The sequence below is a fragment of the Vombatus ursinus genome, unplaced genomic scaffold, assembly GCF_900497805.2.
Source record: "Vombatus ursinus unplaced genomic scaffold, bare-nosed wombat genome assembly UNPS02014826.1, whole genome shotgun sequence".
Lineage (NCBI taxonomy): Eukaryota > Metazoa > Chordata > Mammalia > Diprotodontia > Vombatidae > Vombatus > Vombatus ursinus.
In genome coordinates, this window is record NW_020954604.1 from 2,578,531 (window position 1) to 2,722,709 (window position 144,179).

The 144,179-nt window shown below is 36.4% G+C and overlaps 1 protein-coding gene across 1 annotated transcript; it reads left to right on the forward strand.

Annotated features, from left to right (window-relative positions):
* The first annotated feature begins 44,171 nt into the window (after window positions 1-44,171).
* Window positions 44,172-107,011, forward strand: LOC114025080 (cysteine-rich secretory protein 2-like). The gene is made up of 8 exons (XM_027838426.1): window positions 44,172-44,304; window positions 76,427-76,494; window positions 79,106-79,222; window positions 81,377-81,464; window positions 87,866-88,008; window positions 94,924-95,018; window positions 105,822-105,910; window positions 106,623-107,011. Exons 2-8 carry the CDS (start codon window positions 76,429-76,431, stop codon window positions 106,748-106,750), a joined length of 726 nt encoding a protein of 241 aa, XP_027694227.1. The 5' UTR covers window positions 44,172-44,304; window positions 76,427-76,428; the 3' UTR covers window positions 106,751-107,011.
* The last annotated feature ends 37,168 nt before the right edge of the window (window positions 107,012-144,179 follow it).

Below are 144,179 nucleotides of genomic sequence, written 5' to 3' on the forward strand. Positions count from 1 at the left end.
TGGCAACATAGTATTAATCAAGTACAAAATAATTTTCCCAGGGTGAATTGATAATAGAAAAACCATGCAATAAAACTTCCTGTGTAAAGCTCTCTGACACTTGCAAAGCCTCCTACACCCCACAAAGATGCCTAAGAGCCACAAAAGGAAGGAAGCTATAATTCTTTTCTTACTTTTGCAACTGCCACTATAGAATCACTTGTCATTTTAATACCCAGTTGTATAGACAAGTTAACATATATATCCTTGTATCATTAAATGATTAAGTTGCTTTAAAGGGAGCAGTGTAGTAAGACATACATGTAGGAGGTAAGCAATATGGTGTCATGGAAAGAATATTAAACCTGAAGTCAGGGGAGTTGTGTTTGTGTTATGGCTGTGATCCTAACTATATCACCATGGTTAGTTCCTTTATCTTCTTACAGTCTTTTATTTCCTGAAAATGGAAATAATATTTCCACTATATTTCTGGGTCATTATGAAGAAAGTGTCTTGCAAACTTAAAAAGTTATGAATATAGCAATTTTTCTCCCTTTTGAATTTCTTAATGTTTTATGTCTCTAGTGTTCTGTGGGATTGTTGTGATTGTTAGAATGGTTTTTACAATAATAAAGTAGTCATGTTGAAGTTCTTCATCTCCTGCCTTTTACTGCTATTCAACATAGGAAGCAAAGAGGTCAAATTTTCCTATGGATTTGCATTAGATAAGTAATTTGGTCAATGATAACTTATGGGCACAAGCAGTATTCGAGGAAGGTTGAGAGGTATAGTGAAACTAGAATTGGATTTAGAATGAGATGCCCTGTATCTGGAAGATAGCTTCACTAACTGTTGACCTGGGGCAAGTCACTCAATCTCTCAGCCTCATTTAACTTCATCTGTAAAATGAGGGGGTTGAATTAGATAGTTTCTGAGTCCTCTTCCTATTTGAAATCTGTGATTCAATGAACCTGATGAGACATGCCAGGGCAATAATGATAGACATACATGTCCCCACTGGAAGCAGAAATACTTCATAACCCATAATCTCCATATATGTATGTTCAATTCAACTCTACAAATATTTACATTCAAGGCACAGAACATGCTAGGAATGGAGAATACCATTTAAAAAAATGAAATATTCCCTTCTCTCAAGGAGTTTATGTTTTCCCAAAAATAGGATATGTGAGAGAGAGAGAGAGAGAGAGAGAGAGAGAGAGAGAGAGAGAAGCAAATACAAGATAATTTGAAGAGGAAAAAAAGGCATTAACAATCCATGGGAACAGGGAAAGCTTCACAACATAAGTGATATCAAGATAATGTCTAGAAGGAAGATAAGGATTCTGAGAAGAGGGAAAAAGAGAATATATTTTCCAGGCATAGGCAAAAGGTAAAACATCTTGTCCTGAGAACCACTAGTAAGCCATTTTGACCAAAATGTAGGCTACATCAAAGAAAATAATTTGAAATAAATCTTAGCAGGTAAATTCAAGCCAGGTTACAAAGGATCTTAAATGACAGACTGAGGTATTTGCATTTTATCCTAGACAAAATGGGTATTTATTGCAGGATTTTGACCAGTGGAGTAATATGTACAAACCTGTGGCTTTGGAAAACTGTGTTGGTAGCTATATGAATAATAGACTAGCAAAGAAAGAGACTGTAGACAAGGGAATATTTCTGAGGATACTAGAGCAGGCTAAGTGAGAAGGAAAAAAAAAGTCTGAAATTAGGGTGGTAACCTTGTAACTGAAGAGGAGACCAATGAAAAATTAACAAGCATTTATTAAACATTTATATGAGACCAGCACTGTGGTTAGAAAAACAAAAATGAAACTGTCCATGCTCTCATATAAAAAGATCATACAAGAAGAGGGAAAAAGGAATGAGCATAAGGCTGGGCCATGGTAAGGATGGTAATGACTTTCATAAAAATAAGGACAATTGGAAGAGAGGCAGGTTTAGGGGAAGATGTTAAAGAGAACAGAAAGGCAAGAGAAAAATCAGAATATTATGATTCAGGAAACAAAGGTGAAGAGAATATCTAGTAAGAATGGAATAGTCTAGAAAAGAAATAGCAAACCATTCCAGTATCTTTGCCATGGAAACCCCAAATGGGATCATGAAGAGTTGGACACAACTAAACAACAACAGGAAAATAAAGACTGAGAAAAGGACATTGGGCTTTACAGTCAAGAGGACATTGTTAATCTTGGAATCTTGGAGAGATTGGTTTCAATCAGATGGAAGAGTTGGTAGCCTAATTATGAGGAGTTGAGAAGTGAGTGTGGGTAACAAGGAAGTGAAGGCAATAAGAATTGAACACTTTTTTCTTCCTGGAAATTGTCAGAGGAAGAGAAGACTCTGTGTGTTCATTTATTTTTTTAAGGATAGGATAGACCTGAGAATATTTATAGGCAATAAGGAAAGAAGTAACAAAAAGGAAAAGATTGAGAATGAGAATGGTGGCCAGAATGATACAGGGCAAGCCACTGGATGAGATGGGAGGGCATGGGATCAGGGGCCCACACAGAGAAGTTGGTGTTGACAAGAGGGCTAATCTTGTTTACCTGCCTAAACACCATGATCTAAAACAGAGAGACATAATCTTGTTGCTCTCACCACAAACCTGTAATTATAATTCATTCTGTTCTTGAGATTGGAAGCTCAAGTTATAAAGGCAATGGATAATTTTGTGCAACTTGGAAAAGATTGTAAAAAAAAATCTGGGTTTCTGTAATTATATTATCTGGAGGAGAATGGCTTGTCATTTCTATAGAATTGAATGTTCTGGAAAGTCTAATAAGAAATCCAAGATATGAAATTATGAAAGCCCAGCCTAAACTATCACATATCACTCCTACTTAATGCATGGAAAGATCCAATTGGCTTCAAAGTTCATAATGCGTGAGTCCTGGTCACAGCAACTGATGATCTTTAAATTCTAGTGAGATTTTCAAGCAAACTAAAAAGATTATACACCACAGGGGCAGTGCCAGCAGAAGCAAAATCCTAGATGATTATAATAGGACTTAAACTTGGAGAGCAGACTACATTTGGGGTTAATATTTGGCAAAGAGCCATAGAAGAGAACTAAGAAGTTACTTATTGCCCTTTGAGGGAAGAACAAGATGAATAGGTCACAAACTAAGTGACAAGGAGTTAGTGTCCGTAGGAACAAAATGACAGATGATTCCAACTGGGCTTCTTTAACCTGGAATGCTTATTGTACTTGAGATTAACATCTGGCAAAGGGCCATAGAACTGACCTAGATGTTGCCCTTTGAAGGGAATACAAGATGAACTAGTAGGAGACACACAGGTACACACATTAGGGTATGATTAATAAGGATTTCCATCTTTCTGGGACACTTACAATGACTTTGTGTAAAGTTAGAATAGAAGACAGAGAACATTGGAATAATTCCAATATTGGCAGAACAATCTCTGAATTGTAAGTCCAAGCATAAAGTGAGGGGAGGAATTAATCAATCAACAAGCCTTCATTAAATAGCTACTAGCTCTGAGCATGTTGTTTGTCCTTTGTTCTTGAAGAGGACCATGACATCAGGGAGATGATGCCATGACATGCAAGCGAATTGGATTTAAGTGAGGGAGGGATGTGCAAAGTCACCAGCTTCCCTTTCTCCTCCAGAGCCATCTGGGTCCAGGGACCAGGTATACATCAGGATGACTGGAAATGGCCCCAGATGCAGTGGAAAACCTTTGGCATTTTAAAGCTAAGGTCTTTAGCAGGTCTTAGTTTGACTGAGGCAATGCCCATTCAGTGATTTAGACAAGGTAAAAAAAAAAAAATGAGGCAAAGAATGGCCTCTTTAACCTAGTCCAAAAAAAAAAAATCTAACTGGGAGGGGAAGATTCTCAGGGTTTCTGGCCAAAACATAAATAATTCCTATTTACATTCACTCTGAGTCAATCAGGGCCTACTTAATCTAAAACAAATGTGTACAACTTGGCAGCAGGCTGGGGCCAAAACTAAAATAGGCCAAACTTCTTCAGTCCTCAGATAGTTTGTCAGTGGCTCACTTTCCAAGTGAAAGTATAATTAATGATTAAACTATTTTGCAAATAAACTATATTTTAAAAAAGGGAAATTTCAATTAATGTCAATTAATTACACTTACTACTTAAGATTTTTATTTATTATGAAATGACATTAATGTTAAACAATTACTTTGCTTAGCCGTGTGAGTTTTAATACATTTTTCAGATTTCCTTACAGTTTACATTTAGTTAATGGGACGTATTACACTTCTGTCAGCAATCAGCTTATCCTTAGTTACTCTTCGCTGCACAGTAGTCACTGCACAGTCGTGTGGGACAAATTTACATTCTCAAAAACACTTTTTTTTATTGGGACATAAGTCACCTTCAGTAAAAGAATTTCCAGTAGCAGCAATTTCTTTAGAAATCTTGAAAACTAACCTTAATAGCTATCTGATTTTCTGAACTTCCTTTCTTGAAAAACTGTTGTTCCTCACTGAGATTTTTCAGTAATTTGGATGCTTTAATTTGCTTTTCATTGGTGTCCAATTTGCTTAAGTCAGGATGTTTTGATTCGAAATGGTAACAAAGATTATATTCCTTTGGAATGGCTATTATTTCTCAGCAAACAAGGTACACTATTTTGTCTCTCATGTAAGTAAACAAGTACCTATTTGTCCACTTCAGATTAAACATTCTATGTTCTGATTCGATCTTCCATTTTCTTTTTATCACCCATTTCAGAAGGTTACCCCTAAAACTTTAATGTTAGAATCAAAAAATCTCCACAGCAACTGCTCACATACCAAACTGAGTGTCTGACCTTGGAAAGTGTGCCAGACACTCATGTAACTTGGAGGGTGGCCACTCAACGAGTAGGAGAAGAAGCCTTCAAGTTGTTGCCACTTATCACATAGTGGGTGTCAGCTGTTTTGGCACGTGGCTGCATTCACTTTGTCCCTGTTCAATGCCAGTAACAACTGAAAACACAGGGAAAAGATAAGACTCTCACATTTCTCAGACTAGAGACAGAGTGATGATGGTTGGTTGCAATGGGGTCACATGACGTGCGCAATGGCAACCTACCTGCCAAGTTACACATTGGGCACAATAGTAACTAGTGGGAGAAGGGTTAAGCAGGGCACAGACAAAGCACTCATTACATTTTTACTTTCTTTCCATCCTCTACATTTTTTGTGGGCCACCCAAAATCCTTTGGCGGGCCACAAGCAACCCATGGGCTGTATATGGTACAGGCCTGATCTAAAACTGGTGCTTTGGTGGAAGCCTGAAGGATTCCTTGAGGCAGAAGTGAGGAAGGGATGCTTTCAAGATGCACTGAAATGAACAATGCAAACACAGAGACAGGAGAGCCATGTGTGGGCAACACAGTGAAAGCTAGTTTGGTGGCTGTACAGAGCGCAAGAAAAGGAGTAATAAGTATGAAGCTAGAAAGATGGATTGAGAGCAAATTGTGAAGAACTTTCAAAGTCAAACAAGGCTTTATATGTTTATCTTTAAAGCTCTAGGGAGTCACTGGAGTTTATTGAGTAGGGGAATAACATGGTCAGATTTGTGCTTAAAGAAAGTCATTTTAGCATCTATATGAAAGAGGGATTAGAGTAAAGAAAGATTTGAGGGAAGGAGACAAATTAGGAGTTTATTGTAATAGTCTAGTTGAGAGATAAGGACCTAAACTAGAGTTGGGAAGTGAGTGGAAAGGGGACATATTAGAGAATGAAAAGTAGAATTGACAAGTCTGAAACTAATTAGATATATAGGGTATGGGAGAGAGAGAGAGAGAGGAGAAATACCAAAATTTCAAACCTGGAAGGATGGGAAAAAATGATAGTGCCTTCAACAGAAAAAGGGAAGTTTGGAAAACAGGAAGACATCAAGAGGGAAGTCAGTGAAGACAGTTTTGAACATATTGAGTTTAAAATATCTCTCAAACATCAGGTTTGAAATGTCTAATAGACCATTGATGGTGGGGGACTGGAGTTCAAGAGAGGCATGGGGCAGAATATATAGATCTGTGAATCAGGTGCATGTGATAATTAAATCCATAGAAGCAGATTATTTCACCAAAAGAAAGCATAGAGAAGAAAGTCCAGGACAAAGCCTCTTGAGTACACCTACAGTTAGTAGGCATGACATAGATGATGAATAAATAAAGAACTGAGGACAAATACAGGAGAAAGACCAGGAGAGATAGTGTAATGAAAACCCAGAGAGGAAAAGTATCCAAGAAGTCAACAGTGTTAAATACAACGGTGTGGTTAAGGAAGCTGACAACTGAAAAAAAGATCCTCAGCTTTCACAATTAAAACATAATTTGTAACTATAGAGAGTGTTGTTCCAGTAGAATGATGAGGTCAGGATCTAGATTGCAGAAGGTTAAGTAGAAAGAGGAGAGGAATTAGAAGCTTCAAGAGTTGATAATTATTTCAATGTTCAGAGTTGCCCTTCCTCGTGGATTATACAGAGCATGAACAAATAAACCTTATCTGGTTCCAATCTGATGAGATGAATGAAAAGCATGAGAGATGGAGTTTCTGGGTAATGATTTAACAATTTATTAGGCTTCCTGACAATCAAAAAATTGATGGTCAGTGTTCTCTCTTGGTAACCAAAGACAAAACCATGGAGATCTCTGAATGCTTAAATACATTTGGAAAAGAAGGCACCCCAACAGATGAAAATCAACCCTGATTGGTGAGCAATTAATAAGGGTGTGGGCTAAAAGTCTTCAGCTCCTCTTGCTGAGAATATGACTTGATCATGAGACTCAGCTACCTCCAGCAATCTGGACAAAGGAATCCATCTCTACCCAGGCTACTCTGGTTGATTTTCTCCTTCATGGGCTGAGTTACCCTAAACTCTAATGGAAGGCTACAATGACATGGGATTTTTCCTGAGGGCAAGAATTCACCTAGATTAAATTCTATAAATCACTCTAAACAGAAGTAAGGTCTTCCAGTTCAGTGGGGTCCTGCCCAAGGTCAGAATCAGATTCCTGGAGGATTTAGGCAAACTTATCTATCAACAATGTGTCTGTCAGAAAATGGAAACTCTGGTTTTGTGTGTATTTTGTTAACTTATTGTTTATTAAGACTTCTGATAAATAAGTATTCTGATATGGGAGTACCCTAGTGACTGAGGTCCTTTCAGATACACAACTGATAACCACAAGTAGTAGCAGAGTCCACCAGAAGTGATAATGACAGCAACAGGAATGGAGATGAGATCTAGCTGCAACCTGAAGATAGATATGCCCAGGCAGATATACCCTTGTGGTCATTGCAAGGTCTAGAGAGGTTGCAGGTTGGCAACTGAGAAGGTTAAACCATCACAAACCAAGCCTTACAAGTCATCAACACAGCAGCTAGGTGACAGCTGGTATGTTCTTCTTCTCTGGCACCCCCAACATTTCAAGATAGAATATCAGCAGAAGAAGAGCAGTTTGACTCATTGGAGAGAAGTACTGTTCTAGCATCTTCAAAGTGGCTTGGCCCAACAGTGGATGGATGACTTGCTCAGAAGAGCAAAACTAAAAAAGGTATTTCATGATTACTTTACAAAGCGATTAAAGATTGACATGGCATGTTGAGAGGTACCTTTTTGTTATGTGTTCTATTTAGGTGAGCTTCACTACCATTGTATTTTTAAGTTTGATCCCACTCTCCTCAGGTAACTTGTGTATGTCCAGATGATGAGGAGATATTTTGTACTAACTGTACTTGGTGTACCTTCTGAGTAAATTCCTTTCTTAAATCTAATGGAGTACAATTGGTTGAGTGACAGTGGGGAGCCCATCAATGGAAGCTTGTGAGTGACAGTACTAGAAACTATAATGTTACAGGATTACTCTGAGAATCCTAAGGGCAGCAGGTATCATCTACACTATCCACTGACCCCAAACCATGAGTTAGAGTCCTTGTTTAGGCCCCAGATGTGGAGATCATATGCTATGTAGGATGATAGCTTAATGAGATAGTATTATCTAGTAAATTATTTCCTTCCCCCACACACACACAGCCATGCCCATTAGGATGGGGAAGATGGTGATATCTGCAGGCAAGAGATAAGGGACCAATAGATAAGGAGGTTGAAGATTAGAAAATTCAATCTTCTAGAAAAGACTATAGGGGACAGAATAGAGGGAATAGAAATGTTGGCTTTGACAAGAAGAAGGACCTACTATGTGCTCATTACCAGAGACTAGGGTAAAGGAGGAGAATGGGGGAGAGATAATATCAAAAAGTTTTGAGGAGAAAAAAAAGGGAGAACAGAAGAATCACAATGAATGGTTTCAATTTTCTCAAATGAAGCCCAGGAAAGTGATTGGAATGAAAATCATCAGTCTGTTTTAGAATACTAATTAACTCACAGTCCCACTAGTCTGCTTCTCCAACTTTACTTCTTGTTACTCCCTCAGTTCCACTATTCTAAATCACATCTTCACATTCCCCATGTACAACTTGTTCATTTCTCTGTATCTCTAGAGGCAGCATTGCATAATTGATGGAGTGCTAGGTTTGGTGTCAGTAAGACGTGTGCTCAAATTCTGTCTCTAATACTTACCAACTGTATGTTCCTTTGCAAATCACTGCAGTTACAATGTGCCTAGGTGGAAGAAGTCCTCAATCTAATGAAATAAGAGATCCTTCAAGCATCTTCATTTTATCTATTAAACTATTTGTTCCCCTGGAAATGCCATTTCCCATCACCTACTCACTCTCTTATTTTTTGCTGGTTGGTTATATTTGATTCAATTAATTCCAAAAGTATTTTAAGCACCTTCTTTGTTCTAGGTACTGTGTAAAGTGTTAGAGAATTAAAATCACACAAGAATCAGTCCCTGCCCTTAAGGAGTTAATATTCTATCAAAGTAAAATAACATACATACAGAGAAGTATATAGCATCCTATATAGCATATGACCTCCACACTTGGGGCCTAAAGGAGCACTCAAACTCAGTGGATAGTACAGATGAACCTGCTGCCCTCAGGATTCTCAGAGTAATCCTGTAGCATTGGAGTTTCTAGTACTTTCACCTACAAGCTTCCATTGAAGTGATTCCCATTACCACTCAACCAATTGTAATTCATTTGATTTAAGCTTTCAACACACAGTGAGTGCTTAGTAAGTGTTCATTGATTGACTGAAAGAAATGCAAAGTATTGCCAGGGGAGAGACAACTAGGGGAAACAGGAAGGACAACTTAAATAAGATAAGATTTGAGTTGAGTGTTGAGAGGACTAGAAATTATACTAAGCAGATATAAGAAGGGAAGGCATCATACACACGGGGAAACAACCTGTGGAATGATAGCAGATAATATGTAGTTGTGAGGAACCCAGTGCTTAGCATGGGGCCTGGCACATAGTATGTGTTAACTAAGTGTTTATTGATTGATATTGATTGATTGAAAATCAAATATGTCAGCTTGGTCGAAAAAATACAGTGCATGAAGAAGAATCTGGAAAGAATGGCTGGAACCAGATTAAGATGCCAATAAAGAGGAGATTCTATTTTATTCTGAAAGCAACAGGGAGTCAATGGAGTTTTTTGAGTAAGGGAACGACATGATCAAAAGTAAGCTTTAGGAATATTAATTTGGCATCTGTGTGGAAGGTGGACTGAAAAGGAGAAATGATAAGAAGCTGGGAGATTGGTACTTTATGTTGTGAATGTTTTCTCCATTCTTCCATGCTTATATATAGGCATATGTATGTTTTGCCTCTCCAAGTTGATTTTGAGTTCTTTGAGAAGTCTTTGAGAAGTTGCACAGAGCTTCTTGTATTCTTCCATAGTTGTACTTGCAGAGTTCTGCACACAGCAGATGCTCAATAAATGCTTATTTTATCATAAATGTCTATTTTTTATGGATAGGCTAATCCATATTGGGGGAAAGTCCCCTGATCTGACCAACTATAAACTTAAAGTACATTGATTGACTGGAAAGACAGACTTGAGTTTAATTCTTCTTGATCTTTTATGTCGCAGAATAGAATCAGATAAGAAGCAGAGTAGTCAATGGAGAGAATCAGAAGGGAAATGGAATTGTAATGGGGGTAACAGAGTAGGAAGAGAAACCCCTTCTCTGAGATCTAGCTCTTCTACTTACTATCTATGTTACTATCAGGGGCCCTCAGTTATTTTACTGTCAGAATTTCAAGCTTTTATATAGGCACAACAGAGAACAAAAGCTCAAAAGCAGCTGTCATCAGGGATACAATGGCAGTGACCTTATACCATTGCCCCTCCCTTTGATCGTCTCTCTGTATGAGACCACGTGCATTTTATAGCACAACTCAGTGTATAAGGCTTTGTCTATCAATACTCAGAACACAGGGGTACTAAAACATAGAAAAATATGGAAAACTACCTAGGAGCACTAAGAGCTATATTTCTCTGTCATGAAGTGATTCCATTTGGGTCTCTTGCTATTTGTTTGCAGTATATAAAGGATTGTGCACCAGGTATAGATATCATTGAAGCCAAAATATCCTACCATATGCAGTTCACTGTGTTGGATCTTACAGAAATGTTGCTTGCAAATTTAACTACAGGACAATTATTCCTATCCTATTTGACTATGTCTCTCTCATCCCTCCAGTAGGTTCTAATCAGTTTAAGATTATATTCTGTGTCCTATGAGTGTCCTATGTCACTGTATCATAGATTAGATGATGTCAAGAATGACCTATTCCAACCCTCTCAATTCCAAAATACAATTTAACATTTATTAAGAAACTTCTATGGTCATGTTCAAAGTATTGAATGTAACTATCAGAGGGGCTACCTGACCCTGACCCCATGGTTGGAGCAGTGGAGCAGTTTTGAACAAGTTGGAGTTGATCTTGCGGTCTTTCTGGCCTTCTCCTTTCCTGTTGTTGCACCTGGAGCCTGCTGTTCTGACCAGGTGTTATCACTCCCTGAATCTCCACAGCCTTCTCCATGGACTTCTAGCTATTCTGCAAAATGACTTATGTAAAGGCCATTCAAGGCTGGGCCTTTCATGAGACTTTTTCCCTGTTTAAGTATATTTAAATCCTTCTGTCCCTCCCAGGCACTCTAGTACTCTGGTGCTGGGTGGTGTCCCAAATTGCAATTCCTTTGCCTCAGTTAAAGACCCTTGTTACTGCAGCCATTGTGGTCTTTTATTTTGGGTTGGCAAAGGCACTGGGGACACAATTATAAAAATCCAACAGCCCCTGACCTCAAGTAATTGAATTCTACTGGAGAGATACAATGTGTACACAGGTAAAGAAATATAAAATACATTAAAAAGTCCTCTCAAGAGGAGAGAACATTCACTTCTCAAAGGATAAGGAAATGCCTTTTATAAAAATTGACACATAAATTATATCTGAATCAGACAGAGCAAAAGGGCATATTTAAACCCAGGCTTCTGACTCCAAGTCCAACACTCTTTCTAATATAACCAGTCTTAAGTCAATTTTACAGGATAATATCATTCTCTTTTACTTTACTACTGGAAAGGGCACTGAAGACAATCTGATAACAGAATTCAAGTTGAGTGGGATCTCTGAGGCAAAGTCTCCCTACTGTAGAAACATGACTGGAACACCATTTATCCCATTCCTCTTATTTTAGAGATGAGGCAATTGAGGTCCAACAAAAGGTAAAGTGAACTCACCCAAAGTCACGTGGCTAATAGTGTGAACAGCCAAGATATAAAATGAGATTATCTGACTTGAAATCTAGAACTCTTTCCTCTTCAGAATTTAAATAATTCATAGTAAAATCCCCACAATCAAAAATGGAAGATCACAGTAGCTCCTATGTGACCCATTGTTTCCATTATCGAGTAAGTCATATTTAGAGCCTAAAGGTTCGTATGTATACCCAGACACACACATAGACTCTCACGTAGGCACATGTGCATGCAAAGGGAAACTGCACAGGCCCAGACAATCACACACAAGAAGAAGAATTCATCTTGAAGGTCCTTTCAAATTCTATAATTCTATCACTGCTTCATGATTCAATGGTTATTAATTATAATTTACATTTCTTTTTTCAGGAATATAAAGGGAATAGTAGTAAAGTCTGCAATCATGAATTAGCTTTTTTATGAATGTTTTTTTTTAAGGAGTTAGTCTTTTTGAGGCAATTAGGTGGTGCCATTGAGTCTAAAATCAAGAAGATGAGTTCAAATTAAGGCTTAGATATTTGCTTATTTTCTGACTGTCTCAGATTGTTCATCTATAAAATAGAGATAATAATAGCATTTTTCTACCAGGATTATTATGAGAATAAAAAGAAATATTTATGAACTGTTTTGGAAAACCTAAAGTGCTAAATTAATTCTATTACTCTTATTATTATTATTATTATGAGGACACAATATCCAGAACTAGAGAGGTAACAGTCCCACTATAGTCTCTTTCCTAATCTAATCATATCTGGTATACTGTGACCAATTTTGAGATTCATATTTTATGAAAGACCTAGAGAATATTAATAACAAAATAAAAATTATCTTAACCTTGTAAAAAAAAAAGACCTAGAGAAACAAGTGCATATCTAGAAGAGATGGTAAAGGAACTGGTATAATATCATTTGAAGAAGAGACTTATGAAAGACCTGAGAGGTATCTTAAAGCTTTTGGAAGACTAACTTATAGAAAAGGGTTGCAATTGTTTCCTGGACCAGAATTGTGAGCAATAGGTGAAAGTCACAGAGAGGTAAATTTCTGCTTGATATAGGGAAAAAAAAAAACACTTGAATAAGTAAAGCTACCCTAAAAGAAAAACGGGCTTCTTCAGGCTGTAATGAGTTTCCTATTATTGGAGGTTCTGAATTTGAGGTCAAATCACTTTTTCATGGATTTAATAGAAGAGATTCTTGCTCAGTTATAAATTGGAAATAATGATCTCTCAAGTTTTGCCCAACTCTATTTCTCTGTGAAAATGGCCCATAAAATAGGAGCTAAGTTTATGATCGCTCATTATCACAAGATAAAATAAGTCCCATCTACGGAGTAGGAGATAGAAGAGAGAGAGAATATAACTGTAACTAGCATGTGGTAAACAGAGATTTGCCAGAGAGGACAAAGCGATCTTTCCTCCCTTTCCTTCCATAATCAGTAAGTCTTGTCTCACAGTCTGCAGTTGCACTCCTTACCCCCAGGGCCCATCACTGTGATACTTATCTCCCTCAAACCACACTTCTCTTCAACTTTATTTGAGAAAGGTGAGAAAGTTTCTATCTTCTGTTTTGAGTGAGCCTTCTTTATATGAAAAGCAAAAATGTCAATCAATGTTGTAACATAAATGCAAATCCAGGAGCTGCATTATCCATCTTTTTTATTCTCTTTGACAATGTATCCAAATAGCTCCCCTATGGGAAACAAGTGTTGCTAGATTATCATCTTTATAGGGCCTCCACTGTTCTCTGGAACTATTTTGTAAACTGAAGATTAAGCAATCTTTTTATCAAGTAGCTTTTCACCAACTGGTGTTTTTCCCGGACACCAAGTATGTCTAACTCATGGCATGAGTTTATGATGGAAAACTTGGGCTGTTTGTGCAATTCTCTGTACTCTTCTGAGCTGAGGACAACCTACGTGGTGGGTTCCCTCCAGCTGAACTTTCAGCTAAGCAATTCTAAGCCTCCATATATTTACCATATTGTAAGATTCCAAAACATATATCAATAAGTATATGTAGTTCTCATCCAAATATGAGAAAGTATGAAATAGAGCCTGTTGTGTTGGTCCTTCCTGCACAGAAATATACTGACACAAACTTTCTGCTCTAGCCTCAGGTGCTCCACTATGTTCATCACAGGGATAAGGCTAAGTACTGGACCTGGTATTTCATTGGGATAGAGGACTTTTAGCAAAGAAATTCCCTCTACTAATACAGTCAACAGCTTCTTTGGAAATTATAGTCAGAAAAAGTGGCCTAAAGCATTCAAAGGTTACCAGATTTATGCAGGGTAACACAACCAGCATATGTGAGAGGAAGGGTTGAACCTAGGTCCTATAGGCTTTAAAGAGAACTCTCTATACATTAAGCCTTGCTGCACCTTATGTTCAGTCATATGCAATTAAAACAATTTGGCTTTGGGTCTCCTTGAGGATAATACAATATTGGCTCTTTGATTTCTATATAGTCAAGTACATCCTTAAATAACCTGTTCTAAAAAATCTTTGCCTTGACTGGAACAGATCATGGAAGGGATGCCATAAAATGATAAAATATATCTTACCTAGCACCTTGTCTATTGTAAAAGCCAAAGTGTTCTTTTGGTAGGATTGTCTATCCTAGGTGAAATGGTTTGTTACAAGTTCTATTGTCTGTTGCTTATGTTCTACCTATCCACTCTCAGAAGCAAGAAATCCATGTATACCAGTCACAGTTTAAGCTTTCCAGGTAAGCTATACTAAACATAATTTCTTTTGTATCTGATCTAGGGTTTTTTTTTCCCTGCCCCATATGACAGAAGTCATCATGGAGGATTTTCATAGTTAAATATCAATTAATCTTGGGTTATTTCTAACTTCTTCACATATAATGTATAGTACTGAATTTAATTCACTACAATACTCCATTGTGAATTGACCTTCCCTCTTGATAATGCTTGCTAAGTGAGTAGCTGGCCAGCATAGTTACTCACCTCTATCAAATAGAATCAATTCTAGAAACTGTCAAAATATTTCAGCAGATTAGTGTTTGTCCATACCTGAAATCAAAGGGGCTTGAAATCAGAAAAAACTTAACATCAAAACCTTCAGATATGAACTGACTGTGTGACCACCATAGTGACTTATGTAACTTTTTTAAGCCTCAATTTCCTCATCTCTAAAATAGAAGCCAAAATATCGCCTACTTTATATAGTTGTTCTAAAGATCTATCAATTCATATAAACAGATATGACTATACATAAAAGACAATATGTTAAAAAGATAAAAATTAATATTGCCTTGTTTTTATCTTTATTGATTTCTGCTGTATTGATTCTGCAATGTAACTGATTTTATACTGTATTGATTTTATAACTGAGTCTGTATCTTCCTAAAGCCACATCACCATATCCTTGAATTAAGCTCAGGAATTTAGCTTTCCCTTTGATTTAGTTTAAAGATATAATTAAAAGAAAAGTTATTTTCTCTTATACCAGTAGCCCCTGGGATACTTCCAGGTAATTGGTTTGTTACTGTTAACTCCACAAGTTACCACCCGCCAAAAGATGTGTAATCTTTCTTGGCCAGTCCCTGTGAAATTAGGGGAGTTGTTATATCTTTCAAGGACATGCAAATCTGGTAGTTTTGATCCCCTAGCAAAAATTACAAGACGCAGATGGGTCCCATAAAATAATTAACATCCTTAATTATCAGAGAGGAGTATGATTATATTCACCTGAATTCCAGCTCACCTTTCTTAGTATAGTCAATTGTAAAGTTTATGACCACCAAGACCTCCTCTTTCTTATGTGTCAATAAAGAAGGGCCCCCTCTTCTCACTGGGGTTTCTGGCTTTACTAAGGTGGTCAGTCTGACCCATTTTGCTAAAACTTATACTCATATACTATTTTTGCTTGGAGTATGTACCTCATTTTACCCTTATTATATTTACTCAAGACTCTATATATAGAGACTCTAGACTCTCTATATATGTGTATATATACTCAAGACTCTCTCTATATATAATATACATATATATGTGTGTGTATGTATATATGTGTATGTATATATATACACACATGTATACATACACACACATATATATTTATGTGTGTATACTATATATACATACATATATATATATGTATATATATATAAAAGATAGTGTTTTGCAAACCTTAAAGCACCATATAAATATTAGGCATTTTTAACATGTGTACTTAGTCTCCTAATTTATGGGTGATAAACTCACAAAGTCCAATTTGTGGAGAGTAGGACATCTCATTATGAGTAAGGCCTCTACTGGCAATTGCACCAGACTTCTGATTATACTTACTTTCCCAGTAAAAAGATTTTTCCCAAGATCTCTAGGAAGGTATGAATGTGTAACACAAAGAATTTTTTTTGGACTTTGAAAAAGTCAACAATGGTACATGTGTGAGGCATCTAACCAAGATGTTAAAGATTTTCTTCTTGTCTCCAAACCATTTCTCTGAATAGCTTCAAGATACACCATCTCTAAGGTTGTTATTTGCTTCTCAGTTTCATGTGATAATGAACTCTGACAAAGACTTCTATTTTTTAGACAGAAAAAAAATCCTTCCCCCCCAATCCCATTATTTTACCAAAAGGAAGGAAGAGATCATGGCCCTCTCCAGATGTTAGAGTGAAAATGCCACCATTGCCTCTGCAATGAATCTCTCTGGCAAATGATATGGGAAAGGTAGCTAAGCACAATCCAATTCTGTCCTCCAAGAAGTTATTGGTGACATTGATAAAAACACAGGACCAAGAACAAATCCCAGGGTTTTACTTATGCTAAACCTAGTACTCTGCATTACTGTTTATTTTTCACATCTCTTCATCTCATCCTCAAGAGTTGTAGGAGATACTTTGTCAAACTCTTCCTTGAAATCTAGGTAAATGGTAAGTATAAAATCTCCTTGATTTGCAAGTCTAATGATCCTATTGAAAAATAAAAAGACATGAAATTAGCCTAGCATGACCTGTTCTTGGGAAGCTAGGTTCTTTGTGATCATTTCCTTATCTAAATATATTCAGTAACCAAACTCTAAATTATACATCACATAACTTTCCCAGGAATTGATGTCATGGTCACTGGTCTGTCATGTACAGACTTTTCTCCTTCAGAAAAAAATGATAAAAAAGACAGAATTTGCCCTTCTTCCCTCCAATGTCATTTCTTTATCATTTTTCAAATATCACTAACAACGGCTTAGGAATCATGATTACCAGGAACTTCTTTATCCTGGGGTGATGTTTGTCTATACATATTGACTCAAAATGATTATCAACTGGTTATACTGTGAGGGACTGTCTGATGCTGGCAGCTACCAGGTTGGGTGCTGTGGCAAGAGTAGGGTAAGATCTGGGTATTTTGGAAGTCGAGGCAGGGGCTGTGGTAGGCAGAGTCGTGGTGAACTGGGATGGGCTGGGTACGGAGAAGCCCTGAGGCAGTGGGCAGTGCTATGTGAGATAAGCTGGGTACAAGGAAGTAGCGGAGCTTGTGCTCCTGAGGCAAGGGGCGGTGCCACGTGGGAGTGGGATGGCAGATGACTGAGTTCCCTTTGCTTAGTCCCCTCCCTATATGCAACGTCAACCCCAGATGCCTCCTGTGACCTTCCTGACTTCCTGGGTCCCTTTGTGCAGCACTGACCCCAGACCCCTCCTCCCAGTGTCTGAGTCTGACTTCCTAGGTCACGTACTCTGTCTATGCGCTAATCCCAGATGCCTCCTCCCTGTATCCGGTCCTAGCCTCCTACGTCACTCCCTCCCCCTTGGTGTGCTAAACTCAGACAGCCCCTTCCGGTATCTGACCCTACAATCATTGGCTAGTAAGCGGGCTGGGGAGGAGGGGCTAGGTAGGTATTTAGGAATGAGCGTGGTCAGATCACACGCGCTCTCTCCTGGCTCCTGTTCTGTTGCTCTGGCCTTGCTGCTTGGGCTTGCTGTGATGGCCTCTGAATAAAGCTCTGGTGTTGGCGCCTCCTGATGGCTTGTCTCTGTGTGTTTATCCGGCTGAGGACCGAAGACTCAGAGGAGGCATCTGGGATTAGCGCATAGACAGAGTACGTGACCTAGGAAGTCAGACTCAGACACTGGGAGGAGGGGTCTGGGGTCAGTGCTACGCAAACGGACCCAGGAAGTCAGGAAGGTCACAGGAGGCATCTGGGGTTGACGTTGCATATAGGGAGGGGACTAAGCAAAGGGAACTCAGTCATCTGCCATCCCACTCCCACGTGGCACCGCCCCTTGCCTCAGGAGCACAAGCTCCGCTACTTCCTTGTACCCAGCTTATCTCACATAGCACTGCCCACTGCCTCAGGGCTTCTCTGTACTCAGCCCATCCCAGTTCACCACGACTCTGCCTACCACAGCCCCTGCCTCGACTTCCAAAATACCCAGATCTTACCCTACTCTTGCCGCAGCACCCAACCTGGTAGCTGCCAACATCAGACAGTCCCTCACATTATACCATTTAACTAATGTTTTTATCTCCAAATTAATGATTTCTAATTGGTCCTTTATAATTCAAAGATCATCCCCTTTGGCACAGAAAACAAGCAAAAGCAGAGTTAAATTGTTCTGCTTGTTTTCTGTTATAGTTGTTCCATTGACTCATCAATTATAGCTTTTTTTTTTGCCCCAAAGTGGCTTTTAAAAAAAGTTATCCTTAGTTTTCCTTGCCAGCCTCAGGTCATTCTAATGTTTACTGCCCCTGACATTCTTCTTCTAGGACTATTCTATACTTTTGTCCATTAATGCCCTTTATTTTTGTAGTAACTACTTTGGACTCACTGTCCCAGAATGAGGCCAGCTACATATAATCCTTAGACTTCTAAGGTACCTTTGAAGGATGGGAGTATTTCTTCTCTAAGGTTCAGGGCCACATTCCAGTGCATCCCTCTCCCCCACTGTTAGCCAACAATATCCAACATTTATCCAACAATATAAATTAGTGTTCAAAAGATACAGCAAAAATCAAAGATATAGCAAGAATATAAGGTCCAAACAATTCTCACTACATTTTTATAAGCATTCACTACTATACCACCATGGTCCAGATGAAGAGTGGATTCAAACTTCACATGGTTTCTAGATGACATTCACCCATTAGGTTTATTTTCAACAGCAACATAGCTCTGTATGACTTATTGTCTCAAGTACTGCCAGGATGAGTTCTTCAGGTTATTTTAAAAGGCATAAATACTGGGATGGGTCTAATAGGTCATTCTTTAGGACTTTGATGTTGGGTTGTCTGGTAATGAAAATTAGCATTGACTGTAATTCCCAGACCTCTATTGGCTGACCAGTTTTACATTTCCAAGCTCACAAAATCATAGATGTCTTCAACATGCCTTTAGCTAAAACAGAAAAAGGCAAATACAAAATGATTGTTGTTGTTTGGTCATTTTCAACTCTTTGTGACCACATTTGGTGTATTCTTGGTAAATATACTAGAATGGTTTGCCATTTCCTTCTCCAGCTCATTTCATAGATGAGGAAACTGATGCAAGCAGGGTTAAGTGACTTGCCCAGGGTCACACAGCTAGTAAGTGTCTGAGACCAGATTTGAACTCAGATCTTCCCAATTCCAGGACAGTGCTCAATCCACTGCAATCTAGCTGCCCCTTCCCCCCCCCCAAAAAAAAAGAGATGGAGGTTACTTCTAGGCCATATATCAACTTGAGATGGAGATGCCCTAAGACCCTTCGACTTAATAGTATTTTCTCTCTCATTAGAAGAGAGCCATGCAGTGAAGTATCAAACCAAAAGCAAGGTCATACCTTTTGTGGTTAATGCATTTGAATGCACCACAGTTCTGTCTATGTAGCCAATCAACAGTACAACTTGTCTTCAACTGCTTAGCAGATTTGAATGAGTTCTAGAATGTTTATAAGTGTTCCAAATCAGGAAGCAGGGCAATTCCATTGCAAATGATCATGTCTTTCCAGAAGCAGGCTCCCCAAACCCTTCCACATACACAATTACATCAGAAAAGCATGTTCTTTTTTATACTTTCATATACACATCTTTTTAAAATACAACTTTTAAAAATTATATATAATTATTTTATTATTTTATTATATTGTATATTGTTCAATATATTATATATAATATATGAGGCGTATGAGTCAGAAATTATTGTATAATTATTTTTATGTATTTTATATATATATATATAAATAAAACCCACTTAATTCCCTCTACAGACACATTAGACTCATGATTCTCCCTTTGCCTTTTCATTAGAATTATTTTTCATTGTGTCTTTAGAATTAATTGCTTAAGAACTTTTCATTTTCCTGGGTTGCCTTCCTATTGGGAATTTTATTCAGTGACCTACCTACATTTTCTCAACCCTATGAAATATTGTTGAGTTGAATTACATTGTTCTCCAAAAATCTCAGGTTCATATTTAATTATTTCTGAGTTTTCAGTCCTCCTAAGACTTTCTCTCAAATTCTATGTTTGGGTAATCATTTGCCCAAAAGGTTCCCATAATTTCTAGTTCAGTAGTCCCTCCTAGTTGGTCTATTTCAGATATAGGATAATAGTTACTTTTTTTCCTCTTCTGAAGGAGTTATAATCATTAAGGCAAGCTACGAAAACATTAACTCTGCTTTTGGCAAGGAAAGCTAAAAAAAGATGTGGGGATAAATGAGGTCTCCAATCAGTATTATATAATCCCTGCATTAAAACTGCCATTTGTTTCCTGAACTACTCAACAATTTCCTCCTTCTGTCTAGGTAGTCTATAGTATACTCTGATGGAAAATTATATTTCTCTTACTGCCTTCATTGGTCTTTACTAAAATGGTCTTTACTATGTTTCCTTCCAAAAGTTCTCCAATTTATTGACATGAATATACCTTATTATATAATGTTATTCTGGCTATCCCATCTTTTTTTAACCTATAATATTCTTGGAATTAATACATAATCTTCTGGCAATTGATATCCACTAAGACTCAATGATACCTATGAGGTCAAATTTGTCTCCCTATGCTAGGATTACTAGTTTTCCTTTTTTTCTTATGCAGACTTTGTGCTTGTTTTAATAGACAAAGTAAGCCATGGGTTTTATTTCAGGCTCCTTTCTTAGATTTTGTCTTTCATAAATTTCCTAATAAATCCAATGTAATTTTTCTTCCTATATTTTAGCTACTCTGTATGGCATGTAGTTTACACATATTAAATGGTCAATATTCTCTCATATCCCACCTAAAATCTAGGCAGTGAGTTAGCAACCAATTCTACTTGCTTCTTTTTTTAAAATATCTTTTTATTTTATTTTTAATTCATGGAATAAAACAAGCATTTCCATAACATAGTATAATAAAAAGACTGCAAATGAAACTGCAAATCTTTTTCATTATAAAGTAATATTTAGAAATTTAGTAATAAAGTTATCATGTAAATTTCTATTTTCTCTCCCATTCCCCCAGAGACAGTTACCATTACACACAAATGTACGTGTGTAAATACAAATATATATGTAAATATATACATACCATTCTATACATCTATTTATCAGTTCTTTCTCTGTATGCAGATTGTGTCTTCCTTCATACATCCTTTGTAGTTAATTTGGGTATTTATAACAGTCAAAACAACTTAGTCACTCAAAACTTCTTAAAACAATATTGTTGTTACTTTATACAACATTCTCTTGGTTCTGCTCATTTCACTCTTTATGTCACACAAGTCCATCCATGTTTTTCTAAGATCATCAAATTCATTGTTTTTTATAGCGCAGTAGTATTCCATCACAATCATATACCACACCTTGTTCATCCATTCCCTAATTAATGGATATGCCCACAATTTTCAGTTCTTTGCCAACACAAAGAAAGCCTTGCCTCTTCATCTTCTGACCCTTACTGCATGTTGTTTCATCTAAATGTTTATTTGGAACTACATCCCTATACCTTGGAAGATAAACATATGAACTTTCTTTTTCAGGAAAAGCATCATGTTTGTTTCTCAGCTATGAATATTCGATGCTACTTATATTTGCCCTTTTTTTCTTTTATATCATCTTCTACCACCCTCCAACCCCCTAGCACAGATTATGATTCTCTTCTGACTCACCAGGTTATCTTTCTACTTTTTTTTTCTAATAAAAGTCTTTTTTTTGTAAAAGAACACTTAATTCTGCCAGGTAATCAAAAGTGAAGAAACATTCTTCATGCTCCCTTATATTTGCCCCTACTAGGGAAGCTAATTTACAATTTTCAGCATAGATGATAATTATTTGTCTATTATATAAAGACAAAAATTCACATACTCCTCTGTGGTCACTACAAAATTCTTCGACCTCTTTAGAATTTATGGAAGCGCACCTGCCCTGAAGTCAGGAGGACCTGAGTTCAAATCCGGCCTCAGACCAAACACTTGACACTTACTAATTGTGTGACCCTGGGCAAGTCACTTAACCCCAATTGTCTAAAAAGGAAAAAAAAAGAATATTAGAATTTATGGTAGCAAGCTTCTCTGTCCTTTGTCTAACTGGTTAGTGTATCTCACAAACAATTTTCTTGGAAAAATTATGTGGGGGCCATTCTCCTACTCTTTTTAGCACTCTTGAACTTCAGTGTCTCCTTACTAGCCATAGCCATGTTCCTTCACCTCATTCCCCTTTATCCCAAGGGCTTTCTTCCTCTTTCAGTTTAAGTTTTCTCCTGCAGTTCAAGTCTTTTTTGTTCCCGTTAAGGTCTTCATTTGAATTTCTCTCTTTCTTCTCCTTTTTTTCCTTTTTCTCTCCTCCTTCTCCTCCCCATTCTCCTCTTTTCCTAACTCCTTCTCCTGCTTTTTCTCCTCCTCCTTTTCCTCCTCCTCCTTTTGCTTTTCTTTTTTCCTCCTCCCTTCCTTTTCCTTTGACTTTTCTTTGTCCTTCTCAAGTCCTTTTCCTTATATCTTTATTCTCATTCCTCTCATCTTCCTCCATATTTCCCCTCTCAACATTTTAATCACTGGCCTTTAATTTCAAAGCCCTACAATCCTATAAAGAACAAAACAAAACAAAACCTTTGTTGTTATTTAGTTCAGCAAACCTCTACCCAACCTTCTCCTAACAAACCTGGAAGTGGAATGAATCCATTCAATCTTTCTATACAGTCCTCCTCCTGCTGCTCAATTAGTCTTCTTTTATGTATAAATCTGGGTGTGTGACAATTCTGCTCAAAATCTATATAGATTCTATGTTGCATACAGAGTACTAATAAAATTCCTAAGTCTGGCATTCAATGCATTCCATAACTCAATACCACCCTACCTTATAAATTTTCAACATATTTTATATTATGTTCTGTATACTCTATCCAGTCCATCTTTGCTTAAGCTGTTCTCAATGCCTAAAACGTCTTCCCTCCACTATCTTACCTGCTGAATTGTCCTGATGCTCCAAACATATATTATGTGTAACATAAACATTCCCATATCCTGACCATTGGTCATATTATTGTTATTAATTATTATTATCATTAATAACACCAATACTCATGATAATATTTCATCTTTATATAATAATTTAAGGTTTTAAAAGTGTTTCTGTGTTAGTAGTACTATAAGATAGGTAATGTCAGTTTTATTATCACTATTTTTCAACTGAAAAAATGGAAGGTTCAGACAGTGAAGTGCATTAATTACAGTCAGACAGCTAATGACAAAGTATGTTGTTCTGTACTTCTCTAGAGTATTTTTCAGGTAATGAGGCACATTCTAGTTATCTCCAGATAGAACTTATTTTCCCCACTAACACTAAATACCATAAAGGCAGAAACCTAAAAGCAATTACCAGAGTTCCCTGCAGTGGTACATAATAAATATTTCCTGGATTAAATAAATTTGGTTCTAGAACACAAAGGAAAGATTTTGGCCCACCCTACTTTTTTTTATATGAAATGCTACTTGTTGGCTCTTCTCAGTACCATACCTTGAGAATAATTAAAAACTTTTTAAAAATTAGCTTCAGCTTCTCTCACAATTGAGGAAAAAGAGATAGATAAAGATAAGGTCAAATAAGTTATGGAAAATTATCATAGAGTAGTAGGAAAGAATGTGGTGAGCCAAAGCAGACAGAAAAACTGGAAGCTTTGCTGAAACTTAGCCTTTCCTCATATAAGAAAGCAATTTGGCCTTTCACAATTGTCTTAAACAGGGAAATCAACCATATCAGCTTATGTCATCTAAGTTGAAGCTCTAAAATCAATACAGTGCACCTATTCATATCCCACCACACCCCAGTACTAAAAGTTTTGTCATACAATCAGGTAAGCTTGGTAGTTGCTGTAGTTTAGAAATAATTCAGCCCAGAAAAGGCTCTAATAAAAATCTGATCTCTTTCTCTCAGATATTTCAAAAGACTATAAAGTTATTCATAATTAAGACTAGCAGGGTGCTTTGCACACAGGTTACTGATTTTTTTTTTAGAATAATCACAAACCCAAACTTCTAACCCAACCCAAACCAGGATGCATAATTCACAAATAAGTTCAGGACCTAGAGCTGAGGAGAAGAGGTAAAGCCATACACATGACACCTTCTGCTTTCTCCTAATGTGCTGAAAGCATTATTCACCTGCTAATAAACCTAGGCCTTAGTTTTGATTTATTCCCAGTTACAAATGAAAAAGAATATTATTTGTAATAATATACACTTCATAATAGAACATCACCTTAACAATCCAGTTTGGATATCTCCAAGGTTATATTATTCTCAGGAATTTATCTGTAAACATATCTGTAATTGGCTTCTTCACCAAGGCCATAAGAAATAATGCCTCAGACAACTTAGGCAAGAAATCTGACCTGCTGGCCAAACGGTTTATCCAGAATTCTCTAAGTTTGTTTGTTTGTTTGTTTTGGATGAAAGGAAGCTTGTGGAAAGAAAAAGATTCCAGGTAAACTTTAAGGGCAAGCTGAATACATCCAGGTGCTGTTTAAGGTGAGGCTACCAGAGTTCACATGGTTCACTGAGATGTGGATCAGATTAATGACCAGACATGAAACAAGAGGATAATCCAAAAATATGCATCTAGGTGCAGTAAGGAATCTCAGACAAACTAAATATGCCTTCTTGTTTCTTTTCTATGCATTCAGGTAGAAGCATAGTCTTCCCTTGTCCGTAAAGTGCCCTTTAATTTCCTGTTTTATGTCTTGCCCTCTTTGAAGGTTAGGTAAGCTATTCAAGTTATTGAAAAGGGGTTTCCATTTCTTTAATTATTTTACTTTCTACTTAATCCTAATTGGTTGATTGCTGAATGTAAAAAGAGAAAAAAAAAGTACTATTCCTTTTCAAGAGTGGGAGATATGTTCATGCTCAACCAAGCTCAGTTAGGGCCTAAAGTCACAGGATTAAAGAAAGGGCTAGTGTTCTTATTCTCCCAAATCATTGCAAAAGTATACAGACCAAATAAAGAAAGATATTCCTAGACCTAATGTCTTTAAAAATAAAACAAAAAAATAAGGAAAGGAAGGAGGGAAAGAGGGAATAAGGAAAGAAGTAAAGGAGAGAGGAAGGGAGGGAGGATGGAAGGAAGGAAGGAAGAAAAGAGAGAAGAGAGAGGAAAGAAAGAGAAAACAGGAGAAAAGAGAGGAGAAAAATGTGAGATGGGGGATGGGGGAAATACAGTGATACAGAAATCAATATTCTGTGAGGAAAATTCAGTCTGAGCGATTTTGAATGACAGGCTTTGCCACGCACATTTCACAAAATTAGCCACTGAAGAAAGAAGACATGGTCTAGCAAGAACCTCTTGTCTCTGCAGTAGCCTTGCAGGAATGTTTGTACTGTATATATGCAGTGACCATTGGGATTCAGCAAATGCCTGAACTCAACCACAAACTCTCCCTTGTAGTTAGATTCATTCACTCAATCTTATCACCAAAATATCTCTCAATTCTTTACTCTTCTCTCTCTGCCTGCAAACCTTCCACTCTCAGGCTTCCATTACCTCTTTCTTAGACTACAGAATTATAATAGTCACACAATAGCTATTTTAACTTCCCCTCTTTATCCTTTCCAATTTGTAGTACACCTAGCTATGAAATTAGCATTCTTAAACACAAATCTGACCATGTTACCATTTTATCCCAAAATGTTCACTGGTAGTTACATGATAGCAAAGATTATGGTATAATAATTTTTATATTACTTTACCACTTTACAAACTATAAAGAAGGAAAATTATATCAATTTTGCACTAATTAAAACTGAATACACATAATAAGGCAGAAACATCATGCAAATTAAAAGACTTACAGAATAATATTGATGAATTAAACATTATAGCCACTATTTACCCTTCACAACTCTAGCTCACCCTATAAGTCAGGAATAGCCATTATAACTGAAGTCCCAGGCTTAGTGATTCAGAATTCAGAATATAGCTGTGTCACTGTGTGGTTCACCAAAGGCACTGACTCTGACAACCACCATAAGGGTATAGTGTAATACCCTTATGCAAGGATATAGTGTAATACCTTATTATGTAGTAACACTACATAAGAGATGGAAAATGTTGATTCTGCCAATCTATACAAAGAAAAGGAATTGCAACTGTTAGGAAATCAGGGGCAGAAAATATTACAGTGTAGAAAAAAAAACTAGAGATTAATAGTGTTCTATAGCCATGGAAGGGGCACTAAAAATCAATCCTCTTCTGAGAAAGATTCCTCTGAATAGGCAACCAGTCAGTGTCATTCCACACCACAACTGCAACACATACAATTTTAGGAGGCTAAGGACACCTAATCTGAGAGTTTTGTGCAAAATAAAAGGTACTCAGCACTTCAACAGAAGGTAGAGGAATCAGAGATATGAATGAAAGAAATTAGAGAAAAGCAACTAGAAAGGCAAAAAATCTAGAATAGTCTGATAATAATGCTAGCTCCCAAGCAATTAAACAGTGATCCTCATAAAGACATATGGATTTTAAAATTAAGGCCTTAAGATATTTAAAAAGTATTACACTGTGATTGTCAATGAATTGAAAAACTACAATAAAAAAAGGAATTCATTAGATATTCCAGTGATTGTAGAATAAGAGCAAAAATCTCCAGGATTTTGAAAAGAAAGCTGTTGAAAAGTGGTATCAAGAAGAAAGATTGACCAGAAATCAAATGTTTCTGAGTAAAACTAATTAAAACAAACATTAAACTAGACAAATTAGAACCTTATGGATAATCCCTCAGAATAGTAGAATTGAGGAGAGAGAGAAAGAAAGAGAAAGAGAGAAAGAGAATGACAGATCTCAAAAATATAGAGGTGGAAGAAAATTTGACAGGAGAAACAAAAGACAACCTCAAAATTTCTACACAAGTCAAAGCAACTAACCTGTAAGAAAGGATATATAATAGATATAACTTGATAATGATAGACACTGAGGCACGACCTGGAGGGAGCGGATCAGACCCTAGCCGAGGCTGGACAAGGGAAGGGCCTCCTGGGGGCCTCTAGGTGCCCAGGTCTCCCTCCCCATCCTCCCAAAGGGGCCCGATGCTGAGCACGGGGATCCAAGCGCACTCGAACACATGGGGGAAGTTTCGCTGAGAAGGCCTCAAGGAAGGGGCGTTTCCTCATTGGAGGAGAAGAGGCAGAGTCCAGGAGCTGGAGTCCTAGGTCCGGGCCGCCGGGGAGACACGCGGGGTTCCGTTAACGTGCTCCAGAAGAGAGAGACGCGGCTGTTGGGAAAAGTCACTTTGAAGGAGGCTCCGAACCCAAGCCCGGAGCAGTGGAGGGGCGCCCCTATTCAATGAAAAAATATGGATCTTTAACAACAAAACATATGAAGCATTCATGCCAAACAAAAGAAAGCTAAACAAGTCATTCAACTTGCAAAAATTCCAAGCAAGAAAAACACAAGAAAGTTAAATAAGAACAATTATCAAGGACAGACTAAACAATGACAAAAATTATCTTTTGTTTCTAGAGTTCCATTGTTACAATAATAAATTTCATTGAAATGAAAGATCATCAAGGGACAAACAGAACATAAGAATCATACTTCGCTAAAACTGAATCAATATACTTTAGAATAGGAATAACACAACAAAGTCATGTAAAGTGGTTAAAAAGCCAGAAGAGATCTGAAACAATATCCTATCCAGCCTGCAGGTAAGTAGAGAAGGAGAAGTAATGTCATTTGCTTCTCAAAAAGTTTTGGGTACCATAAGCAATTAAAATAAGAGAAATGGAAAAATGGGGGGGGAAGATGGTAAGGAATTAAAGGTGGAGCTCATTCTAAAAGGGAAAAGGAAAATGACCTGTTAAAGAATGTTTACATTGGGATGGAAGGAAGAAATTCATATATTCAATAACTGACAGGTGCCTTACTATTCACTTTCACTTGGTGGAAATGGGCACAACAATTTGGTACAGGTCAAGAAATAGGGAGATTGATTAATAATAATAATAGATGGTAGGTATTACTATTGCAAAGTGACTTAAAAAGTCACACAGCTAGTAATTTTGGGGGATTGATTTGAACTCAAGTCTTTCTGGCTCCAAGTCTAGTGCTGCAACATAGCTACCTCAGTGTAAAAAAGGAGGCACACAATTTACAGAATCAATCAAGTAGTCTAGTGTTTTTATAAACCCAAAGGTCCTAGCTACTGAGGTAAAAATTCATTATTAGACAAAAATTCTTGGAAACACTGAAAACAGTCTGGAAGAAAAAAGATATAGAATAACATTTCATAACACATACCGAGATAAGTTCCATATAGCAAACATAAAGAGTGACATCAAAAACAAATGACAGCAGCAAACATGCAAATACCTGTTAAATCAATGGTTAGGGCAAGAGTTCATGAACAAACAAAAAATGTAAATGACTAGAAAGATAAAAGGAAAATTTGTTTACGTGAAATTTCAAAGTCTTTAAAACCAATGTAGCTAAAATTAGGAGAGAAATTAACTGTATATATGTTTATATTCACTATGACCAAGTTGGATTTATACCAGAGATGAAAAGGTGGATTGATATGGAAAAATAAAGCAATAAAAATTAAAAAAATACCATAAATCAAATTATTATAACAACAGTTTAGTAATAGGGACTACTATATCAATAGGCAGGGCAGGGGGGGAAAGGGGGAAAGCCTTTGACAAACAGTAGTGATAATTCTAAACACTAAAACATATGAAGAGAAGGTTCACTTAAAGGATATATCAAGGAAAGAAAGAAGGAGAGAGAGAGAGGAAAGGAAGGAAGGAAGGAAGGAAGGAAGGAAGGAAGGAAGGAAGGAAGGAAGGATGGACGGAAGACAAATGGAAAGGGAGAGGAGAGAGAGAAAGAACAAGAGAACAAATATGTTTATTCAAGCAAAATATATTCCTGCATTGGCCATATTCAAAGTATATATTTCTCATTCTCCCTGAATTCAACTCACTGTCAGGAGGTCAGTAACCTGCTTCACTCAGTTCTCAGAAATCATTGTTAATTAATTAATACATTGTTTGGAGTTCTCAGGTTTTTCAAAATTGTTTTGACTTTATAGTATTGTTGATATTTAAATTGTTTTCTTGCCACCACTCACTTCTTTCTGCAAGTTACTTTAAATTTCTTTCTTTTATCAATTTTTTGGCAATATAATACTATTCTATTGCATTCATTTGTTCATTCTGGAATAAATGGACATGCCTTAGTTTCCAGTTCTTTTATACCACAAAAAAGTGTTGTTGTTGTTGTTGTTGTTGTTGCTGTTGTTTTGGTACAAATAATACCATTTCCTTTCTTTGATATCTTAGGGTATAGACCTACTAATGTTAATCATACGTCAAATATGTACAGGTTAGTAACTTTTATGCTAATATTTGTGATTGTTGTTGCTGTCCAGTCAATTTCAGTCATGTCTGACTCTTTGTGATCCCATTTGGAATTTTCTTGGCAAAGATACTGGAGTGGTTTGCCATGTCCTTCTCCAACTCATTTTACAGATGAGGAAACTGAGGCTAACAGAATTTAATGACTTGTCCAGGATCACACAGCTAGTAAGTATCTGAGACCAGATTTGAACTCAGGAAAATTTCTTTCTGATCCAAGGCCTTGCACTCTATCCATTGTGCCACCTAGCTGCCTCTTATACTAATATTGCACAATATTGTGCTGTGAGATGACAAAATAAATACTCGTAAGGGAAACTGGGAATATCTCTAGGAACTGATACTGAATGAAGTGAGCTAAAATAGAGGAATAATTTATACAGTGACAACATTATAAAAGAAAATAACTGAATGACTTTAAACCTCTAATCAATACAGCAATAAACCACAAATCCAGAAGACTAAATAAAAATAAAATGTAACAGTGGCTACTCTACTACTTGGAGGCTAGGTATGTTATATTTTACCCTTGCCCCAAGATTCTCCTGAACTCTTAAGGGGATATAGACTTTTTAGGCTCTCCATAAATAGCTCCAGCCCCAATTGATACTGTTCCCTTCATCGTGGAGGGACAATTAACACTCAGATTAGTTTTTACAAAGGAATATTTACTTCAAATTATGTTCACAAACATACCAACTCCCCCAACATGTGGGGCTAAATCCTGCCCCCCCAAATAGCCTCCTTAGAGAGAGAATCAACCAATTAACAATATTAAGGACTTAGTATATCCCAGGTTTTATTCAGGTCACTGGCTTTAAAAGAGAAAAGAGTTGAAGACCTCAAAGAATTTACATTCAAATGAGGTAATCAACCTGTAAGAAAGCTAGGTGACTCAGAGGTAGAGTGCTTGGTCTGGCCTCAGGAAGACCTGAATTCAAATTCAACCTCACACACTTACTAGCTGTGTGACCCTGATGGAGTCACTTAACCTCTGTTTGCCTTAATCCACTACAATAGGAAATAGCATGTCACTTCAGTATCTTTGCAAAGAAAACCCCATGCACAGTATTGGTGTGCTATGTTTCATAATGTCGAATAGAGTCAGACAGGATTGAAGAACAGCAATGAACCTATAGACTTAGAGATTTTACCTTGAGCAAGGGTGGGGATCTACTCTTCAAGAAAAGTGGACTCCACAGAGCTAAGAACTGTTTTTTTTTCCTTACATATTTAAATGGTTAAACACACACACACACACACAGAAGAAGAATATTTTGAGATATGTGAAAATTATATGAAATTCAAATTTCAGTGTCCATAAATAAAGTTTATTTGGAATACTGTCATGCTCATTCTTTTACACATTGTCTATTATTGCTTTCATGCTACAAAAGCAGAATGAAGTAGCTGCAACAGAGACCACATGTGGTACTCTCATCATTTCATACTGCTGCTCAGCAAACTACAAATCACTATGATGAGGTTTTTAACTCAGCAGCATTTCAAGTGCATGCATACTAACTTATTGAGACATTTTCTTTCATTTATTTATTTTTATTACTAGTGCATACCATGTCAAAACATGAAAAAAAGAGGAAAAAATTTCTAATGTAATTTTTTGAGCTACAGGCTGAGATTGAAGTTTTCTCAATGAAATCCACCTTCAGCCAAAATTATGGAACATTGAGTAGCTTATGCTGTAAACTTGGCAATGTTTCTTAAAGAATTAAAACTAAAATTACAAGTCAAAACAGTTCTTAAATGCAAAACTAATATTACAGTAAAATCAATTCCATGTCGACTAACATTGTTTGAATCACAAGGAAGTCATACACTTCCTGTGATGTCAATGTTAAAATGAACAAAAGCAAGATTTCCATTCCTCCACAAATTTGCAATGAATAAATTTTCAGAGCTCAAACTACAGTTACAGAAGCTTTTTTCAGACCTTGACCCAAATGCAAAAGAAATTTCCATATTTGAGAATCCATTTAACAGTGTAATCAAGGAATTCCCATATAAACTTCAATTGAAAATGATTCATCTTCGATTAAATAACATATAAAAAGCCAAATAAGTAGAGAATCAAATTCTATAGATGCCTTTCAAATAACGCATATACTAAATTAATATCATCAGCTCATAGATTGACACTACTATTTGGCAGTATCTGTGTGAAAAGATTTTCAAAGATGAAACACATAAATTTTCATTACAGATCAGTATTGTTGTAATTTAATTGTTTTTCAGTGGTGTTAGACTCTTCATGAGCCCATTTGGAGTTTTCTTAGCAGAGATACTAGATGGTTTGCATTTCCCTCTCCAGTTCATTTTACAGATTGGGAAATTGAGGCAAGCAGGGTTAAGTGACTTGCCCAATCTAGTAAGTGCCTGAGTTCAAATTTGAAGTCAAGGAGATGAGTCTTCCTTACTCCAAGCTGTGCACTCTATCCACTATACCACCTAGCTGTCCTAGCATTAACAGATGAACATTTGCAATTAATTTTGATGATAGACAGGACAAACTTTGAATCCCAACTAATTAAAATTTTAGTTCACAAAAAATATTAGACTTTCATTAGTAGATTATATTACAAAAATATTCTACATTATTATTATTATTATTATTATTATTATTATTATTATTATTATTATTATTATTATATCCTGAATTTCACCATTAAAATTTTGTGGAAATTTATTTTCTCTTTTATTTTATATTTATATATATGTAATATTCTTGATTTTGCCTCTTAGCTTATATATCCCATATATTTATTATCTGTCCATTTACAGAAAAATAGTTTGTTCTTCCCTGGCCTATAGTACTGAGATGGTAAGTGACTTGATCACCATAGACAAAATGTTTCAGAAGTGGGACTTGAAAGTAGGTCTTCTGAGATCCTAGGTCAGCTTTCTATCTACCTCACTCCTGTTGCCTGTCATAAGTACAAAATATACACACAAAAAAAATATTAAATGTGGGGGCAGTAAAGTGGCATGATTGATAGAGTACTGGGCCTGGAGTCAGGACAACACTTCCCTGAGCTCAAATCTGGCCTCACTTACTAGCTACGTGATTCCCAAGAAGTCACTTCACCCTATTTACCACAGTTCCTCATTTGTAAAATAAACTGGAGAAGGGAATGGCAAACCAGTTCAGTATTTTTACCAAGAAAACCCCAAATGAGGTCACAAAGAGTTGGATATGACTGAAATGACTGAACCATGATAACAATATGAACAATTGCAGCAGAAAGACCAGGAAAGGCCTCTTATCTGTAGATGATATATAGTAAGTCAATTGAATCATAAAAAAAAAAAAATCATAGACTGAGAACCAGAAGGGGTCATAGAGGTCATCTTATTGAGCCTCCCTTCAATTTGGGAGCTAAAGTAGAATTTTGAACTAAAACTGACAAAGCTTTCAATCTAGAAAAAAAAAATCAAGTTAATATAGAGAAATTCTGTTCAACAGTATACTCATCCTTTCCTCTAATAACAGAAAACAGAAAGGACATATATTTTACTCAACTTGTGACTTTAGTATGAAAGAAAAGCATGACTCAAGAGCAGACATACTGAGATATAGAGCACTTTTTCCCAAAACCCAAATGCAGTTTGATCTGAATTATTTTTGTTATGCATAATTCTTTTTGTCTCCCTGTCTCTGTCTCTGTCTCTGTCTCTCTCTACACAACTCCTCCCCCTCCTTTTTTTTTTCTACTCCCTATCAGATTTCCTGATTCTGTGGTACTTGTCAGTAACAGAAGCAAAGAGACCAGGAGTGCATTCCCATAAATTATTCAAACCAGACTGAATAAGGAAGTTTGTTCTCCCAGGGATCTCAATCTAGTTTTAAAACCAGTTCAATTTGTATTATGCCCTATAAGCTTTCAACAAACATCCAAACTTTTTAGATGGTACTTACCATCTACTTTTCTGCCAAGTTTCATGACTTGTGACTAGCCCCAAGAGGGCTAGATAACAAAATCTTTGTTCTGGGGTGACCACTTGCTTACTACCCACAGAACATTGTCTGACTTGAAGCCAGGTTGGGGACCATTGCAGTACTGGTGGGAAAAAAAAAATATGAACAAGAAACAGAAAGCCATTCCTCTCTATATTGTATTACTCCATACTCTCACAACTCAAATCACTAAGCTCTTGTCAAATCACTAAGTATAAATTTAGACATGATTTTTTTTCTCACATTTTGATAGGCTTTTATATTTTTAAAAAATTTAGGGGCAGCTAGGTAGCACAGCGGCTGGAGCACCAGGGCTGGAGTCAAGAAGATTCAACTTCATGAGTTCAAATACAGCCTCAGAAACTTACTAGCTATGTTACCCTGGGTAAGTTACTTAATCCTGTTTACCTCAGTTTCCTTAATTGTAAAATGAGCTGGAGAAGAAAATGACAAACCTCCCCAGAATCTTTGCCCAGCATTGGAAATCACTGAACAACAACAATTTTTAAATTTAATTTATTAAGTTTCAGGCAGCTGGTGGTGCAGCAGAGTTCCAGGCCTGGAGTCAGAAAGGACTGAATATACAAATTTATATTGTTAAGCACAATTAGAGGGGCAATGTGGGGTATTATATAATGAGTTGTCGAAGAGTCGGGACGACATGGATTCAAGTCCTGCCTCTTAACTATACCATGTGATCCTGGAAAAATCACTTAATTTTTGAAGGCCATAATCAGTGCTTTAAAACTGTAAATTGCAGGACAGTTGACAATCTGAATTAATAAAGGAGCATCCTACCCAAGAAATTCAGTAAATCAATAAAATTACTGGTTGAAGACTGTTTAAGAGGTAATACAAATCAACATGTTTGCCGTGTCTGACAACATCTGCCTATTTATGAACTGATAGTTTACTACCTCTCTCTCTCCGCTAAGATGGAGATGTATTTCACTCTCAATCCTCTGTAGCTACCATTCTAAAAATTGTTCCCCTTCTAATGCTTGATGCGAGAACTTTCTACCAGTGTAGCAGCTACCAGATTGATAACTTAGTAGGTAAATCCTAGGAAAAGAGAGGCTAGGTGGCTTACCCAAGATTACATAACTTATAAGGTCAGGAATGGTATTTGGACCCCAATTATCCTGGGTCAAAAGCCATCACAGTATCATGGCCCTTCTTGATAAAAACCCCCTCCTACAAAATGCCACAAGCTATTGGAAAAGAGCAACCACCCAGTATATCAATAAGCATTTATTAAAGATGTACTCATAACATTAGAGGCACTGTGCTCACGGATGGCCTTAACCTAATACAGAAATGAATATCAAGTATTTGTTTAATTTGGTAGAGAGAGGAGCAGCTAGGAGGTGCAGTGAATAGAGCACCAGAACTGGCCCTCGAGTCGGGATGACCTGAGTCAAATCAGGTCTCAGATACTTACTAGCTGTGTGACCCTGGGCAAGTCACTTAACTTCAATTGCCTCCAAAAAAAGAAAACATAGTATTGGTAAAAAGGGAAGGAAAGATCCACATAGGGCAGTCTTGGTTATATTGTTATATTGTGGGGTTCTGAGTAAAATGAGTAATGATATTCCTTTTAAATATATAATAAAGTTATCACGTAAATTAAAAAAAATTATTCCCATTCTTCTGATTCCTTCCCTCTCTATCAGTTCATACAAATCTCTCTAAGCTTCTCTGAATTCTTCATAGTCATCACTTCTTCCAATATTCATATATCACAATGTATTCAGCCATTCCCAGTTTTATTTCTACAAAAAGTATCACTGTTTAATTTTTAAGTGTTTCCCAGTCTGTTTGCTGTGTTATTTAATGTGTTAATAGATATAAGAAGAAATGAGGAATTATTGCTTTCAGTGAGGAGATACATCTATCTCAGAAAGATTGGCCTTGAAATAAAGAGAAACAGCAACATAGAGAGAAGGAGAGAGAGGACTGGTGTTGTATTCCATAATTCTTACTGAAGTAACAGAAATTAATAAAAAAGGCATACCTCGACAAATCATGACATCAGAAAAACATGTGCTATGAGTAAAATCCACTACCCCTGGGTAAAGGGAGGTAGGTGGTGCAAGGCACAGGGCACTAGGCCTGGTTTCAGTAAGGCATGAGTTCAAAACTCACCTCGGACACTCACAATGCGTAAGACCTTGAGCTTATCACCTAATCTGTGTCTGCCTCAATTTCCTCCACCTTGAAAGGCAGATAATAATAGTATTTACCTGCATGGTTTCTGTGAAGGTCAAATAAGTTAACATTTGTAAAGTGCTTAGTCCTGTGCCACACACAGACAGGCCACACCATGATAAAAATGTCTCAGCAGATGGATTAAATCAAATCTAGGATAACCAACAGATTTCAAACCCATTGGTAAGTTAGGGCAATGTCTACCCCAAGAATGTGAAGACTTCCACCAGCAGAATGGATAGATCTAAATGATATGCTCCAATTGTCATGAAGACAGCTGAAATAAGTGCTTCAGATATTGAAGACACAAAGGACATCCACTGCTCAGCATCCCATGTCATTGCCAGTTGTGCTGACTTTAGTCTAGCCCCTGGACTTAGATGACTCTGGAAGAGACAGTGAGGCTAACAACTTTGTGTGACTCTACCTCACTTAAATCCAATTTATGCACAAGTCAAGACTTCACCCCTTATGGCATTGGTTCTCTTCAAAAGTGAACAATCAACAAAGTACACTCTAAGCAATTAATATATATGTGCTTGATTTTTTCTTCTTCTCTTCCTCCTTTTCTTTCTTCTTCCTCCTTCCTTCCCCTTCCTCTACCCCTTGTTCCCTCTCTTTTTTTCCTTCCTTCTTTCCTTCCTTCCCTCCTTCTTGCCTGCCTCTTAAGTCTGTGAAGTTTGGGAAGCAAGATTCCCACGCACACTCCAAAGCATAGCCCCAGAAGGGAGGAGGAGAAGAACATGCATGTCTATTCAACTACAGCAACGCTAGCAAAGAAACGGAAAATATTGCTATCAATACTCCAAACATCACTCATGAGCTCCCCTTGGTGGTTAAACTAGTCATAAATTTTTGTGTGATGTTAGGAAACTACACTCATAATTTTATTGCATATTTTATAATTGCCTTTAATTTCTGGAATGGTGAGGTTTGGGCTTTTAAAAAATGTCCCTTGATGCCAGTAATACATTGAAAAAAAAGAAAAGAAAACATATAACTTTCACTTTTAAATGATAAAAAAATATTAACTAGAACAAGACAAAGTTGGAGTACAGTAGTCCTCCACAGAAGAGGATGACATCTGTACTCTTTAGATATGGTTCACCACCTGTGAAGGAAGCTAAATGTGCTATGCTTCAGAGTTCTCCATTGACAGTTTTCATAGTCCTAGTCCCAATAAGGATAAGTCCATAAGTTTTTACTAATGAGACTTGGAGTCAATAAGTTTAACTTTGCCATTTAGCAACTATTCAACCTTTCTCTCTCTCTGGGCTTGTCCTAAATGATGCCTGAAGTTCCTTTCAGCTTTACCATTTTATCATTCCAACCCCACAAACAAGCCAGATCATTCTTAAACAGGTAAAAAGACTGCTTCCCAGTACAGTAAAACAGCAGTATTAGAGGTAAGAAGAGGAGAATCAAGGGACAAATCCACAAAATGGTCTAGATTGAATAGAGTTGACGTGCTTGTGCCAAAAGTTGCTTGATAGACCTTTATTCTCCCATCTGCTTGCCTGATTATATAGGAGATTAAGCTTTCAAAGTTTATGAGCACACACAATACTTCATTCCATCTCATTCTATTCTAGCAAAGGTTAAAATTAATTAGAATTAAAATTCCAGCAGAGATAAAGAGGCTTCCTAGCCTTATAGAGTCTACAATGTGGTGGTTTGGGTGGGGGTTGAGCATATTTGAGAGATGTTACAAAGCTAAAATCATCAGGCCTTGGCAACAGATTGAATATGGGGGGTGAGAGATAGTGAGGAATCCAGGGTGACTCCGAGGTTGTGAGCCTGAGGATGGTATTGCCCTCTACAGTAATAAGGAGGGTAGGTAGGTAGGACAAGGAACAGGTAAGAGAGAAAGATAATGAATTCCATTTTGGGCATAAAATGTCAACTGAATATCCAGTATGAGAGGTCTGAAAGACAATTGAAGAGGCAAGATTGGAGGTCAGCAAGAGATTGAGGCAGGAAAGGTAGATTTAAGCATCATTAACCTAGAAATGGTCATGGTCATATCTCTGTGATTAGATAAATAAATGCATAGTTCATCTTGTTTTATCCTTGAGATTTCAGCAGTATATAGAGTTTCATGTGAGGAAACTCCCTCTCCCAAGGTAGAATCAGGGCTGTTCTGTACCTGAGGATCTTGGAAAGATGCTAAGGGCACTGGAAGATATGAGTAGGGTTGAGCAAGTTGACCAAAATCATACAGACAGTGTCAGAGGGAGGACTTAAACCCAAGTAGCCTGGACCCCAGGGCCAGCTCTCCATTAACTCAACCAAACAGACACTTGTTTTAGTTTTAAAATACCTATAAATCTTAGATTGTCTTTTGTAAGATATTTTCCTTGCATCATCTGGAATTATATTCAGAGGAGTGCTCAGATTTGAACTTTATAAATTTATGGGGATGGAGCACATAAAAGTGCAAGATCCAACAAACTAATAATTAATAATATTTGACACAATATAGTACAAAGAATACCAAACAATGAGTCTATAAACATGGGCTCTAGCATTGCTAATTGCATGACCTGGGTCATAGGATCATGGATTTAGGACCTGTAGATGATTTGAAAGCTATCTAATCCAGTTCTCTCATTTGACAGACAAGTTAATCAAAGTGCAGGAAGACCGTCTTTCTCTCTTCCCTGTCTTCCACCCTTATGAAAGTGAACTTTAACACACATTTGATGATCCCTTAAATACCTTAACTTCTCAGTTCCTCAGTCTAATCAATTTCCATGACATATTCCTCCATTCCACCTGAACTACACACAAAAAAGGTCGTAACTTGGCTTTTCCACCACTCCAAGGTTTTCCACTTCCTTAATCACAATCACAAAATTCCTTTATTTTTTTACAATCTTTTGTCATTCTCTTTCCCTTTGTCTTATGAACCTTAACCCTGTTTGTCCACCTCATAGTGACCTCTATTCCCTCTACCCCTAAGTTCTTTTCCAGGCCATCATATCTGCATTGGCTATACTCTTCCGTATGTCAGATATTTGGTGAATCAACATTATTTTCTGCTCTAGAATTCCTTGTCCTTTGTCTTACTGCTGATTGTTCCCAATCCCAACCCTGGATTATTCCCATCATCTACCAACTTTGCCCTTCTTCAAATGCTGTTAAAGAGAGCTGGAAGAAATCAGGAAACCAATAATTACTGTATTGTTGTTGTTGTTGTTCAGTTGTTTTCAATCATGTCCAACTCTTTGTGATTCCTTTGGAGTTTTCTTGCCAAAGATACTGTAGTGGTTTGCCACTTCTTACTTCCGTATATTTTACAATATACTGAAGCAAACAGAGTTAAATGACCTACCCAGGGTCACACAGCTAGTAAGTGTCTGAGGCTGGATTTGAACTCATGATAAGTCTTCCTGATTCCAAGCCCAGTGCTCTATCCACTGTGATATTCACTGCAAAGCTACATTAACTCTCTCTTTCACTAACCAGGGATTTTCTTGAGGTTCTATCCTGGGGCTTTTCCTTCTTTTGGCCTATATCACAGGATCTTAAGCTTATATTTTTATTTTTTTTTCACATCATAGACCCGTTTGGTATTCTTGTGAAGCACATAGGAACCTTCTCAGAATAATGTTTTAAAATGTATAAAGTAAAGTACATAGGACTACAGAGGAAACTGATTGTATTGACATTATCAATTTATTTTTGTAGTCCTCAACTTAAGCATTCCTGTTCTATATCATCTTAATAGGTTATCTAATCAGTTCCCATGGGTTCAGTGATCATCCCTATGCAGGTGATTCCCAAAGTCTATATATCTAGCCCTATCCTCTCTTTTGAGCTCTAATATTACATCACTGACTACATTTTGGATTTCTCTAACTGATTGATTCTGTGGTCATCTCAAACATATGATATCCAAAGTAGAATTTAGCATCATTTCCCAATTTCCTTCCCAGTGACACAGGCTCACAATCTTGGTGTCATCCTTAGGTCCTCACTTGTCCTTACCCCACACATCAAATTGGTAAATGAAGTGTGCCCTCTTCACCTTCACAGAATCTCTTCTATATTTCCCTTTCTCGTGATTCATGTATCCACAACCCAAGTGCAGACTGTCATCACTTCTTTTCTGAATTGCTGTAATAGCATTCCAATTGATCTTCCTGCCTCAAGATGCTCCCCACTCAAATTTGTCCTCTATTCAGCTGCCACCAAAATCTTCCTGAAATACAAATCTAGTTGCATGCCCCACCCCCAACTCAATAAACTACAATGGACTTCTATTACTTCACAATCAAATATCAAGTCATCTCTGTATTTGACATTGAAAACTCCTTATAATCTGGTTCCTTCCTAATTTTCTAGTCTTCTTACACATTATGATCCGCCAACATTGGACAAATTGCATTTCCTTGAGCTTGATTTCATGATGCCCTTATGTTCCTTCATTTTCAAAGAATTTCTTCACAATTTAGAAACATTGATTGTCATAGAAGCTTCATCAGATCATAGGATCATGGGTTCTAGAGTCAGTAGACATCTTAGAGATAATTGAGTTAAAACACCATATTTTACAGACAAGGCAACTGAGATATCAGAGAGGGGACTCACTAAATATCTGAAATCAAATATTTCTCACCTCCATGCTTTTCAACTGATTGGCTTATATGCCTGGCTTGCTTTTTCATACTTCTGCCTCTTAATTTCCTGGTTTTTTTTCAAAACTTAGCAAAAACCCCATGTTCTAAAGGAGGCCTTTCTGGGTCCCCCAGCTTCTAGTGCCATACATCCTAAAATCACCTACCATCTACTCTGTATATAACTCATATGTACCTAGTTGTTTCTACATTGTCTCCCTTATTAGAGTGTAAACACCACGAGATCAGAGACTATTTTTCAGCATTCTTTGCATCCACAACATTTAGCATAAAGTATGACACATAGTAAATGCTTAATGACTGACAAAACAGTTAAACAAATATCCCAAGGTCACAAAGACAGTAAATAAGAGATGCAGAACTAAAAGGGACCTTAGAAGAAATCTATTCTAACATCTTCATTTGGAAAATGAAAACAACAATAACAACAAACAACAGCTAGAGGGGATTGGCCCAGTGATAGAGGTTAAGTAGCAGAGCTAGTATTCAAACACAATTTCTCTGACTCCAAAACCAATCTTCTCATATACTGACTCTGGCAAGTGATTTCCTCTCTCTGGACCTCCATTACTACTTCTTACAAACAAAGGGTATTGGTCTAGAGAATTCCTAACTTTCCTCTATACTTAAAAATTTGTTGATTGCATGATAAGTCAATATTTGAAATAAGTTGTGCTTCTTTCTCGCTTTTATTAACTCGTGTCGTGTGTGTTCAGTTGTGTCCAGCTCTTCACGGCCCCATTTTGGGGTTTTCTTGGCAAAGATACTGGAGTGGTTTGCCATTTCCTTCTCCAGCTTATTCTACAGATGAGGAAATGAGGCAAACTGAGTTAAGTAACTTGTCCAGGGTCACACAGTTAATAAATGTCTGAGGCCAGATTTGAACTTATAAAGATGAGTATTCCTGATTCCAAGCCCAGTGTTCTATTCACTGCCCCATCTAACTGTCCCTTGTTAATTCTTTGTGTTTTATTTTATTGTGTTGATTTGTTTGTTTTTCAGTGAAAGACCACAGCCCAAACTGGGAATCTAAAAACAGGCCGAAATGCACGATCAGTTAAAACAATTATTAAATGCCTGATTTCCTGTATGATGATGTGGTGCTAATCACTGTACAAAGAGGAAGACATAATTATTGCCATTGCTCTATGAATTTGTTATCTAAATCAAGAAATAGATACAATATCTGTCCTGTTAATGTTGACACACTTTCTGAAATCTAGCTACAGACTACTTAGAATTGTTGTAGCCATAGATTCCTAAGATATCTGTGGACCCCAGGTTAAGACCCCCTGATCTAATCTCATCCTAATTCTAGTTCTCCACCTCACTTTCTGGATGTCTCCACACATTCTGTCTTCAATTTCTCCCCCACTCCCTCTTGTTTTAGTTCCCCTTTATATACTGTCTTCCCAAATTAGAATGTAGGCTCCTTAAAGTCAGGGACTGATGCTGTATTTTTGTGGAGCTTCAAGCATGAATGAGGAAGAAAAACAACAAAATAATCAATGCTGAATGTTGTGGCATAATAATGACAGGATTTGGCTCTAAAGAAGAAATATGTTAATCTACTTCCCTCTTTTCTTTGAAAAGATAAGGATCTGGGGGTGGGGAACACTACATAAAACATGGGATTCAGTTGATAAGTTGGTTGGATTTACGGAAGTATAGTTTTAGAGCTGAAAAGGACCATTGAATTCAACCCTCTCATATTACAGATGAGGAAACTGAGGCACAGAGAGTTGAATTGACTGGCCAAGGTTAACACAGCCAGAATGTGTCAGAGCCAAGACTTGAATCCTGTTCTTCTTGTCCTCAAGGCCAGCCCTCTATTGACTACACTGTGTTGCCTCTTTAGCCTACATTATATTTCATCAGCAACATTATATAGAAAATAGACTTATGTAGGATATTTTGGATACCCAAGGATCATTCATAATATTTCTATGGAAAAGTGTGGTATGGGAAAATGAGTTTCACAAAAACTGACTTAAAGTGAACTTTTAAACAAAATCTATTATTAAATTTATATGATCAAAATTAGAAGACTTCTCTTCATGTGCACATATATGCATGGGTATAATTAAAGCCTTTATGCCTAAGTGTTCAGGATTTGTTCTAGTGGATAGATTGCTGGATTTGAAGTTGGAAAGACATGATTTTTAGTTCTTCCTCTGCCTCAACATTTACTAGCTGTATCAATCTATCCAAGTCACCTTGCCATTCTGAGCCTCTGTTTTCACATCTGTAAAATTAAGGTGTTGAACTCAGAGACCTCTAAGTTCCCTTCAAACTCTAAATTTATAATTGTTGATTTTTATCATGTCTATTGTCAGAACTATATACTTCCAACAATTTGTTATGACTTACCATATGTAGAAAGATGATAGTGAATATGAAAAGGAGTCAAAGTAGCTTATTGGTCCCTAGAGCATTATACACAATTCAGATGTGATTATAACTATCTAGAGATTTATTGTTAATGAGATAATCTGCTGTGATTACTATGATGCCCTCACATTCCTTCATTTTTAAGGTATTTCTTCAAAATTTAGATTTATTGATTATCATTGAAGCTAAATCAGTTCATAAGATTATGGGTTCCAGAGCTTGTAGAGAGACCTCAAAGATAATCTAATTAAGACACTTAATTTACAAACAAGGCAATTGAGGTATCAGAGAGGGCACTCACTAAAGAAATCAAATGATCATTTAATTAAACTAAATCAATTCCATTTATTCAATCCAAATCTTACATATGTAATATAAATATATTATATATTCATATGTTATATAGAAATGTGATATATATGGGTATATATGTATGTATGTATGTATGTATATTACTAGTACTTTCAACAGTCCCTGGCAAATAGTAAGTGCTTAAATGCTTGTTGACTGACTAGTTTTATAGTACCTACATGATATAATACTTAGCATCAGCAAAATATCAGATATAATGTTGTATGGAAGAGAACCAGACTTGTAATCAGCAAAACCTGAATTTGATTACCACCTCAGACAAATACCAGCAGCATAACCCTGGGAAATTGCTTGAGTACTCTGTGACTCAGTTTCCTCTTCTGTAAAATGAAATTGTTGGACTAAATGGTCCCTTCTAGCTTTGAATGGATGGGACTATGAGTAATTTGGCTAAGCAAATTTAGTCATGTCTGTGTGAATTATATACACAAATGATAAAGCTAATTTGATATTCTCAACAAAGGGATATTGGAATATTTCCCACAAAACTAGAAAGTATAGTTAATTCTTTTTCAAATAATTTACTATTTCTACATAGGGGATAGTGTGGTTTGATTGCTAGAGTGCCAGGCTTAGAATCAAAGTCATGGGTTCAAATCCTGTCTCTAATACCAATTGGCTGGATAACCTTAGATAAGTCACTTAACCACTATCTACCCACAAATAACTCCTAAAGATTTAGATATTAAATGATCTATATTGATAGAGGGAGTTGCTCAGAGTTCTTTATGCTGATGAAATCATAGATCTTTTTCATATGTAAAAAAATCTTGGTTTTGAAACACTGGAAAAATCATATATTTCGTTTTACAACTGTAGAAATGGTCTTACAAATCCTGTTCTGATGCAATGGTGGAAAAAAAAAAACAGAAGAGTTGAGACTGATCTATGACAAAAATTAATTTGTCCCAAATATAAAATAGGTACAATGTACAATCTGAAGCATTCAAACAATGGTTGGAACCTTGTCAGACAACTTACACTGTAATTTGATACAGTTTCCAGAAATGGCATGACAAATTCTGTTTTAAGGCCATGTTGACTTAAAATTAATTACACAACCTTGTATAACCAGAATATGCCACAACAGGAAAAGGTGTGCTTTACACATATGTGTGTGTGTGTGTGTGTATATATATTGTTCCATTCAGATCCTTAAATATACAGACCTTAGATCTTCCTAACGATAGAACAGGTGCTTCATCTTGCTCTAAAAATCACTGGTAAGTGACAACCTTTTTATTTCTGTTTAAAAACTCTACTTTCACATTTTTTTATTGTAGAAGCTAGTAAACTGACAGACGTAATAAATTGTCATGACCATCAGTGAAGGGACATACCATTGCTAATTCATATTAAACAGAAGGATTCAATTTCTTCCTTTGAAGATAAGGATAGAAGATGTAACCTTTTCATTTCCAATGTAATTTTAGCCCAATGGAAATACTGGTGATAAGTTAAGTTTTACTGGGAAGACCAATGTGATTAGATTCTCTATTTGTAGTACATAAGAATAAATTTTCTTTTTCTATATATGATAGAAAATTCAAAGGTAGCTATTGGGTATGTAATTTAAAAAGGAATTTGATTGAGTATATGTGTATATGAGTATATGAGTATACTTTCTGTTCATTATTTTCTTTTATTGTAATTTCATTACTCTGTATCGATCATTTTCAAAATGAGAAGTTGCTTATCAACTTTTGTTTTTAGGTTAAAATTTACCAATCCTAAATGATAGCATTGAACTTGATATTTAAAGTTTAAGTTCACTTTTTCTACAAATAATAAAAATGCCCAGAATTGTTGTACATAAAATGTCTGCATTAAACTTGAAGAAAGTTAAAATGAGCTGCATTGTATTCTTGAACATCTGACATTTGTAGATGCTTGGAAGCTTTACAAGGGATTCTATCCAAAAGCTGATTCTGTTCAAGTTGAGACAGAGACAGAGACAGAGAGACAGAAACAGAAAGAGAGAGAGAGACAGAGAGAGAGAGACAGAGAGAGAAACATGGGGGAAGGAGAGGGCAAGGAGGAAAGAAGAGGGAAGGAGGAGGGGGAGAGGGAAAAAACAAAAGGTATTTATTGTGTATACCCATTGGAAGGAGGTAATGTCTCTACATTAAGAACATATTAAGCATATTAAGTGTTTTTAGGAAACCAAATATTATGTTTCTCTCTCAGGGATGTATTTTACTTCCACAGTTTCAACTAATTCATCTTGCATCACTGTAGTACTCTCCATACTTGTGGTTTACCCTGTCCCAAAGAAAAGAGGACCTAGCCCCAGGGTGGTTACTAAGAGTCAGACCTAGAAAATGTGGTTGTAGAATGGAATCCCTGAAAGATAACCAGAAAATAATAAAAGTGTAGTCATATTTCCAGACTATTCAAACCTCCTCCAATGAAGTTATCATGAGAGAAATAGAAGCGTAAGAGAAACAGAGGCCAGTTTCTGAAGGTTGAGACTAAGCTAGAAGCAAACAGAAGCAGTAAAAATGAAAAGGTAGAAGAATTTTTTTTAAGCAGGGTTTTTGATTTTGTAGTTTAATTTTTAAATTTCAATTAGATAGTTGGAGGCATCCTACTTAAACTTTTAAGTTTAAACTAGTTTAATGTAGTTTAAACTAGATTGCTCCATCCTCACCCTATCAGATAAAAAAAATAAGTTCTTCAAAAATAAAAATAAAAACATACAAGCAATGAACTTTGGCAAATAATTTTGCTGATATGCTCTATAAGGCTTGTAAAGCAATTCAAGTAAATTCACCCAACACTTATTAAGCACCTGCAAGGTGATAGGCCAATATTTTGTCTCAGTGGGCTGTCCCCTACAGCCTACACCTTCTAAATTTGATTCTGATGCATATATACATGAGACTGAAACTTCAAAGTCGCATTAAGATAGATGATTGTGGGCTAGGAAGTTGTCATTTTTGTTGTTACTATTTCTTTACTTACCATTTATATCATATGGGTAAAATGTTTGCCCCTTAATACTGAGATAGCTGGGGCAGCTAGGTGGCGCAGTGGATAGAGCACCGGCCCTGAAGTCAGGAGGACTTGAGTTCAAATCTGACCTCAGACCAAACACTTGACACTTACTAGCTGTGTGACCCTGGGCAAGTCACTTAACCCCAATTGCCTAAGGAAAAAAAAATACTGAGATAGCTAAATCAAAGAGCCTGAACATCATACTCAGTAGCACATCACACTCCGAGGGAATGCAGAATCGGAAGACTTGGGCTCTAGTCCTACCCTTAACTGTGTCACTGGGATGATCTTGTCACCTCCCTGCTCTGGGACTCATTTCTTCATTTGTAAAATGAAGAGGTTGGACCAAATAATCCTTAATATCCATAGTAATTCTGAAGTGTAATTCTGTGTAATGTCTTAGGTATGATTCTCAATCAGGTGAAACAACCACACATAGACAAAAAAAAAAAAAGTCACCAGGGACATCATATACTGTTACTGTTGAGTCATTTCAGTTGTGTCCAACTCTTCACATCCCCATTTGGGGTTTTCTTGGCAAAGATACTGGAGTGGTTTGCAGTTTCCTTCTTCAGCTCATTTTTACAGAAGAGGAAACTGAGGCACACAGGGTTAGGTGACTTGCCTGGGGTTACATAGCTAATAAGTGTCCTGATTTCAATTCATGTCTTCCTGACTCCAGGCCTAGCACTCTATCTACTGCACCACCTAGCTGCCTTAACATCATATACACCAGAGAGATAACTAGTGTGGAAAAATCAGGGCTTCATTTTAGGGAGCCAAATTTAGAGGATGCTAACAACATTTGCATTTCTTCAGCACCTAGGGGGAAAAAGAATTTAGAATCTTCATAGCAAGAATAATTAGTTAAAATAGGAAACTACCAAATGTCATTTAGATTGACTTCCTCCTCCATAGCTTGCCCATCCCTTTCCTCTTCAGCCTTATGTCAGTAACCCAGCACCATTGTATACCCCTTACTTTGCTCCAGCACCCTTAACTCTGCACACTTTTTGTACACTTGCTTCATAAAAATTCCTGATTGCTGCTTTGTTATGCACTCCCATATATGTGAGGAAGAAGCTCACCTTTGTGAAAAAATGCTGCACAGAGAATTCCCAAGATAAAGTTAATCATTTAGGCCATCTTGGAAAGTTGCTCTAGATTGAAGCACTACGAAATCATTTGGTAAAAGGTATCACTTTTACAAATTTATTTGTAAATTATTATTATTATTTTACAAATAGTCATGATGTTATCTGTCTTCTGTCAATCTCAGACAATTTGTGAGATGGTAGGACAGGGTTAGGAACTAGGTCTGTGATCCCACTGGTATCAGGAACTCTCAAGTGAAGAAACTCCCTCTATCAATCTAGCTTGGCAGCATTTCTGCAACTTACACTGTTAGGGTTGTTGAGAGCATTGAAAAATTAAGGGACTTGCCTCTAGATCACATAGCCATTGTATGTCAATGGACCAGGTCCTCCTGATTTTGGAGCATAATCACTGCCTCTTGAAAAATAATACCATTTTGGGCAGCTAGGGGGCGCAGTGGATAGAGCACCAGCCCTGAAGTCAGGAGGACCTGGGTTCAAATGGGGCCTTACACCAAACACTTGACACTTACTAGCTGTGTGACCCTGGGCAAGTCATTTAACCCCAATTGCCTAAAAAAAATCAATCAATTATTTAATCACACATAAATAAATAAATAAATAATACCATTCATTTATAAATTGTTTAAAAGTTTATCAAGCACTTGATATTGTCAACCTTTAAAAAGAGTTTTTTTTAGGAAGGACAAAAAAATTAGGCTGCATGTGCATGTTTATTTATCTCCAAGCTGGTGGATCATGCATGTAGAGATATGCATGGGAGTTTATTGTAAAAATGAGCCCACTTTGGGGTCTGGCCACACTGATTATATATCAATAGAGCAAGAAAGCGTTTCCTTTTCCCTCCCCCTGACTCAGGATGCCTGTGTCAGTCAAAATTATAGTCTCTATATGTGTTAACCATACAATGAGAAAGGAATTTTCTTAATAGGTTAAATTGTAAATACAATAAGTGACATAATACGACATGACATGACATGACATGACATGTGTCCATAAAACACCAAGATAAGAAAAGTCCCATGACTCAAGATAGTGTCCAGTTCAAGGCACTTTGTCCTTGGCAGTCATAAGCAGAAGAATGTTCCTTGTCAGCTTCATCTGGCCTTGCTGCTGCTGACACAGGAAGTGGCATTTTGGGTTCACTCAGAGAGCAGAGCAAAGCATATCTGTTATGCCAGAGCACACGAAGCATTATGGTAGGTTAAGCTCTGAGTGGGCCAAAAATATCTTTCTCCTGAGCGGCCAATCCAGGTGTTAGGCCTTTCTCAGGTGAGAGTGTTCCAACTGGTTTGGGGAGACCCCTGGTTGGTTCACAATATCAATCTGGGAAGATAGATAGTAATAGTATTAATGTACTCAATTTAATGATGAGGAAACTGAGGCTCAGCAAGACAGAGTCACTTCCTCAGAATCCCATGATTTGACCTTGGGAGTAGAGCTCAAACCTATGTGTTTTGATTTGAAGTCTAGGGATCTTTACACCAAACTACATTGCCCGTCTAAATTGTATAGAGACTTTTAACAATTTGAGGCAAAGATGTTGTATTGTTTAAAATTTTATCTTAAAACTGTAATTTTATTATTGCTCATCTAAAATTCAGGAGTTTATTGTATCTTTTAAAATTATTTGAAATATTAGCAATATTGTGAGAAGCAAATGGTGGATACAGTGTAAAAACCCTAGAGTCAGGAAGACCTGAGTTTTAAATCCCACCTCTGAAACATACAGGGTAAGTGACCCTGAACATGTCAAGGAACCTCTCAATGCCACAGATAACTTTCTAAGTAGAGAAGAGATGCTGACCTGTGTTAGGAGGTAGAATTTCTGCATTATAGAATTCCAAGTGTCAATGGAATCATAGGTCCAATATCTCACTATACCACTGAGTAATATCACATAGTCCAAATTTCTCATTTTATGGGTAAGAAAACTGATGCTTAAAATGTCAACTGATTAACCAAAGTTCACCAGAACCTGAAATTAGTTTTTTCTGATTGCAGGATTCATGCTCTCTCCACTATAACACATGCCATCACTATTCCTATTTTTAAAATTTAGGAAACTGAGGTAGAATGAAATGGAATGACTTGGCTAAGGTCATACCTTATATAATGATTATTGTTCAAAGTAATGGCATGTGTCATTTTGGAGATATGCATTTTTTTTAAAGAAGAAATTATTTTAATTGTTTATACTGTGAATCTTATTCTGAATCTCAAAATGCAATTCATGTGTGATAGATAGTATGGAGAAAAGGTGCTGGGTTTGTTATTATAGGTCCTAGATTCAAATCCTACCACAACCATTTCCTACTTGGGCAAATTATGTAACCTTTTTTTGGTTTTCAGCTTCTTCATCTGTAAAATGAAGGGGAGAGGAGAATATTGAACTAGATGTTATGTAAGGTCCCTTGAAGCATTAAGTCTATCATCCTGTGACTCAAATCTCAACATTAGTTCACTAACTTCTCATTCTTGGGTAGTAGAATTGAGCTTGAAAGGAAGAAAAGCAATACGTAAAGGGGAGAAAGGAGGTCAAACCAGGCGGAAATGGTGTATAACTCACAAGAATGTAAAAATTCTTGTCAAGGGAGTTGAAGTCATAGGTTGTGAGGCAGCTAGGTGGCATAGTGAATAGAGTGCCAGCCCTGGAGTCAGGAGGAAATGAGTTCAAATCTGACCTCAGACACTTCCTAGCTATGTGGCTCTGGGCAAGTCACTTAAACCTGTTTGCCTCAGTTTCCTCATCTATGAAATGAGCTGGAGAAGGAAATGACAAACCACTCCAGTGTCTTTGTCTAGAAAACTGTAGATGGAGTTGGACAAAACTGAAAAACTACTGGACAAAAGTCACAGGTTCAAGTATAAAGGTTGTGATGTTTGCTCTACAACAGGGATTCAGTGGTTCTTAAACTCTGTGTGTGTGTGTGTGTGTGTGTGTGTGTGTGTGTGTGTGTATGTGCATGTGTGCTTTAAGCTCCTTTGGCAATGTGGTGAAGCCTCTGGACCCCTTCAAAAATACACAGAATTACAAAGAAAATAAATTATATCTATATGTTTTTTTTTAATTACAGTGAAGATAAATTACTTGTCCAAGATCATAAATTAAGTTTCTTAGGCAGAACTTAAATCCAGGTCCTCTTAATTCTATCTTCTTTTGCAAATAGTAGGTATTTTTGTTCATTTCATCCATTCAGTGCCTGAGAGTAGGAAAGTCAATTTTTTTTAACCTTCCTACTAATGTGGCTCTCATTCTTTGTTCTCACCATCCAGCCCAGAATGACCAAATGTCAGAAGGACTAGCAAACTAAATGTTGAGTCAGCGGAATCAAACAGTGAGTGAGGGTAGGAGAAACTCTTTTTTTTTTTTAATTTTTTATATTTTTATATTTTTTAAATTTTTTATATTTTTTAAATTAATGAGGTTCTTCCAGGAGCAGTGAGAGTTCCTGAGATTCCATATTGTGGGATTCCACATTGTCTAATAAAAATCATCAGGGCTCCTATTCCAGAGGATGTTCCTTTCTTTCTCATTGTTCAGTCTTTTTTCAGTCATGTCTGACTCTTCGTGATCCCATTAGCAGTTTTCTTGGCAAAGATACTGGAACAGTTTGCTATTCCCTTCTCCTGATCATTTTACCAAACAGGGTTAAGTGACTTGTCCCGAGTCACACAGCTAGTTAAGTGTCTGAGGCCAAATTTGAATTCAGGAAGATAAGACTGATGAGGTCTAGAGGTTTAGGGGTGCTGGGACCCTAAGATCACAACACACGGAGCCTGCCCAAAAGAATTCAATCCAAACCTTCTTTCAGCCAAAGACAAGGTTTATTAAAGCTCCACCATATTAGCCAGACTCTTAAGGAATCTGAGAGTCTGTGAGGTATTGGCTAGATTGTAAGAATTTGAGCATTGACTAGATTTTAAGAACCTGAGCACCTTAATGGAGACAAGATGGACCTTATATACAGAAAGACTGCGAGAGGTATCTAGGAGTGGCCCAGTAATTTGGGGTGACTGGAGAAGGAATCTAAGGAAGATCTGGATGGGAGTGTCCAGTAAACTGGAGTGAACAGAACTCCTGGGATATGAACCTTGTGGCCAAAGGAGAATGGAGTTTAGTTAGGAATAAGGGTGGGAAATGGCCAGGGGCATAGGGAGGTAAGACAATGGAGGACATAGACACTATGAAAGGCCAGTTGAAGGGATTATAGCCTCAGGCAAATGCCAGAGTTTTGGCCATGAGAGAAAGTTCAGGGTTTTTCCTTTTTGGGATTTAGATGCCGTCCTCATCAAGACTTCTTGACTTCAGGCCTGGCACTCTATCCACTGTACCTAACTGCCCTTCTTTCTCATTGCCTCTGAATAAATATAGCAAATTGCTCCTTGGTGGGTTCTAGTTAGGAGAAGAATACATTAATTCCATTCAATTCAATTGACTGTTTACTTTATATCTACAATGTGTAAGAAATAAAGCTAAGAATTAAAGAAGATACAAAATAAATATGAAAAGGTCACATTTTTCAGGATTTCATACTGGGGAGGAGAGGTATACTTTTGAAAAAACCTGAAAGTTTCTTAACAGTAGAAAGAAGTGTGTCACTATGCTCTCTGGGGGTTGACAATGTAGTCCTAGAGATAAAAGTCACTTACAAATAACAATTATCAGATAGGTTATGTAAAGTATAAACCAAGTACTATGAAGAGCCAAAATATGCAACACCTATTATAAATATTTGAATACTTCCTGGAGAAGGTTCAACTAAAGATAAGCCTTGAAGGATGATTAGATAAACAGAGAGGAGGGTGAGGAGGGCATTTCAGGGGAAGGCACTGCATGATGAAATTGTGATGAGAGAATGTCTGGATCAACATTTTTTGCCACCATTTTCTTAAGATGAACAGGTCATATAACTAGCTTGAGACTGAAAAATTAAGCTGAGACATCAACTACAACATTTCTGTTAACTGGTTAGTGTTTGGCTCTGTCTTTTTGCAAATTCTAGTTTGATATTATCAGCTCTAGCTTCAGGGTTTAATGACATTTACCCGATATAGATCTTCACCTCTTATCATCTATTCTTCTTTTCTAAAAGAACATCCTTTTATAAAAGAATAAATGATAGAAGGTGTAAAAATCATCATTCTCCTTTATTGTTTAAAAGTCCATTGTACCCATCCTGCTTATATACTAAAACATAAAATTGTGAAAACTGCTGCTAAGGGCTCACTGATTTTTGTGTACAGTGATGCTTGTGCCGTGAGCATAATAGACTTTTTTTTTTCATATCTCTGTATCATTGATTGTTAGGATTGGCAGCAGCATTTTTCAATAGATTTCTGATAATATTTATCACAGTTATTGGTGACCATATATTAAATGGGGCAGCTAGGTGGTACAGTGGGTAAAGTGCTAGTCCTGAAGTAGGAAGACTCATCTTCCTGAGTTCAAATCTGGCCTCAAACACTTATTAGCTATGTGACCCTGAGTAAGTCATTTAACCCTGTTTGCCTCGGTTCTTCATCTTTAAAATGAGCTGAAGAAGGAATTGGAAATCACTCCCGTATCTGCCAAAAATAACCCAAAGAGAATCATGAAGAGTTAGATCCAACTGAAATGACTGAACAACAACAAACCTATTAAAAGAAATCTTGGTTCAGGACTCACCCAGGTCAATGAGGCAATCAGGAAAAGAAAGGTAAAGGTATTTTATTATCACACCAAAGGCAAGAAGCAATTGGAGTGAGGCTAGGAGTAAACAACTTAAATACAAGGATAAAAGAAATGCTGATTGGTACCAGTATTATGAGGAAATGGATTTACACCACCTTAGATTTTTCCCCTTGTCTAACTACTGGGACATTTTTGAATGTCATTTCCAGAATGTCATTTCCTGCAGGCTGATTGTGCAATTACCCAAAGGTCAAGCAAGATTTAAGCATGGGGCACCTTGTACTAACTTTGCATACACAGAAAGGATAGATTAGGTTAGATCAAGATCAAGTTGTCTTGGCCAGAAGCCCTCCAGCCTACACAATGAGAAAATTTACCTAGAGATACTTAAAAAAAAAAATTAAAAATTAAAAAGTTCACTAACTGCAATTTAGAAAACTGCAGAAATAGGTTAATGTTCTATATTGTCAATGTTGTCTGTCTACCTCTTGGACCCGAATAATCTATTAGATATTAATGATTGGACTTTGGAGGGATCAGTCTGATAGATGTCCTGATTTTTCTAATCAACATGGTACTGAGATTCAGGAGCTGAAAGCAAGAGAAATTTTGCAAAAGCAAAGCTGAACAACTTTATTGTCTTAATTGGAAGGCCTCCTTACACTTCAGTCTGGGTGAATACCCAGGCTAGGACTAGGATTTGTCCAAACCCTGTGCCTTTTGACCTTATTTTCTGCAGGCAAATAAAAAAGAAATTTGTCTGTCAGATTGTCATTTTGTAATTACTATACTGACTTGGCTACCCTCTTTGTCTAAAATCTTGGGTAGTCTCAGTCTGGTCTAGTCTGATGTAAATCTAGAGTAAATAGAAAAGAATCCCTACTACAAATATAAGTCTGAAATGAATCTCAATTCCTCCTGTGGCAGTCATTGATCATTATGAGATCTCTTAGAATCTGGTAATTCTAGTCTGCTTCTGGTAATTCTGGTTTGTGACAAATTCAGAAGCTAAATTATTCCTGGTCAAATCTACTCCCATCCTACTGCCAACTTGGCAGTAGGTAGGGGCCAAAATTAAAACAGGCTAAACTTCTTAGGGCCACAGATAGGTTTTAGTGGCTCACTTTCCAAGTAAAGGTATAATTAAAGATTAAACTATTTTGTAAATAAACCATATTTTAAAAAATTTCAATTAATATCAATTAATTATCCATGTTACTTAAGATTTTTATTTATCATGAAATCACATTAATGTTAAAAATTGCTTTGCTAAGCAGTACAGTTTTAATACATTTTTCAAGTTTTTCTTACTGTTTACAGTTAGCTAATGGGACATATTACACTTCTTGCCAGCAGTTTATCATACTCTGGAATCATGTTTGAAATGAAAACTAACAGTTGCTGCCTCATTTTCTGAGTTTACTTTCTTGGAAAACCATTGTTCCCCACTGAGATTTTTCAACAATTTGGATGCTTTAATTTGTTTTTCATTGGTGTCCAATTTGCTCAAGTTAGGATGTTTTGATTCAACATGGCAATGAAGATTGTAATTACTTCTCAGCAAACAAGGCATAATATTTTGTCTTTCATACAAGTAAACAAGTATCTTTGTCCAATCCATATTAAACACTTTATATTCTGATTCGATCTTCTGTTTATTTTTATCACCCATTTTACAAGATCATCCCAAAATCTTTATTGTTAGAACCAAAGACTCCACAACAACTGCTCACATACAGAGACATACTGAACTGAGTGTCTGACCTTGGAGAAAGCACCAGACACTCATGTAACTTGGAGGGTGGCCACTCAGCGAGGGAGAGAAAGAAGCCCTCATGTTGTTGCCACTCATCACATGGTGGGCATCAACTGCATTGGTGCATGGCTACAATCACTTTGTCCCTGTTCAATTCCTGTAATGACTGCACACGGCTGATTCTTGCACCTCTCAGACTAGAGACAGACTGACAGTGGTTGGTTGCCATGGGTCACATGACAAACAGAAGAGAGTGTGTAGTGGCAACTCACCTACCAAGTTACATGATGGGCACAATAGTGATTAGTGGAAGGAAGGTTAAGTGTGGCACAGACAAAGCTCTCATTACATCTTTACTTTCTTTTCTAGCCTCTACATTTTTTTTGCAGGCCATCTGAAATCCTTTGGTGGGTAAAAAGCAGCCCATGGGCCAAACATTGTGCAGGCCTGCTATAGACATACTTTTGGATTGTTTCCTGGATAATTAGAAGAAAATTTCATTGAAAAGAACATAGTCTGTATAACATATGGTTTTGAAATGTCTGGGTGTAGTTGTCTTCTGAAACTAGACATCTTTTTTTTTTTTCTTTTGCAATTGGATTTAAGTGACTTGCCCAGGATCTCACAGCTAGTAAGTATCAAGTGTATGATCTGAGGCTGGATTTGAACTCGGGTCCTCCTGACTTCAAGGCCAGTACTCTATCCATTGCACCATCTAGCTGCCCCTGAAACTAGACATCTTTGACCCCAGGGAGGATCTTTTGAAATTTAAATATTGCTTAGGCTTATGTCAGTTATTGAAATTTCCTATCCAGATCAGCTCATTTTGTTGTTCAGGCTCTTCAGACACTTTTTGAATCCATTTGTGGTTTTCTTAGCAAGGATACTAGAGTAGTTTGCCATTCCCTTCTCTAGCTCATTTTGCAGATGAGGAAGTGAGGCAAATTGGTTTAAGTGACTTGCCCAGAGCCACACAACTAGTAAGTGTCTGAGGCCTGATTTGAACTCAGGAAGATGAGTTTTTCTGACTCCAGGCCAAACACTGTATCCACTGTGGCACCTATCTGCCCCTAAAATACCTCTACTAAGTGCCTATAATACTGCAATTCAAATGCTAAACTCACCTTCATGAAAACCTGGGACTTCCAATGACCTTTTAATTAAAATTTCAGTGGGAAATAAGTATTAAGAAACAAATAGGAAAAGACTGGGGATTTTTCTACTGAAAGTTTCAAAGCTCTCAAAAGCATATAATCTCATCTTTGTGTTTCTAATTCTGACCTGGGAAATAATGAGCTAAGAGGGAAAGATCTTCCCCTCTGCATAAATGTAGATCATTGCCAACTAATTAAGACTAAATTTGTGAATTGAAAGGAAATCTGTTTACCATATGTGTCTCAAAATTATGATGAAAATTTGGTTTAGATGTTCCTATAAATTCTGAAATACTCTACTAGGTTTTTAGGGTAAGAGGGCCTTTTTTTTTTCACACAAAGAGCACACCCCCATCAATCTTTCTTCCGTGGAGGACAGAAAATACATAGATTTTCAACAGATTAGCTAAAATGATAGGAGGTGAAAGTGACAAATATTGGAGGAAATGTGGGAAAATTGGGATACTAATTCATTGTTGGTGGAATTGTGAAATGACCCAACCATTTTGGAGAACCATTTGAAATTATGGTCAAAGAGATATTAAACTATCTGTACCCTTTGAGCCAGTAATACCACTATTTGGTCTATTTCCTAAGATAATTAGGAAAAAAGGAAAGAACCTATGTGTTCTAAAACTTTTAAAGCAGCTCTGTTTGTAGTGGCAAAGAACTGGAAACTGCAGGGATGCCCATCAACTGAGGAATGGCTGAAGAAGTTGTGGTATATGATCGTGATGGAATACTATTGTGCTATCAGAAATGATGAACAGGTTGATTTTAGAAAAATATGGAAAGACTTGCATGAAATAATGAAGAGCAAAATAAGCAGAACCAAGTGAACATTGTATATATAAACATCAATAATGTTTTAAGAATGATTTTGAATGAATAAGTTTTTTGACTATTAAAAATACTAAAATTAACTGTAACAGACATATGAAGAAAGACTCTATCTGCATCTGAAAAAAATTAATTAATAGAAACATATACATATATGTATACCTATTTACATATATATATATATATATATATATATATATATACCTATTTGTGTCTAATGTAGCCATCTCTAGGGAAGCAGGAATAGAGTAGCCAGGAGTGAAGAAAACAAAAGAAATTTACATGATAATTTTGTTGATTATTTGAAAGGAATAGCAAGTTGTGCATAGTAGATTTGCAGTTCCATGTACAATCATCTTTTTTTATTGTACTATGTTATGAAATGCATTTTTTATTCCATAAATTTAAAACAAAATTTAAAAAAAAACACTGATGCCAGTCTCTAAAGTGTTCAAGAAGTATTTAGGAGAAATTCCCCTAGAGTATTATCCAGAGGAAAAAAAATACCATTAAGATCAAAATGTTTAATTACTCTATGCTGACCTCTGAATGCAACTAGTGTAGAATGCCTAAACTAATAAACAAATGAAATGTTTTGTAAGGTAGTTCAAAAATGCATTCAATTGGATTAATGTCACTTCACTGGCAATAAGTTTTATTGTAGGTTAATGTTTTTAATGTATGATTTTGTTTTATTCTAGTACTATGTTTAATTTCTTGTACTGTGATTTTGGAAAATCATTACATAAGAAATGCCAACTCTAATTTTTATTACATTATTTTCTTCAGTATATGTGTACCTCTTTTACCAAGCTATTAATTCTCTCTCCATAATTTTCTTGCATAGCTTTCATTTCTTGCCCCAGTTTATCTTCAATCATTCTTATTTGATTTAAAAATATAGTTTTTGCTTTTTTTGTCTCTTTAACTTTTCTAAAAATTTTTCTTGGGCTTATGTCTAATCTATATATATATTTTTTTTCCTTTAAGGCTTTGCTTGTAGATGTTTTCAAGTCATTTTCTTATTCTGTGTTTGTTTCTTGAACTTCTCTGTTTCCATAATAGCTTTTTATCACCTTTATTGTCAGATTCTTTTTTTGATATTATTATTTGCTCACTTTTCCAGTCTTCTTATTGGCTTAAACTTTATGTGGTGTTGGGTCTGCTCTCCTTGGGCAGAGGTGGGGGTGGAGATGTTTGACCTGAGCTTTTTCCTTCCATATCTTTCTGTTACTTTCATAGCTCAGCCTAGGAGCCTATAAGTTTTCAGTGCTTCCAAAATGGTATCATCTGAGAAGATGTCTGTTCATTGCTCTTCTGGTCTATACTCTGCAAATTTCTGACCTGGTTTGAATCTGTTGGCTTGGGTATAGTTCAGTTTTCTGTAGAATGCTGCTAGACCTAGTCACAGTCAGCCCTCTAACAGGTTTTGCAGGTTCAGAGCAAATGAATTACTGGCTCCCTCCTTGGCTTTGGTCTCCAGTCTCAGTTTGTTCCACTGTAGGCTTATATTCAGAACCAAAGGTTAGAAATGAGTCCAAACTCTGTTCTTGGGCTGAGAGTCACATTGTTAAGTTTTTGGTTCCTTATTCCTTTACAGAGGTAGGATTTCTACTCCATTGTGACCCATGACAACTCTGCTCTGCCCGAAAATTGTGATTAGAAAGTGGGTGATGGGTGACAGAGATAATAAATCATACATGTTTCTGTTCCCAGTGCTAGTACAGATGTCCCTCTGATCATTTTTTGCTCAGGTGTTCAGTTTTTTTACCATGCCTAGGTGCTAAGCTGCTCTCTACTACTATAGGCTGCTCCCTACTTCTATTGCTGCATTGAGCTCCTGGCCAGCCCCTACCCCAGTGTCTGTAGATCTCTCTTTCTGTCCTCCTAAGCTGTCCTGGCTGAAAAAAACATGGCCTACTGTGACTTTTCTTAAAAATTTTCTTGATCAGAATTTGGTTTGGTACATTTTTTAGGTTCTTATAGAAGGGATGTGTTGGGAGAGTATGGCAAAAAATGCTAGCTTTCATTCCTCCATCTTGAATCTGCCTCAGAAATGCTGCCAATTTAAGATATGATAGAATGTAATGGATTTGTTGAAGATTAGCTTCTCTTTTAATGTGAATGCTTTGATTTTATAACTTTGAACTTTACTTATTAAAACATTTTGTAGTTAAAGATCATTTTTAAAATTTAGTGGAGTATACTCCAGTTCATGAGAGTTAACTTGTTTGATGGGGGAAGGCTCTTTATATATGAGAGGCTTTGCTAGACCTACTAAATTTTCAAAGTTCATAAATACTTATAAACTCTTTGGTTGGAAAAGTGCCTTATGAGAGGATTAGGTAAATAATGGTTTTGCCCATTCTGCCTTGAGACTAGAAATGATTTTGGACATTATCTTATAGAGGTGCTAAATCTTTCCCTCACCTCAACGCAAGCACATAGCAAGTTCCATTCCTTAAGGTTTATTGCAGGATATCATTTTCTTTGTTGCAATAATAGCTGGTTAATAGCAAATAACAATTGATATAACACTTTCCTATCTTATTTATTAAGTGCTAAAAGTTCTATCCAAAAATATTACTTTTATATTTAAAATATTTCTTACTATATTTAAAAATACAGCAAAAGTAAGGGATTATTTGTTTAATTATTATATAGAAGTAATTTAAATGATGAATTGTATGATTGCTGATGACAAAAATTATTAAATTACACAGGGAATAGTTTGTATTAATATTATATCTTTGCGCCAACTTGGAATCAATAGACCCCAACTTAATAGGATTTTTCTTTTAACCTTAAGGGTTACCTAATGCAATCCCTTAGTACATTATGGCAACTGTGGCCAGTTATTTTTTTTAGTTATTCTTCCAGATTATGAGTGAACAATCATGAATTCATTTTATGCATAAATGTGAATATTTTATTAATTTCTCCCTAATTGTTTTTTTTTAATATCAGTATGTATCTATACTAGATAAGTAAAATGATGAGGCAGTATTTATGGAAAGAACTCATATGTACTTAGTAAGTACCATAGATAAATGTTTTATTAATTGCTGTTTACTGTTAACTATTAGTGCAACAAAGAAAATTACATCCTGCAATAAACTTTAAGAAATGGAACTTGAAATGTTAGATGGAACTGTAATTTGATTTGCTCTGAGTTTTGAATTCAGGTATAGCTAATTGTTGTCAAGCCAGTACTCCACCTTCCAAGGGAGTGGCCAAGAGCTTCCCAGAAAAGATACCTTCTGGAAAACATTGCTGGTGAATGTAAATGACTGGAAATGTTGAGAAAGTGGCATTACAAAAATAATGGCAGGATCATTTTGACTCAATTTCCCCACTGTGCTAATTCCTTTCTGAACAGAAATATTTTCCACCTAATGAATAATGTGAAACTCTGTTGTATGGTTGGCTATTCCAAAAGGTTTTTATGAATTGTACCCAAAAAACAAACAGTAATAAAGGAAGTTTTCCCTGGTATACCTATACCAGGTCAGTCTATGACTTTAGACTTATGCATGAAATAGTGCTGATTTTGTTGTGTGACATATAAACTTCTGACAGAGTTCCAGGTATGAAAAAATCTATTTATTAAAGGCTGGCAAATAATTGGGAAGTTGAGGTCAATGATCTCTTTTGTCAATGAAATATGAAAAGCTAGCATCTCAGGCCACCTTAAATCTCTGTCTCCCTTCCGACAATGACCTCCCCTCACAAGCAAAAAGGCAACCTTGAATGGTGGACATTTAATGATGAGGTAGGGTAAGAATTCTTAACTCCTCCTGTTGTGGGGAGTGGGAGTGAAAGCTGGTAATGTGGCCTAGTCCTAAGATTCAGTAGCCTCCATCGGTCTGGGCAAGGTAACCTATGCTGATTAGGATCTGTCTGGCTAGGTTTCTCCTTTGTAGACCAGATCACCTCCAACTTTAATGAAGGGAGCAAAGACAAGTGAGTCACTTTTTATAGTGTGGAATGAGTTAAGGATAGTTTCTGGCTTGTGGGTAAACAAATAGGCTGAGCCCAGGCCTTGGGAGAGGCTAGATAGAATGTGATCACATTCTCTTGCTAGAATGGGAGAGGTCTCTCTAAAAGCAAGAATGAAGGGGGAAGGTTCAGAAAAGAGAATATTACATTTTAATATTACTAACCAAATGATATAGCATAAAAATAATTTTCCTTGTTTTCAATTACCCTTAATCTTTTCATAACTAATCTCACTAATCATGACAAGAGGAATGCAAATATTTTATTTTTTACTTGTAAATTTAGTTTTATTTATTTCATTAAATGTTTCCCAATTACATGTAAAAATTCTTAACATTTCTTTTAAATTTTGAGTTCAAATTCTCTTCCTCCCTCTCATTCTTCCTCTACTCAATGAGAAGGAAAGCAGTTTTATATGGGTTATATATGTGATATCATGCAAAACATTTTTCCATATTAGCCATGTTGCAAGAGAAAACACAAAAAAAATAAAGAAAAATAAAGAAAGTGAAAAAGTGTGCTTCAATTTGCATTAAGAGGTCATCAGTTTTCTCTCTGGAGGTAGATAGCATTTTTTATTATGGGTACTTTGGAATTGTCTTGAATCATTACCTTGATAACTAAATCTTTCACAGTTGATCAGTTTTCAGTATTAGTGTTATTTAGCACAATGTTGTCCTAGTTCAGTTCACTTCATTTTGTGTCAGTTAATATAAGGATTCCTAGGGGTGAAACCAAGATGGCAAAGTAAAAGCAGACATTCTCCTGAGCTTTTCCAAATTCTCTTCCAAACAACATAAAACAATGCCTCTAAAAGAATTCTGAAATAGCAGAACCAACAAAAGAATAGCATGAATCAATTTTCTAGTACAAAACAATTTAGAAGGTGAGCAGAAAATGTCTATCTCATTGGAGTGAGAATGGAGCACAGTACAGCACAGGCCTCAGGGTAAACCAGCAGGAGTCCTTGGAGGCAGTTGAATCACTGGTGGTGGTGACTTCCAAAGCCTTCAGCGCATTTATAAAAAGGGAATCAGAAAACTGCTTACAAGGAGATTACAAGGGAACCTTTGCTAGCACTGGTAACAGATTCTATTTCATTGACCATCTGGCATTTCAGGTCACAGTCACCGGGCAAGGAGGAGCACTAGCAGGAGAAGGGACTCTAGTCACAGTTCCAGAGTGGAAAAGCATGCTTGTGGTAAATGCCAGACCTAAACACAGGCTAGCACAGAACTGACCACATCTCTCATTAGCTCATACCACCTTGGAAGAACTGAAAACTTACAGATCCCAAGAATTAGCTTTGAAAACAGTAGCAGAAAGAAACCTGAAGCTTAGCATAGTGCTCCTTCCACCCCAGAAGCAGAGCCCAATTTTAGCATAAAGTTGAAGGTCAAGAAATAGGTAGGAAAAATGAGTAAATAACAGCAACAAAGAACCTGCCCATAAAAATTTACTATAATGACAGGGAAGATCAATACATAGACTCAGAAGAAGACAATAAGATCAAAGAAACTCCATGCAAAGCTTCAAAGATAAATGTGAATTGGTCTCAGGCCTTGGAAGAACTCAAAAAGAATTTTAAAAATCAAATAAAAGAGGTAGAGGAAAAGTTGGGAAAAGAAATGAGAGTGATGCAAGAAAATCATGAAATAAGAGTAAAGAGCTTGGCAAAGGAGGCATAAAAAAAATACTGAAGAAAATAACTGCTTAAAAAGCAAAGTAGGTCAAATGGTAAAAGAAGCACAAAAGTCCACTGAAGAGAATTCCTTAAAAAGTAGAATTGGTCAAATGGAAAAGGAGGTACAAAAGCTCATTGAAGAAGATAATTCTTTAAAAATTGGAACTGGGCAAGTGAAAGCTAATGACTTCATGAGACATCAAAAAACAATAAAACAAAATCAAATAACAAAAAAAGAAGAAAATGTGAACTATCTCATTGCAAAAAGCAACTGAACTGAAAAATGGATTGAAAAGAGATAATTTAAGAATTATTGGCCTACCTGAAAACCATGATCAAAAAAGAGTCCCAACATCGTCTTTCAAAAAAATTATCAAGGAAAATTTCCCTGATATCCTAGAACCAAAGGGTAAAATAGAAATTGAATGAATCCACCAACTACCTCATGGAAGATAACCCAGAATGAAAACTCCTAGGAATATTATAGCCAAATTCCAAAGCAACCATGTCAAGGAGAAAATACTGAAAGCAGCCAGAAAGAAACACTCCCAATATCATGGGGACACAGTCAGGATAATATAAGATCTAGCAGCAGCTTTTACATTAAAAGATTGGAGGGCTAGAGCTAGGATCACAACCAAGAATCATCTATACCACAAACTGAATATAATATTCCTTAAGGGTGAAAATGGAAATTTAATGAAATTAAGGACTTTTAAGTATCTCTGATGAAAAACCAGACATGCATAGAAAATTTGACTTTCAAACACAAGACTCAAGAGAAAAATAAAAAGGTATACAGAAAAGAGAATCATAGAGGATTCAGTAAGGTCAAACTATTTAAATTCCTACATGGGAAGATGATACTTATAACTCCTATCATTATTAGAGTATTTGGGAGTGTACATAGACAGAGGGCATGGATGTAAGTGACTATGATGGGATGAAATCTAAAAAATTAAATTAAACTAAATTAAAGGGTGAAAAAGAGATATGCGCTGGGAGAAGGGGGAAGGGAAAAGAAGAATAGGCTAAATTATCTCACATAAAAGAGATACAAAAGAGTTTTTACAGTGAGGGGTAGATGAAGGTTGGCAGATAATGCTTGAACCTTATTCTCTTTAGAATTGGCTCAAAGAGGGAATAACAGACATAAACAGTTGGGTATAGAAATCTATCTTACTCTACAGAGAAGTAAAAAGGAAAGGAGATGATAGAAGGGGGTGGAGCTCATAGCAGGGAGGTAGGTTGGGATAGGTGGTGGTCAGAAGAAAAACACACTTGAGGAGGGAAAGAGTGATAGGAGACAGAAAGAAGGATGAATTGGGAGTAGGAAATTGGATGCAGGGTAATACACAATAATCATAACTGTTAAAACAATTTTAGAGCAAGTTTCTATGATAAAGGCCTCATTTCTCAAATATATAGAGAGCTGAGTCACATTTATAAGGATATAAGTCATTACCCGATTGATAAATAGTTAAAGGATATGAACAGGCACTTCTCAGACAAAGAACGCAAAAGCTATGTATAGACATGAAAAAAATGTTATTGATTAGAGAAATACAAATTAAAACAACTCTTGTGAGATGAAATCAAAGCTATCTATAGTCATATTTAAAAATGCTCTAAATCACTCTTGACTAGAAAATGCAAATTAAAACAACTCTGAGATACCACCTCATACCTCTCAAGTTGGCTAATATGACATAAAAGGGAAATGACAAATGTTGAAGGGCATGTGGAAAAACTGACACTAGTGCACTGTTGGTTCAATTGTGAACTGATCCAACCATTATGGAGAGCAATTTGCAACTATGGCCAAAGGACTATAAAACCATGCATACCTTTTGAATCAACAATACCGCTACTGGATCTGTATTCCAAAGAGATTTTTTAAAAAAGAAAATTGACCTAGATTTGCAAAAAATATTTATAGAAGTTCTTTTTGTTGTGGCAAAGACTTGGAAACTGAGGGGATGCCCATCAATTGAGGAATGGCTGAACAAGTTATGGCATATGATTGTGATGGAATATTATTGTGCCATAAGAAATAGATGATTTCAGAAAAACCTGGAAAGACATTAACTGATGCAAGGTGAAGTGAGCAGAACCAGAACAGTGTACACAGTAACAGTAATATTCTGTGAATATCAACTAAGAATGACAGCTATTCTCAGCAATGCAATGATCCAGACAGTTCTAAAGGTCTAATGTTGAAAAATGCTATCCATTTCCAGAAAAAGAACTAATGGAGTCTGAATGCAGATAAAAACATACTTTTTTGTTTGTTTGTTTTTGCTAGGTAATGGGGTTAAGTGACTTGCCCAGAGTCACACAGCTGGTAAATGTCAAGTGTTTGAGGTCCAGTTCGAACTCAGGACCTCCTGACTCCAGGGCCAGTGCTCTATCCATTGTGCCACCTAGCTGCCCCCAAGCACACATTTTTTGCCTTTTTTAAAATAAATTTATTTATCTTTAGTTTTCAACATTTACTTCCACAAGATTTTGAGTTCCAAATTTTCACCCCAACATGCCCATCCTCCGACCCCAAGATGGCATGCATTCCGAATACCCCTTCCCCTAGTTTGCCTTCCCTTTTATCTCTCCTCCCCTTCTCTTATCCCCTTCCCCTTCTATTTTCTTGTAGGGCAGGATAGATTTCTGTACCCCATTTCCTGTATTATTTCTCAGTTGCATGTGAAAACATTTTTTTAAACATGTGTTTTTAAAGCTTTGGATTCCAAATTTTCTCCTTTTCTCCCTCCCCACCCACCTTCATTGAAAAGGCAAGCAACTCAATATAGGTTATACATGTGAAGTTATGCAAAACACTTCCATAGTAAACATGCTGTGAAAAACTAACTCTATTTCCCTTAATTCTATCCTGCCCCCATTTATTCTACTCTTTCTTTTGACCCTGTCCCTCCTCAGAAGTATTTGCTTCTGATTACCCCCTTTCCCAATCTGCCCTCTTCTCTATCATCCCCCTACTCTCTTGTCCTCTTCTCCTCCTATTTCCTGTAGGGTAAGACAGATTTCCATACCCAATTGAGTGTGTATGTTATTCCCTCCTTAAGTCAAATCCTATGAGAATAAGATTCACTCTTTCCCTCTCACCTTCCCCCATTTCTCCTCCACTATAAGAGCCTCTTCTTTTCTGTTTTTTTTGAGTGAGATAATTTACCCCATTCTACCTCTCCCTTTCTCCTTCTCCTAGTATAATCATCTCTCATCCCTTAATTTTATTCTCCAGATATGACCTCTTCATCTTCAACTCACCCTGTGCCCTCTATCTATTTATCTATCTATCTATCTATCTATCTATCTATATATATATATATATATATAATTTTTTCCCTCCAACTACCCTAATACTGACAAAGGTCTCATGAGTTAGAAATGTCATCTTTCCATGCAGGAATGTAAACAGTTCAACCTTAATAAGTCTCTTATGATTTCTCTTTCCTGTTTACCTCTTCATGTTCCACTTGAGTCTTGTATTGGAAAGTCAAATTTTCTATTCACCTCTGGTCTTTTCATCAAGAATGCTTGAAAGTCCTCTATTTCACTGAATGACCATTTTTTCCCCTGCAGGATTGTACTCAGTTTTTCTGGGTAGGTGATTCTTGGTTGTAATCTTCTCTCCTTTGCCCTCCGGAATATTATATTCCATGCCCTGTGGTCCCTTAATGTAGAAGTCACTAAATCTTGTGTTATCCTGATTGTGTTTCCACAATACTTGAATTGTTTCTTTCTGGCTGCTTGTAATATTTTCTCCTTGATCTGGGAACTCTGGAATTTGGCTACAATATTCCTAGGAGGTTTCCTTTGGGGATCTCTTTCAGGAGGAGATCAGTGGATTCTTTCAATTTCTGTTTTGTCCTCTGGTTCTAAAATATCAGGGCAATTTTCCTTGACAATTTCTTGAAAGATGATATCTAGGCTCTTTTTTTGATCATGGCTTTCAGATAGTCCAATAATTTTTAAATTCTCTCTCCTGGATCTACTTTCCAGGTCAGTTGTTTTTCCAATGAGATATTTAACATTGTTTTCTAATTTTTCATTCTTTTGGATTTGTTTTACAGTGTCTTGATTTCTCATAAAGTCACTAGCTTCCAATTGCTCTATTCTAATTTTTAAGGAAGTCTTTTCTTCAGTAATCTTTTGGACTTCCTTTTCCATTTGGCCAGTTTTGCTTTTTAGGGCATTCTTCTCCTCATTGTCTTTTTGGATCTTTTTTGCCATTTGGGTTAGGCTATTTTTGAAGGTGTTATTTTCTTCAGTATTTTTTTGGGTCTCCTTTAGCAAGTTATTGACTTGTTTCTCATGATTTTCTTGCATCACTCTCATTTCTCTTCCCAGTTTTTCCTCTACTTCTCTTACTTGCTTCTCAAAATCCTTTTTGAGCTCTTCCAAGGCCTGGAACTGATTCATAGTTTTCTTGGAGGCTTTGGATGTAGGAGCTTTGACTTTGTTGTCTTTTTCTGGTTGTATATTTTGATATTCTTTGTCACCAAAGTAAGATAGTATAGTCTGACTCTTTTTGCGCTGCTTACTCATGATCCTGGCCAATTACTTGAGTTTTAAACTCTTTGTTAAGGTAAAAGTCTGCTTCCAATGTGAAGAATGTACTGTCCCAAACTTCAGGGGTGTGTACAGCTGTTTTCAGAGCTACTTCTAGGGACCTGTAAATTTTCAGTTCTTCCAAGGTGGTATGATAAGGGTTGAGGTGTTTCCTCTCCACCACCAGAACAAGCTCCACCAGGCCAGCACTCATTCTTGCCCCAGGACTGTCCCTCAAAACTGTGACCCAGATCCAAGCATGGGCAAATCAAGACATCCCTGCCTCAGCACCGGCAAAGAGATTCCTGCATTCCCCCTCTGATCTGCCACTCGATTCCCCCTTAGTCTGTGGGCCAGAAGCTCAGGAGGCAGCCGCCATGGCTGAGACCTAGCTTCTCTCTCATCGTAGTCACAGATTTTTCCCACTGACCTTCTAAGTTGTCTTTGGTGTTCATGGGTTGGGAAGTCTAGAAACCACCACAGCTGCCTGCAATTCAGTCCTCTGAGGCCTGCTCCAGGTTTGCTGCAGCCTACGTGCCCATGCTGAACTGCACTCCTCTCCCTGCCCAGCAAGATAGACCTTTCTGATCAACCATCCAGGTTGTCTTGGGCTGGAAATTTGATTCACTCTGTTTTTTTGTGGGTTCTGCTGCTTCAGAATTTGTTTAGAGTCATTTTTTTACAGGTATTTGGAGGGGTTTGGGGGAGAGCTCAAGCAAGTCACTGCTTTCACTCTGGCATCTTGGCTCCGTCCCTTTGCCTTTTTTTTTAAATTTTATTTTTTGAAGAGTCTGTATTTTCTTCCACAACATGACTAATATGGAAATGTGTTTCACAAGACTGCATATGTTAAACAATCTCAAATTGCTTGCTATCTTGGGGATAGGTAGCAGGGAAGAAGGGAGAGAATTTTAAATTCAAAATTTTAAAAAATGAATGTTAAAAATTGTTTAATATTGAAAGTATTTTACCTATACAGGTTGAAAAAAGACAAAAAACTTCTGAGGGTTTTCTGACACTATTTTGCTCATCATTTCTTTTTTATATATTTTCTTTTTCCTTATTAATTTATTTATTTTTTAGTTTTCAACATTAGTTTTTAACATTCACTTCCATAAGCCTTTGAGCTTTAAATTTTCTCCTCCTCCCTCTCCAATTCCCTCCTGAAGATGGTATGCAATCTGATATAGGCTCTACATATACATTCCTATTAGAAAATATAAGCATATTTTCACAATAGTTATGTGTAAAGAATTAGAACCAATAGGTGGAACCACAAGAAAGAAGAAACAAAACAGAAGAGTAAAAGAACAAATAGTATGTTTCCATCTGCAGACTTCATAGTTCTTTCTCTAGATGTGGATATTTGCTCATCATTTCTCATAGCATAGTGGTACTCCATCACAGTCATATGACACAACTTGTTCAGCCATTCCCCAACTGATGGGCATCCCATCAATTTTCAGTTCCTTGCAATAACACAAAAAGGAGCTGCTCCACATATATTTGTGTCATATGGGTGTTTTTTTTCTCTTTTCTTTGATTTCTTCAGGATACAGACCTAGTAGTGGCATTGCTGAGTCAAAAGATATGCACAGTTTTATAAATCCTTTGGATGTAGTTCCAAGTTGCTCTCCAGAATGGCTGGATCAGGGGCAGCTAGATGGCACAGTGGAAAAAGCACCTGCCCTGGATTCAGGAGTACCTAAATTCAAATCCAGTCTCAGACCAAACACATAACACTTGTTAGCTGTGTGACCCTGGGCAAGTCACTTAACCCCATTGCCTAACCAAAAGAAAAAAAAAATGGCTGGATCAGGGGCATTGGATAGAGCACCAGCCCTGAAGTCAGGAGGACCTGAGTCCAAATGGGGCCTCAGACCAAACACTTGACAATTAGTAGCTGTGTGACCCTGGGCAAGTCACTTAACCCCAATTGCCTTAAAAAAAAGTGCTTTGTAATTGTCTTCATATAGTTCGTAGGTTTGTCCTTGTAGGTAGACTCCCAAGTATTTTAAATTATCTGTAGCTATTTTAAATGGAATTTCCCTTTCTATCTCTTCTTGCTGGGTTTTGCTGGTAGTATATAGAAGTGCTTTTGATTTGTGTGCATTTGTTTTGTATCTTGCAACTTTGCCTAAAGAAAGAACCTAGAGATCATATTTGAATCACCAGCAGATTAGAATTAGGAAAATTAGAATTGGACAAGTGTAAGCTAATGATGCTATGAGACATCAAGAAACAATAAAACAAAGGAAAAAGAATGAAAAAAATAGAAGAAAATGTGAAATATCTTAACAGGAAAAAATAACCTGGAAAATAGATAAGGGAGAGGTCATTTAAGAATTATTGGACTATCTGAAATCTGCTTTGTTAAAGGAGCAGAGGGCTTGGAATATGATATTTCGGAAGGCAAAAGAGCTAGGATGACAACCAAGAATAACTTACCCAGCAAAACTAAATGTAATTCTTTAAGGGAAAAATGAATATATAATGAAATAGAGGACTTTCAAACATTCTTGATGAAAAGACCAGAGCCAAATAGAAAATTTAATTTTTAAAGACAAGATTCAAGAGATGCATAAAAAGGTAAACGTGAAAGAGAAATCATAAGGGACTCAATAAGTTTAAACTCTATACATCTACATATGGGGATTAGTTTCCAACTAATTTTTGATCTATGCTTCCTGGGTGCTTTATTGAATGTAATTTTTATTTTATTTTAGTCTGAAAAGGATGAATTTAATATTTATGCTTTTCTGCATTTGGAGGTTTTTATGAAATTTTACTCAATCTTATGAAAATTTAGTCAATTTTTGTGAAAGTATCATGTATAGCTGAGAAAAAGATATACTCTTCCTTATTCCCATTCAGTTTTCTCTAGAAGTCTGTCATATTTAATATTAGTAGATTCTATTCATCCCCTTAACTTTTGCATTATGTATTTTACGATTAGTTTTATCTAACTCTGAGAGAGGAAAATTGAGGTTTCTCACTAGTAGAGGTTTATTTTCTATTTGCTCCTGTAATTCATTTAACTTTTCCTTTAAGAGTTTGGATTCTATGTCATTTGGCACATGTATATATTTAGTTTTGATATTATTTTACTATCTATTGTGAGATGTTATGGGTGTAAAAGCAGCAAGATTTGCCAACTGTGAAGTGATGAGGAGAATAGGCTATCTCAGATAGAGGGTATTAGATGTTGAGCAGTGTGAAGAAGGGTATAAAATTGTGTAAGTTGATCGGTATTACGTAGGGATGTGAATAATAGTCTATATTTATCAATTTAATCAATTGAGTAATAATGTTAATAAATATAATTATTTTGCATTAAGTACAATCAATACATATGTGTATCAATTATTAAACATGGTTATTTTATTATCAAATAGAATTACTTAGTAGCTCATGTTCATTAATTTAGTTATTATAATGGCTCACATTTACATAGGACCTCAAAAAGTACAAGGTGATGATCCTATAATAATCCTATGAGGTAGGTAGATCAAGTATTATATTATCATTACTATTTCATAGATGAAGAAATTGAGAGTCAGAGATTAAGTGACATAAAATACCATGACACTGGAAAATGTCAAGGGCAGGAACAAAATTTCTTTTCATTACATTATGCTTTCAGGATTAAAGGATTGGTGATGACATGAGAGGCAGTGAGAAGCCAAGAGGGCTGGTTGGTATGGATGTCAGTATTTGGGGATTTCATTTGTATCCAGACATTTCTCAATGTGTTTTAATTTTTTCCCTTCTTCCTACATTCTCCTTTCCTCTTTCTTATCTCCTAGTCTTTTCTCCTCTTTTTTTTCACACAGATGTTATAGAATGACAAATTCAGAAGAGGTCTCAGATCATACAATTATCATTCCTTTCACAGAAAGGAAAGTGAGGCCTGGAAAGAATAGATAAATTGTCCACAATTATAGTTAGGGCTACAACCCAGATCTCCTGATTCCCAGTCCAAAGATTATATTTTCTGCTTTGACACAGTGAATCTTTCATGTGTGTGTGTGTGTGTGTGTGTGTGTGTGTTTATATATACACATATACATATATACATATATATGTATATACATATATATATAAATGGGGAGAGAGAGAGAGAGAGAGCTCTTTAAACCTTAAAGAATTATAAATACTAGTTATTGCTGTTAATGAAATATCAAAAACTCAAATTTCAAAAAAAAATATAAAGTCTTAGAATGTTAGTTCTTAGTCCTTAGCTAGGACTTTTTGGAGAAATTTTGGAGAAAAAAAATCAATTAGGGTTCTACATTCCCACTCCACCCCTGGCTGTGTCCTGATATAAAATAAAGAAGAAGGCAGGGTTGAAAGCCCTTTAGTGAACAAAGCTGCTGTTCTCTTCTATTGATGATTCCGACATGTAAGGGACAACAGGATTCAGTCTATTGAATTAAGCTAGAGATACTAGCCTAGAAGATTCTGTGCTGCCCGATACTCTTACAGAATTAAGGATTGTCTTCATCATAGCTTCTATTTCCATAAGAAAAGGAATCTTTTTCCATCCAGAGTTGACACTGCTGTAGCACATTGTAGGTGGCAGATATTTCCTGGTTAATATCACAAGCATTAGCTGCTTGTCTACTTCCGTCTAATACTGGTCTTTAAATGCACAGTTAGGTTTAATGCTATGCATGGCTTCATTGGAATTATATCAGAGCAGAAAAATAAACAATTACATAAGTCAAAAGAAACTAATGTGTGTGGGTGTTCCCTCTCCCTCTCTTGAGGCTGTGAAAAAAAAATGAATTTTCAAGCAGAACTTTGTTCACAATGAATGAGAAATGGAATGGTAGTTTGAACTACTGGGGTAGGGGGAGAAGAAATAAAAAACAAAAAACCCTGGACTAATTATTGAGACATTTAAATTTTGTTCCTGGTCATAATTCTAGCTAGTTAACTAGTTATAACTAGTGTGCCAATCTCTTGGGACTTCAATTTTGTTGTTGTTGTTCAGCCATTTCAGTGGTGTCCAACTCTTCATGACTCCATTTGGGGTTTTCTTGGTAGAGAAATTGGAGTGAAGACTTTTCCTTCTCTAGCTCATTTTCCAGATGAGGAAACTGAAGCAAACAGGGTTAAATGACCTCTACAGGGTCATACAACTAGTAAATTTTTGAGGCCAGATTTGAACTCAAGAAGAGGAGTTTTCCTGACTCCAGGTCCAGTGCTCTATCCGCTGGACCACCTAGCTGTCTGATTTCAATTTTATCATCCCTAAAATGAGGATTTAGTACCATGACCACGTGTGGGGAATAATAACTCAACTTTATAGAGCGCTTTAGTTATCTTCTCTGATATTTATAGAGATCTTTATGATTTGCAACTGTGTTTTTATAAATTATTTCATATGTTTCTCACAATAACCCTGCAAAGAAGGCAGTATAGGTATTTTTATTACCATTTTGTAGATGAATTTGAGCCTTGAAGAAGTTGACTTTTGCCTGTAGTCACACAATTTAATAAGTATTAGAAATGGTATTACAAATATATCTCTTCTGATTTCAAGTCTAAAACTCTTTCTGCGACTCCAGACTGTTTCCCAAATAATACAGATGTAACCCAAGTCCCAAAGCCCATTATTATGAGAATCTCTTCTCATTTGTGGAGAATAATGTCCACACCTGTGTGAAGGGTGAGCTAAGTTGGTGAGAGCTGGGAGAAGAGAGATCTGGTCTCTTAGGGGTCTTTGGGTTTTTATGGCCTCCAGGCTTTAGAGAAGAGTTCTGTGTATTCCAATCTCTTCTGTGGGTCCATAAAGAAATAAAAAGATTCTAGGAAGGAGCTGACAGGATAGAGGTTGCCAACTTCTCTACATGTTGGTTTTTTAATGCCCTGCACCTGCCTGAGGGTTGGACAGTGTTGGTGAGAATAGAAAAGAGAAATCTAGTCTCTTTCTGAAATCTGATTCAGCTTTAAGAGTCTTTTTCTCCCTTAACAGACATAAAGAGAGATTAGGATTCCATGTATCTTTTCTCTCAGGACTATAAGGCCAGATGAACTCAACAGGCCTGAAGAGACCAGTATTCTCTTCTCTGCTGCTCTTATTAACTCCATCCACACCTCATACAAGTGCAAGACATAGATCTCCACCAATGAGGAGAGAGTCCCATACATGGTTTAGGGGCTCTAGTTACATAAGCAGTATTATTTGAATTTAAGCTGAAGAAACTGAAGAAACAGCTAGTAAGTGCCACAATTAGGTTTCAAACTCAGGCATAGCTAGTTTAGGACCAGAGCTCTTTCCATGATATCCCATTGTCTCAACAAACATAAGATGATGTATTAAACAGGAAATGGCAAAAAAAAAAAAGATTTTTAAAAAAAACAGCAGAAGTCCCACAGGAGCAGTGGGGATTCCTGTAAAGAAATTCCCCTTTCTTGGACAATAAATCCTCCTATTTTAAGGGATCTTTCCTTTCTTTTCATCTTATTTAAATAAATATAATAAAATATTTTGTTTCAGTAGGAAATGGGGGAGGAGAATTTATTGATATATGTGTATATACATGTGTGTTTATATGTGTGTGTGTGTATATATCCGTATGTATGTATATGTATAATCTGCTATGGTAGACAAAAATAAGAGCTCCTAACATTTTTGCTTCATGAGCCCTTTTGGAAATTTGGGGAAGTGGACCACTGTTTAGAATCCTATTTTAATATATGAAATAAAATAGATAGGATCAAAAAAGGAAATTAATGATGTTAAAATAATTATTTTTAAAAAATATCGACCCCAGATAAAGGGCTCCTGCGTTATAAGAGTATAAAATAAATGTAAGGCTCTTCCTGGTCATATAAGCAATAAGGTGGACTAGGCATTTTCTCTGATCCCCATAACCTATTAAATCTTTCCAATATAGAAAAGGTAAAACAACTTCAGTTTTCTCCTTTGTCTAGAATATCAAGAATCCAAAAGAAAGTTTAAAAAAATGACACTGACACTCACTCAGCACAACCTCTCCCCATCTCTCATGCTATCAGCAGCAAGATTATAGATAGCAAAACCAGTGGAGTAACCACACTTAACAATGTAACCCAGCCCATAGCATAGTGCTCCCTCCCTCTTTCCGAGACTGTGAAATCACAGCTCCAAGATTGCAGAAATTACCCTGGCTGCAGCACACAACCAGGCAGACTGGCTTAGGAGTAGAAGTCTAGCAGGACCCACAACCCTGTAGCACCAGCATGGCTAATGCCTGATCTGCTGGTACTGGGGGTGTCAGGGTAGACAACTTTGTTGCACCAGCAGAGGTGAGTAATGAGGTCAAAAAATCTTGTTACACCAGCAGAGCCTAGAGCCAGAGTAGACAATCTTGTCGCACCAGGGCTGCAAAGCTCTGATCTACTGGTGTCAGGTCAGAGAACTAAGGAATAGAGGTTGCAAGACAGGATACCAGGACAGGACACTATGTGTGCAGTAGAAGTGGCACTATACAGCACTCCATCTAGCTTGAGGAAAGGAACACAGCCCTAACACCTTCATTCTCTTTCTTGATGGTGGGAAAGAATATCAGTATAGTTGACTCCCCAAGATGACATTGTAAATGGAGTAAATAAACCGTCTCTACTGGAAAAGTGACTCCAAGAAGATACATCTTGTATCTCCTTTGTATCTCCCTAGTGGGCAATAAAATCCTCTGCACACAGTTTTTAGTAAGTATTTATTAAAGCGTATTTCTTGAATTAAAAAGGAAAAAAAAGCAATTTAAAGTTACAAAGGCATATAGGAGACCCTGTAGGGGCATCAAACCACTGGCCTGGCCACCACAAATGCCACAAACAGCCTGCAAAACTGCCTAGTGTGGGCAGAACCAGAATAAAATGTAATAAAATGCTTAACAAAAATAAATAAAAACACAACATAGATAATGTTAATTTGTGTTTTTATTTAAGTCAACACGTGGTCTTTAGGAATCTGTTTCCATTTGAGTTTGACACCAACTGCTGTAGATGGTTCAAAGAATCTCAGATAAGACCTTGAAAGTCATCTAATCAAACCTTTATATTGACAGTGAATCACCCCTATAAAGTCCCTAGCAAATGGCCATTTTTTTTTGTCTACTTCAGTAGCTCATTATATCAATCTTCTGTTCAAAGCATTCAATGGCCCCCTCTTTTCTACTATATCCACTCTTCTTTCTGGTTATCAAGGACTTCTTGGTCACAGAATCATAGAATCTCAGATGTGGAAGAGACATCATGGTCATCTATTCTCCTGATTCCTGAATAAGAATTCAAACTCTAGCTAAGTTCATTCCTTTAAAATCACCCTCAGTTCTAGTCAAGCAAGCAAGTATGTCTTCCCGGTTCCCTCCCCAAAACCTCTTTTTCTTGCTTTTCCCTATATAGATTTCTTTTTTTTCTCTCTTCTAGTTCTCCAGACCTGTGATTCCATATGCAATTAGCCCTGATCACTTTCCTTTCTACTGAACTAACTCTTTTAAACTTCCCCATTCACTGCCCAACTTTCTAATTAATCCCCAGGTGCTACAGCAATTCTAGGTGCCAGCAAATGCCAGACACCATGTACTACAGAATTAGAAATTATATTTTAAAAATTACCATACCCTTGTATAAGACCATGGTGTGTTTGTAACTGGAAAACTGCATATCATCCAGGTTGGTCACCATAGCTCAAATGAGATAGGAAAAACCTGGAGAATGCTTTCTCTCTCTCTCTCTCTCTCTCTCTCTCTCTCTCTCTCTCTCTCTCTGTGTATGTGTGTGTGTGTGTGTTATGATTGTTGTTGTGTGTTTATCTATTTGTCTCTGTATGTCCATGTGTCTGTGGCAGGGAGAATAAGACAGAATGTTGTCATTTAAAGATATACTGAAAAGATTAAAATTATTCAGTACTAATAACAAAAGTAGAAAGAGAAAATGATCAAAGAAGGGGATGAATAAGTTCACCAAACATTGGAACATTAGATTTCAAGGGAACTATCATGAGCTTGCTCCAGGTGAGTCTAGGATCAACAAAAGGAAGCACTGGCCTACTTGACATGCCAAGTAATCAACAGAATAAACACTTGATCTCATGAGTTGGTACATGTTGTAATTAGGTTTTCAAAAAAAAAAAAAAACCTGATAACATTCTTGAAAGCATAGCTCACATTTCTCTAACACTTCCCTTACAAAGCCCTTTCTTCATAGTTTTGGTGCAAGTTATGTGAGGTGGGAGGTGAAAATATTTTTATTCCCATTTTCAATTTTATAGTTGAAAGAAACTGAGATAGCCACATTAGAATCAATTTGGTGGTGGTGGTGGTGGTGGTGGTGATGATGATGATGATGATAGTTAAGAATGAGGCTAAGAGACTTCCTAGGGTCGCACTAGGTACTCAGATACTACTAAGTACCTGAGTCTGATTTTGAATTTATGATGTCAGGTCAAGCATTCTTTCCACTACTTCCTGCCAATCTGACAAAACACTAAACTCTGTGGTAATGATGATGATGATGCTAATGATGATGGCAAGGACAAAATTTTACATGCTTTTATTTTTATTTTTCAGCAATGATTTTACTACCTGTGCTACTCTTCTTAACTGCCATACTGCTCCCATCTTGTGGTGATGCACAGGTATGACTTTGATTCAATAACTTCCTTCAAGCATGCTAGGAATTTTCTCATGCCTGGCTAAGTGAGCCTTCCAGGAAATACCATTTCTATGTAATATACCCTAAATTTTCCTATCTAAGCTTACTTTAGGTGCAAGACATTAATTCATAGAACAGGGATTCTTATGATTTTATGGATAAAGAGACACAAAGTTAGATGTCAATGATTCCTTTCATTATCTTTCCATACATTTTCTCAATTCTTTCATACTTGTCTTCTATATCTATCCCCTCTTTCTAATGCCTTATGTCTCTTTTTCACCAAGCTGTTGTTTGAATGACTACAGGTGAAGATCATTGATTGGAGTTAGTGCCAATGGTATTGGTCTTGTCTTCCAGACAAATACCTACAAACTTAAAGGTGATTTATATTTGTATCACCACCTCTTGGCCAGTGCTTTTCATATAGTAAATGCTAAATAAATTACTAACTCATTCACTTGTCATGATGCTTTTCTCACCTTCCATTTTCTCAGTTCTCCATTTTCCAGTTCTGGGTCTTATGGACCAAGTTAGTCCAGGGCCAGAAGCAATTGCTTATAGTTAACATTTATAAAGCTTTTTAAGGTTTTTGAAGCACTTTACATATAACTGGCAGCCACATGGCACAATGGATAGAGCACTTGTCTTATAATCAGAAAGATTCATCTTCATGAATTTAAATCCAGCCTCAGATGCTAGCTGTTTGACACTGGGCAAATCATTTAGTTCAGTTTCTTCATCTATAAAATAAGCTAGAGAAGGAAAGGGCAAACCACTCCAGTATCTTTGCCAAGAAAATCCCAATGGGGTCAAGTATAGTCAAATAACTCAAAAACAAATTATATGTGTATGTGTGTATGTAATTTTATCTTCACAACAACCCTAGGATACAGATGTAGTCATTACTCCTATTACATAGATGTCCAGGAAATAAAGGCTAACAGAGGTTGTTATTTTCCTAGTTTCACACAGCTAGTAAGTATATGAGGACACTAACATCCTATAATTACTTCAGATATTTTGTATTCAATATATTGCATTACTTTCAATGTCCTCTATATTCAGTGATTACAAATGAGTTCAATTGAGATGCAGCTGGTCATTTTTAGTGTGAGTAACAAATGCCCTGAAATAGTTGTATATATTGTATTACTTGAAGTTTTAGTTATATAAAATATGATCATTAGTTATAGACAATGAAAATATGGTGAATATGTTGAATAATGAAATCACTTCACAAGATTATTATTTGTGCTAATAGGGACTTAATTGTATATAATAAATTATCATTGCCTTGGGAATAATGATAAGACCAAGGGAGCTGAACAAATAAGTTCACTAAAAATGAGGTATTTGATTCTGAATATCAATACTTCTCTGCCATTTAAAGTTTTATTAAATGGATGAGAATAAAGACAGTCCCAATCCTAGTCCCAGAATCATTACTGTTGCTTTGTAAATAAACAATTCCCCTATAAAACCCAATCTCCCTACATGTCCTTTATTGCTCCTATATCTTCCCTAATGTTCAGGAACCCTCCCTCCTCACTTTTTCTCTACATCTCCTAACCTTAGGATCTTTTATGATTTTCTACATTTCCTGACCTTATGATCTTTTATGAAATGGAGCTCACCTTATATCTTACCTGGGACATAAATGTAGTCACAAGTGCCAAATGACCATGTATTTCATCAGTGGAGTTTATATTCTTAAGGTTAGAACAGGCAGGTACATAGAATCAGCCATGTTCTATCCTAAGATAATGTCCCATGAATGACAGAAAGACATGTCACTTATATTCCCTCTTTAGAATTTATGTCCATGGTTTTAAACCACTATATCAACAGAAACACCTGTGAGGAAATCCCTCTACCAATTCAGGTGAGCACCTGCTCTGCAACTCAGTCTCATAAATGAATATAATGAATATAAATGAATTGGCCAAGGTCACACAGCAAGTAAATGTCAAAATCAAGGCTTGAACACCTATAATCCTGTCTTATAAGGGCAGCTCTCCTTCCATTATTCCATGCTACTACTTTCAATAAATTCGTAGTAGGTATTTTGTACTTGCTACTTAATATTAGCCCTTGAACTTGATAAAACCCTAGATTGAAAGGAAATTGCAGTACAGACCAAGCATGCATACTGTTAAATAGAAGTGATGGAAACTTATTTTAAATATTCCAGTGAAAAGCCTATGTGGTAAAAGATGTCAATAATATGGTAAATATTTATCTTTCTGAATTTATTTCAGCTAAGCCTATCTGTGACTTAGGAGTTATTTACATGAGATAAGGATATTTCTTCTAGATCTAGGATGCTATGATTCTATTTTGCATCTGCTTAGCCTATCTTGGAGCTCATAACATTAGCTAATGATATCTCGGAGTTTTAAATTATATTGCCCTATTTTATAAGTTTTCTATGACAGAGAATAAAAAAAATCTACTCTGAGACATTTTATAATAACTTAATAAAATAACTTCTTAAAATATTTTAATGAATCAGATTGGAAAGAATTGGAAAGGATATTCAGTTCTGAGGATTAACCTTGGTGAGATCTCTCTTCTCATTTTTTTTCCCATAGAGTATATCCTTTGAATCTCTATCAACTGAACGTGAAGAAACTCAACATGAAATAGTGAACAAGCACAATGCCCTGCGAGCACAAGCCTCACCCCCTGCCGCAAACATGCTGCAGATGGTAAGTGTCAATGCTGTGTGGGGAAATGGAATATGGATCAGGGGATGTAGCTTGCAATGATGATGTCTTAATTAAGAAATAATTATATTGTCTGCAATAATTATATTTTTGATTTTATGATATAATGCATAATTATAGATTGGCATACCTTCTATATCATTCCAACACAAATATTAAGTATCTGCTGTGCTAGAAGAGCTCGGAGCAATGCAAAGCTGAGAGAAGAGAACAATCTTTTCTCTTATGGAGTTTAGGCTCTAGGAGGGGGCCAACACAAACACAAATAATTGTAATAGAACATATCACAAACCTATAATGAAAGTTCAAATTTTTTATGGAGCCCAAGAGGAAAGGTTTCTAGGAAAAAATGGAATTGCGGAAGAAGTAGTCAATTATATGGAGCTTTTTAGTTTTCCAAGTGGCTTTGAAGTGATTCTTATGATCACACTGTGAGATAGACTGAACAGGAATTATTAACCCTTCCCCCACCTCCCCACTATATGGAAGAAGAGAAAAGTTTTGGAAAAGCTATATAATCTGCCACAGATCACAGAGCTACTAAGTTGCAAAACTTAGTATTTTCAATTCAATAGTATTATTAGTACTTAGTATTCAATTCAATAAAATTTAAAAATTAAATTAAAAATGTATTGAAATAAAGTTGCGACACAGGGTGTTGTGCCAAACACACTCAGGCTTCTCCTTATTATACCATGGTTATCTCATGTCACTGCAGAGCAAAAATCTAGATGGACTACAGATGGACTAAGGAGTGGGGAGGATAGTTAATCATTAAACCCTGCTACATTTATCTTCAGTTAACCGCTTTATTTCCTTCAAGACCAGCAAAAGAAATCTAAGAGAGGCTAGAAATTAATATAAGACAATGAGCAAGGGACCAAGATAGAACTAGAAGCTAGTCCTTCTCAGGCCTAGGGCAGTGCCCTTGCCTTGTGGTGCTTCACAGCATGTGTGGGGCATTTTCTCATGCCAAGAAACAATACTACTCCTTGGTCACAAATCCTAACAGCTAACTATCTTCCAAACACAGGTCGTTGGTGATGACTAAGTAAGACAGTGGAGATGATTCAGTACAAGCTGTTTCCATGAAAGGAAAACAAATTCAAAGTGTATGCCTGGCTGGTGATAGGTCATTAACATGGTCTTTAAAGTGAATTCTTCTTTATCTCAAAATGTCAAGGGCTTATGATTTCATTAACAGTGGTAACTTCACTGAGGCCAGTAGCAATGAACCTTTAACTTAATAGTAAAGGTTAGATGCAACTAGACGGCACAGTGGTGGGAGATCTAGACCCAGAGTCAATTAGACCTGAGTTCAAATTTGGCTTCAGACACTTACTAGCTATGTGATATGCCAATCACTTACGAGTCACAATCTCTGTCTTTTTCAATTTCCTCAAGTGTAAAATGGGGATAATAATAACATCCACTTCTCTGTTTTGTTGTCTCAGATGAGATAGGTGTTAAGCCCTTAGCCCAGTGCGGTGCTTAGTAAATACCTATTTTCTTCTTTCCCTCTTATAAAATTGCCTAGGACTCAAAGAACTTGAATGATTCCCCATGGTCACACAGCTAAATATCAGAGGCAAGACAAGAGTCCAAGTCTTTCTTATTCCAAGTCTAGTTTTCCTGTGCTGCATTGCCTTTTTATTCTATAATTATAACATACCTGTATTTTTTTAAGAGAAGTGAGCTTGAATCTTGGTTCTAACATTTTCTAGCTGTGTAGACTTAAAAATTCTATTAACCTCTCAGAAATATTTTTAAAGAAAAAATAAAATTTATACTTTTTGACTCATGAGATTATTATGAAGATAGTTGCTTGTAAATAGTAAAATGTCATACAAATTATATATTATCATCATGTCATTATTATTATTGTTGAACACACAATGTATTATTAGCATGCCTTTTTCACATCTTTTCCTTCCAGTAAACTATAATAATCTCCATGAGGGCAGATATAGTACCTAACCTAATTTTTTGTGTCCTTACATGATACTTGAATTAAAACAATTCTCTCACTATAACAGGTAATTATAAATATTTTAAGTGAATTGAATCAAAATTTGGACTTAAGTTTTCAGTTGAGATTATATATATATATATATATTTTTTTTCTTTTTCTTTAAGAAATGGAGTGAAGAAGCACAAAAATCAGCCCAGGACTGGGCAAATAAATGTACATTAAGACACAGTGATGTACATAGCAGAACAATTGGTAAGTAAAAAAAAAAAAAAACACTTTCTATAAAGGGGAAATTTATGACTTGGTGACTGAACTTATTATGCTGTGACGCTTTGAAACATCTGTGTCCTCACTGCTGTGGCAGCCTCTTCCCTGCAGATCATAATATCAACTTAGTCTCATATACTGTGTTACTCTGGGTTTGCTAGGTCCTCCATCAGAGGACCTAGCTTTGAACCTACTTTAACCAGTTACCTTCTGTGTGTCCTTAATCAAGTTACTTAACTTCTTTGTTCTCAGTTTCCTCAATTCTAAAAATAGGTGGATTTGGACTTCTCCAAGGTCTATAGCTTTAAAACACACACACACACACACACACACACACACACACATGCATGCATATGTATATGTGTGTGTCTATGTGTGTGAACATATATGGATAGAGATATGTTATGTTATTATATTATATCATATCATATTATATATATGCAATCAGTAAAAATCTAACTTTTCTACCCCCCCTTGAGAAGGAAAACAAAATAAAACAAAACCAACCATTTGTTAAAAAAAGTAATCAGGCAAAACAAATTGACTATATATGTATATATGTGCATATATATGTGTGTATACATATACAAACATACATACATACATACACACATATTCTCATTCTATGCTCTGAGTCATTCAACTTTCTATAAGTTGGTAGCATATTTCATCGTTATTCCTCTGAAATTGTTGATCATTACATTGGTTAGAATTTTTATTTCTTTCAAATTTGTTTGTCTTTACTATATATAAAATAAATCATTCTCCTGCTTCTGTTCACTTCATTTTGCATCATATAAGTCTTCCCAGGTTTCTTTGAAAACATCCCCTTCATCTTTCTTATACCACAATAATATTGCATTACATTTATATACCATAATTTGGTAAGCCATTCTCTAGCTGGAGGGCATCCCCTCACATTTCCACAATTTACCACCTCAGAAAGAGCTATAAATATTTTCATGCATCTTTAGGATTTGTTTTCCTTAGGACTATTCTCTACCTTAAGCTACCTTCCCCATAATTCCCTTTTATCCCTTTTCTTTCCTTCCTATATTCCTATGGAGAAAAAATGCATTTTTTTCTCAAATTTATGTGTTTATTTCCCTCCTTTCATCAGTTCAGATTAGAGTAAGGTTCAAGTGTCAGCCACTCTCCTCAACCCCTCTTCTTTGTTTGTACATGTCTCTACTTGCATGCCTTGATTATGTGAGACACTTTTCTCTAACTTTGTCCTTTTTGTCTCTTTCCTTTCCTTTCCAATTCAGTCATGCTCTAAGCATAGTGTGCTCTGGAAAGGCATATTTTTAGATGTTCATGATTTTTAAAATAATTATTTTGTCTCAAACAGAGGCAGTGTGGAATGGTGAGTAGAAAGCTGGCCTCAGAATCAGAAACACCTAGCTTCCTGTCTTGCCTCTGAAACATACTGACTTTATTGTGTGACCCTGATAAGTATATCCCTCACTTCTCCAAACAAATAGTGAAGAAAATACAATTTGCAATGAAGGTGCTGGTATCAGTTGTTATTCCTATATTCTTATCGTAAAGAAATCACAGTCTAATCCCTACCCCTCTCTTTCTAAAATACTAATTAACCAACCCACAAGTATTTGTGCCCAACACTGTGCTAGGTACTATGGGAAATATACAAAGTAAATGACATGGCTTTTAGCCTTAAGGAACTGACAGTCTATATGTGAAGATAAAACAATTATCCATGAAACAACATCTATTCAGAAATTATACAAGTAATTACAAAAGTAGTTTAAAAATAAGTGAATTGATCTCTTGCCATTGAAGAAAAGTTCAATGTCTGAAACCACTGTTATTCTTTATTACATTTTAAGTGCCAAAAATATAATGGCTTAACACTGAATAACATTTACTACAATAGAAAAAAAATAATAGAATAACAAGGATAGTTTAATTAAATTGATATCAATAATACTCATTTTGGCTTCCTATCTTGTGATAACTCTTGTCAATTATTTTAATTAGTTGTTAAACTGATTAATATAAATTATGTGTCTTTTCCTTTTTCCTACTTTATCCCTCAAGAATTTTCTTTGTGATTTGTTCCAATGTATAAAGTTCAGCAATCATATTTAACTTGAATGCCTCATTAGCATATTGTGTTAATGAACAGCAGAATGAATGAGGAGGCAAAAAAAAATCATCTAAGACAATCAATTAATTAGTAGCAAACTTTCTGAGTGAATTTAGGAGCAGACTCAGTTTCCAATTTGCCCCACATCATGACCATCATCCTCAAGAATTTTAATATTCAGAAGATGTAACTTAAAAGATAATCTACTCTAGAGGAACTGCAGTCCTGCTGCAGAACGGCAGATATAAGTTGAGTTGACAAAAGCTGGGAAAGCTAAAAGGTAAAGAAGAGGAGGGAGAGCACTCTAGGCATCAGAGACAGTCAATGTAAAGGCATGGAGTCAAGAAATGCCTAGTAGTGTGAGAGGAACAAAAGTAGGCTAGTGGAACTAGAATATAGAGTATATCCAGAGCAGCAAAGTATAAGAAGGTTATACAAATGACCACTTTTCTGTTTTGTGTCCAGCTATGCTCAGAGAAGGTCTTAACCAGGGTGACTGAAAGGTGGATTTTGTTTTCCTTTTTGGCCACAGTAACTCAAGGATGGTCTCATAAATCATTGGACTGGGAGAGTATTATGAGCTAGGCTAGTGGAAATAATAATCTTCTCTACAAAGTCACAGATTTTTGAAGTTGAAGTTATATCTCAATACCCTAACCATGTCAAACCCAAGAAACTCTATCTTAACTTCAGTTCAGCTAAATATGAATATAACTGCACATTAGACTTTAGCTTGCCTCATTCCACTGCCAACAATTGGAACTTGCATGTCCCATTCCCAGATCCCAGCCTCCCATTTTTCCATCTCTTTGATACTGTCATTCATTCACAGTGAATATTCTGATGACTTCATTTTTTCTGACTCTATCATTCATCTTTATCCCTTACATTCATAACTTTATGTTATGTTAGCTTTTCTCACTATTCACATCTTAGATCCAAATATTTACAAAGTCCTACTGCTTTGAACTCCCACAACATCAAATTCATCTGTCCTTCCCTCTTAATTGTGAAAGACACTATCTCAGTAATGGGATTTCATTGCTGCCTAGGGAATTATCTCAGTAGTCTACTAACAGGAATGCCTTCTTCTATCCTCTCCCTCAAATCTCATCAATGTCTTTCATTTGCTGCCAGAGTAATCCTTCTCATGCATACATATGGTCTAGCCACTGAAAAGTGGCTCCAGAATCTCCAGTGTCATAAACAATCATCGAGCAGAATTTGAGTATGCATCATAGGCAAGGTGTTCTGTGAGCTAGCAGAAATTCTGGTATTGCTCTAAGGGACGTTATAATCAAATAAAAATAATACGTGAATATTAAAAGGGAAGCAATGCAAGGCAATAGAAAGAACATTAAATTTGAAATCAGAGAACCTACATAATTTACATCACTGCTATATCTACTTTTTATTTGTTGCCTTAAGTAAATCGCCAAATATCTTCAAATTTTTTCCTTCCTTGTCACATTTTTTACACATCAATAACTTTACTAGGCATTACACTTTGCTCAATCAATCCTCAGTTGACAGGCCTGATTTACAATTCTTTGCTACAAAAAATGTGGTTATAAATATGGGAATATATAGGTCCTTTCCTTATCTCTTTGACTTCTTTGAGGTACAGTGGTAGTATGGGATTCGAAGTTATAGACAGTTTCAGAGGCTTCTTAGATATAGTTACAAATTGCTTTCCAGAATAGTTAGACCAGGTCACAACACCAAAAAGAATACAATAGTATATGTTTCTTCTCACATCACGTCTAACAATTGTAATTTTCCCTTTTGATTTTTTTTGTTATCTTCAACAATCTGGTGAGTAGGAATCTGAATATCATTCTTTAAATGCATTGGTCTTATTATTGATCATTTGAGACATTTTCCCCATGGTTTTTGATAGCTTATATTTCTTTTGAAAACTGTTCATTCATATATATTTGGCCATTTACCTCTGGGAGAAAAGCTTTTGTTGCTTTATATATGTATTAGGTCCTGATATATCTTGTATATCAGAATTTTATTTAAAAAAATTGTGGCAAATTTCTTTTTTTGGCTGTAAATTTGCTGTGTTTTTCTTTAACAGTGAACTATATAACCCTTCTAATTATAACAGCATTTTTTTTGTGTGAAAACATGTTCAATTTTATACAAGAAAAATTATCCCTTTAATTTTCTGGGATCATTTTCATCCAATGTTTGGTCAACCATTCTTCCCTTATCAACAATTGTGAGAATTATCTTCTTCACTTCTCCTCTACTGTGTTTTTTGAATTGTCTTTTCTATTAAGTCGTATGTCCAGTTTGTGGTTATTTTTGCTTATCACATGATATAAAGGTCTAAACTGAATTTCTTCCAGACTGCTTTCCTGTTATCCCAGCAGTTTTTGTCTAATAAGGAGACTTTAACCTTATATTTGGTGACTTAGATTGTTTGAGTACTTTGCTACTATATTCTTTTGCTTCTGCGTTTGATCCCTTTGAATTTGAAGATACGTGGGTAGCAAGTGTTAAGGGCAATAGTAATTACATGTAGACAACGTTAAATGATCATCCTACATTTATTTTTTTTTACCGAATACCCATTTTTCTTACTCATTTTCATCTCAGGTTCTAAGGTATTCAAAGGAGTATGATCAAATTTCCACATTAATTACTAAAAGTATATCATCTAACTACTAGCTCTGAAAGCCAACCTCAAATTATATTATTAATATAAATATTAATTATATTAATTATTTAATAAATTAGAGAAACTTTTTTCTCAAAAGTTTTTACTTATCTTCTCTGTCTATCCCTCTTGATCTCTCACATTCTCTTTCTTCATAGCTATAGAGATAGAGATATATAGTTATTATATATATAATATATATGGATATGTATATATAGTTATAGATAGATATATGCATATATATTTGGACATGTAGATCCATCTATATTTAGCTACAGACCTAGATTTAAAAAGATCCAAACATTTAGATCTTAGGATAGATCTAAATATAAAAAATATAGATATCGATCAATCAATAAACATTAATTAAGTGCCTACTATGTGCCAGGCACTGTGCTAAGTCCTGGGGATACAAAAAAAAGTGAAAGACAGTCTTGCCATCAATGAACTTAAAATCTGATGGGAGAGAAAATGTGCAAACAAATATATACAAAGCCAGCTATATACAGGACAAATAGAAAATAATTAACAGAGGGAAGGCACTGGAAGTAAGAGGGGTTGGGGAAAACTTCCTGTAGAAGATGAGATTTTATTTGGGAACTAAGAGAAGTTGTCTCATAAAAATTAACATATAATACAAATGCAGTGTATGTAATATATGTATATATCATATATACAGTATATATGGTATATATATATATGTGTGTGTGGGTGTGTGTGTGTGTGGGTGTATATATATATATAAAGAGAGAGTGTATAGCAAAGCCACTCCAACATCCAGTCTCTTAGGTTTGAATAAACTTCAATGATATTGACTATACTTTCAGCAGTATATTAAAAAAAATTTACAAAGCATTCATTGTGAGAAAAATCATAGCCCTAGTCATTTCTATCCATCATTAAAATTGCTGTTTTCAGACAACACAGTTCCACTTTTTGGAGCCAAGATGGCAGAGTAAACAGTAAGTTGCTCTCACCCTCCCTCATTGACCTCTGAAAGCCTAGAAAATACGGACCCAGGAAAAACCCTGAACCAGCAAAAAGACAGGGCACAGCAGTCTTGTAGCTCAGGAAGCTTGGGGGATTAATAGGAAAGGCCCCTCTTCCTCTGGGGGAGGGGTAGCAGTACAGAACTGGAGGTGTCCCAGTAGGCCAGTGGCAAGCCCCACCTCAGCATACCAGGGGAAGATCCTGAGACCCGGCTTGGTGGAGCAGGCAAGTGCCAACACCAGGACCCCTGAGAGCTTCAATATAGGCAGGGAAACCAGTAGACACCAGCTCAGAAAACCACCAGAATCCCACTTTTCAGTTTTCTCAAGATACCAATCACAATCTTGTTCCCAAAATTTTCATTTTTCTCATCATTATAATAGTGAAACATTTCTCTCAAAATATCAGTTCTCCTCATCCTATTTATTTCTATTCTTCTCTTTAGCCTTACAACTTAAAAAAGAAATCATCTCTCCAGAATAACAATTAAAATTTCAGTCTCTCAAGATTTTAATGCTTCAAAGATATAGGAAAAGGATCTATATTTGTGGGAGAGACTATTTAAGCTGTGGTTACAAATATTATTCTCCCATCATAAATGGTTCATTTTCTTCTTAGGGAGCATATGTGGTGAAAATCTCTTCATGTCAACTGCCCTTGTCCCATGGTCAAAAGCTATCCAAGCTTGGTATGATGAGGTTGAATATTTTGTTTTTGGAAAAGGATCAACTTCTACGAAACCGGTTGGCCATTATACTCAGGTAAGAAACAGAAATAATTTGGAAGATTGATTATTTTCGGTAGGCTACAATGGTACAGTAAAACAAATCCTAAAGACTAAAGTTTGAATTTTGACTCTACCTACTTACTTTCTATTTCATTAATGTCTCTGGGCCTTGGTTTCCTCACTTATAAAAATGAAGGGATTGAACTAGATGAGTTTTAAGATTACTTCCAGGTATGGATCTCTTAACCTAATCAAATTTATTGATTTTCTTTATTTTTTGCATAATTTTTTAAATTATCGCAGTCATTCTTCATAATGAGAATAATATAAGCTTTATATATTTTTGTAAGCCTTATTAATGTAAGGTTTGTTAACCTCATTTTAAAATACAAGATCTGATGATCTTCCCCCTCTAATTGTTTTACTGAGATTATACAATTTAATTCCTTATTTTTAACACTTGAAATTGTTTCATTCATTAAAAAATATAGGGCCTCCCGTCTTTGGAGAGGTAGTAAACTATGGATATGGAAAAATTGTATATACTTCCAGTTTCAGTTGAACTCTTAGGTTTTGTTAACTATTACATGTATGTATATACAGATGGATAGATTATATGTATGACATATATGACAATTGCTGAGTAGGAGAAGAGGATTTATTTGGAAATAAAGGTCATGGAAAAAGTACAAATAAAGCATTTTTTAAAAGATTCACTATTAACTGTGCAGAGAGCAATTTTGATTGAGTATTTGATTTTGAGGAATACCAGATTGAGTGGAAGATGACTAGGTGACAGCAGTAAATGTAGGTTTCTTTTTTTAAGTTTGGTTATAAGAGGGGGGACAGAGTTGGAATAATAGCTTGAGGGGACTGGATTTATCAAAGGAAGATTCCTTAGGGATGGAAGAAACACTGAACATTTTTATGTGAATAAGGTAAAGAGCTAGTTGAAAGAGGTGCAAATTGAGGAAATGATTGAAGTGGCAAAATACCTGAAGATATGGGAGAAGATGGGACAAAAAATACCTTGGAAAGGAGGAGAAACCTTTTTTTTTTTTTGGAAGAGATGGAGTAAACAATGAAAAAATCAGGGAAGCGTTCAGTGAATTGTCTGAGTTGTGGTCTGTGTATTGGGGGGAGTGGGGATTAGCATTGAATGGCCTCTGCTTTGTTCATATAAGAGTCAAGATCTGACTAGAGGCAAGGAGTGATGCAGAAGGCTTAAATACTGAAGAGATGGTTTAGAATAGTTACTCTGGGGAATGTGAGAGTCAATCATGGAAAACTGGGAGGAGCACCTAGAAGCAATAGAGAACCAGATGAAATTGAATAGCAATGATGTTGTTGTTGTTGTTGTTGTTGTTGTTGTTATTTTTATGGATTCAGTCAGTGTGACTTTTCAGTGACATTTAACAGGCTTCAAGTATACACAGAAAAGCTGTTTGGGAAGTCCTGTAGGAGAGGGGATGGGACAGAGAACGAGAATTGGGGTTTCATAGTAGGGCAGGGGGGCAAGAGTTTAAAGAAAAGAGTGTACAGTTGAACTGATCAATTTGCAATGGGAGGAAAGGGTGACTGATGGTAGTGAAATAGGAGAGCAAGGAGAGTTGAAATGACAAGAGGCCAGTTGAGAATTAGGACAGGTATAAGGACAACCCTCAGAACTTCGACTTTTTAAGTGCTATTTCCACTTACTCAGCACAATATATACTAAGATAGTAAAGTTTAAATATCTGTGTCAGCGACATTGAGAACAGTTCTTTGAGATTTCTGTTCCATTTCACATGCTTTTAAATTGATCTACAGATGATGGTAGAATAGTGTGGCCTAGTTGGGTCTCATACCAAGTTTGGTTTTTTTAGGTTCTTTCTCCTCTCCACTATTTTTCCACCCTTTGTGAGGCAAAACCACTTATGATCATCCATAATTCTCCTGCATGATTATAGCATGCATTATTGGGAAGAAAAATTCTAATTAATCAGTTTTGTCCAGATCAGTTGATTAAATTACATAAAGGGTAAGGTAAGAAAGAAAATGAAATGTTAAAGTCTCAAATGAAACCTAAAAACAGTTTTACTTTTTTTAAATCTTTTAACAAGGTGTGAAGAAATTCTCAGATAAAAATTAATAGAACCAGAATTAACCAACTTCAGGACCAAAATGAAAAAAATGCTTATTTTCCTAACGGCCCTTAAAAAAGTGAGACACAGGGGCAACTAGGTGGCACAGTGGACAGAGCTCTGGCCCTGAAGTCAGGAGGACCTGAGTTCAAATCCAGTCTCAGACCAGAGACTTGACACTTACTAGCTGTGTGACCCTGGGCAAGTCAACCCCAATTGCCTCGCCAAAAAAAAAAAAAAAAGTGAGACAGAGGATGGAGTTAAGATGGCAGAGTGAAATCAGCATTTTGCCAATTCTCCCAAAATACCCTTTCAAAAAAACAAAAATACCTAAAAAATGCATCAAACCAAATTCTGTGCAGGAAAGTCAATTTAAAGTCACAGTGAGTCATTATTCCAGGTAAGGGAAGTTTAGGAAAACAGAAAGAGGAATACACAGATATTGAGGTAGGGGCTGCCTAGGAGTGTAGTGTGAGGTAAAAGCAGCACTAATAGTGGTGGCAACATGGTTGTGGTGGCAGTGACAGCAGCAAGGAGCAGACCGATACACAGGGACTACTGTAAGGTGACTGAACACTTGGTTAGATCTCAGGGAAACCTTGTACCAGCAATGAAAGCAGAAACAAATGCAATCTGGCAGCTCTGTTACTCATAACTGCTTTATAATTGGCAGTTCCAGGGCAGGAAGAGGAATGGACATGGTTGTGAGTGAACTAGGCCCTACTTAGTTAAAGACTACAGTACAGATCAGAAGGGCTATAAGTAGACTTCTCCCAGGATTATACCACATCGGAAGCACTGAAAGCTTACAACTTCTTAGTGAATTGTGAAAGCAGCAAAAGGATATAAAAGGATCTCAGGCCAAATATCCCCCCACCCTGAGAGGTGAGTAGAGCTCAACTCTGGTCCTAAAGTCAAGTCCAAATAAGAATAATATCCAAACAAAGGCCAAAGTCAAGAAATAGGCTGGAAAAATGGAAACCAAAAGCAGAACCTGACCCAAAAAAAAAGCTTCTTTGGTGACATGGGTAGGAACAGCAAGGTTACATCTGTATAGCTTATATTGAATTGCTTGCCTTCTCAATTGGGGGGCGGGGGAGAGGAAGGGAGAGAATTTAGAATTCAAAGTTTTAAAAATGAATGTTAAAAATTCTTTTTACATGTAACTGGGGAAAAATAAAATACTAAATAAAAAATAGGAAATTTAAAAAAGAAATTATTGATTATTTCTACGATTTTTTCCTTGACTCATTCTTTAGGATTATTTGGTTTTCAATTAATTTTTAATCTATGCTTCAAAGGTTTTTTTATTGAACTAACCTGTTTTCTGTTAAAATAGTCGTTTTTGGGTGCCAACCATTGGTTATCTGCTTTCTAACTCCATTAATTTTTATCTAAGCATTTATATTGCAATTTGGTTCAAAAATATAGTTTCCCTAATTATCTCTTTAAATAAGGTCCATTTTTGCTTTTGCTTTGTTTGAAGTCATGATTGCTACTCCTACCTTTTTTTTTTTACTTTAGCCGAAGGATAATAGATTCTGCTTTAGCACCTTACTTTAACTCTGTATGTGTCTTACACATGCAAGTGTATCTCTTGTAAACAACACATTGGATTCTGTTCTTTAATCCATTATGCTATCCGCTTTCTTTTTTATGGGTAAGTTCATCCTAGTCACATTCATGGTTATGATTGCTAACCATATATGGAATCCTATTGTCTTCTATTCATCTTTCTCTTTTTTTCTTGCCATCTCCCCTCCTCAAAAGTCTGTTTTCATCAAGTAACTGCCTCCCTTAATCTACGCTCCCTCTTATAATCCCCTTCCCCTTCTCCTCCTATTTCTTTGTCAAGTAAATTGAATTACCACCACTCCTCTTTGGACCAGTTCAGATGATAGTGAGGTTCAAGTGTTGCCTTCTCCCCATCCCAATTTCCCTCTGTTGTATAAACTCTTCTTTTGCCCCTCTTTTATGTGAAATAAATTTCCTTTTTTTTTCTTCTCCCAGGGCATCACTCTTATCACTCTCCTCTTCTTTTTTTGAGATCAGCCCAACATAATTTGCTCACACATGTGCCCTCTAAGTAGATCCTTTCTTTCTGTCATAATAATGATAAAGTTCTTAGAGGTTATATGTACTGTCTTCCTATATAGGAATATAAATAGTTTAATCTTGTGAAGTTGCTTTTGATTTCTCACTCACATTCATGGTTTTTATGTTTCTCTTGAATGTTGTGTTTGAATGTCAGCTTTGGTCTTTTCATCAAGGATGCTTGAAAATCCTCTATTTCATTAAATGCTCTCCCCCTGGGAAGATTATTTTCAGTTTTGCTGGATAGATTAGTTTTGGTTGTAATCTTAGGTACTTTGCTTTCTGGAATATCATATTCCATGCCCTCCACTCTTTTATCATGGTAGCTACTAAATTTTGTGCAATTCTGATTATGGCTCCACAGCATTTGAATGATTTCTCTCTGGCTGCTTGAAATATGTTGTGCTGGAATGGGGAGATCTGAATTTTGGTTATACTATTTCTGGGGATTTTCATCTTATGGTTTTCTTTGAGAAATAATTGATGAATTCTTCCAATTTCTAGTTTGCCCTCTAGTTCTAAGACATCTGGGGAGCACCCTTTATAATTTCTAGAATTATTATGTTTAGACATTTTAAAAAATCAAGGCTTTCAGGTAGTCAAATAATTCTTAAATTTTCTTTCCTTAATATAGTTCTGGGTCATTTGTCTATTCCTAGGAGATATTTCACATTTTCTTTTATTTTTTTTTCAAAATTTTGACTTTGTTTTATTTTCCTGCAGGGTAAGATAGCTTTCTATACCCAAATGATTGTGTATGTTATTCCCTCTTTGAGCCAATTCTGATGAGAGTAATGTTCACTCACTCACCCTCACCTCCCCCATCTTCACCTCCAGTATGAAAGCTTTTTCTTGCCTCTTTTATGTGAGATAATTTACCTGATTCTACCTCTCCCTTTCTATTTCTCTCAGTACATTCCTCTCTTACCCTTTAATTTTATTTTTTAGATATCATCATTTCATATTCAACTTCTACCTGTGCCCTCTATCTACATACTCCTTCTAACTACTTTAATAATGAGAAAGGTCTTATGAGTTACAAATACCATCTTCCCATATAGGAATATAAACAGTTTAACTTTAATAAGTCTCTCATGATTTTTCTTTCCTGTTTACTTTTTTGTGCTTCTCTTGAGTCTTGTATTTGAAAGTCAAATTTTCTATTCAGCTCTGGTCTTTTCTCAAGAATGTTTGGGGGGCAGTTAGGTGGCACAGTAGATAGAGCACCGGCCCAGAATTCAGGAGGACCTGAGTTCAAATCCGGCCCCAGACCAAATACTTGACACTTACTAGGTGTATGACCCTGGGCAAGTCACTTAACCCCAGTTGCCTAAAAACAAAAAAACAAACATACAAAAAAGAATGTTTGAAATTCCTCTATCTCATTGAATATTCATTTTTCCCCTCATGGATTATACTCAGCTTTTCTGAGTAGATGGTTTTTGGTTGTAATCCTAGCTCCTTTGCCCTCTGGAGTATCATATTCCAAGCTCTCTGACCCTTTAATGTAGAAGCTGCTAAATCTTGTGTTATCCTGATGTGGCTCCATGATACTTAAATTGTTTCCTTCTGGCTGCTTCAAATATTTTCTCCTTGACCTGGGAGCTCTGGAATTTAGCTATAAGATTTTTGGGAGTTTTCATTTTGGGATCTCTTTCAGGAGGTGATTGGTTGATTCTTTCAGTGATGATTTTATCCTCTGGTTCTAGAACATCAGAGCAGTTTTCCTTGATAATTTCTTGAAAGAGGATATCTAGGCTCTTATTTTGATCATGGCTTTCAGGTAGTCCAATATTTTTTAAATTAATTCTCCTGGATCTATTTTCCAGGTCAGTTGTTTTTCCAATGAGATTTTTCCCCTTGTCTTCTATTTTTTTTTCACTCTTTGGTTTTGTTCTATTATTTCTTGATTTCTCATAAAGTCATTGGCTTCCATGTGCTCCATTCTAATTTTTAAACAATTATTTTCTTCAGTGAGCTTTTGGACCTCCTTTTCTATTTGGCCAATTCTGTTTTTAAAGCATTCTTCTTCTCATTGGCTTTTTGGACCTCTTTTACCATTTGGCCTAATCTTTTTAAGGTCTTATTTTCTTCCATATTTACCAAGCTGTTTTTCATGTTTTTCATGATTATCTAGCATCACTCATTTCTCTTCCCAATTTTTTCTCTGTCTCTCTTACTTGATTTGCAAATCATTTTTGAGCTCTTCTATGGCTGGAGATCAAGCTATATATATATATTTTTTTTTACCATTTTACAAGGTTGAAGAAGTTCTTAGCATGATTGTTTGCCATGCTCCCTAAAATTCTTTTTTGATGACTCATCATAGAGTATAAATGAGCATAGGTCCTTGTAGACTATGGTAGGAAGGAAAAGCTTGCCTAAGACTTACCCAAGTGGCAGAGATTTCTAATTCAGGCCCTATGACAATGTTGTCTGTTGTCTGGGGACTACCTTTACTATGTGTAGAAAGAACCACCAGAAGGACAATCTCCAGTTGATGGTGGTGGATTTTTTTTTTTGGTCCCTTTACACAGATGAAGCAATCTGTGCAGGTAAGGAAAAAGTATTTATTTACATCAGGGGAAGCCATTGCCCCCACTCCAATCTACCTCTCCCCACAGGAAAATAAAAAGAAAAAAGGAAGAAATTATGGATTCTTGCAATATTGGAAGCATAGGAGAGTTAATATTTTAAAAATATTCTTATGCAATTTGCTTTTTACATTCTAGGTGATGTGGTATTCATCTCATAAAATTGGATGTGGACTTGCTGAATGTCCTAACGCTTCTTACAAGTACTTTTTTGTTTGCCATTACTGCCCTGCGTAAGTAAAAACAATGGAATTTATAAAAAGAGTAACATTAATAACAGTATTTGAAATGTTTGAATCTTTCAGAAAAAAAGTTGTAATAAATGAGAGGAAAATACATATGACTATAGAAATGAACTTCAAAAAAGAATTTCAAAAGATTCCAATTTAATTGTATTAAATGGTAACACTTTTTCATATGAATGAAACATGGTATATTAGAAAGACCCCTGAGTTCTGAGTAAGAAGAAAAGAATAAAAGTTCTGATTCCCATTCTAACTAGTTATATGATCATGGGAAAATCAAATCACCTCTCAGAGTCTCAGTTTCCATATCTATTAAATCAGTATAGTAACAATATCATCATTCACCTCTCTGGGTTGTGATGAAAGTGTCTTGTTAACCACAAAATAATATCCAAATATGAGTTATTGTCTAGAGGTGATCAGTAAATCAGTATTTCTTAAGTGCCTGCTATGTGGCCAGGCACTGTGTTACACACTAGGAATACTGCAGTTCACTAACTGGAAGTGGATAGCATTTTTCATTATGTGTCCTTTGGATTTGTGGGGGGTCATCATTGCGTTGATTAGAGCTACAAATTCAATCAAGCAATCGTTCAGTCAGCATTTATTAAGCACCTCATATATTCCAGGCACTGTGCTAAGCAGTGCTATGGATACAAAAAAAGAGGCAAAAGACAGTTACTGAAATTAAGAGGGATTCAGGAAGGTTTTCTGTAGCAGGTATGATTTTAGATGGGAGTTAAAGCCAGAGAAGTCAATGATCAGAGCAAAGAAGGAAGAGTATTCCAGTCATGGGGGACAGTCCAAAAAAATGCCCAGAGTCAAAAGATAGACTTGTTCATGAAATAACCAGGAGGTCATTATCACTGGATTTTGATCCAGAGTTGGGGAGTAATTTCTCTAGTATTGTAGAGGGCAACATCATCATCCCATAGTCCCTCAGGTTTGCAAACTAGGGGTCATCATGGATTCCTCACTATCTTTCACACACCCACATACCCAAATTATTGCCAAGGCCTGTAAATTTCATCTCTGCAACATCTATCAAATAACACCCCCACCCCCACCCCCACCCACCCTTCTCTTCTCTGAGACAGCCACCACTCTTGTGCAGGCCCTCATCACCTCATGTGTTGATTACTGCAATATCCTTCTGGTGGGTCTGCATTCCCTCAAGTCTCTCCTCATTCCAATCCATTTTCCCTTCAACCATTAGAGTGGTTTACCTAAAATGCAGGTCCAAAAATGTCACTCCCATATTCAATAATCTCCACTGGTTCCTGATTATCTCCAGGAGCAAATATAAAATGCTCTACTTGGCATTCAAAATCCTTTATAACCTAGCCTCCTCTCACCTTTCCAGTCTTCTAACATCTTACTCCCCAATACATACTATTTTACCTAGTCACTGGCCTTCTGGTTGTTCCACAAGGAAGACATACCATCTCTCAGCTCTAGGAATTTTCTCTGGCTGTCTCTCATGCCTGGAATGCTCTTCTTCCAACTATTGATCTCATTGGCTTCCTTTAAATCCCATCTAAAATCCCACCTTCTACAGGGAGCCTCCTTCAATCCTTCTTAATTCTAATGCTTTCCCTCTTTTTATCATTTCCTATTTATCCTTTCCATTGCTTGCTTTATATCTGCATGTTGAGTCCTCCTCTAGACTGTAAGATCCTTGAGGACAGGGGTTGTCTTTTGCCTCTTTTTGTATTTCCAACATTTAGCACAGCACCTGGCACAAATTAGGTACTTAATAAATATTTATCGAATGAATCAATGAATGATAGGGGAGAGATAAGCAGTAGGAAATGAGCCAGTAGAAAGGGAGAGACTGAAAATAAGTGAAAGAGTGGAGATGACAGTGACCATAATGTATTGGAAGAGATAGGATGTAATGGGATCACTTGATAAAATAGAGGGGTTAGCGTTGGTAAGGAATAAGGCCACTTCATCATGTGAGACAGGGGTAAAGGAGGAGACATTGGCAGAAGGCACCTGAGTGACAAGAGATAAGGAAGAGGGGGAAAGAGGAAGTTCATCATGAATGGCCTCAATCTTTTTTTCAGTAAAATATGAGGCCAAGTCCTCAGTTAAGATAGCAGGGGACAGAAAGAGACTTGGAAGTTTTGAGGAGGGATAAAAAGCTTTGGAAGAGCCACTATGGAGAATGGGATAGTGAGTTGATAAGAGAGCTATAGTAGGATTGCCTAACAGCTACTCTGACTACTGACCTACCTGGCTTTCTTTAAATCATACCTAAAATCATACCTGCTACAAAAAACTTTCCTCAGTCCCTCTTAACTCCAGTCATTTTTCTCCGTTAATTATTTCCTATCCATCCTGTACACATTATTTTCTTTGTATATGTTTGTTTGCATGTTGTTTCTCACATTAGATTGTAAGCACCTTGATGGCAGGGGTTGTCTTTTGCCTCTTTTTGTATCCACAGCACAGTGCCTGGCATATATTAGGTGTTTAATAAATGTTGATTGAATGATTCCTTGATTGACTTTGTAACTCTAATCAACACAATGATGATCCACCGCAATTCCAAAAGATACATAATGAAAAATGCTATCCGCCTTGAGTTAGTGACCTGATAAACTCAATATGCAGACTGAAGCATATTTTTTTCTCTTTTTTTCTTGCTTTTTTTTCAGAACTTGACTAATGTTGAAATTTGTTTTGCAATGCTTCATATGTGTAATGAGTTTTGTATTTCTTGCATTATCAATAGCTGAAAAAGGGATACAACTTGCAACTGAAGATAAATTTAAATTAAATTAATTAAAAAGAGCAATAGGGAAGCTAAGAAGAGGGAAAAGTTTGGAGCAAAATATAATGAGTTCAGTTTGGGACATGTTGATTTTAATATGTCTTGGGGACATCCAGTTTAAGATATCTAAAAGGCATTTAGGTACAGCTAGATGGTGCTGTGGATAGAGGGCCAGGCCTGGAGTTGGGCAGACTCATTTTCCTGAGTCCAAATTTGGCCTCAGACATTTACTAGCTATGTGACCCCAAGCAAGTCACTTAACCCTATTTGTCTCAGTTCCTCATCTGCAAAATAAGCTGAAGAAGGAAATGGCAAACTACTTTGACCTTCTGCCAAGAAAAACCCAAATAGGGTCATAAAGAGTCAGACATGACTGAAATGACTGAAAATTAATAGACATTTAGAAAGGTGAGAATGGAGATGGGAAGACATTAGGGCTAGACAAGTAGATCTTAGAGTCATCTACATAACTATGATCATTGGAATCACGGGAGTTGATAAGATCACCAAGTAAAATAGTATAGAGGAATACAAGAAGAGGGCCCAGGATAGAGCCTTGGGTGACATTCATGGTTATCATGGGTGACTTGGATGAAGGAAGGGTGAGCAAAGGAGACAGAGAAAGAGCACTTAGAACTAAAAAGAGAGCAATGTCATGAAAACCTTGAGAAAACTTATTATCAAGGAAAAAAAGGGAGATTGACAGTGTCAAAAGCTACTAAGAGGTCAAGAAAGATGAGGACTGAAAAAAGGTGATGAGATTTGGAAAATAAGAAATCATTAGTAACATTGGACAGAATATTTTTGTTGAATGCTGATACTGAAAGCCAGACTAAAATAGTTTAGGAAGAGAATGGAGGAAAAGGAGTAGAAACATCAATTGTAGACAACATTTTCAAGGAGTTTAGACCAAAAAAAGAAGAAGATATATAGGATGATAATTAATGGGGATGGATGAATCAAGTGAGGATGAAAGAGATATGGGCATATTTGTGAAAAATAGGGAAGCACTCAGTAGATGGGGAGAGACTGAAGATTAATTAGAGAATAGGAAGAAAAGAGGGTCAATTTGCAATAGGATATAAGATGGAATGTGATCATTTCCTTATATAGAGGATTGTCTTGGCAAGGAGAAGAGAAGTCTTTCCATTTGAAAAAGGCATGAAGGATATAATGGTAGAAGACATTTGAGTGATGTGGGATGAGGAATGGAAGAAAAAGACCACAATGTTTTTTATTTTCAGTGAAATACAAGGCAGGGTTTTCAGCTGAGAAGGTAGGAAGAAGAATAATTGTGGAAGTTTTAAGGAATGAGGAAAAAAAAGGTTTGAAAAAATGAAAACTTCCAGGAATATTATAGCCAAATTCCAGAGCTCCCAAGTCAAAGAGAAAATACTGCAAGTAGCCAGAAAGAAATAGTTTAAGTATCATGGAGACACAGTGATTTAGCAGGTTTTGCACTAAATAATCAGAAGGCTTGGAATATGACAATATAGAGGGCAAAGGAGCTATGATTACAACCAAGAATCACCTACCCAGCAAAACCGAGTATAATCCTTCAAGGAATTCTTGATGAGAAGACCAGAGCTGAATAGAAATTTTGACTTTCAAATACAAGACTCAAGAGAAGCATAAAAAGGTAAACAGGAAAGGGAAATCATAAAGGACTTAATAAGGTTAAACTGTTTACATTCGCGCATGAGAAGATGATACCTGTAACTAGTTGTTGCCGCTGCTGCTGCTGTTTGTCCTTCATTCTTGAAGAGGACCGTGACATCAGGAAGGTGATGCCATGGCATGCAAGTGAACTGGATTTAAGTGAGGAAAAGCTGTGCGGTCACTAGCCTTCACTTTCTCCTCCAGAGTCATGCCCAAAGGAATGTATATTTGATCACTTAAACTTCACAGGATATGGTTTATGAGCTAGATTTCTTTCTTAAGGACCATTCCTGAAACACAAATCACTCTGGCTCTCATTGATTGGCTAACTTGTAACTCATGAGAACTTTCTCATTATTAGGGCAGTTATACGGAGTATATATAGACAGAGGATACAGATGTGAATTGAATATAAAAAGATAATACCTAAAAAAATAAAATTAAAGCATGAAAAAGAGGAATGCACTGGGAGAAAGGAAAGGGATAGGTAGAATGGGGTGCATTATCTCATATAAAAGAGGCAAGAAAAAACTTTTACAATGCAGAGGAAGCTAGGGGAAGTGGCGGGGAAAACTTGAATCTTAATCTCATCAGAAATGGCTCAGAGACGGAATAACATACACACTCATTTGGGTATACAAATCTATCTTAATCTTCATGGAAATAGGAGGAGAAAGGGATAAGAGAAGAGGGAGCAGGTAATAGGAGGGAGGGCAGATTGGGTGAGGTGGTAGTCAGAGAAGCAAAACACTTTTTTTAACGTATATTTTATTTTCCCCCAATTACATGTTAAACAATTTTCAACATTTTTTAAAAATTCCAAATTCTATCCCTCCTCCTCCTTTCCTCCCCTCCCTCTTCCCTGACATGGTAAACAATCATATATTTAGGTTTCATATGTGGGTGATTATGTAGAACATTACCGTATTAGTCATTTTGTACAAGAAGACTTGAATAAAAGAAAAAGAAAGTGAAAATAGCATACTTTAGTCTGTATTCAAACAATATCAGTTCTTTCTCTAGAGGCAGATAGTATGTTTCATCATCAGTCCTTTGGAATTGTCTTAGATCATTGTATTGCTGAGAATAGCTGTCATTCATAGTTCTTCATTGTACAATACTTGTTACTGTGTACAACATTCTCCTGGGTCTGTTCACTTCACTATGTATCAGTTCACATAATTCCTTCCAGATTTTTTGTGAAACCTTCCTGCTTGTCATTTTAATAGCACGTTAATATTCTATTATAATCATATACCAGAGCTTGTTTAGCTATTTCCCAAAAGATAGGCATCCCTTTGATTTCCAATTATTAACTATCACAAAAAGAGGGGCTATAAATATTTTTGTACAAACAGTTGTTTCCCTTTTTGGGGGGGATGTCTTTGGGATATAGTCCTAGCAGTGGTATTGCTGGATCAAAGGGTGTGCACAGTTTTATAGCCCTTTGGGCATAGTTCCAAATTACTCTCCAGAATGGTTGAATCATTTTACAACTACACCAACAGTGAATTAGTGTCCCAGTTTTCCTACATTCCCTTCAATATCCAACATTTTACCTTTTTGTCATATTAGCCAGTCTGAAAGGTGTGAGGAGGTACCTCAGAGTTGCTTTAATTTTCATTTGTCTCATCAATAGTGACTTAGAGAATTTTTTCATATGCCTATAGATAGCTTTGATTTCTTTGTCTGAAAATTACCTGTTCATATCCTAACAAAACACTTTTGAGGAGGGACAGGGTGAAAAGAGAGAGAGAGAGAGAGAATAGAATAGACAGGGGGAAATAGGGTGAAGAGAAATACAATTAGCAATCACAACTCAGAAAAAAAATTTTGAAGAAATTTTCTCTGATATAGGCCTCATTTTTCAAATATATAAAGAACTGAGTATAAGAGCCATTCCCAAATTGATAAATGATCAAAAGATATGAACCATCAGTTTTCAGATAAAGTAATCAAAGCCATCCACAAAAACATGAAAAATATGTACCAAATCACTATTGATTATAGAAATGCAAATCAAAACAACCCTGAAATATCACCTCATACCTATTAGATTAACTAATAGGACAGAAAAGGAAAATTACAAATTTTGAAGGGGATGTGGGAAAATTAAGACATTAACGTACTGTTGGTGGAGTTGTGAACTGATTCAACCATCAGGTAAAGCAATCTGGAGCAATGCCCAAAAGGTTATAAAAACATGCATACTCTTTGAGCGAGCAATGCAACTACTAGGTCAGTATCCCAAAATAGATTTTAAAAAAAAGCAAAAAAGAAAAGGACATATATTTACAAAAAAATATGTATAGCAGCTCTTTTCTGGTGGCAAAGAACTGGAAATTGAGGGGATACCCATTAAATATGGAATGGCTGAACAAGTTGTGGCATATGACTGTACTGGAATATTATTGTGCTATGAGATTTAATGAGTAGGACGCTCTAAGAAAAACCTGGAAAGACTTACATGAACTGATGCAAAGTGAAATGAGTAGAACCAGGAGAACACTCTATACAGTAACAACAATATTGTAAGATGATCAACTGTGAATTACTTAGCTATTCTCAGCAATACAATGATCTAAGACAATTCTGAAGGACTTATGATGAAAATACTATCCATCCTCAGAGAAAGAACTTATGGTGTCTGAATACAGTTAGATGCCTACTTTTTCTTGTTTTACTTTATTTTTCTGGGAGATAGTAGCGGTCTATGTTTTCTTTACAACATGACTAATATGGACATGTGTTTTGCATGACTATATATGTATAACCTATATCAAATTGCTTGCCTTCTCAATAAGGGGAATGAGGATGGAGGGAGGAAGAGAATTTGGAACTCAAAATTTTAAAACAAATGTTAAAAATTGTTTCTACATGTTATTGGGGAAAAATAAAATACTAAATAAAAGATTAAAAATCAGTTCAGCTAGGTTCTCATTGTCCAAAGAGATTAAAATTCAGGTAGAGCTGACCCAGCTATGTGAAAAGAAGAGCAGTATGTCACAGCAGAAAAATGATTGGGTTTTTAGTCTGAAAATAAGAATTAAAATCCTGCCTTAACCATTTAGCTAGCTTTACTCCCACAGATAAACCACTTAATCTCTCTAATTTTTTTTTCTCAAATCTAAAATGAATGGTTTGGGATAGATAATTTTGAAGGTTTCTCCTAGCTCTATTAATCTATGTGCATTTTTATTGCATTCTATGATGCTGTTGTATCTGTTGGCAGAATCATATGAAAATCAAGGTATTAATAACATCTTTGGAGGTCTGCACATACCCAGGGAGTTAGTTAGTTTTCCCCAGTGTGTACCCTAATATTCTTAATATACAGCTTCTAAAACCCTTTAGCACGGACAAAATAGTTGATAAGGATGAGAGACAAGACATGGCTCAAGCCTTCTGAATGTAAGCCCAATTCTTTTTCTGCCATTCTAAACTTTCTATTAATATACCTATCTAGGTGGTTAAATTTAAGCCATATTTTGAACGTAGAAATGTTTATGAAAACCCCTGCATGTTGTGTCCTGCTACAGGAATTGAGGTTTGTCAGAACTCATTTTCTTGTTCATACAGGCACATTCCCCACCTTGTGGGAGTTTTTAGATACAGTGGCATAAAAAAACCTTCTATGATGCCAGTATGAAATTTGCAGAGGTTGGCTTATGTCTTACTAAACTAATCTCTAGGAAATGTATGGACTCAAGGAATAGTCATTAATGGTTTGATGTTGACATCCATGGAAATCTGCAGTGGAATACCCTGTGAATCTCTACTGAATTGTGTTCATATTTTAACATTTTTATGTTTGAATTGGATAAAGGCATATAATGCATGCTCATCAGATATGCAGGTGGCATAAAGGTGAGAGAGATAGTTATCCACAGAATGACAGACTAAGGATCCAAAAAGGTCTTAACAGGATATGGTTCAGAGGCTAAATCTATTAACCAGAGATTAAACAGGGATAAATGTAAAGTTATACACTTGTGTGAAAAAAAAATCAGCTTCATGATACAAGATGGGTTAGACATGTTTACACAACAATTTGTCTAAAAAAGATCATGAGTAGGGGATAGTTAGCTGACTTCAGGTTCAAAGTGAATCAGAAGTATAAGTATGTCAGCCAAGGGTGAAAGCAATCTTGGACTGCATTAAAAGCATACCTTTCGAGAGTAAGGAGGTACTTCAGTATTATCTGCTAGTCTCCTCTAACATTGTCACCAGGCTGGTGTAGTCTCTCATCATCTCATTCATGAATTACTGCAATAGCTTGCTGTTTGTTCTCCCGGACACAATCGTTTCATACTCCAGTTTATCCTCCACTCAGCTGTCAAAGTCATCTTCCTAATGTGCAGATCTGACCATATCATTCACCTGCTCAATAGACTTCAGTGGTTCTCTATTGTCTCCAAGGTCAAATATAAAATTTTCTCTCTAGTGTTCAAAGTCTTTCATAACCTGTTCCCACCACTACTATTCTAGTCTTCTTACACCTTACACCCCACTCTACATACTCTGCATTCCCACAACACTAGACTCCTTGTTCCTCAAATAAAACACTTCATCTCCTGACTCTAGGCATTTTCACTGACAATTCTATTTTCATTGGAAAGTTCTGCCCCATCTTCTCTGTAGCTTGGATGCCTTGGCTTACTTCAAGTCTCAGCTAAAATCCAACTTTCTACAGGAAGCCCGTACTAAGCACCTTTAATGTTATTTCCTTTCCTCTGATGATCATTTCCAATTTATGCTGCATATATCCTGTTCTCAGATAGTTGTTTGCATAGTATATCCCACACAGGATTCCTTGAGAGCTCATTGAGAGCAGGGACTGTCTTTAACCTTTCTATGTATCTCTAGCATTTATCATAGTGCTTAATACATGGTGGGTCCTTAATAAGTATTTATTGACTAATTGACCAGACAGATAAAATCTAGGCAAGTTTGTCCAGTTATAAGCAACATAGTTTAGGAAGGACATTGACAACCTGGCAACTATCCCCAAGGAAGGTGACCAGGATAGTGAAGGGTTTTAAGTCCATGCCACATAAGGATTGGTTGAAAGAACTGGGGTTGTCGTTTTGAAGAGATCCTTGGGGCACATGATAGCTTATTCAAATATTTTGTAGACTATCACGTGGGAAAAGGATCAGACTTGTTCTACTAGGCCCTGGATAAGGGACACAATGATTGACAAAAGTAGTATATCAATATGGAAGCAAAGTCAAGGAAGTTAATGAGCACAGATTGTTTTTATATTTGATTATTTAAGTCAGAGGTGAACTTGTAGCCTCAAGTGCACCCCTTTGACTGAATCCAAACCTCACAGAAGAAATCCCCTTCGTAAAAGGATTTGTTCTGTAAAACTTAGACTCAGTCAAAAGGCTACACCCAAGGACCTAGAAAGCCACATGTGGCCTCAAGGCTGCAAGTTCACCACTCCTGATTTAAGTGTTTCCTTGAATTGACTGTTTTCCAATTGTTAAATTGTTTTCCAATTGTTAAATATTATTATCATTACAACAAAAATTTACTATAAACCAAGTGTGTGAAATACTCACTGTTCAATGGTAAGGAGAGATACCAAGTTTAGAATAGATAAGGTTCCTGTCCTCACGGATCTTAGCGGAAGTACAATATAGACACATAACAATACAATACATAACACATAACAGACACATAAAATATATATCTACGATTACATCAATTTGAATATCTCCAGCAATCTAGATGTCAACCCAAATGACCTGATACAAACCTGTATATACATACACCTATGGTAGTCAGGAAAGAGGCTTATTCCATGCTTGATTTTAGAACTAGGGGCTTCGATCTAAATCCCTTTAGCTGCTAGAGGGAAGAAGCAAAACACTCAAGTTTTCCCCAGAATTCTGAACTCATCAATATGCCACTTAGTCTCTGCATATCACAGCTTAGTTTGCACTCTCCAATATCTACACCAACAAGTTGCCAACTCAACCCCAGGGTTGAAGGAGATATTGTAAGGCTAGTTCCCATGTAGGCAAATCAATCTCCCCAAAACTCCCTTCCCCACCCCTGCCCAAGGCTGCCACATCATATGAATTGGAAAGATGGATTCTCTGGTGTCTGGCAGTTTTCATTTTCTCTTTCCCAAAAGTCCCTGCCCCTAGGGATTAAGGTCAATCTCTTTCCTCAAGTCTGCTCCCTTATTCATTGCCAAAATCAGGTTACTTTAGAAGTAACTTTAATTAAAGAGCTATAAAACTAATTGCCAACGTCATTTTGGCAACATGTTGTAAAAGAAAATATTTGAGAACAATGTCAAAAATTGACTTAAATGTCTTATGTCTTCTTTTATATTCCAGTGGAAATGTTATGCCTGGAGAAAATTCCCCTTATGAAATAGGAACACCATGTGCCAAGTGCCCAGAGTCCTGTAGCAACAACTTGTGCAGTAAGTTTGAGGGAATTAATTTACTTACCATGAGGATTCAAAAATAATTTCAACTTTTATTTTGGAGGAGTAATATATCAATTGAAACCATTGAATCATGACCAATTACAGATGGTTTATTTGAACAGATGACTCAAACTGCTCTAAGTGATCTCAGTATTTCAGTTCAGTGTATTATGATCAGGTTACAGTGAAAAATAATGTTATACCTTGTGAATTAAGAGGCATAGTCACAGTCAGTTTCTGGGCATTTTCAAAAATAAAATACAATAAAAGCAAACTATCAGCTAACATTTATGTCATGATCATGGCCCACAAGAAAATGTTAAATTATCCATGCCTAGTCCATACATTACATGGAAGAAAATCAAAATCCAATGTATCTCTAAGTAATGATGTTGCCTTGAATTTTACAAAGGTTAATATATTACCTTTAGTCACAGTATTAATATTTTTATAAGGCATTTCTCTGCTGCATGTTTGATTCAAGGGCTTCACATAGGACTTGAAGGTATGTGTGTGGCCCTCTAGCCATGGTTTAGATATTCCATTTTTGGAATATTTGGATATTGTTGTACTTTACACCAAATATTCTGCCAAATATTTTTCTTGCTGAATTGGTCATTTGTTATATTATAGGATGCAGTTAGCATAGGCTATATGGAGAAGGAGAATGAAGCTGAAATTTTTTCAATGTTTGCTTTAATTTCAGCTAATCCTTGTGAGTACACTGATGGTGCTTCAAACTGTCCTCAACTGAAAAAGCAATTTTCCTGCAATAATCCAACTGTCAAGAAATATTGTAAGGCTTCCTGTCAATGCATCAATAAAATCTATTAAACTTCTCATTGGAAATTTGCTTCCATCAACAAGGATAATTGGAACACAGTAATACCCCCAATGATTATTTTAAAATTATAACATGCTTGTAGTGAAGCCATAAGATACTATTCCTGATTAGTTTCAGAAATTAATGTCATTCGATTCTGGGCATCAGTTTCTTTTTACCAAATCATTTAGGGGTTTGCATATGTCCTATAAATGATGTCTTAAACTGACTGACTGAAATTTAAAAAAAAAATAAAACAGTTGTAAAACCACCTTTGTTTCTTAGCTTTAAATTCCTAGGTCAATAATATGAAAAAGAGCACAAACTATAATAACTTCTTTTTTTATCTTTATAGTATTATATTTTTTTTTTCAGTGTTCTTTGCATAAATAAATGGATTGAAATTATGTTTATAATTCAGCCATATGCATCACTCTAAGTTCTGAGATCACAACCACTCTGGTCCTGAGCTAACTTTGAAAATTCTGTTTTTAAAAAACAAAATACAAAAAGAGTTTATCAGTCTCTATGCAAATTACTTCTCTCCAGGATGAAGAATTAATTCTAATATGCACTTCCTACTTTGTCATTATGGCCTTTTCTGTAACTTTACTAATATCAATCAGCTTTTAGAATAAAATATTTTCAATTACTCCATCTTAGTCTGGTAACAAATGATTCTTGGATAGTATCCACAATGCTGACAAATCTTAACCATACCTAACAATTTGAACCCACTTTCTGATTTGCTTTATAACTTGGCCTATCAGGAAGGTACCCATTCAAAAAAGCTTTCCCAATGTTGAGAATTAAATTCAGACAGGAAGAATCCTTTACATTAATCTAAGCCAAATCTATAGAAAACAGAATCATTGCTCAGATCTACTCATTGATATGCATGGTTCCAAAACAGTGCAGGACTTAACAGTGGATCACAAAAGATCCCCAGCAAAGCAGATATGCATGACATAAAACTTTGATGTATCGCCCTCTCTGGAGCTACAACTTGAGCTACACACAATAACAGCAAAGAAGAGACAGGAAAAAAAAACTCTGGATCACAAAATCTGAATCATAAATCCTTAGAGCTTTATCTGCTATCCACTTGCCTGCTATTTCTTATTCTGCACTGTAATTTAGAGAAGAGTTGTGCTGGTCTGACAAGGATGGACCAACGTTAAAGGCCAGAAAAAGTTGGATTAAATATTTCTCTGACTTTACCACATGTAGGTAGAGCCTCTGATGATTCTTTTCAGTGTACAAACCTGGTAGAGTTTCATTACTAACCCATTTAAGCATGTCTTGGCTTCTTTCATTTAAGGACATTTAGATCAGTGTGTATGTTTATAACTGCCATGAAGAAGGGAGTCTGAGAAAAGTATACTCCTGAAGTTAAAAAAAAAGATAAAGTAGAAAGAGAATTATAAGCAGAATCTCCACTGATTTACTGCTTTGTACTTTTCAAAGCAAACTTAGTTCTAAGTCATTACTCACATCCCAAATACAAGTCCTGAGCACACAAAACCTAAACATAAACAATTGGTTAATGTAAGAGGATAATGTTTCTTAATCTAGTGGGGAAACTATTTTTGAAGAAAGCTTAATGCAGTACTGTGTATATGTATGCATATATGTCTACATATGTACATATGTGTGTATACAAATATTACATTATTTTATTAAGCTTTCATACCTATATGTGTGTGTGTCTATAACCCAAAGCAAGAAGTCTCAAGAGCTCAATGAGCCTCAACACCTAAAGATTCCTGAAGAAGACTTGAAACTTGAAGAGGACTGAAAAAGACTGGAGCCCCTCATATATAACAGGACATTCATCTCCACAAATACAGAGAGAGTCCCACAGCAATGGGCTCTGGAATAGGGGTTATATATGTGTGTGTGTATGTATATGTGCATACATGTGCATATATGAGTGTATCATTTTCACATATTGCACACACACACACACATATATATATATACAGATAATAATTATATTTATATTATATACATATACATGTAAATTTTCCAGGTCTATGCTAATTGTGACTCACATACCAATGAGTTGAATCACCAAGTGATATAAGCAGTGCCCATGAGGTCCTATATACCAGCAACTGTATGTGATCAAGTCAGATCTCATTTCTAGTTTCACAAAAAAAATTATCAAGGAAAACTGCCTTGATATTCTAGAATCAGAGGGTAAAATAGAAATTGAAAGAATCTACCCATCATCTCCTGAAAGAGATCCCAAAAGGAAAACTCCCAGAAATATTATAGCCAAATTCCAGAGCTCCCAGGTCAAGGAAAAAATATTGTAAACAACCAGAAAGAAAGAATTCAAGTAATGTGGAGCCAGTCAGTATAACAAAAGATTTAGTAGCTTCTATGTTAAATGATTGGAGGGCTTGGAATATGATATCCCAGAAGGCAAAGGAACTAGGATTATGACCAAGAATCACCCAATAAAACTGAGAATAATCCTTCAGGAGAAAAAATGGATACTCAAAGAAATTGAGGACTTTTAAGCATAACTAATGAAAAAAGCAGTGCTGAATAGCAAATTTGACTTTCAAATACAAGATTCAAGAGAAGCATGAAAAGGTAAATAGGAAAAGGAAACCATATAGCACTTAATAAAATTAAATTGTTTACATTCATACATGGGAAGATACTTGTAACTCATAAGAACTTCTTTATTATTAGAACAGTTAAAAGGAGTATATATAGACCAAGGACACAGGTTTGAGTTGAATATGATGGGATGTTATTTTAAAAATAAAACTAAGAGATGAGAAAGAGAAATGCACTGGGAGAAAAGGAAAGGGAGAGATAGGGTGAGGTAAATTATCTGACATAAAAGAGGCATGAAAGCTTTTGCAGTGGAGGGGAAGATGGGGGAAGTGGCAGGAAATACTCAAACTTTACTTTCATTGGAAATGGCTCAAAGAGGGAATAACATATGCACTCAATTGGGTATAGAAATCTATCTTACCCTACAGGAAAGTAGGAGAGAAAGGGAATAAGAGAAGGTGGCATTCTCATTGAAGGGAGAGCAGATTGGAGGAGGTGGTAGTCAGAAACAAAACACTTTTGAAGAGGGACAAGGTGAAAGGAGATAGAGCATAAAAGGGGGAAATAGGATGGAGAGAAATACAGTTAGCAATCATAACTATGAAAAAAATTTGAAGCAAGTTTCTCTTGTCAAGTCCTCATCTCTCAGATATATAGAGAAATGAGTCAAATTTATGGGAATAAGAGCCATTCCTCAATTGGTAAAATATGAATAGTCAGTTTCCAGATGTACTTATCAAAACTGTTTATAGTCATATGAAAAAATGCTCTAAATCACTATTGATTGGAGAAATGCAAGTTAAAACAAATTGAGGTACTACATCATACCTATTAGATTGTCTAATAGGATGGAAAATGAAAATGATAAATGCTTCAGGGAATAGGGGAAAATTGAGACACTAATACACTGGTGGTGGAGTTATAAACTGAATCAACCCAAAGGCTTATGAAACTATTCATACTCTTCAGAAAAGATAGAAAAACTAAAAGGAAAAGGACCTATAATTACAAAAATGTGTACAGCAATTCTATTCTAGTGACAAAGAACTGAAAATTTAGGGGATACCCATCAATTAGGAAATGGCTGAACAAGTTGTGGTATATGATTGTGATGGAATACTATTGACTGTAACAAATGATGATCTAGATGCTCTCAGAAAAACCTGGAAAGACTTACATGAGTTGATTCAGAATGAAATAAATGAGTAGAACCAGTAGAACCAAAATGTACACAGTAATAGCAATATTGTAAAATGATTAACTATAAATGACTTAGCTGTTCTCAGCTATACAATGATCCAAAACAACTCTGAAGGACTTATAATGAAAAATACTATCCATCCCCAGAAAAAGAACTGATGGAGTTTGAATACAGATCGAAGTATACTTTTTTTTTTTTTACTTTATATTTCTTGGGTTTTTTTTTTATATTGGTCTATGTTTTCTTTTACAACATGATTAATATGGAAATATGTTTTGAATGACTACACATGTATAACCTATATCCAATTGCTTGCCTTCTCAATGAGACAGGTGGGAGGGAGGGAGAGAATTAGGATCTCAGTTTTTGAAATGAATGTTGAAAATTGTTTTTGCATTTAATTGGAGAAAAAATAAAATGTTAAATTAAAAAAGAAGTCCTAAAAAATTTAACATTGTATTTCCAACACTGTACTGCTTTGACAAGCATCTGAGTCACCTATTATTACATTTAAGACAATATATTAGTCAATGAAGGTACAAACACATTTTTAAATCATCCCTTGACCATAACAAATGAATTATTCTTTTTTAAATTTTTTTTATTTTTAGTTTTCAACATTTACTTCCACAAGATTTTGATTTCCAAATTTTCACCCCATCTCCCCCCTCCCCCCACCCCAAGATGGCATGCATTCTAAATATCCCTTCCCCTAGTCTGCCTTCCCTTCTATCTCTCCCCCCCCCTTCTCTTATCCCCTTCCCCTTCAATTTTCCTGTAGGGCAGGATAGATTTCTGTACCCCATTTCCTGTATTTCTTATTTCCCAGTTGCATGTGAAAACATTTTTTAAAGCACATGTTTTTAAAACTTTGGGTACCAAATTTTCTTCCTTCCTCCCTCACCACCCACCCTCATTAAAAAGGCAAGCAACTCAATATAGGCTATACATGTGCAGTTATGCAAAACACTTCCATAGTAGACATTCTGTGAAAAACTAACACTATTTCCCTTAATCCTATCCTGCCCCCCATTTATTCTATTCTTTCTTTTGACCCTGTCCCTCCTCAGAAGTATTTGCTTCTGATTACTCCCTTTCCCAATCTGCCATCCTCTCTATCATCCCCCTACTCTCTTGTCCCCTTCCCTTCCTATTTTCCTGTAGGGTAAGACAGATTTCCATACCCAGCTGACTGTGCATGTTATTCCCTCCTTAAGTCAAATCCTATGAGAATAAGAATCACTCATTCCCTCTCACCTTCCCCCATTTACCCTCTACTCTAAGAGTCTTTCCTTTTCTGTTTTTTTTTTTGTGAGATAATTTACCCCATTCTACCTCTCCCTTTCTCCTTCTCCTGTATAATCTTCTCACCCCTTAATTTTATTCTCCAGATATGACCCCTTCATCTTCAACTCACCCTGTGCCCTCTATTTATCTATCTATAGCTATATCTATATCTATATCTATATCTATATCTATATCTATATCTATATCTATATCTATATCTATATCTATATACATATAATTTTTTCCCTCCAACTACCCTAATACTGACAAAGGTCTCATCAGCTACAAATGTCATCTTTCCATGCAGGAAAGTAAACAGTTCAACCTTCATAAGTCTCTTATGATTTCTCTTTCCTGTTCCACTTCATGTTCCATTCTTCTTGTTCCACTTGAGTCTTGTATTGGAAAGTCAAATTTTCTATTCAGCTCTGGTCTTTTCATCAAGAATGCTTGAGAGTCCTCTATTTCACTGAATGTCCATTTTTTTCCCTGAAGAATTATACTCAGTTTTGCTGGGCAGGTGATTCTCGGCTGTAATCCTATCTCCTTTGCCCTTCTGAATATTATATTCCATGCCCTGCAGGTCCCTTAATGTAGAAGCTGCTAAATCTTGTGTTATCCTGATTGTGTTTCCACAATACTTGAACTGTTTCTTTCTGGCTGCTTGTAATATTTTCTCCTTGACCTGGGAACTCTGGAATTTGGCTACAATATTCCTAGGAGTTTTCCTTTAGGGATCTCTTTCAGGAGGTGATAGGTGGATTCTTTCAATTTCTATTCTGCCCTCTGGTTCTAAAATATCAGGGCAGTTTTCTTAGATAGTTTCTTGAAAGATGATGTCTAGGCTCTTTTTTTGATCATGGCTTTCAGATAGTCCAATAATTTTTAGATTCTCTCTCATGGATCTATTTTCCAGGTCAGTTGTCTTTCCAATGAGATATTTCACATTGTTTTCTAATTTTTCATTCTTTTGGATTTGTTTTATAATGTCTTGATTTCTCATAAAGTCACTAGCTTCCAATTGCTCTATTCTAATTTTTAAGGAAGTATATTCTTCAGTAATCTTTTGGACTTTCTTTTCCATTTGTCCAGTTTTGCTCTTTAGGGCATTCTTCTCTTCATTGGCTTTTTGGACCTCTTTTGCCATTTGGGTTAGGCTATTTTTTAAGGTATTATTTTCTTCAGTATTTTTTCGGGTCTCCTTTAGCAAGATGTTAGCTTGCTTTTCATAATTTTCTTGCATCACTCTCATTTCTCTTCCCAGTTTTTCCACTACTTCTCTTACTTGCTTCTCAAAATCCCTTTTGAGCTCTTCCAAGGCCTGGGACTGATTCATATTTTTCTTGGAAGTTTTGGATATAGGAGCTTCTACTTTGTTTTCTTCTTCTGGTTGTATGTTTTGATATTCTTAGTCACCAAAGTAAGATAATATAGTCTGACTCTTTTTACACTACTTGCTCATGATCCCAACCAATTACTTGAGTTTTAAACTCTTTGTTAAGGTAAAAGTCTGTTTCCAATGTGGAGAATATACTGTCCCAAGCTTCAGGGGTTTGTACAGCTGTTTTCAGAGATACTTCTAGGGACCTGAAAAGTGTCAGTTCTTCCAAGGTGCTATGATAAAGGGTGAGGTGTTTCCTTTCCACCACCACAAGCTCCAGCACACCAGCACTCCTCCTCGCCCCAAGACCGCCCCTCAGAACTGTGACCCAAATCCAAGCACGAGCAAAGCAAGAGATTCCAACCTCAGCACTGGCAAAGAGAGCCTTGCAATCCCTCTCTGATCAGCCACTGGATTCCCCCTCAGTCTGTGGGCCTGAAGCTCAGGAGGCATCCACTGCCCCAGAGGCTGCGCTCTGGACTTGCGTCTGAGACCTGGCTTCTTCTCTCAAGGTAGTCACAGACTTTTCCCACTGACCTTCTAAGTTGTCTTTGGTGTTCATGGGTTGAGAAGTCTGGAAACTGCCACAGCTGCCTGCGATTCAGTCCTCTGAGTCCTGCTCCAGGGTCGCTGCGGCCTGCGCACCCATGCTGAACTGCACTCCTCTCCCAGCCTGGTACGATATACCTTTACGATCAACCATCCAGGCTGTCTTGGGCTGGAAATTTGTTTTACTCTTTTTTTTGTGGGTTCTGCTGCTTTAGAATTTGTTTAGAGCCATTTTTTAATATGTATTTGGAGGGGTTTGGGGGAGAGTTCTAACAAGTCACTGCTTTCCCTCTGCCATCTTGGCTCTGCCCCCCTGAATTATTCTTAAGAGATACATTTACATAGATCATCACTTTATATCTTGAGAAAAACCACTGAAATTATATAATTTAAACCCATGATTTTACAGATAAGGAAATTGGGGGCCAGAGAGGTTAAATAATTTGCCTAAGACCATGAAAAAGGCAATGTGATGGTGGCAGTATTTGACTAATGCCTGGGACCCTTGTCATAATCTTATATTGCAGTTCATGCATCAGATAATCAGTAAGGATATCTAAACAGTAATTAGAAATCATTATTATGTAGCAACTTGGAGTACGACCCAACTCAAAGAATGTATCTCTCAAACAAGTGTTTTGTTTTTTTTCAGGTTCAGTAAGATTATGAATGTGAGTGACTAGAACATTCATTCAAAGCCACAACTTATGAGCCCCCATTAATGTGTTTACCTTTACTATTTAGCCAGAGGACACTATTCAAATAAATGGCATTTAATCAATTAATCAGTTAACAAGTATTTATTAAATATCTAGTAGGTGACAGTCACTGTGCTTAGCACTAGGAATATATGTACAAAAATTGAAGCTATCTCTACTCAAAATGAATGTTCTTTCTAATGAGGGAGACAAGAACATAATAAAATACATAAATGAAATTAATATAAAGTAAATAAATACAATTATACACAAAGTATTTAAATACAAGGTAGTTTGGGAGGGAGACTACTAGAAAGTCATGTGTATTGGGGGGGTGGATCATGAAGTGTCATGATAATGATTATGCTTGAGTTATGTCTCAAATGAAGTGTTCTGTGAGGCAAAAGTGCATTCCAGCTACAGGGGAAGACCAGTGCAAAGGCATAAAAAAAAAGAAGATTGAGTATTCTGCTCTTTTTTTGAGGCAATTGGGGTTAAGTGACTTGCCCAAGGTCACACAGCTAGTAAGTATCAAGTACCTGGTCTGAGACCAGATTTGAATTCAGGTCTTCCTGACTCCAGGGCTGGTGCTCTATCTACTGTGCCACTTAGTTGCCCCAAGTGTTTTGCTTGAGAAACAGAGAGAGGCCAGTCAAGCTGGATCTTAGGAAGTAGGACATCAAGGAAAATCCTATGAAACTGGAAAGATATGAGTCAAAGATGTGTAGTGCTGTAACTAAATAGATAAGTTTATATTTTATTATAGAAACAACAGGAAACCACTGGACTTATTGGAGTAAGAGAGTCTAGGTCTAGGCTTACTCTTGATCAGGTCTAGGCTTAAGGAAAAATTGCATTTTTAGTAATATGTAAGATGAACTGCAGTGGAGAGAGATTTGAGGCAAGGAAATCAAATAAGAAGCTACTGTAATAATTCATGAGAAGTGATGAGAATGTAAATTAAGGTGGTATCTGGGTGAATGTAGAAAAAGGGTAGAATTCAAGTGATGTGAAAGTAGAAACATCAAGTTTTGGCAACTGATTGCATATGTGAAGTGAGGGAGAGTGAGGAATCAAGGATATTGTCAAGATTATGTAACTAATATGCCAGAAAAATGATGGTGCTTTTAACATAAACAGAGAAGACTGGAAGAAAGGAGGGGTTTAAGGAAAATGATCCTGAATTCAATTTTAGATATGTTGCATTTAGGATGTTCCCAGTTGCAAAGATCCTATAATAATCAAAGAAAAGTAGCAATGAAATATTCTCCAAGTAATACTGGCAACATCCCCTGACAAATATACACACCATCACTATTAATGAACATGAGCTGCCTATAGGAACTTTCCAACTGGAGGTCCTATAAGCTTCTCAAATTTAACATACACAAAACAAAACTCATCATCTTTCCCCTCAAAAACACTCTCTTCTGAACAATGCTATTACTATTAGGCACCATCTATTAGGGTACCATCATGATTCTAGTCACCCACATTCATAATCTCAGTGTCTTCCCTGATTTTTAACTCTTACTTCACATAACCAATTGGATGACAACTCTTGTTATGTTTCACTACAACACCTCTCAAATATGTTTTCTCTCTTCTTCATGACCACAATCACAACCCTAGTTCAAATCCTCATGACCTCTTTCCTTCTTGCAATAGCATTTTATGTGGTCTCTGCTTTACTTTCCAAGAACTTTATACAACCACTGAAGTGATTTTTCTTTTAAGTGTATGTCTAATCACATCACCCTCATCTTCCTGATCAATGAATTCCTATGTTTCCCTTTGTCTCTACAATCATATATCTTTTCTTATGTTTGACCCTTAGGTCTCATGAGCAGGTATCTTCTTACTTTTCAAATCTTCTGACACTTTTCTCTCTCCTCATTCTCTGTGACTCAACCATACTGGCCTACTCATTGTTTGGCATGCAAAACACTCTATCCTACATCAACTATGCCTTTGATTTGGTTATAGCCCTCATTCAGATTGCACTGCCACCTCTTAGAATGCTTGATTTCCTAAAACACAGTTTAAGTGCCACCTCCTACATGAAGCCTCTGATGGGATTTAAAAATGCTAGTTCACTCCCCAAACTACCTTTTTTATCTTTTATATACATTCTATATATACTAGTGTAATACATGAGGGCCTAGTACTTAGAGTATATGTGGATCTGCCCTTCTGACTAAATTATATAGTGCATGTGCTATAATGTTCTCTGTCTGCTGCCAATTCAACATTTAGAAATTTGGGGAACCAGTTTCTGGCCAAAGATGACCATGTGATGATGAAATGTCTTTTGCTTGGCTGTGGAGCCAAAAAGACTCATGGCTCCATAGAAGCTAATCAAGAAATGAGTATTTATACAAAAGGTTCAAGCAGATGAACAAGGCTAGACAAGAAGAGCCTTCAAATTTATCCAAGGTCTCAACAACAGCCAGACTCCTAGGACTCAAGGAGCAAGCATAGCCACTGGATTACCCTTTTACCATAGCCTATCAATGAATTGACTCAGAAGCCCAGACAGTACTACCCTTACAACCAGGCAAGTGGGACTCCTGTTTTGTCCTGAGCCTCAGAGGTCCCCATGTTTTGGAAGATGGCAGCAACAGCTTCTTAAAGCCCCAATAACTCTGACTTGCAATTACTCAGTGACTTATCCAACTTGAGACAAAGAGATTATGACTGACTTCTGATTTTAGAATTAGCTGTACTTTTGACTTTAGCCTGTAATCAGGTGTTCCCAGTACCTATTGGGTGACTTAAAGACAAAGATCCTAGATTCTCTGGCTTCCTTTGAATGATGGATGTGGACCATGGTGGGGAGGGGGAAGATGGCCTCAATAGCTGTCTCCTTTGTTGTCACTGATTTCTAATACCTTTACTGAGCACCTTGGAAGATCCTAGAAAGGTTTGCACCCAAATCACTTCCAATTTAGATTCAGGTTTGGGGAGAAGGACAGTAGAAGAAGGAGCATGCAGCTTGTCTGAACACTGCTGTTGTACGTGCAACTCTAAATCCAGCACTCTTTTAGTTCAGGCTTGATGCTGGGACAAAATGATGCACTCAGACTCAAGTCACTAAACATTTAACAAAGTTAGGTTTACTTTGTCCTAATTCAGTAAATGTACAAAAAAAAAGGACACAGTGATACCTAGCTTTTCTGGACACCTTCTTTTCTCCATCCTTCCTCCAGTCTCCATCTCCATCTGAAAATGCATTTGATCAGTCTGTCATCAGAGTATAGTGACTTGCATGGTCTCAGGTACCCATCAAGTCTGAGATGCTGACTATGTTCAGTTGGGACCTTTTATGCCCCTCAGACAAGGGAGCTGCATTGGGGAAGCTGGAGCCAGTCAAGTTATGTGGGACTAGGCAGCTGTCTCAGGGAAGTCACTGAACTTGTGTTAGAAAACCACTGGTCTAAATCACAAGCTACCCTTTGGTAGTAAGATCCTAATGGTTTTCTAGAGAACTTTCCATCATTTAAATAATTAGATAGTCCTCCTGTCATAGGTAGCACTAAGGGAGAAAGAAAGAGAGAAAGGGGAAAAAGAAAAAAAATGAACAAAAACAAAACAAAAATAGGGAGTCAGAAATCCTAAGATGTTCCTCCCTTCTTCAAAAACACTAAGTTTCAGATTCTCACAGTATGGTTGGCCCATGTGTTGGGTGATGGTACGTAGCTGAAGTTCATAGTTGGTCTCCTAATACAAAATGGTGTTGATGAACCAAAGCAGATCCAGAAACATCAGTGCCTTGGCAAAGAGGATGACACCTTCAATATTAATCACAGATTTCTTCTCTTGATGTGAGGTGGTGATGATGAACAGAAATAGCTCTGGGAGCATCAGAATCTCTACAGGTACATTCCTGGTACAGTCAATAATTCTTTATCCTGCATCAAGATCATCTGTAGTAAAGGGGCTAAGAGGTCATAAGCCTCTTACAAACAAACTATCTTGGTATCTAAGTTGATTCCAAGGCTCTCCTTGTACCACCACCCATTCAGTATTCCCTGTCCCACCTGCCAACTTCTGCCCCACTTCCAAGAGCCACATCAAAGGAATGGTTTAAAAAATTCTTTACCTTCTTAGAAGCCTATGTGGAAGGGCTGCCTCCCACAGTGGCAGAATAAAGACTCTCCCTCACTTTCATCCAGTGACTCAGAATTACTATCAAGTCAACTAAGAGATCTCTTTTCTTCCATCTGACTAGCCCCACCGAGATCCTTTCCTAGTTACTTTCTGGTTTGAATATTATTATCTTTCACTTGGCTTTTAAAAGTTTTCAAAACCTACCCCATTCCTTCTTTTCCATTATTTTTGCACTTTCTCTCCATATCATCAGTGAAATTAGCCTCCTTGTTGTTCTTCACATAAGACTTTATATCCATCTCCTGAATCCATATCTTTTCATGGGCTATGAATAAATCAATCAATGAATATGCAAAAATAGAAAAGTAGATTAATGGAACAGATTAATCAAGTCAACCAGCATTTATTAAATACTTAGCATGTGCCAAGCAGTGTTAAACTTTGGAGATAAAAATACTAAAGGGAAACCAGATCCTGCCTTCAAAAAGCTTACATTCTAATGGAGTAGATAGACTATGCATATAGAACAGCAGTGGCCATGGAGGGATATTTTGTTTTGGAAAGTAGCATGGTGATTGGAGCCATAGATATCTAGATTAATATATCCTTTCTAGAAGCAATGACTAATTTAATTTGTCATTCCCAAATTAGACATTAAGAATGAGGTGTGGAGAGTCTGGCAGGCCTTACCTATTCAGTAGCATGGAGTCTGGTAGAGAGAAATCCAGGAAGGAAAGTATATTGGAGCCCAGGCCTAGACAGAAGGATCAGTTGAGACAACCACCAAGGCAATCTGATATTCTACCCACAGTTCATTAGGAGATGATCTAGATGGTCTAGGAGCCCCTCCCCTGAAGGAGTGGTCTATAGCCCTTTTCAAAATGTGACTGGTCTTCTGCTATTGTCTTCCACTCAGGTACTATCTTCAAAGCCATCTATTCTGTCCCTATATATTGGGGACACTATAGAGCCTCTCTCCCATGTAGGGAAAGATTATAACTGTCATTCAAGTCCTTTAGTCAGTGGTTATAAATCGTTTCTCTTCTGAAACTTGCACCTCCTTAGCATGTCGTGCCCATGGGACTTCTCACTCTCTCTGATTGGAGAAGGTAGAGGATGGACATTAGAAAGCTCTTCCCAGATTCCCCTTCTTTGAATTAGTGAGAGTGTTGACTGCATAAGAACAAAGGGCCCTTATTCTAACCCTTAACCTGATTATGGTAATGACTAGGAAAGAAGGAAAGAAGTCTCTTTGATTACTTCAATTCTGGGGAATGTCTTAATGATAACAACAACAACAACAATAATAACATTTGTATAATGCTTACTATGTGCCAAGAACTTGTGCTAAGCACTTTACAATTATTACCTCATTTGATCCTCACAACAACCCTATAGGGTAGGTACTATTATTATTCATATTTTACAGATAAGAAAACTAAGGTTAAAGGACTTGTTTAGGGTTAAACAGCTAGTAAGTGCCTGAGGCAGGATTTGAACTCGGATCTTCCAAGTAAGGTCAGACACCCTATCTACTGTACCACCTAGCTGCCCTAATAAACACCTTGACCATTTGGACAAAAGATCCCTTGAAGTAAATGATGAAAGAAGGATCAAATGGTTTTAGGAAAATGATTCTCTAAGGGTGTGTGCTGAAAGTTGACTATTATTCTATCTAATGAAACAAATTGTTAACTGAACTTTTACCTTACCTTCAATTTTATAGCTGTGTTTTTATACTATTGTGAAATATTCCTTGTTCAAAACTCATATAAATTGGGATTTCAAAACTGCTTGTCCAAGAGCATAAAGGAACTCTACTAATTTGAGCATTCTTTTCTCTAAACAAAACACCATCTATCTAAAATGCAGAGTACATAATTTTCCTTCACAATCATCACAACAACTCTAGGAGATAGGTGCTTATAGCATCATTTTACTAGAGAAGTAAATTGAGACTGAAAGCAGAATATTTCTGTTCATGTCTACCCATAACTTTACCACAGGACTTACATTCAAAGTGCTAGAGCCCTTCATCTCTTTCTTTTTTTTTTTTTTTTGGTAAGGCAATTGGGGTTAAATGACTTGCCCAAGGTCACACAGCTGGTACGTTTCAAGTGTTTGGTCTGAGGCCGGATTTGAACTCAGGTCCTCCTGACTTCAGGGTCGGTGCTCTATGCACTGTGCCACCTAGCTGCCCCCTTCATCTCTTTCTCGTGACATTGTCATAATGCTAGGAGAGCAAACAAGTTATCCAAGAGTTGCCTTTTTCTCTTACCATATGAACATCCCATCTCCTTTTTTGGATCACACATCATTTTCTCCTGTGATCCTTCATAATTCCTTCACTTGTTGTGTTACTGACTATTCACAACCACCAAAAGCTTCAACATTACCATCTAAGTAAGACTTATTTTTAATTGTTTAGAGGTCAGACTATTCCATGAGTCACATGCAAATAAGCCATATCAATAATGCAATTTAAAAGTTGGGCTTTTGTTTAGGAGAGAAGTTTATGGTAATTAAAAGAACCTTGGAATTTCCTGAAGGCAATTCAGCCCTACTATTTATGTGCCAAACTCACTGTCTACTTTTGTTTGTATTTAAAATTTGTGTGCTAATGAGGAAGCTTCATTTTCCAACTAAATTGATAGATGATAGATAAGAGAATTTATTAACCAATTACACTATGCCAGGAACTCTGAGAATACAAAAATAAGCAAACAAGACAGTTTCAGCCCTCAAGGAATTTACATTCTAATGGGATAAGATAACATATAAGAATACAACATAATGCTATCCATAAATAGGAACACCTAGAAAAGTTCAGCATCTATAGGCAAGGGGAAAAAACAAAATAGGATACTCCATTCCCCTGCCACTATTACAGAAGAGACCTAGGAGATCCAGCACAGAATCAAGGAGAGATTCCTCATAGATGGAGGGGTAAGTATTTTGAATGTTATTATTTCCAATTTATAGTTGAATAAACTGTAACTCAGAGAGGCTAAGTGAATCCTAGTAAGTATCAGAAGCAGGATTTGAACTCAGCTCTTAAAGCTTCCAAATCCAACACTTTATCAGTGTGCCTTATTATTTCTGTGCATGAAATAGGACAGTGTATCAGTGGGTTGGAGTGGGATTAGAACTGAAACAGGTTACTCATCCCTTGCCTTAGATTTAGATCCAGCATATTGTAGGCAATTGTGCTTTTTTCCATGTCTTCTTGCTGCAAGTAGGGCTTAATTCTATGCCTTTTTAGCACTAGCCAATTCTACACAGAAATGTAACCTTATTGAGAAATATTAATTACTCATTGTGACCTACACACTGTATACATGAACTTTCCAGTAATTTCTTTGGAAGTCGTTGTTGTTACGTAAATAGTATTTCATCATCTAATGGTGTTTCTCAATTGTTTATAAAGCGAGGGTGTTTTAACCTTTATAGCTACTTCAGGAAGAAGGAATATTTATTTTTATAGCCACAAGAAACTTCAAGTGAAATATGTGCAGACAATGAAAGAAAGAGGTGCTAATGAGTACAAAGTAATTTGATTTTGTCATAGGGATTGTTAGATTTATGATCTTGGAATGATAAGACTTTGAAAGGTGGAGATTCCTTTGAAGACAGCATTTAAGATAGTCTCTTGGGAAATAAGCATTATCCCCATTTGCATTAGATCTTTTCCTTGGTGGAAGTGAGTGGAAAATAACCCTGGAAATAGTTATGACAACTGTGTGATATTTCTTCTCCATTGTTTTGTCAGTGAATTGTGAGAAGTTAAAAATAATAATAACAAAATGTACAGGATTTGAACAGAAGATTGTGGATTTGAATCTCAGTTCTACAACTTGAGTAGGTCATGTCACTAGAGGTGAGTTAGTTTCTTCCTTTGTAAAACAAGGTACTTGGATTGGATGACCTTTAAAGTCCTTTCCATGCCTAACTCATATGACTGTTAAAAAAAATACCTCTATACCTGTTTTCTCCATTATAACAAGATAACGTGCTGGTCATTCAAAGAATCAACAAAATAATTGCTATAATTAATTCTCTTACTGCCTGCTTTCTCAATCCACTGACTTTGACAGTTGTCTTGCCATCACTTATAATTATTCTGTCCTTTCAGGCAACCAACCCCATAACTCATTGTTCATACCAGAGATCATGTCCTAGAGAAAATTCCAACTTGGGGCCTTGTTCTCTTGACTTATGACTCCCTCTCCTAGAACACAATTTCAGGAAAGACCTGGCCATGTTTCACTTCATTCCCTCCACTCTGACCACCTCTCCCACAAACTTAATGTCTCTACCTCACCCAAAACTGTTTTGAACACAGTAGGTACATAGTAAATATTTGTTTAATTGATGTGAATATTTATTAAATTATTGAAAACTATCATTTTCAAAGTAGATTAAATAATCAAAATTAAAAACAATCTCTTCTCACATATCTCTTTGGCCATGCTTCCTTATTGATGATGAGAGTGAGAAATTGACATTGGGGATGCACGCAATTGCAAGATCTATGGTGATGGGATGACTCTTTCTGAAGCAGAGATAATTTTTTTTTCAGAACACACACTAGCTCTTGTTTGCAAAGTCAGTTGGCTCTGCCTGACTAACACACATGGGTGCAAGAGCCTCTTTCCATTATGATACTGGAGGGTAAAATGAAACTTCCTCTATAAAGCTAAAATCTACATGTCTTTCATAGGATCTCAGATTTGGAATCATTCTTATTTTCTATCCAGTCCAAATCATACCTTAAAAAGAATCTACACTCACTTTCTAGCTGTGTGACCCCGGGCAAGTCACTTAATCCCAATTGCATTGCGAAAAAAAAAAAGAATCTATAACCTACTTGACAAGTGGCCTTCTAGTCTCTGAAGCTCTCCATTGAGGAAGAGCCTGCTATGTTTTAAGGCAACCCACTTTAGTTTGGGACAGTTCTAATTGTTAAGAAGTTTGACTTTGCTTTCATTTATTTTCCCCCTAGTATCAGCCCTAAAATATGTTGCTTTTGCAACTTATACTCATTGCACCTAGTTCTGCTCACTGTGGCCCAGTAGACCAATGATAATCCCCCTTCCATATGACAGCCTTTTAAATACTTCAATACAGCTGTCATGTGCCCCCAGAGTCTTTTATATTTCAGGATGATTATCCCCAAGATTTTCAACCAAACCTGCTAAGGTCCTTTGCTATCCTAGTCAATTTCCTTGGGACGTTTACCAGATTATCTATGATCTTCTGAAACTATGGTGCATAGAACTGAACACAACTCTAGAGTTAAGTGACTAGTAATTTAGTTAATCAAGAAACATTTTTCAAGCACCTACTATATGTAGGACACTGTGCTAAGCACTAGGATAAAAAGAAAGTAAAAGACACTTCCTACTCATAAGGAGCTCACAGTCTAATGGGGAAGACAACATGCAAATAGCTATGTACAAACAAGGTATATGCAGGATAAACTTAAAATAATCAATAGAAGGAAGTCATTAGAATTAAGGGGAATCATGCAAGGGAGTCTGGAAAGATGGGAGTAGGGAACAGATTATTAAGGGCTTTGAATGTCAAACAGAGAATTTTATATTAAGTCCTGAAAGTGATAGGGAACCACTACAGTCTGATGATTAGGTGAATGGTATGGTCACCTGCACTTTAGGAAAATAACTTTGACAGCAAAATGGAGGATGAACTAGAGTGGGGAGAAACTTGTGAAAGGGAGACCAACCATCAGGCTATTGCAATAGTTCAGAAAAATGAAGTGATGAGGGCCTGTACCAGGGAGGAGACAATTCAAAGGAGAATAGGACTAAGTAGGGAGTGGCCTCCCTATTCCCAAAAGCTATGCTTCTTTTAATGCAACCCAAAACTTCATCCACTCTTTTGGCTGCCACATCTCATTGGTGACTCATATTGAGCCTGAAGTCAAATAACTCTGCCCAGATCCTTTTTAGATAAATTGTTATCTGTACACGTCATACCTATGAAGTTGATTTTTTTTTAACACAAGTGGAAGACTTTACATTTATCTCTGTTATTTTTATCTTATTAGATTTAGTCTGTTGCTGTATCCTGTTAAAATTCTTCGGATCCTGATTCTGTATTGGGTTAAATATCTCTCTCAATTCTATATTATCTGCAGATTTTATGAGCATTTGTTCTACTATTTTCACCTCAGCCAATCTTAAAATGTTAAAATATTAACACATATTAAGTAGAGATTCTTTGGATGCTTCACTGGAGACCTCCGTAGAAAATGTCAACCCATTAATAACTACTCCTTGAGTCCAAACATCTTAGAAGTTATGTAATTAGCACAGAAGCCAGCCACTGCAAAAATTCATACTGGCATCATAGAGCATCATTTGTAGGCCTATCTAAAATTTCCTCATAGTGGGGGATGTTATTGCATGAAAAAGGAAATGAGTTAAGCAGCCCCTAGTTTGCACAGAAGGATAAAAAAAATTAGGAGTTTTCATGAATATCTGTGCTTTTAAAATATAGGTTAAGTGTAACCACCTAGATTGTCATTGTTAGTGGTAGCATGGAGGAGTACAAAGAAAATTGGCTTTGACTTCAGAAGGCCTGAGCCTCAGTCTTGGCATTCATGCTTATTAGCAATTTTGCTCATGGCAAAGGGATTAGAAGTGGTATTACAGGAATATTGGGTTTCAGACTGAGTAAAATTATGTCTGTCAAATATCCAAGGAAGTTGTTAATAGGCTAGGTTTTCACATTTGGGGAGTTTTTGTTTTGTTTTGTTTGTCAACCAATGCAACAGCATAATAGAATATACTACATATACCCATAGCATAGGACAGCTGGAAGAAACCTTCAAGATATCTAGCCCAATCATTCAGCTTAGATTTGAGGAAACTCAGACTCAGAGAGATTAAGCGATTTACTCAAGACAAATAGCTAGGTAAATAATTGATGCAGAACTATAACTCAGGTCTCCAAGATCCAAATTCATGGGTCCCATGAACCTGCCTCACATTCCAGATAACTACCTGATGACCTGAGACAATTCCACAAGAGGCTGAAGTTCTATGGACAATGGTAACCTACCTGAACTCATTCCTGAATGATTATCATTTCTCTGTCCCATCCCAACCCCATTCAAGTGATTCTGAACCCTCTGTTGGTAACCTTACAATCTCATTCTCTATTGCCCATCGACTGCTGCCTTATTCTCATCCCTCTCAAGTCCTCCAACCTCTTATTCCAAAAACTTCTTGTGCATTCCACTGTGCTCTCTGAAATGCCTTATCCTCAGTTAATTTACTAGATTTCATCTTAAAACCTTTTTATTTTCTAGTTTCCTCCATCTTCAGGAACTGACCCTTCCAGTACTCTTTGCACTTTCACTCATACTTCTCATTTCCAACCCCCTGGCAATGGTGGGGGATTTGGAACATTCCTTACTCCAAATTGCCACTTTGGAGCTCTCCATCTATCACCATTACCCAGCAACGTCCTTTGAGGTATATGCAATACATATTTCTCATCCAATAAAGATTCTGGTAGCTTTTATATATAGACTTCAGGAATACTCTTCTTCCTTCCTTGATATATTGATATGTCTGGCTCACAGTCTTTCTCTCCTCCCCAATTCCTGTCTGTCATAACAGTAGGGTACTTCAACATACATAGTGAGCTTTCCTCAAAAACTCTCTTCTCCCTGTTCCTCATTTCAAATAACTCAAATGTCTTCCACCACTATCTCCTCCTTCTCTCCTGTTTCAAATGAAGGGTAACCTAAGGCAAACTTCCCTACATGCACAATAGATGCATCTTCAATATCTGCCATCTTCAATAAACCCTCTCTTGATCTACCCATTCCTGATAACTGTTGTCCTATACATTTTCTCCCTTTTGTGTCTAAGCTCCTTATAAAACCTGTCTACAATAGGTGTATTAAAATTACTCTTCTCTCATTCTCTTTTCATCTCTTTGCATCCTGGCCTAAAACTTCATCATATGGTCAAAACTATTCTCTCTAGAGTTACTAATCCTTCAATTTCTAAATGTCATGGCTTTTTCTCAATATCCATCCATCTGCAACCTCTGACACTACCAATCTCCCTTTTCTTTTTGATACTGTCTGCTCTAGGTTTTTATGAAACTGATTTTTCCTGGTTCTCCTCCTACATGTCTGACTTCTTCTCTGTCACATTTGTTGGATCTTCATTCAAGTTACGGTCAATAATTGTTTGTGTCCCCCAAAGCTATGTCCTAGGCACTTTTTTCTTCTACTTCTTTGATGATCTTATTAGCTCCCATGATTTCACTTATCATCTCCATGTACCATGTAGGGGATTCTCAGATCTACTTATCTAGCCCCAATCTCTTTCCTGATCACTGGTCTTGTATTTCCCACTGCCTGTTAGACATCTCAAACTAGAAGTCTCTTATATTCTTAAATTCAACATATCAGATTTGAACTCTTTATCTTTCATGCCAAATCCTCCATTCTTTTGAAATTCCCTATCACTCTTGTTGATATTACCATCCTCTCAATCACCCAGAACCACAACTTAGGCTTCAGACTTGACTCTTCACTCTGTCTCATCATTCATATCCAATAAGATATTAATTACTGTAGTTTCTGTCTTTGTAATAACTTTCACAAACCCTTTAATCCTTCTCTCCTTTCATACTGCCACCACTCTGGTACAGGTCTACAGTACATCACTTGAGAACTGTTGAATTTAACTCTTGCCTGCTCTGAGTCTTTCCCCTACTGTACTCATCTTCCACTCAGCTGTCAAATTAATATTCCTAAAGCACAGACCTATTCCTATTGTTTCAATCTTTTTACAAATCTCTCACACCCCTACAATCTTTGGTCCAGTGATTCAGGCTTCCTTGCTTATCATTGCATACCACATGCTGTCTCCTGATCATCAACATTTTTGCTAACTATTCCCCATGCCTCTGACTCTATCCCTGCTTATTTCCACCTCTTAGCTTCCCTAGTTTCCTCCAGTTGTCAGCTAGTCTCAGCTTCTGCAAGAAGTCTTTCAAGGGCCTCTTGAAGTTTAATGCATTTCATCTGGGATGATACTTAATTTATCCAGTAAATATTTTGTTTTTACATAGTTGTTTGCATGTCATCACTCTTATTAGACTGTGAGCTCCTTGAAAGCAGGGATCATTTTATGCCTTTTATTGTATTTCCAGTAATTAGCACAGTACTTGACACACAGTAGGTACTTAATAAATGCAAATTGACTGGCTTTTTCTAGACAATAATAATATTTGGATAGTAGTTTATGGCTAACAAATCGCTTTTATTAAAGCCCAAGAAGTAGAGAAATTATTATTAGAATCATTTTATAAATATGCAATCTGAGAGTCTCCAGAGTAATATAATTTGCCAATGTTTTTATAGCTAGTAAGTCTGAGAAAAAGGAATTTTACTTATGTCTCTGACTTGGGGTTCAGGGCTTTCTCTAATATGATATGCTACTTCAATCTTATGAAAAGTAATTGCCTTTCAATAAAATTAGATTGGAACTTTTCTGAATTTTTTTTTGCATTTCATTTCTACTGCCACCTGTATTTTCCTCCAGTTTGTTGTAACTTATGGTTTTCTGGATAGACACAAAATTTTCAAGTACTATTATCAATAGTACAATTATCCACAAATTCCATTGTCATTACTTACCCAGGATGATAATGGCAAGTATAAAAGTATTTGAACTTTCTTTTAGGACAATAGGAACTCCACATCCAACTTGGTAAAAGGTGGTAAAAGCTAGACCATACTACCTAGACAGAAAAAAAGTAAATTGCAAGGGAGTTTTTTTTTCTTCTCCAAGAAAAATTTTTAGTCCTGAAAAGATCTAGGATTTTTTTTCAGGGAGGGGGAATGGAAGGGAAACAGGCTTTCAAGATGATAATCCTAGAAAGAGCATATCTCAATAAATCTTGTACACAAAAATATACCAAATATATTCTGGATAAGGTCTCACAAAATAGTAGGGACCTCTTGAGAAGCTATCCCGCTCAACTTGCAGTTGAAGGTTAAGTCCCCAGGAAGGTGACTATCTCAGCTTCAAGATACTTTATGTTTATTCACTCTTAAAATTAGAGTTCTCAGCTCTCATTGATGTGTTTATATTTAATGGTCAACTAATAGACACAACTAGCACAAAGCAAAGCCACTTAATGATTACTTTCAAAAAATAATGACTACAAAATATTTCACCATGAAGCTTAGATGCCCTTTGCTGCATGTACATACTATGTCAACAAAAAGAAGGGGCACACACTTAAGGAATGACTGTCTATAAGGAATCTACATATTCCAACTAACCCATATTTCTGACACTAATTTCCCCTAGTTTGGTTCCTGTCTAACTACTTATTTTGTTTTTGGTAAATTTAATAAATATAGACTGAGGTACAGACTCTGAACAAAATCAGTTTATGAACAGTGATGTGTATAACTGTTAACAAAGCATGTCAGAGTGGCCACCTCAGTAACACCAGTGGACCCAGTGAGAAATCTCTGATCTGAGAAGGCTTGTGTCTGATGAGAGAATAAGAGTGCCTCAACTTTATGAAGACACTGCATTATCAAAGGGTATCCCAAAACCAAATCACAAGTCTGCTCCACCAAAAGGGCAATGGCAGCTATGGCCCAAAGGCAGGGTGGTGCTCCAATAGCCATAGCATTAAGCTGAGCAGAATAATAACTTGCAGGGTGGAGAGTAGGTTATAATGTTTGAGTTAGTACACCAGAAGTCATATGTCTCTGCTCATGTGCAAAAAGAGTGAAGGATTTACTGTAATCTGAGAGTCTCTATGAAGATGCAATAACAGGGCCCTTTTGAGCTCTTCCAGAGCTAAGAGATGTTGATGGTCTAGCTGCAAAAGTTCTGGAACAGAATTTTTAGTCAGAGAAACAAGGGGCTTGGTAATCTCACTGAATAAAGGTATCCACTGTGTGCAGTATCCAGTTGCCCTAAGGTTGGCTCTCAGCTGCCACTTAGTGATGGGTGCAGAGAGTTGCTGGATAGCCTGAATGCATTTAAGAGAAACAGAAAAAGTCCCAGCAGCCACGATAAACCCCAAATATTCCACCTGTAGAAGGCACCATTGGACTTTAGACTTAGAGACTTCATGGTCTTTTTAGTGAAATGTTAGAAAGCAATGTGAAATATCTCATTGGAAAAACAACTGACCTGGAAAAGAGATCCAGGAGAGACAATTTAAAAATTATTGGACTATCTGAAAGCCATGATCAAAAAAAGAGCCTAGACATCATCTTGCAAGAAATTATCAAGGAAAACTGCCATGATACTTTAGAACCAGAAGGCAAAATAGAAATTGAAAAAATCTTCAGATCACCTCCTGAAGGAGACCCCCAAAGGAAAACTCCTAGGAATATTGTAGCTAAATTCCAGAGTTACCAGGTCAAGGAGAAAATATTGAAAGCAGCCAGAAAGAAAAAAATTCAAGTATTGTGGAAACACAATCAGGATAACACAAGATTTAGCAGCTTCTACATTAAGGGACCACAGGGCATGGAATATAATATTCCAGAGGGCAAAGGAGATAGGATTACAACCAAGAATCAACTACCCAGCAAAACCGAGTATAGTCCTTCAGGGGAAAAAAATGATCATTCAGTGAAATAGAGGACTTTCAAGCATTCTTGATGAAAAGACCAGAGCTGAATAGAAAATTTGACTTTCCAATACAAGACTCAAGTGAAACATGAAGAGGTAAACAGAAAAGAGAAATCATAAGAGACTTATTAAGGTTGAACTGTTTACATTCCTGCATGGTAAGATATTTGTAACATTTGTAACTCATGAGACCTTTGTCAGTATTGGGTAATTGGAGGGGAAAAATTATTTGTATGTATATGGATAGATAGATAGATAGATAGATAGATAGATAGATAGATAGATAGATAGATAGATAGATAGATAGATAGAGGGCACAGGGTGAGTTGAAGATGAAGGGGTGATATCTGGAGAATAAAATTAAGGGGTGAGAGAGGATTATACTGGGAGAAGAGAAAGGTAGAAGTAGAATGGGGTAAATTATCTTACATAAAACAGACAAGAAAAGGCTTTTACAGTGGAGGGGAAATGGGGGGAGGTGAGAGGGAATGAGTGAATCTTATTCTCATAGGATTTGGCTTAAGGAGAGAATAACATACACAATTGGGTATGGAAATCTATCTTACCCTACAGGAAAATAGGGGAGAAAGGTACAAGAGAGCAGGGGGACAAAAGAGAGGAGGGAAGATTGGGAAAGGGGGTAATCAGAAGCAAATAGATCCTACTTATCATTTTAAGGAAAGCTCCATTTGTTAATATGCTTTTTCTGTTTAATTATTTCTTTTAAATTTATTTATCATTTTATTTTTTCCAGTTACATCTCAAAACAATTTTTAACATTTGTTTTTAAAAAATTGAGTCCTAAATTCTGTCCTCTCTCTTCCCACCTCCCTCATTGAGAAGGCAAGCAATGTGATATAGGTTATGCATGTGTAGTCAAGTAAAACATGTCCGTAACAGTTATGTTGTGAAAGAAAATAGACAAAAAAAATCAAGAAAAATAAAGAAAGTAAAAACAAAATTATGCTTCAATCTGTATTCAGACACCATCAGTTCTTTCTCTGGTGATGGATAGCATTTTTCATCATAAATCCTTCAGAGTTGTGTTGGATCATTGCATTGCTGAGAATGGCTAAGTCATTCACAGCTTATCATCTTACAGTATTGCTGCTACTTTATACACAGTACAGTTAATGTTGCATCGGCTCATGTAAGTCTTTCCAGGTTTTTGTGAAATCATCTTGCTCATCATTTTTTTTTAGCACAATAGTATTCCATTATAATCGCATATCACAATTTGTTCAGCAATTCCCTAATCTAAGGGCATTCCTCAATTTCCTATTCTTTTCCACCAGAAAAGAGCTGCTGTAAATATTTTTGTACATATAGGGACTTTTCATTTTTTATCTCTTTTGGGATACAGACCTAGTAGTGGTACTGCTAGGTCAAAGAGTATACATGGTTTTAGCCCTTTGGGCATAGTTCCAAATAGCTCTACAGAGTGATTGGATCAATTTACAACTCCACCAACTGTGCATTAATGTCTCAATTCCTCCACATTCCCTCAAATATTTGTCATTTTCCTTTTCCATCCTATTAACCAATCTAATAGATATAAGGTAGTACCTCAGAATTGTTTTAATTTGCATTTCTCTAATCAGCAGTGAGGGTTTTTTTTTTTTGTATGGCTATAGATAACTTTGATTGCTTCATCTGAAAACTTTTGATCATTTGTCAATAGCAGAGTGGCTCTTACTTTTAAAAATTTGACTCAGTTCCCTACATGTTTGAGGAATTAGGCCTTTGTCAGAGAAACTTGCTTCAAAATTCTTTTCATAGTTATTACTGCTAAGTGTATTTCTCTCCTTCCTACCTGATTTATTACATTCTCTCTCTCTCCTTTCACCCTGCCCCTCCTCTAAAGTGTTTTGCTTCTGACTACTCCCTTCCCCAATCTGCGTTCCCTTCTATTACTTCTCTACTCTAATCTCCTTCCCCTCCTGCTTTCCTGTAGGGTAAGATAGATTTCTATACCCATTTAAGTGTGTGTTACTCCCTCTTTAGCTGATTCTGATAAGAGTAAGGTTCATTCACTCCCCCCTCCACTTTGCTTATATTCTCCTCCACTGTAAAGGCTTTTTCTTGCCACTTTTATGTGAGATAATTTACTCCATTCTACTTCTCCTTTTCCCTTTCTCCCAGTACATTCATCTCTTTCCCCTTAATTTTATTTTTTAAGATACCATGCCTTCGTATCCAACTCATACCTGTCCCCTCTGTCTATATATACTCCTTCTAACTGCCCTAATAATGAGGAAGTTCTTATGAGTTACTAGTATCATCTTCCCATGTAGGAATGTAAACAATTTAACCTTATTAAGTCTCCATATGATTTCTATTTCCTAATTATCTTTTTAGGCTTCCTTTGAGTCTTGTATTTGAAAATCAAATTTTCTATTCAGCTCTGGTCTTTTCATCAAGAATACTTGAAAGTCCTCAATTTCACTGAATATTTATTTTTTTTCTCAGAAGGAAAATATTCAGTTTTGTGAGTAGGTGATTCTTGGTTGTAATCCTAGATCCTTTGCTGTCCAGAATATCATATTCCAAACCCTCAAATCCTTTAATGTAAAAGCTGCTACATCTTGTATTATCCTGACTGTGGCTCCAGTTTCTTTCCAGATGTTTGCAATATTTTTGCCTCGACCTGGGTGCTCTGGAATTTAGCTATAATATTCCTCAGAGTTTTCATTTTGGGGTCTCTTTTAGGAGGTGATCAGTGGATTCTTTCTTTTTACAAAAATAATTAATTTTATTTAATTAGCTTTCTTTTTTTCTTAATTTTTTTTATTTTTGACAAATGCTAAAGCTTAAATACATAAGAAATGAAAAAATTTAATAAAATATAAATATAACAAAATATAAAATTAAAAACAAAAAATGGCATGTGCACAGCAGAACATAGGAGAGGATTCAAAATATATAGCAATAACTTTTCATTTCAAGAAAGCCTACATTAAATATTATTCATTATGTTGAAAACTGTCCACCTTTTCTTTGCTTCCTTGTAGGTTTTCTTTTGTTCTCTGTTGTACACTTTGTACTTTGTTCTTTTTTTGCCCTCCCTCATACTTACCCACTATCCCAAGGCTACAATTGAGCACTGGATATATTTATATTTGGTATTGGTATATACATATATACACATGCATACACATATATAATACATACATAAACGTACACTATCCCTAAGAGATTCTAATCCTAATCTTTGTGTTTATGCTTGTGCATATCCCTTTTTTTCTATCTCTCCTAACTTCTCTACTTTACTTCTACCTGCTACTTTACCCTCCTATTACTTAACCTAACTCCACTCCAGCAATCCCTCCCTTATCCTCCCATTCCCCTAAATCTAAACCCCCTTCTATATCCCCTTTTTAACCTATCCCCACACCCTTCCCTCTAAAGATTCCTCCTTTCTCCTCTCCCCTCCCTATTCCCTTAGAGTTTTATTTCTTTACAAATGTAGAAGATTTTTATACTCTTCTAAATGTATGTGTGTGTAAATATATATATATCTTCCCCTCTTAAACTCATTCCTGATGAGAGTAGGTTTCCAGAACTAACAGCCCCCCTCCCCTATCTAATTCTTCTGTATTGGTTCTTCCTCTTGCACCTCATTTGTAAAAGATAATTACTCTTTTAGCTGTACTTGAATGGCTTTATTTTTTGAAGTCATATCATACTCAGGTCTACCCTGATCTTCCTTATAAGTTACCTAATTACTAGTAAAAATCTTAAACACAGGTTTTACATTTTTCATACATAAAAAGTAAACATTCTACCCTTATTTAATCCCTTGTACTTGGTCGTTGGTATGTGCCTTATATTTCTCTTGGCTCTTGTATGTTAAATATTCTATTGAGTTCAGGGCTGTTTTTTGTTTGTTTGTTTGTTTTAACAAAGATCTGAAAGTCTGACAATTGATCCAATGTCCATTTTTTTTTTCATTCAGAATTATTCTTAGTGTTGCTGGGTATGGTATTTTCAGCTGGAAGCCAGTTCTTTTGCTTATCGATATACAGTGTTCCAAGACCTGCAATCTTTTAGTGTTACTACTGCTAGGTCTTGTGTGATTCTAATTGTAATACCACCATATGTGAATTGTTTTTTTTCTGTTGCTCATAATATTTTATCCTTGATCTGGGGGTTTTGGAATTTGACTATAATATCCCTGTGATATAATTTCCCTCATAGGATCTCTTTCAGGTGGTGATTGGGGGATTTTTTTTATTTCTACTTTCCCCTCTTGCTCTAATACTTTTGGCACATTGTTGATGAAGATCTCTGGGTCTTCATAATTTTTTTTTTAATATCATCAGGGTTCATTATGGTGAAAGCATATGGACTAATGATGGTGGTGCAGCACTTTCCTTCAAGTAGCAATAGCATTGTTATAAGGCTATCATTTACTCCTTTGGGAAGCATACAAACTCATTCGCTACATTAGATTTAATTGTGAAATCTACTCCATCTTTATGGTATTCCTCATTGTGGTAGCCACTCCAGAAAAATATATAACCAGCTCCAACTTCAGTGAGGTGGCCCATATTTGCTAGCCTTGTTTCACTCAGTGCTGCTATTTGGATGTGATATCTGCTGAATTACTATTGAAGGAGAAAATGGAAAGGGGAAAAATACTGTTCCACTTAGTGGAACTGTGAATTGGTCCAACTATTTTAGAAAGCAACTTGGAACTACAACTAGGAAGTCGCTAAAATGTATATAATTTTTGACTATGTACTACAACTAATAAGCATATACCACAAAGAAATGAAAGAGAGAAGAGACCCATATACACAAAAATTATTCATCACCACTCTTTAATGCATCAAAGAAGTGGAAATAATTGAGGCTCTTCAATTAAGGATTGTCTAAATAGAGTATAGTATATTAACACAATGTTATTGATGCATTTAAAACATGAAAAGGAAGTAAAAAATCTCCAAGAGATTTAGTGACTTCCTTAAGATAATGCAACTAAACAGGTGTCAGAACTGAGTTTTTAACTAAGCAGGGCCTCTGACTGCAAATTCATTATTCTTTCCATTATACCATTTTGCCTCCATTTAAAGTTCATATGTTATATAACTTAATCTTTTCTTCCTGATTTGTCTCTAAGCAATACCACAAATTGTCACAGTTCATATACCTTGTTTATAGTAGATACAAAATAAATTCTTTCAGATGGTTGTTTTTGTGAATGAAATTTTTGGAGCAGAGGATTGGCTTGAACTTATCTATGCATAAAAGGATTACTCTGGCAGCCATATGAAAGACATATCAAAGTGGGGTGAGGTGGAGAGGATTCAAGAGGATGGCAAACCTGTAAGGAGGCTATTGAAGTAATCTACTAGGTAGTGATGAAAGACCATTACTAACATAGTTGCTTTCAGAATAGAGGAGAAATGACAATACAAGAGATGTTGTGGGAACTTAAATCAGTAAGATTAATAACTGTTTTGATATAACATGAATGAGAGGAGTTAAAATTATAAATAAATATTCATAAATAATGTTAATATAGGAGATGAGTGAATGATAGAGTATTAGTAATAATGAAGCCATCAGGTTTGCTATGAGTGATGGTATCAAAGAGGTGAAAGTTAGAATGGAACTGTGTTAAGCACATTATAAGTATTATCTCATTTGGTCTTCACAACAGCCTTTGCGGTGCTATAATTATTCCTGTTTTATGGAGGAAGAAATTGAGGTCAACAAAGGTTAAGTGATTTTCCCTGGGTCACATGGCTAGTAGATGTCTTAGGTTGGATTTGAATTCATGTCTTTCCAAGTTCAGTGCTCTATTCACTACACCACTTAGCTGCCTCTTTAAGAGAAATAGAAGATGGTCTCTGAAAGCAGAATTGAACTATTCAAATGTTGGAAGTAGAACAAGACATGTGTGATGATACTCATATATGGCTAAAATGAAATATAGATAGTTTGTTGGAGTTGAACTGATTAGGAGATTAATAAATATCTTAACTTCAAAAATCTGTGAATTTGCAAAGGGGAATACTACTTTTGCCAGCTCAAATCAAAATCTCCCTTCCCCAGTAATTTATGAGATCATCCTTAAGAATTGCTATAGTCAAAACACTAATTATCCTTCAGTTAACCTGGTGAACAGTCTCTGAGATTTTAGCTGGATTGTTCCCCACACAATACATGAATTGACTCTCAATTAAACTTCTTACACTTTAAACCTTTGGGTATATTCTATACTCTAGTTACAATAGCCTACTTATCTTCTCACACGTTAAACTCCATTTCCTGATGCCTTACTTTTGCACTGGCTGTCACTATTGCCTAGAATTCTCTCCTTCCTTGCCTATGTCTCCTCATTTCTATCTCTAAAATTCCCCAGCTTTCTCATCTCAAACCCTATCATCAACAGCAGGACTTTCAGAATTCCACTGGAATAGTTTCTTATGAATATTAAAATTCCTTAGGATGGTGATATTGGTTGGGGAAAAATAGGGGACTATGAGCCAACTCCTAAAGTCACCAGGAAACTTTGGTAGTAATTAAATGTTATCTTGGATGAATTATTTTGTCTTCTTTCCCTCTTGTTATTAATTACATTGTTTATTAGCACACAATGCCAAATGAGGAATTTGTTATGGATAACTGATAGAATTCATAGATTGGGACAAACCACTAATAAAATTTTCAAGGGGTGAATAGGAAAAAAAAAGATATAATTTATATTGGTCAGTTTAAGAACTAATTAAGAGAAGTGGCAAAAGTTATCATGGGTCAAGAGGTTAAAATGAGTTTTGTTATTAATATCAATGTAATTTAATATTAATGTAATTAAGTTACTCGTTATTTTTTGCCAATTGCAGGAGACATTAATGAGTAGGCTAAATACATGTAATTCAGTGCTTAATCAACATAATTTGATCAATTGTTTTTTGTTGTTGTTCAGCCATTTTTCTGTCATGTTCAACTGTGACCCCATTTGGGATTTTCCTGTGTTAACAGGATTTTACTGAGATAGTGTCTAACCTGAGAAAGACAAAACAACAAGCCAGAGACAAAGTGCCATTAATCAGGTAGTCATTTAACTAATTAGTTTCATTATGAGGAACAGATTTGCAAGTCAGGAATTCTCCTGATCAGAATTTCACCTTGCTGAAGTGAAGACAGAGATTACATACATAAATCATAAGTGGGAAGGGAGAGGGGTAAGGTGGATTACAAACAATCATTTCCAGGGCCAGAGTGGTTTCCCAAAAGGAACCCACAAATGGAAGACAATACAATAATTCTGGAGTCCTGTGGGAGCAATATTGCTCAAGTCCTTGGGGTTCATTACTTTCTGGGTCACAGAACCAGAATTCTGTGACAGGAACAGGATCTATAGTCTTTGGTTCATTTCACTTCAGATATGCAGGCAGAAGTATGCCAGTGATTGTGAGCCTTGTCAAAGTTTGATTAATCAGTTCAAGCTGCATTGTGAGCTCTCTCACAAGAGAGGCAATTCTGAAAAATCTAATCTATTAGTATATTCATTACATATATCATATCAGTTATTATAAAAATCAGAATTCCCTCTGTACCTGGCAAAGATACTGCAGTGGTTTGCCATTTCCTTCTCCAGCTCATTTTACAAATGAGGAAACTAAGGCCAAGAGGGTTAAGTGACTTCCCTAGGGTCACATAGCTAGCTAGCAAATGTCTGAGGCTGGAAGATGACACTCTATCCACTGTTCCACCTAAGTGCCCTTAATTTAAGAAATTAAAATTTTAATAATGAATAATAGTGATCTTCTTAGACATTATGCATTTCTTTTTAATATATTCATTTAATGTCTTATTTTCCCCAATTACATGTAAAAACAATTTTAACACTCTTTTTTTTTAAATTTGAGTTCCCAATTCACTACCTTCCTTTCTCCCCTTCCCTCCAATTAAGAAAACAAGCAATTTAGTAGAGACTATACACATGCAGTCATGCAAAACAGATTTCCATATTAGTCATATTGTGAAAGAAAACACAAATGAAAAATAGAAAATAAAGAAAGTTTAAAAAAATGTACTTCAATCTGCATTCAGACTCCATCAGTTCTTTCTCTTTAAATGGATAGTACTTTTCATCACAAGTCCTTCAGAATTGTCTTGGATCATTGTATTGCTGAGAATAGCTAAGTCATTCACAGTTCTTCATTGTACAATATTGCTGATGCTGTGTACAATGTTCTCCTGGTTCTGCTCATTTCACTTTACATCAGTTCATATAAATCTTTCCAGGTTTTTCTGAGAGTATCCTGCTTGTCATTTCCTTTAGTACAATAGTATTCCATTGCAATAATATACCACAGCTTGTTCACTATTTCCCAATTGATGGGAATCCCATCAATTTCCAATTCTTTGCCACCACTAAAAGAGTTGCTATAAATATTTGTGTAGATACAGGTCCTTTTCTCTTTTTTTTTTTTATCTTTTTGGTATACAGACCTAGTAGCAGTATTGCTAGGTCAAAGGGTTTTATAGCTCTTTGGTATAGTTTTAAATTGCTCTCCAGAACAGTGGAATCAGTTTACAACTCCAGCAACAATGCACTGGTGTGTCAATTTTCCCACATGACCTCCAGCATTTGTCATTTTCATTTTCTGTCATATTAACCAATCTGATAGATGTGGGTGGCATATCAGAGCTATTTTAATTCTCATTTCTCCAATCAGTAGTGATTTAGAGCATTTTTTTATATGACTATAGGTAACTCTGATTACTTTGTCTAAAAACTGCCTATCCATATTTTTTGACATTTATCAATTGGGGAATGCCTCTTAGTTTTATAAATTTGACTCAATTCCTTATGTCTCTGAGAAATGAGGCCTTTATCAGATAAACTTTCTATAACTTTTTTCACTGTTACGATTACTGTGTATTTACTTCCATCCGATTTTCCCAGTGTTTTTCCTGCTCTATCTCTCTCATTTCACCCGATCCACCCTCAAAAGTGTTTTGCTTCTGACTACCACCTTTCTCAATCCACTCTCCCTTCTATCAGCACCTTCTTTTTTCTCTTATCCCCTCCCCTCCTACTTCCCTGCAAGGTAAGATAGATTTCTATACCCAACTGAGTGTGTCTGTTACTCCCTCTGAGCAAATCTGATGAGAGCAAAATTTAAGTAATTCCCCCCCAATTCCCCCATTTTCCCCTCCATTGTAAAAGCTGTTTAATGCCTCTTTATGAGAGATAATTTATTTCATTCTACCTGTCCTTCTCCTTTTTTCCCCAGTGCATTCCTGTTTCTAACCCTTTAATTTTATTTTTAGATATCATTCCATCCTATGTGGCACAAAGCTGTGTCCTCTTTCTATATATACTCCTTCTAACTGCCCCAATAATGAGAAAGTTCTTATAGTTACAAGTATTATATTCCCATGTAGGAATGTAAGCAGCTTGACCTTATTGAATGCCTTATGATTTCCCTTCCCTATTTACCTTTTAATGCTTCTCTTGAGTCTTCTGCTTGAATGTCAAATTTTCTATTCAGGTTGGTCTTTTCATCAGAACTGCTTGAAAGTACTCAATTTCATTAAATATTTACTTTTTACCCTGAAGAATTATACTCAGTTTTGCTGGGTAGGTAATTCTTGGTTGTAATCCTACCTCTTTGCCCTCTAGAATATCATATTCTAAGCCCTCTGTTCCTTTAACGTAGAAGCTGCTAAATCTTGTGATATTCTGACTGTGGCTTCATGACATTTGAATTGTTTCTTTCTGGCTGCCGGCAATATTTTCTCTTTGAATTGGGACCTCTGGAATTTGGCTATACCATTCCTGAAAGTTTTCATTTGGGGATGTCTTTCAGGAGGGAATTGGTGGATTTTTTCAATTTCTATTTTACCCTCTGGCTCTAGAATATTAGGGCAGTATTCTTTGATAAATTCTTGAAACATGTCAAGCTACTTTTTTTTCTTTGTCATAGCTTTCAAGTAGTTCAATAATTCTCAAATTATTTCTTCTCAGTTTATTTTCCAGGTCAGTTGATTTTCCAATGAGAAATTTCACATTTTCTTCTTTTTTTTTCATTCTTTTAACTTTGTTTTATTGTTTCTTGATGTCTCATGGAGTCATTATCTTCCACTTGATTAATTATAAGTTTTAAAGAATTATTTTCTTTAATGAATTTTTGTACCTCATTTTCCCTTTGGCCAAGTCTGCGTTTTAAGGAGTTCTTCTCTTCAGTGGATTTTTGGGTCTGTTTTACCATTTGTCTTATGCTGTTTTTTTAAGGTGTTATTTTCTTCTGTATTTTTCTTTTGCCTCCTTTACCAATCTATTGACACTTCTTTTCTCCTAGTGGTTTTGTTGTAACACTCTCATTTCTTTTCCCAATTTTTCCTTGACCTCTCTTATTTGTTTTTATTAATTAATTTATTTTTAGTTTTCAACATTCACTTCCACAAGATTTTGAGTTCCAAATTTTCTCCCCATCTCATTCCTCCCCCCACTCCAAAATGACATGCATTCTGTATACTCCTTCCCCTAATTTGCCCTCCCTTCTATCTCTCCTCACCTTCTCTTATTCCCTTCCCCTTACATCTTCCTGTAGGGCAGGATAGATTTCTATACCCCATTTCCTGTATTTCTTATTTCCCAGTTGCATGTGAAAATAATTTTTTTAACATATGCTTTTAAAACTTTGGATTCCAAATTTTCTCCCTTCCTCCCCCCCCCATTCGCACTCATTCAAAAGGCAAGCAATTTGATATAGGTTATACATGTGTAGTCATGCAAAATACTTCCACAGTAGTCATGCTGTGAAAAACTGAGTATATTTCCCTTCATCCTATCCCACCCTCCATTTATTCTATTCTTTCTTTTGACCCTGTCCCTCCTCAGAAGTGTTTGCTTCTGATTACCCTCTCCCCCAAACTGCCCTCCCCTGTATCATCCCCCTGCTCTCTTGTCCATTCCCTCCCCCATTTTCCTGTCGAGTAAGATAGATTTCCATACCCAATTGAGTGTGTATGTTATTCCCTCCTTAATCCAAATCCTGTAAGAATAAGATTCACTCATTCCCTCTCACCTTCCCCCATTTCCCCTCCACTGTAAAAACCTTTTCTTGTCTGTTTCATGTAAGATAATTTACCCCATTTTACCTATCTCTTACTCCTTCCCCAGTATAATCCTCTCACCCTTTAATTTTATTCTCTAGATATCACCCCTTCATCTTCAACTCACCCTACATATCATACATACATATTTTTTCCCTCCAACTATCCTAATACTGACAAAGCTCTCATGAGTTACAAATATCATCTTTCCATGCAGGAATGTAAACAGTTCAACCTTAACAAGTCTCTTATAATTTCTCTTTCTTGTTTACCTCTTCATGTTTCACTTGAGTCTTGTATTTGAAAATGAATTTCCTATTCGATTCTGGTCTTTTCATCAAGAATGTTTGAAAGTCTCCTATTTCACTGAATGACCATTTTTTACCCAGAAGGATTATACTTAGTTTTGCTGGGTAGTTGATTCTTAATTGGAATCCTATCTCCTTTGACCTCCAGAATATTGTATTCCATGCCCTCTATAGAAGCTGCTAAATTTTGTGCTATCCTGATTGCATTTCCACAATACTTGAACTGTTTCTTTCTGACTGCTTGCAATATTTTCTGCTTGACTTGGGAACTCTGGAATTTGGCTACAATATTCCTAGAAGTTTTCCTTTGGGGGTCTATTTCAGGAGGTGATAGGTGGATTCTTTCAATTTCTATTTTGCCCTCTGGTTCTAAAATATCAGGGTAGTTTTCCTTGATAATTTCTTGCAAGATGATGTCCAGGCTCTTTTTTGTTCATGGCTTTCAGATAGTCCAATAATTTTTAAATTCTCTCTCCTGGATCTATTTGCCAGGTCAGTTGTTTTTCCAATGAGATATTTCACATTGTTTTCTATTTTTTTTTTCATTGTTTTGGATTTCTTTCACAGTGTCTTAATTTCTCATAAAGTCAGTAACTTCTAATTGCTAAATTCTAATTTTTAAGGAAGTATTTTCTTCAGTAAGCTTTTGGACTTCCTTTTGCATTTGGCCAATTTTGTTTTTTAGGGCATTCTTCTCCTCATTGGCTTTTTTGGACCTCTTTTGCCTTTTAGGTTAGGCTATTTTTAAAGGTTTTATTTCCTCAGTATTTTTGGGGGGTCTCCTTTAGCAAGCTGTTAACTTGTTTTTCATGATTTTCTTGCATCACTCTCATTTCTCTTCCCAGTTTTTCCTCTACTTCTCTTACTTGTTTCTCAGACTCCTTTTTGAGCTCTTCCATGGCTTGGGACTGATTTGTATTTTTCTTGGAGTCTTTGGTTGTAGGAGCTTTGACTTTGTCATCTTCTTCTGGTTGTATGTTTTGATCTTCTTTGTTACCAAAGAAAGATTCTATGGTCTGACATTTTTTGGACCTTTGTTTATTCATGATCCAATTACTTTGAATTTTAAACTCTTTGTTAAGGTAGGGGTCTGCTTCCAGTATGGAGAATGTACTGGGCCAAGCTTTGGGGGCTTTGTGCAGCTATTTTCAGAGATACTTCTAGGGACCTGTAAACTTTCAGTTCTTCCAAGGTGATATGATAATGGGCAAGGTGTTTACTCCTTTCCTTGCCTGTGCTCTGGCCTATGAGTGACCACAAGCACTCTTTTCTGCCTTGGGACTGTAAGGAGGATTTTCTCTGTACCACCACTACAAACTCCACCATGCCAGCACTCCTCCTCACCCCAGGACTGCTACCCAGAACTGTGACCCAGATCCAAGCACAGGCAAAGCAAGAGAATCTTGCACCAGCAGAGAGGTCCCTGCAATCCCCAGCTGATCAGCCACTTGATTCCCCCTCAGTCTGTGGACTGGAAGCTCAGGAAGCAGTCACTACCCTGGGGCTGAGTTCAGGGGCTGTAGCTGAGACCATGCTTCTCTCTCCCATCATAGTCACAGACCTTTCCGTCTGGAAACTGCCACAGCTGACCATGATTCAGTTCTCTGAGGCCTGTTCCAGGTTTGTTGAGGCCCGCCTTGCCAAACTGTGCTCCTCTCCCTGCTTGGAATGATATACCTTTCTGATCAACCATCCAGGCTGTCTTGGGCTGTAAATTTGTTTCACTCTGTCTTCTTGTGGGTTCTGCTGCTTTAGAATTTGTTTAGAGCCATTTTTATAGATATTTGGAGGGATTTGTTGGAGCGCTCAAGCAAGTCATTGCTTTTACTCCACCATCTTGGCTCTGATTTGGTTTTTAAAGTCTTTTTTGAGGTCTTCCAGGAATTCTTTTGGGGCCTGAGACCAGTTCACATTTTTCTTTGAGGATTTGGATATAGCAATTTTGATTTTGTTATCTTATTCTGAGTTTTGTTTTGATCTTCCCTATCACCATTATAATTCTCTATGGTCAAGTTCTTTTTGTTGTTGATATTTGCTCATTCTGCCTATTTGTTGGCTTTAAACTCTATATTAAAGTGAAACTCTGCTCCTGGGGTCTAGGAGGCATGGTCCCAATTTTCAGGTCTTTCTTGATGTTGCTCTCAGAGCTAATTCTGAGGGGTCTATAAGTTTTCAGTTTTTCCAAGGTTGTATTATCTAAGGAGAGATGAGTGACTGTAAGCATTCTTCTCCACCCTGGAATTGTGACCCCTGTCCCCACTCCCCTTTGTCCACAAGCTCTTATGTGCTAGTGTTCCTCTTCATCCTGGGACTGCCACTTAGCACTGCAACCTTGATCCCTGTATGGCAATACAACAGAGCGCTGCACCCAGTGCCATCAAAGGAACCCCTGTAATCTCCCTCTGACTAGTTTTCAACCCCCTTATCATCCATGAGCTGAGAGCTCCAGAAGCTGCTCCTGCTGTGCTAGTTCACTTATTCCCAAGGCCTGCCATTGGCTTGCTGGGGTACAGTCTTACACTGACAAGGCCTATGTTGGAGTTTACTCCACTGTAGTATAACAGACCTTTCATACTGACTTTCTAAATTGTCTTAGGAT

Bases quoted from the DNA above. Each gene is read 5' to 3' on its own strand.
- LOC114025080 (XM_027838426.1), top strand. From the start codon at position 76,429: ATGATTTTACTACCTGTGCTACTCTTCTTAACTGCCATACTGCTCCCA. The intron at 76,495-79,105 runs GTATGACTTTGA...TTTTTCCCATAG, and splicing joins CATCTTGTGGTGATGCACAG to AGTATATCCTTTGAATCTCT. The intron at 88,009-94,923 runs GTAAGAAACAGA...TTTACATTCTAG, and splicing joins CGGTTGGCCATTATACTCAG to GTGATGTGGTATTCATCTCA.